The following is a 118,240-nucleotide window of genomic DNA, read 5'->3' as shown; positions in this document are numbered from 1 at the left end:
TGATCAAATCTTTCACAATCTGGGTTAACGAAGGAATGAGCTTTTCATCAATGAAAGAATTGCAAGTTGGGAAATATACTCTGCAATTAATTAGGAAAACCGGAAATGTTGGGGGAAGTCGAAATAAATGGAACTCCAAGAAAAGTTACATTTTTCTTGCGGCAATGATATTGGTCCCAATAGAAATAAAATTTGTCGCTATAGACGGTTCTTACGATGGATTACCATTGCCACTTGTCAGGAATTGAAATGTAATATTTTTTGCGGCAAAATCAAATGGCGAGAAAGGCCAAAAAGCAACGCAGTAAAAGAAGAAACTGTCTCGTACACTGCCTGGCTGCTTTTGCGACATGTATGTTGCGACGACTTCAAGTTCGCCGCAAGAAATCATATTTTGCAGTGATTTCTGGTTCGACTGAAGAAAAATCGACGCAAAAACGTGCATATTTTGTAGTGAATTACAACTCTAAGGGCTTGTTTGTTTTCAGAGATGATATGAGATGAGTTGAGATTAAAGTTAAAAAGTTAAAAAAAATATTATTAGAATATATTTTTTAATATTATTTTTGTTTTGAGATTTGAAAAAGTTGAATTATTTATTTTATTTTGTATGGGGATTTGAGAAAGTTGTAACGATAAAGTGAAATGAGATGTTTCTTGAAAACAAACGAGGCCTTAATGATCAGGATTGCTTAACTTGTGAAGCTTTTGGTACTTCTCATTACTCAAGCAAATTAAAGTTAAATGAATATATATATATATATATATATATATATATACTTCTAATCAAATCACTACTTCTTAATTAAAACTATAGACGTTGTTTAAATTTTCTAAGGAAATTTATTTTTCTCAGCATATACATGCCTTTATAATTAATTAGTAGCCAATTGATTATAATTCTAATTAAGAGTAATACAACACATTTTACAGTATATTTCACAACCCATTTTATAAAATAACTTTTCTAAAAACAAAGGACAAAGGGGATAGAACTTTTTCCTCAAGACATGAACTACAACAAGTTTACTACTATTAAAAAATAAAATTACGTACAAGAAGTTTAGAAATTAAAAAATTAAGCTCGATCGTAATTAATACATGATGATCTGCAATCCATGATCTTGATCACAAAGTACTGGATAATGCTAATTTAGACAATACAAGTACCCACGCATGCATGCATGCAGCTATCAACCTTTACTATCCCAAGTCTCCATGGCAGCTTCTTTCTCAGCAAAAGCCACTGCCCGAGAATTGCTGGGATGGACTTTCTTATACACCCAGAAGAAACATCCGCTGGATTTTTCCTCCTTGATCATGACCTGATCATTTGCATCCTGCATTTTTGCTGATCTTTCTTCCCCAGCTTGGATCGTCTTCATTTTCTCATTGCGCAGATTTCTCAACACGTGGATTTCAGCGAGACTGTATCCCGCTGCCATTGTTGCCAAGCTTGTGGTATTTCGATGGATTTGATGATTACCATCGCTGTCTTGCTCAGGGATTTTCACCCTACCAAACACACCAACTAAAGGACGGTGTCTTTGTTGTCTCTCTTGGTGAGGGATTTCCTATTCAGATTTTATTGGGTCTTCAAATCCTCAAGCCCTACTTGTTCTGAATTATTCCGACTACATGAACTACATTTGTGTTTCACTAATTATTATGCCAATACTTTTTAAGAATTTTTTTCTCAAACTTAGATTTTGTTATACACAATCATATTAATTATACGAGCATTTTAAATAGTATTCAGAATCTCTTTCTACGAGAGTGTATCTCCAAAACTGGCAGCTACATTAATATTTAGTTTGGTCTTGTAATTTTGCAATCAACTAGTACTGGTTGTCGTCCAAGTACAGGGAAGTTGGGTGGAGCTCACATGAGGCATGGCGCGGACATTAATGTCGATGGGCAGCAGGTGGTAATGAATGTCAACCTCAAGGAAAATCTTAACCATCTCTTCAACTAAAAGAGATCATCTCCTTACACACCTTTCTCCCATGTCTTGATGGCTCATTCTGTGTGCAACCATACATTCATCTTCACTCTGTTTAACTCTTCCATGTCCATGAATACAAACATGGGTACACGATACCAATGTTTTTTTTTTCTTGCCCTCAATATAACTGCAATGACATCCACGAAAGGAGAAAATGGTAGACAAATTAGAAACTTATATATGGACAGATATATATATATATATATGGACATTGTGCAGCAAGCTAGACATTATCTTAATTATTGCACATACCTTATCATTCTGTGTTTAATGGTTGCAATTATCTCTGCCGGAGTTGATATATTGACGTAGAATTCGACAGCATCTCCCATGCCAGGACTGCGATAGAAGTTATTTATAGGCTTAGTAGAAAGAACACTGTTCGGAAAAAAAAAAAAAAAAAAAAAAAAAAAAAAAAAAAAAAAAACCCTCATGTTGTCGTCTCTTAGAAAAACAGTAGTCAAGATGTTCATTTCTTCTACAATTATCTGAAATTTTTAAAGAATGGATTAGTTCCCCCCAGTATGAATTCAAAGGCAAAAACATGCAAAAATATAAACATTTCAAATATGGAAAGTTACCTGAATTCCTTTAATCTCACACATGTCTCCCACATCAAACAAGTGCATTATAAATAAGAAGATGATTGCTTCAAACACCGTCTTGCAAGTGTTCCCAAAAATAAATGCAACAAGGAAGAGCTGAGAGCTTAGAAAGACAAGAAATTTGGTGGTGGCGATTCATGTTATACAAAGCAAATAAATGTTGCCAATATATATATATGTTATATATGCCTGCCTCAAACTCCCACATAGTTGATTGAATCAAAATTAAAGATGTTGGCTTCCATTGTTAATTCAGACCTCCTAAGAAAGAGTAGTAGTGTAGTACTAATCCTATGTTGCCAATAATAAATAGAAATCACCAATGACCAATATTACTTTGTCTGCTCTCCTATTTTATATAGTGGTTTAGGAAAATGGCTAATTTTCATAAACATATATGACAGACAGCTCCATACCTATCTGTTGGGGACAACAACAATAATGTAATAAATCATCTCTACAATTAGAACATCAGTTTTCATATATATTCAAGGACTAGTGTAGTAGGAAGCATCTCTATAGTTGGAACATCAGTTTTCATATATATTCAATGTTCTAGTCAATCTGTTAATTAGGACCCCACTCAATAAATATATAGTGAAAGGGTCACTGTCAATTTATTGTCGTTTGTTGTGAGAGCCAAGTCATGTTTTTACACCTAGCAATTACATTGTAACCTAAGTGGTTGCAAATGGACTATCTAGTTCTGCAATGTGAACATATGCATTTTGCAATAGGCTTGAATTAAATGGACTTGAATTAAATGGATCTGAAGCCGACAAATTATAGTCAACATTATTTTTTTCTGTAGTACTTTATACATGTTGGGGAATATCCTGTGTGAAAGTGGTGACAATTTGGTCTATCTCACTAATTTTGGTTATCATCACTTGTCACCACTCTGCCACACTAGCTGAATCTACACAAAATTGCATTGCATTTGATTAAAGAAACTTCGAGGTTTGATTATAGAACAATATCACAATATCTACCAAGTAAAATGAAACTTAGAATTTTTTTAAGCCGTGTTTGATGGTAGAAAGATGAAGGTTTCTGCTCAAATACCAGAATCACTTAATAAACTCAATGTGTCAATATTATGCAAGATGCAATTTTATACTGGCAATGAATTCTGGTCACTAGCTATATAAATTTATAAGTCATAACAAACTAAACTATGACATTCAAATGGCAAAGACTTATATATATATATATATATATATATATATATATATATTTGTTTGTTTAGAAGCAGGAATTGAATGTTTTCCACGGGAAAACATGTATTCCAACTAAACATACTTACCCTGCAAGGCATATAAAATTAGTAGCCATAAAAAATCCATCAGAGACAAATAGAACATTTAAAATTAGCAGCCATAAAAAATCCACCAAAGACAAATTCATGACTGTGAGGGAGGTTCTGAAGCCCTATAAAAATATAGCAAACAAAAAGTTACTGCCATGAACATGCTTTCCCAACCACCACAACATTCAACCAGTTCAAGCAAAAAGAAGCTAGGTGAAAAATTGATATTTGAAGGAAAAATAACATTAAATTTACCCTTGTGAAGTATAATAAGTTATTTGAATTAAAAATAAAATGTTGGAATTAGCTACGTGACAGAAAAAACTTTGAATGGAAAAGTTTTCATACAGTTCATGATATATACGCACATAAATGTTCTCTTAGCTTAATTTCTAATTATTTTAGATATTATCATTAAATACCATACTGTAAAAATAATCAATATGCAATTATTTGAGTTCAAATGAGTCGAATCGAATTTCGTAAGAACTCTATCATTTGATAATCGATTGTGATTTTGTATTGACCAACGACGCATTTAATAAATATGAATCAAGCTAAAAAAACTCCACTTATAATTGAGCTAATCTCGATTAGTTTTATTTATTTACAACCCCAAGTATAACCATCAAACTTGAAAGGGAGATCCAAAACCATCTTAGGGCTAATAAAGTTAGTATTATTTCAACTCACTGCCCAAACCTCACATAATCTCTCCTTTAATATTTAGGAGGAGACTTGTGGAAGTTGCATGCTACAACTAGTAGGCCTGTGCAAAAGGACTCTGGATCCGATCCAACCGAAAGACCCAATTGGGTCCCGTCCAAATAAAATTAGGTTGATCGGGTTAAGCAACAAGTCGGTTTAACAACTGTCAAAGTCGGTCGAAACTGATCACCCGACCATAACGTTTTTCTTTCTCCTCAAACCATAGCCGCCGTTCTTCTTCTCCGCTTGTCATCCCTGTTTTTCATCTTCGTTTTTCTTCACTTGTTGCTTTGTTTGATCCGTTGACGATTTGTATCCTTGTTGTTCTTCATCTCTGTTCATACCTGTTGCTTCATCCTCATCTCCTTTCGATTCTAGTACTCTCTCTTTCTGTCTCTCTCAATTCCAGTCCTTTAATTTGGTTATGGTGGTATATCGGGACCTTACCCGATTTGTGAAGTGGCCCAAGACCGTTCAAATCCAGAGGAAGAAAAGAATCCTTAAGCAGAGGCTCAAGGTCCTGCTAGCTCTCAACTAGTTTACCACACTCTCGACAAGAACCTGGCAACAAACCTGTTCAAGATGCTTCTCAAGTACAAGGCTGCAAAGAATGAGCGTCTCTTGAAAAGAGCTTGGGCAAAGGCCAAAGGAAAACTTGTAGAAGCGAAGAAGCCTATTGTGGTGAAATATGGGCTCAAGCTGACATTTGCAACAAGTTGATTGGCTGAGGGCCTTAATATAGGAAGCCATGAAAGGAGCTAGCCCTTTAAATCTTGATTTTTTTATCTTCTTCTCCTACTTCAAGAGTTCTTGAAAATCCCATTAAAGGTCAAACCAACACCTACTTTTTCCTCCAGATTTTATTATTTCCTCTCCTATAGCACCCATAAAGAGTAGTTTTGAAAAGAGAAATTAAATTGAGAGAGAGAAAAGGAGAGAGTAATCAGTTACGGTTAATTTAGGGAGAAATTATTTCCTCTCTTTTGCTGTAGTCCGTAAGATTTTTATTCATTCAAGATTTTTGTTGTTGTTTGAGTCTTTTTACCCTCCAATGTGTATGGTTAGAACGAACGAGGAGAAGAAGAACAACGGATTTCGACCTGACCCAATTTTTACGAGTCGGGTTGAGTTAGTGTGGCCTTCCTTACGAGTCGGGTAGGGCCGGATCCAAATATGGTTTGGGCGGATCTGTGTGCAGGCCTAAGTGCTGGTATCTCCTCAAAATAGGGGAATTAGTAGCTAGGCTAGCTATGCTTAAGGCACGCATGCATTGCCCTTCAGCATCCCAAAAAAACCTGAAAAATGTTTTTATTTTTTACTTGTTGTCACTCCAAAAAAAGCTTTTTTAATGCACTTCAATCCCCATCATGTCTATTTTCTAGCTTTGCTATGGCCTTCTTTAATATATATTTAAATAACTACAAATTACATGTTTTTTTTTTCCAATTATGAGAAACTATACATTATAGAGATTATTGTATCGACTTTGATGTTTTCTTTGCTTGAATATATATAGTGATCTTGTTGCTATATACCAAAATTACTAATAATTCCCAACCTTGCACCAATTTCTTCAAGGAACCTCATAATTTTGAATAAGTCACTTAATTTATCATTTTAGAATGTATTTAGATGTTTTTCTGTATACTTTCTGTGTATACGGGCTATGCCTACTTTATTCATATCAATAATATTTATTTCTTACTTATCAAAAAAAAAATTGAATAAGTCACCAATAGGAGGCTCTCATCTTAGAGCATCCTCATTGGCTTGGCCAAATGAGAAGATTGGTTAAAATTTGCATAATTGATGTAAAAAATATTTCACATTGAATTGGGCAAATCTAAAATCATTTAGATTTTTGCTGTAGTAGTTGACTAAAGATGGAGAATTACAATTAATTCACCAAACATTAAAATACTAATTTCTCACTCTAAGTAAATATTAAAATATTAGTTTCTCACTCCAAATAAAAATACTATTTCATTTGTAATTAAGAAATTTAGATAGAATTTTAGATAAGTTTAATCAAATATTTTTTGTTATTAGCATTAAATGACTTTTGAAAATATGATTTTTTTAATATTAATTTAATTAGAATATAATTATTATTAACATTTAATTGATAGAGCTACAAAATATGATAAAAATAAATTAAATAAAAAAATTATTAAATTAATAATATTTTATTATTTTATAGAGAGTGAATAGATAATTTAATGTGAGGATTAAATTTAAATAGAATAAGTAAATATAAAAAATTATAATATTAACTAAATTTTAAAGATGAATTTAATAGGCCTGGTATTTTTTGGGGAGGGGCAGGGGAGTCAAAACCTCAGGCGCCTTTAAAGCCTAAGCAATTATGAGAAAAAATAATTACCTTAAGAAGTATTCAATGGGAATAAAAATAATTAAATAGAATTACCTTAAGAAGTATTCTAAATGCATGATTGAAGTCAAAAACTGTACCTGCAAATTATACTTTGACCGTAGAGCCTACGGTATCCATAAGCATAGTAAAAGAAAAAAAATAATAGTTATAATTTTGAGTGTAAAAGTATAATATAATTATTTTAAAAAAATAAATAAATATGAGATTCATATAAAAATAATAATTTTTTAATAAAAATTTTATTTATTTTTAAAATAATTATATAATATTTATGTACTTAGCATTACTCATAAAGAATTCAGGTAAAGCCAACAAAGTGCTGTCGGTCAACGAGCAACAAACAGAATTTAATTAGCTAGCCCACAAAACGATCCTATCAGAGTCCCAGAACCGATAATAAAGAACCAGACTGCTCGCTCCCCTTCTCATTGGTTTACAAAATATTTTAAAAAAATACAAAAAAAAGCATCTTTAGACCAAGCATGCCATGATCAACTGAATTTCGCTCTCAAAACACATACAGAAGTTTTTATCATTATGTCAAGAAGTTGATCTCTTAATAGATACTTAACACACTAGCATAAATATATTTTCAGCCTCATGTTGTTTCGGGGCGGAAAACGTTTACAGTTATTCCACAGAAAGTAAACCCAGTACCAAGAAAAAGCTAAAAATAATTTGTCATTTTTACTAATTGTCTTATTCCTGAGGCATCATATAATTTTACGGGATAAAAAAAATGATAAGATTACTATTCTCTTACTATCTATTTACTATTCTTTTTATATTTGATTTTTTTTATTTTTTATTTTACTTAATAGTTAAGAAAGTGACTATTAGTAAAATTATATATTTTTTTAATTTTTTTCTTAACGATTAAGAATGTTAAAGAAATACTCAAAAGAAAATAATAAAAAAACTAGAAATGAACTATAACAAAACAACATAATATGTCTTTTATGACATAGAAAACTGTCACAAAAAAATGAGAAACCGTTACTAAAGATATTTGGTATACAAACCGTCACCACGACCGTCACCTAAAGTGCGTCACAGAAAACAATTGGTGACAGTTTACTGTTCAATCGTCACAAAAAAAATATTTAATGACAGTTGGAGGTCTTCCGTTTGGTAGAACGTTCGAACGTTCTATTTTTTGTGATGGTTGAGAACTGTCACAAAAAGTCACGTTCGGACGTCAAATTAAATGTTCGAACAGTAACCCGACCGATTGGCATTCAAATGAGAGAAGTTGACGTTCGTTGAATATAGTTCGAACGTATCATATTTACGTTCGAACGTTTATGCGTATGAACGTTAATTAGAATAAACGTTCAAAATTCCGTTCGGATGTAAACGGACTAATGTTCAAACGTAAGCGTTAACGTTCGGACGTTATTTCGAATGTAAACGAAAGAGCGTTCGAATGCAAGTGGTACATTCGGAGGTTTGTTGGAACGTTAATCGTTGACTCATTCGAACGTTTTGTTCGTTTGAGGGTCAGAACGTTCGAACGTAGAGGCCTACGTTCGAATGTTACGATACACAATATGTATTCACGTTCAAACGTTGATTCGAATGTGAACAAACGTTCGAACGTTTTTACTTTACATTCGAACGTACAGATCAGATATACTAATTTCATAAAATTTAAAAACATATTACTTGTTCATCATATTACATACCATCAATTAAAAACTAACAATATCTTATAAAATTTTAAAATTAGATATTAAAACTAGCCACCATTACAAAAGACAAATTTATTTCTTCTTTTTTCCTCGCCCACCGTGATTCTGTTGCAACGACATAACATGCTCCATTTGCACCATCATCTCCCATTGCACTTGCTCTTGTACTTCAATGCGTATTCTTTCCTCTTGGTCTCTCTGTTGGTCCTGCAAACGCGTCTCTAAATGAGACTGTCATTCTAAGAGAGACTATAACTCTTGCTGTCTCGACCTCATATACTCATTCTCACGCCGTGCAGGTTCTAAACCTGCCGTAAGATTATTAATTTGTGAAGTCGATGAGGTTGAGGAGGATGAACATCTATGCTTGATAGATCGTCCCAAACCTCGCCATACTAGACTGCGGCCTGAGCACTTGCTTAAAAATGTCTATGTCATTAGGAGAGGATTCCCCAGAAGTCGAGTGCATCTCCATCATTTTTTCCTATAATTTGAAAGGTAATGATCATAAATAATTAGTAACGTATTAAAATAAATAGAAATAAAAACTAAATTATTCAAATGTTTCATAAATAATTTATTTAAGAAAATTAACACTGTTTACATAATTATCTGCAGCGATAGGATCCATCCACTCACTATGCTCATTAGTGTGAGCAGCAACATAGACATGAATGAGGGAAAAGTTTTCAGAATCATTATGTTTCTAACAAAGAGACATTAACAATTTTAAAAAAATAATGTTAATATTTAAATAAAAGAATACCAGGAAAATAAATAAAATCTAAAATTTTTTAATTACCATTTTTTCAACAAGACGGTGGAATGACCTTGAACCGGCATGATGGTGGATAATCAGAGCGGATCTATTCTATGCATTTGTAGAACTCAAGTGCTACAAAATATATAAAGAATGTTAATTGTAATATGTATACATATAATATATATAGAACGAATATGAATGTAAATAATTAAAAGATATAAATGTAAAATACCTGATAATCTGGAGATGAAAAAAGATCACAACAATTTCTCCAATCATCTAACTTAAGGCATTGTCGTCAACCTCATCCATAAACATCCCCGCTCCAATGTCACCCAACATCTCCTCCATCTCATCCTGCTCATAATCATCATCCATGTGCCGCAAATAATTGTGATGATCGACCAATACATCTGCTGACTGTTCATACGGCTCACCATACAGTACCCATCGGGTATATCCCAAATCCATACCATTCACAAATATATGACTTTCTACTTCATCCAACCCCATCGCACACAAATTTTTACACCCTCGACATGGACACTTAATGTAACCACGACTATCAGCAGAGGCCCGTGCAAAATCAATGAAGGTTCTTACTCCACGCGCATAGGATATGTAATCATTTCCAAGTCTATCGCCCAGATGCATCCAAGTTTTGTCAATTTCTAAAAACATCTATATATTAATAACACGTACAAACAAAATTCACATGCATGTCATGCTCCAATACGAAGTTGCTTTTTTTATAAGGTAGTTAGTTGGTCATATCTCATTTAAGATTATATTATCCATATTGCACAAATCTCGTCACTCTACTACTTTCCACGTTAGTAGAAATTTCGGCAGCATCTCCCCATAATTCTCCAAATATACATGTTCTACTAGAGGGATTGTGACCCTACAAACAATATACTCGAAGAACAGTAGAGGAAGACACCGAAACTTCATATTAAACGTGGAAAGTAGGAGTAACAAAAATGTGCAATACAGATCATATAATTTCAAACTGTCCACACTGGACAATTCAGGAATTAGTGGACACATAAATATACACTAATTTCCAAACGGGTCTAAGGTTATTTATGCAATGTCACACGCATCTATAAAAAGACACTACAAATAATATCTTCATGTTCTGTGTCTAGATTGTCAAACAAATAGTATTGCATGTTATATTGTTAAACTAGAGAGAGATGGAAGAATATATTCACAAGTTCCGTATCATGAGTAGAAACGAGGGAGAATGATCTTGAAGAAATGTCTATATTTTAGTCTAATTGCTTAACTATCATAGACTCTTCAGTCCTGACAACTTTCAATTAATAATTGTCAAGACCGGAAGAGAGTAGTTAAGGCCGGAGAGACAATGACAGTCAAACAAATTGATAGACATTTCTTCAAAATCATTCTGCCTCGTTGTTATTATATAATTGTTATTATAATTGTTATATATAATTTTAAATGTTATTATATAATTTTAATTATTATTATTCCACAATTATAATCTTAATTGTTATACTTAATTGAGTGAGTTATTTATTTATATAGACAATAAGTATATAATATTTATATAAACATTTATTTGATCCTTATTTACTTACTCTTTAGTTTATAATAAATAAATATATTTATTCCAACTCTACTTATTTTGTAGGTACAAGACTTTTCTATTGAAGAGTATTTTAAAGGTTATAATATAATTTTAATTATTATCATTCCTAAAGTATAATTTTAATTGTTATACTTAATTTCAAATGTTATAATATAATATTAATTATTATAATTCTTAAAGAGTTATTTTAATTGTTATACTTAATTTCAAATGTTATTATAATATTTTAATTATTATCATTCTAAAAGTATCATTTTAATTGTTATACTTAATTTCAAATGTTATAATATAATATTAATTATTATAATTCTTAAAGAGTTATTTTAATTGGTATAATTAATTTCAAAGGTTATAATATGATATTAATTATTATAATTCTTAAAGAGTTATTTTAATTGTTATACTTAATTCCAAATGTTATTATAACATTTTAATTATTATCATTCTTAAAGTATCATTTTAATTGTTATACTTAATTTCAAATGTTATTATATAATTTTAATTGAGTGAGTTATTTATATTTAATAAGTAATTATTAATTGTAGTTATTGTATGTATATATATATATTTTATATATAGTTAAGTTATATACTTTTTTTTTCTTTTTTTTAAAAGCAAGTTTTGTACTATAGTTATAATTAGAATAATAATAATATTCTAACTAAATTAGTATGAATATATTATATATACTTATTAAATGTTAGATATTAAATCTCATATTAAATGTATTTTAAATGTTTTTAATCTTTACTTAAATTAAAATCCTAAATTTATAATTTTCTTGTCAAAGAACAAATTTAAAAAACACAAAAAAATTTATTATATAAAAAATTCACATAAATACGGAAAACTAAACACAATATATTTCTAACCATATAAACATATATTCACACAAAATTCACAAATAATAATCATAATTATTTCAAGAGTAAGCATAAAATTATAACAATATTTATTAACATATTCCTAAACTTAAGTAAGCAATAACCATGTATTAACAAAATCTAAAGACAATATATTTCTAAACATATTAACATATTCAAACAAAATTCACAAACAAAAATCATAATATTTCAAATCCATATCACAACATATTCACAATAACTCACAAACTATACAAACAATAATCACAATATTTCAAGAGTAATCATAAAATGTATAAACATAATGCTAAAATTTAGAAACATACCTAGCACTCACAATATCCTCTTATAAATCCAAAGCTTCTCGCTCTTCCTAACTTATGTCCCTCTCTCACTCAACCCTCTTTCTCACTCCTGTAGGAGACTCTCTCTCTCAACTATCTCTCTGTTGCGAACACGGGAGAAGCAGAAATGAGCCGCTTCCTCCCGTGCGTGTATTCATTAAGTCTAAAATTATTAGACCAGACGTTCAAACATTTAAGTTGTACATTCGAACGCTATGTTATCCCGTCCAATTTTAATATGACGTTCAAACGTAAGAAAATAGGATAATTTTTCTATGATTAACGTTCGGACGTTTTATATAAACATTCGAAAGTACCCCTCGTATGATAGAGCATGAAATCTAGCGGGAAATTTTCTGCACTTTTATTTTTATATTCAAACGTTAAGGAATTTGTCGTTCGAACGTTTATAGATTTTCACCGACTAACGTTTGAACGTACAACTTGCACGCCGAACGTTCATATCATCAAAGAGTTACCATAATCGAGCGGGAAATTTCCCGCACTAATTTCCTAACGTTCGGACGTTCAGAAATTTGGCGTTCGCACGTTATAATTTTCTAGTGATTTTCAATCACTAACATTTGAACGTATAGTATAAACATTCGAATGTTTAGTTCATCACCTTAATCGAGCGGGAAATTTCCCTCACTTTTAGTTTAATGTTCGAACGTTATAATTGAAACGTTCGAACGTACCCTTCCTAACAGATATAAAAAAATATAGCGAGAATACATTATTCAAGTTCGAACGTTAAAAAATCATGGTCGGGCGTAAATTTTTATTCAATAGTTAGTATTCCTTAATATAATTGTTATATATACGTATTATTTTCTAGATACTCACAATATTTCTCTTCATTATAATTTTTTTTTTAAAGTTGAAAAAAATACCAACTTTTTCTCACTATTTCCTTATTTCATACAACTTGGATGTTCGAGATATTCTTTGTTACTCCATAAATTCTGCATTATATAATATATTATAGTGTAGTATATATACTATATTATATATATATATAGTATGATAGCATAATACTTTAGATGAAAACATAATAATATAGTATATATATTATACCATATATATAAATCAATAATATATAATTTGTTACTTATTAAATTCTGCATTATATACTATATTATAGTGTTGTATATATACTATATTATATATATATATATATATGTGATAGCATGATACTTTAGATGAAAACATAATTAATATAGTATATATATTATACCATATATATAAATTAATAATATATAATTAATAAAACGAACAACAAAACTTATATATATATAATGTACTATATAAATACTATATAGTAATGATTTTCTTGAATCACATTATCGGAGGGTCATAATTTGTATGACTTTCAACTGCATCCAAATATATGACTTTCAACTTCATCCAACCCAGTTCCATACCGTTTATAAATATTTCCAACTTTCAACGACTATCAGCTATTGTAGTACGGCTGGGGCTACCACTTAATGGACACCTATCTCGATGTCTGAAGATACGTACGACCCACTTCATATCCACAAACGCAATAAATGAAGGTACGCAACTACAATGTAATCACCAAGCTAGCAAGCTAGTCGGTCCTCTATATATTTATTACTTTTAACATGCACAATCATGGAGGATGTTTGAACGTTACTTTGAAAACAAAATGGATCGATCCTCCCCAAAAAAATGCACCTTGCTATTTACTGATCCAATGGCCATCCTCGTCTTTGATCTCCTTCTATATGAAAAAAGTATTATATTTTATATATAGTTAAGTTATATATATATATATATATATATATATTTTAAGACATAATTTACACTATACTTATAATTTGAATAATAATCATATTCTAACTAAATTAGTATGAATATATTATATATACTTACTCCATGTTAAATATTAAACTTCATATTATCTGTATATTAAATGTTTTTAATCTTTACTTAAATTAAGATCATAAACTTATAATTTTCTTGTTAAACATATTCAATAAAAATTCAAAAATAATAATCACAATATTTTAAATCCATATCACAACATATTCACAATATTCTCACAACAATATTTATACACATATTAATTCATCAATGAACACTATAAACTCACAAACTATTCACAAAATTTACAAACAATAATCACAATTATTTCAAGAGTAAGCATAAAATCACAATAACATATATAAATATATTGCTAAAATTTAGAAATATAACTAGTACTCACAAAATCAAAAAAACCAATTAATCTAATTGTCATTCATTAGGGAGAGTAATTTGATTGCAATCAAATTATTTAGGAAATTGTACATTAGAATTTTAGGTACTAGATTGTAATAATAAAGTATATTGTTTTAGACAAGTAATAAAAGCATGTGGTTCTAATGTTGATTTCATTAGCTTATAATAGATCATATATATATATAATATATTATATATTATATTATATAATATTAGATATATATTGTACTATATATATAATACACTATATAATACATTATATATATATATAATACACACTATATATATATACTATGATATACTATATATATTATAGTATAATATTATATATTATAATGCTATATATAACATTATAATATATAACATATATTAATAATATAATATATTATAGTTAATATTTTGGAAAATAAATTGAAAAACGTTCGAGCATACTAAGAATTACGTTCGAACGTTTTGTGTATATAATGTGGAAACAGAACGACATCCACGTCATTTTCACCGTTATCATCGTCATTATGTTGCATGCCTCTTCTCCTTCGTCGCCGCCGCCGTCAAACTCCGCCACAATCGTCACTAAAAGGTAGGTATTCATCTTTTAATTAAATAACATGTATTTTATTTGAGATTTGGATTGAGTTTTGTTTAAAAAGGGATAAGTGGTGGCCGAATTTTTAACTCCATTTTCTAGCCACTACGGCTTATCATTGGCCAAATAGTCACCGTAGAAATATTTCTTGAAGTGTGTACTTCATTTCTACGGTGGCATTCCGGCATTTAGAACGTTGCAGATTAATTTTCGAGATTTCAATAATGGCTGAGTCGACTCAGACATTTTGTCTCGTAACGTTTGAACGTTTCACCAAGACGTTCAAACATATGAAGTTTCAATTACATAATCGTTAAGGCTTATACGTTCGAACGTTAATTTTTTACATTCAGACATTATTTTTCATAAATTTTACGTTCAAACGTTTAACGAATACATCCAAACGTACTACTTTTTTAACTTTATTTAAGCTTCAACGTTCAAACGTAAATCCTTTACGTTCGCACGTAAAACAATACCGGGAACGTATAAGATACACGTTCGAACGTATGTCTTTTAAATTTATTTTCTGTTTACGTTTGAATGTTTCACCAAGACGTTCAAACATATGACGTTACAATTATATAGCCATTAAGGCTTATACGTTCGACCGTGTATTGTTCTACATTCGAACACTATTTTCGTAAAAGTTACGTCCAAACGTTTAATTATAATGTCCGAACGTACTACTTTTCTACTTTATTTATGTTTCAACATTCGGACGTTCATATTTAAGTTCACACGTAAAACACATACGTTCGAAAGTATAACATAAACGTCCAAATGTACGTCAGCCAATATTTATTTACTGCTTATGTTCGAACGTGTATGTTATACGTTCGGACGTATGTGTTTTGCTTGCAAACGTAAAGGTAACACGTCCGAACGTTTTATCTTAACGTTCGAATGTATATTTTACTATATTCGAACGTTAATGCAGAGCAGCTTAAAATTAACACAAAAAATACATCAATGTAAATAAGTTTTTTTTCTTTCTATATTTTCAGGATATGGCTCATCCTCTGCATACTAGGAAACGATGGAGGGAATGAGCCACTCAGGACACTGCTCGTATCGGGGCTCGTACTGTTATGGTAAAGCGAGAGGTCCTAATTAATGAGTTCGATGAACTCATTTGGGAGTAAACGAACCTGAGAGATGTTTTCCTCAATAGAGGCTGAGGAAATATCTGCACATTGAGGGAGAAGGTATACCCCTCAATGATTCAAGAGTTCTATATGGGGATGTGTGTCATGCCTCAGGACACATCCTCTCACACTGTGACTGTACGCGGTGTTTCCATGAGATTTCACCAGATTTCATCGCCAAGCATCTCGGGATTGGTCGAGGAGTTGAGACATCTACACACGCTACATCCCGTGAGGATGTAGTGACTTCTGCATCATCTACTGGCCGCCTATTTAAGCCAGCATCAGCCAGAGATGCAGACCGATCAGAGGCCGAGGATACTGGCCTCGAGGCTCGAGATGATGACCGAGATGAGGATTTCTACATCCTCACCGGGAGGGACCGCATGCAGATCGAGAGGAAGAACGCATTCAACCAGAATCATCTGCTACATTTCTTCTGCATGTTGCACTTTATTGTTGCAACAAATGTGAATCCTGTGGCACATAAAACCACATTTAGTCGGCTTCAAGCACAGTTTTTTATACGAGTGGCACGTGGAGATCTCATAGATTTGCCACTTCACATCTTTGAGAGGATCCGTTATGAGGCGAACATCATCTCTACGGATAATCTCTCATACAGTGTCCTGATCAGCCGTCTATTACTTGCACGAGGAGTGCCAACTCAGCCAGAGGAGCGGGTGAAATATCAGATGAGCCCCTCGACATGATCACACATCGGCATAGCATTGGACAGGTTAGGGGACGTCAGCCACCCTTTGTAGAGGATCTAGTTCCTTTGACGTAGCCTGAGCCAGGTCATGTGGGGAGTAGTAGTCAGCAGCCACCGAGTACATCTGCGGGAGATGCACGGCCTGCTTTGATTGATGCGATGATCTCACAGCTGACTGCGTATATCGATCATAAGATCGATCGATCGCTCGCGGCTATAGAGGCGTCTGTATCTAAGATCCTCCATCGTGTAGGTATCCTCAACGACAAGGTTGATACCTTGACTGAGGATGTACAGAGTTCAAATTTCACGAACAACGCTATCATCTGAGTGTTGTTTAAGAAATTCGATCATATTTTGTATTTTACTTTTATTATTTATAAAGAAAAATGTTATTTAATATTTCTATGATTTTTCACCATTCAATTCTCAATCTTTTTTAATGTTATATTTTTCAACTTTAATACTAAATCGCTGCACTTCAAATATATATAAACATAAATATATTTTTATATATTATAAATTGTGTATATATAAATATATACAAGTCAATTTTTTAGACTTGTTCACAAATTATGCACTATAAAAATCACATAATTTTTAAATTAGAGTAATTTAATTTAAATTTACAATCAACGTTCGAACGTTGTTAATTAACAGTCGAACGTTGGCGCAAAACATTTAACGTTCGAACATTAATTACTAACGTTCGAACATTGGCGCCAAAACATTTCACGTTCGCACGTAAATTGCCAGAATGTTCGAATGTAAATTTGAAGTTCGATCTTCCAATACGTTCGAACGTTAAAAAAACCTCATCTGTCTTTAGTGACAGTTTCCAAAAACCGTCACAGAAAAGGCCTTTTAGTGACGGTTTGGGGACTGTCACAATTTCTCAACTGTCACTAAAGACCAATTGTGTTGTAGTGTAAGTAGTGAATGGGTAGTAATAGAATATTAACCCTATCACTACCCGGGAGATAAATCAAGGTCACAAGGCAGAAATGCTATCCTATCACTACCCGGGGGATAAAAGGTCATGAGGCAGAAAGTAGCGTACATCTCTGTATATCATCGAAACAAGCACAGATTCCAGAAGACCATTGCAACAAATCCTTATTGAATGCCTGAAAATTAAGCCAAATTACATAAGTTCCCATAAGTTTTATTGAAATTAAGAGTGGTTTCAAGATTAAACCCTAGTTTGTAATTGTTGCAACGTACTAGAACCCCATAATTTCAAACAGGTATGTTTGGATCATCAACTCATCTCAACTCATCATTACAACTTTTTCAAATTCTAATACAAAATATAATAAATAATTCAACTTTTTTAAATCTCAAAATAATAATAATATTAAAAATTAATATTATAACAATATTTTATCATCTCAACTCAACTCAGTTCAACATCTAAACGCAGCCTTAATAGTGTACCCCTTCTGGCAAGCCCGTGTATTGGCCGACATAAGATTCCTCTGGCCCTCAAGGAAAAGCCAGGGAGAGGAGGAGGCCTTTCGTCTTTAGGGCATCCTTACTACTTTCGGGAAACAACCTTTTTTTATAATTAAAAATGAAAAAAAAAAAAAAAAAGCCTTTATCCATGCCTTTGGGGAAACAGCCAGCTTGCCTTAGTTGAGTCTTTATCCATGCCTATTGTTCGTACTCTCCCTCTCTTTTCCCCTTCCCTCTCATTTATTGTATAATTTTTACAGATTAATGCATGGATAGACTCCATGCATCCTTTGCTGTTCATGTGCACTCCCAAAGAACATGGATAGTACTTTCCTCCTCTCCTTCTAAACATATTGGACAGTTTGGTGACTTCACTATTTTCGTTCTAAAAGAGTTTTACATTTGTAGGTAAGGGCTCTAAACAAGCCCTCCATAGGAAAACTTTTGCATTATTAGGAATTTTTAACTTTAGATTCTGTACCATACTTCTTCCTTGCAACTTGTAAATATTATGCACCTTTCATGCTAAATTGACCACTTGTTGTACATCTCAATGTTAGCTTTTTTTTTTTCTTTTTTTTTTTTAAAGATGACAGTACCCTAATTTTATTGATAGCCCTAATCACTTGTGGCGGAAGAAAACCGTGGTTACAACCAGTCACCTGGGTGATACAAATAAGCATAAAAACAAAACCCAGGTATCAAAAACCTCTCAATGTTAGCTTATTTGGAGAGTTTGATAATAGGTATCCTCTTTTTTAATAGCAGCTTCATCATAAGATCATAATATTTCTTCAATCAAATCGACATTCCATTGTTCAATGTTTGAATTAATAATAGCAGCCACAGATTCATCTTCATTCAAAATTCAAACAACACTAAAATATCTTGTATGTAGTTGGTTCAGGAATCCACTTATCTTGTATATAAATACATATATATATATATATGTTCACTTTGGACTACTTATATCACATCATTTGAACTACTTCTAATCTCTCCATCTGTTCAATTTTTATCATTAATGTTTTGATCATCATCTGTTCAATTTATTTTTATATCCATCCAGATCAACACATGCATGCATGAGATCCAAGATGAGTTCATTTGACAAATACCCTCTTAATTTGTAAGCCTTTACAGCATAGGTTACAAATGCATTTTACAAATTTTGACACGCAACGTTTACATTAATTTGTAATATAAAGGCAACACCTAACACTCTAATTAATAAAATACATCTAATTAAGAAAAGTAACAAGGACAGACTCTCTCGATTACCACTTTAATTTTTCCCATTCAAATCATGGTTAGCATTTGTCTTTGTCATACCAGATAGATATTCAAACCCTAAAAGAAGTGGCAGTGATCACAAGTACAAAGAAGAAGCCACCACTTAAATTTGGCTAACCTTTTATCTGTTGCGTTTTACAGTACTCAAGTAAGCGAATCAATAGAATAACCCTCTACTTTCATTCAACTTTATAAAAGTATAGTCATGAGCTAGTGCACTCATCCATTGCATTGAGTACTGCTTTCCCTTGAACTATGAATCCCAGCCCTTGCAGAAATACGTCCAGTTTGAACGTTATGAGTAGCAGAATTAAGGTTTCATGGTTTCCTGTTAGCAGCAGTACTACTCTAATATTTAGTCAAGGAATTTACGTATATACGTCTACAAGAACTATCGAAAAGGACTTATGAGTTTTGATTTTTTTTTTCTAAGCAAGGTGATGCCACATGAAAGGATCATGGTGTAACACCCGGACCCAATCAACCTCTATTTTTATTTATTTTTAGTTCATTTTATTTTATTTTATTTTCTTCACACGTTAACTTTCGCATGTTTTAATCTTTCCGTCTATTTTTTTTCCCTAGGTCTTCCTCTCATCCACGACATGCACACACACGCACGACTCTTCTCCATCCGCATGCACGTTACTCTCTCATCTCTAGGGTTTTATTTTTGGTCATCCTTTCATCTATATATTTACACGTTCTTCATCCTCAACAAAAACCTAGAGTTGCCGCTTCTTCTTTTTCATGCCTCAGCCTCCATCACCCACTGTACCCATTTGTTACTGCCACACAATTCATCCACTCTCCACTGTGAACCTCAGCCCAGACCTCACCACCGTGCCCACTGCCCAACCACACGAAGCTGCCGCCTAACGTCCGTTAGCCTCTACTGCAAGCTTCGGTTTCCTCTGTTTTAGTATCCAAAAACAGAGCAGCGTTCAGCGACCATAAACCGCTACCATACCCTCCACCAAGAGTCCCACCACGTTGTGACCCCACCTCACGAAAACCACCATGGTTAACACTATCGCGAGCCACCCCTCTCACGGAAAACCCAGCCGTTTATTCTCCTGTTTTTAGCCACCTGAAACAGAGGTCCACCCACCGACACTGCACCGCATCGCACCAGCCACTCCAAGTCGTCGCCACTTGCAGCGAAAAGGGCGCTGAACACCCTCAAGCCACCTCAGCAAGTAGCATCCCCTCACAGTGAGTACCTCCCTCGGTTACTCCCTCCTTTCTCTCCGTCCTCTCTCGCGCTCACCTCTCCCTCTCTTTTTCTCTCTTTCTTTCTCTCGTGCTCAGCCCAACCCGATGGCATCTCCGCCGCACTCCTGCTCCTCAGTCGCACCACCACTGTCCCTCCAGCCAGCCCCGTTGTGCCTCACTCCTCGACACGTGCCTCGATTTCCCTTGGGTAAGTTCCTGCCGCCGCATGTGTTAATCCCGTGTGTTTATTTGTATGGTTTATGCTTATAAGTTATATATACGTACTTTATATATATATATATATATTATATATGGAAAGTTTTAACCTAGGTTGGGTACTTACTAATTTTGATCTAATATATATATATATGGAATGTAGGTTTAACCTAATGTTTTCGGGTGAGAAGTTTTTTTTGGGGTTTATGTTTAAATGAGTTTTGCGTTAAGTTTCAATAAATATTATATTTGTATTTTAATAATATTGTTAATTAAATGAAGTAAACTTACTTTTTAAGAGATGATTTTTTCATGATTTACTTTATGGAAATTTTAGTAACCAATGTATTCTTTTTATTTATAAAATGTTGCTGGTATTTTAAATATTTTGAATATTAATTTTTATTGAGTTTTATGTTTATTTTAATACTTGCTTGATTAAATTCTTATCCGGTATGAATTCAATTAAGTGGATATTGATGGTTTTGGGAAAATGAGGGTATTTTGGAAATTATGAGAATTTTAGGTTTTGAGGAATAATAGTGGATACGGCCCAACCACGGGTTACAATAGTGGATATGGCCCAACCACGGGTAATAATAGTGGATACGGCCCAACTACGGGTTATAATAGTAGATACAGCCTTGCCACGTGTTATAGTAGTGGTCTCTGTTTTGAGTACACACCTTGGTGACAGAGTGTTTTATGTTCTGCTTAGCTATCCGCAGATTGCACAACCCTACCATGGTGGTTATACATGGCTTCTGTTCTAATATGATGTTCTGATGATAATGATGATCATTTATGCTATGGTAAAAGATATTTTTGAATGAAATTATTTCTAAATCTTTGCTCTGATATTTTGATAACATGTTTTACTTCCGTACTCTGAAAATGAAAATGTTTTGTTCTGCATTCTGATTTCTGTAAATGCTCATGTTTACACACTAATATATGTTCTCTGCTTACTGAGTTGTTGATAACTCACCTCTTATATTCATATATTTTTCAGATAATTTTTATGGTTCAGCTAGAGTACAAGAGTAGGAAGTTTTAGCAAGGTGTGATGATCAAAGTGGAATAATTGCCTGAGGGTACAAGTGCTTATTTAAGAGTCGTAGTTAGTAAACTGATTTTATTTTTCGGGTATTTTGATTAGATGAGTTAAGGATAATTCTGAGTTTTGGAGAGTTTTTAATTTATGTTATTGAGATTTTCTTTATTGTCTCCATGGAAGAACTTAGATATTTGGATTGATTAAATGGATTAATATTTTATGAAATTTTCTAGATTTTATAGTTGTGTTATTTAAGTTGAATTTAGGTATTAAAGTTAACTCTCCGGACCTCTGGGAACGAGGCGTTACATGTGGTGTGCATGATATATATTCCAACGGCCTAAGATTGACGAACTAATTGATGCTATCTTTTGAAGATTGTGGTTTAATTTTACATCTTTCGAATATTGTTTTATATATAGTACTTGTGGATACATACTTTATCTTTATATCCTTTTTTTGCATTTTTGCGGCGATTTTCGAACTCGTTGGGAAAAAGTAAACTAGGCACTGAATGGATATAAAGCAATGAAACTAGGTGGACGCAAAAAAATTCTGTTGATTAGCATTTTCTTTTGCAGCAAACACATAAATCATTAAAAATGTATCTATTGCGGCGATTAATTGTCGACGCAAACATATTTGGACTTTTTGCATCGCAGTTGTATATCGTCGGATGCCAATTATTGCAGCGGAACTTCATCTATTTACAACGATTAATATACGTCCCAAATAAGTAATTGCAACTATAAGGTTTGATCGATGCAAAAGAGCATTTGCAACAATTCAAGAATCATTTACGACGACATTACACGCTACAACAAAGTTTTCCCAACGATAGTTTGTAGAGTCTGGGATGTTCATTTACGGTGAAACATTGGGTAAATGCAGGAGAAAAAATAGCCATAAGTACTTTTTGCAACGTTATTTGAGTTTCGTTGCTCTCGCACATAAGTGAACAAACAATGCCAACCGACGTGCAGCAACTTAAAAAACAACGGAAAAACATATTCCCGGCAATTTTAGATACTTTTTGTGAAGAAATAGTGTGCTGAAAAAGACCATTTTTCTTGTAGTGAATTAAGCATGAGGTTTGGGCTCGTCATGGACCCGCCGTGCCTTGCTTTGCTGCAGCCTTTGATCTTGGGCCCATATCTAATAGAGAGCCCATTCTGAGCAAACTTGAAAGCATCGGCCCAAAACCCACCATGTTTACAACAATTATAATTTAGTATTTATTTGGATTGCTACCGGTAACGGAGCTTTTAATTTTATAACTTTAATAAAAAGTTTTTAAGTAGTAAACTGTTTAATAAGCATCTGCCTAAAGCACTTTATAAAATTATTATCGTGGTTCCCGTGTTCATTTTTCTACAAAAATATTAATTTAGTGCCTTGAAAAAAACAAAGTAGGTTTTCGGCTTAATACACTAAATTAACTCAATTTTAAAGTTGAAAGAATTTTCCTAACATAATATTTTAAAGTTTAAATAATTTTTAGATTGAATCTCGCATGATTTTGACTACCTAATACTTACAGACTTCAAAAGATATCGACTAGTATACCTAAACAACATTGATAATACACTAAATTAACTCTGCATTCTATATATATAGAGTCCCATTTTATGAGAGTGTTACATATCACGAAAACTGGCAGCTCAAGAGATCATGCATTAATAATTAGTTTGGCATGATAGCGTTTATGCACTCAACTAGTAGTACTGGTTGTTGTCCAAGTAGAGGGAAGTCGGGTGGAGTTCACAGGAGGCATGGTGCGGACATAGATATCAACAAGCAACGGGCGGTATTGAATGTCAAGCTCATGGAAAAGCTTAACCATCTCTTCAACCAAAAGTGATCTCCTTGCCCACCTTTCTCTCATGTCTTGGTGGTTCATTCTGTGTGTCAGCCATATAGCTATCTTCACTCTGTTTAACTCTTCCACGTCCTTGAATATAAACATGGGTGAAGGATACCAGTGCTCTTTCTTGCCCTCAATAAAACTGTATGCAATGGCAGCCATAAAAGGAGAAAATGGTATACAAATTAGAAACTTATATATGGACAAATTAGAAGCTTCAAGTTAATTATTTTCATTCCTGCACATACCTTATAACTCTGTGTTTAATGGTTGCAATCTTCTCTGCCAGAGTTGATATATGGATGCAGAACTCGACGGCATCTCCCATGTCAAGAGTGCGATAGAAGTTATTGATAGGCTTAGTAGAAAGAATATTGTTTGGATAAACAATCTTCGTATTGTCGTATGTCAGAAATACAGTAGTTAAGATGTTCATTTCTTCTACCACTATCAAAAAAATTTCAAAGAACCAATATTTAGTCCCCCTTGCGTATGAATTGAATGGTAAAAACTTCCAAAAATATAACATTTCAAAAATGGAAAGTTACATGAACTCCGTGAATCTCACACCTATCTCCCACATCAAATGGGTGCATTGCAAAAAAGAAGATGATTGCTTCAAATACCATCTTGCAGGTGTTCCCAAAAATAAATGCAACAAGGAGGAGTTGAGAGCTTAAAAAGAGAAGAAATTTGGTGGTAGCGAGTCCCAGAAGGCAAATAACTAACATAACAATGCTAACTAACACATTCACAACACGATGAAGTATATTCACGGTTGTTTTGTTATCATTCAATGTCAAAACAAGTGCTCTCCGCTCTCTGAACACATTAACCTGGAATAAATATATGCATTTTCATCCCATTATAACTAACAAGTAAAACATAACCATGTCTATGTCAAATTATGATGACATTTCATAGAAGTGCATCCACATAATCATGTGAAATAGGACAGTATTTGAAGAACTAGGACTCATTTACATGAAATCTCTTTGCAAGTGCCAATGATGGCTTGCTCACACGAGACAAAATCATCGTAAATGTGCAAAATATTGATGAGTTACAGATTATGACTAAGACCGAGCATTTGTGGTTTCACATTTCACCTCGGTCAAACTCTAAGTAACTAGGTTGGTGGAGGAAAAACAGTTGCCTTTAGATCATGGGGCACAGCAGCACCAGCGTTCTGTAACTTATTGACCTCATCAAAAAGCCTAGCCTCGGCCTCCTCCTCCTCAGCATTCCAAATCTCAATCAATGGCGGCCCCGAAAGCGTTTCAATCACATACTGAGTAAACAAAGACTCCTAAATCCTATCAAAATAGGTACTACGACGAAAAGAAGAAGCCAAAACTTTCACCATAAGGGTCTTCACCAACCAGACCAAGGTACCCAGCAACAAACACACAAGCACCTTAGTCACATACTTAAGCTTATCACTCTTGGTCTCTCTCTCATCCTTCTTATCAAAAAGAAAATGCCAAGCTAGCAAAACAAGCCCTAACCACAGACAATTCTGCACGGCTTTTCGTACACCATATACAAAATGAAGAACCCTTTTACGTAAAACGAAATTCCTTTCTATAAAGAACAATAGGATCCGAATCCCCACCCAGACACCAACCTACCACTTATCAAAACCAATATCAGAACTCGCCATTTCCACAGTTTGAGCTTCCACAAGTTCTTCTCTTTCAGATAAGGAATAAAAAGAGAGCAAATAAAAAAGGCAATTATCACAACCAAACTCGCAAATTCCAATAAAGTCAAAGCGCTCAGCTTCGTCTTCCTGTACTCGTCCGGCAAGTCCCCCAGAATGGATCTTCTTCATCTTTGTCCAACGCCTTCGGAAGTAAACCGGACCGGAGCTGACCCGACCTAGGAACCCGTTCCGATCGCCTCTCTGGCTCTTCAGGTGGGTCCATCAGCCGCGACTTTGTTTTCGCTCTCGACAAGCTCGACTTTCTTTGAAACGATGCATTTGATGTACACCTCACCACCTCTCCACCTAAATCCCCAGATCCACCATCGCGACATTGTTGCGACTGTGGTTGTTGCTCTCTGTCGTAGGACGGTTCCTTGTTACGATGTCGCACATAATTATCGTCTGCGGCCTCAACCCCAACATTCGAGATATTGACCTCCTTGGACATCCGGGGCTTCTCCGGAGACTCTGTCACCGAGGGTAAGTTCAGATTCCGATGGTTGGGGCGGAGCTCATCCATTCCCAAATCCATGTCCAGAGATATCTCGCCGGACAGCCTCTGTTTGTGCAGGAACTGACAATCAACTTCGATGGGGGGTCCTCCTTCCCTTGCCCACGTTGCACAAAATAAAAACCCCCACCATTTCCATTATTCAAGTCGTTCTCTCTAATAACATCATTGCGAACGTCGTCGTCGTTGGTTTGGCAATCGTCTTTCCAAAAGTCATAGCTGGACTCCCTCCAAATCTTGTTCTTCTTGTTGTTCTTAACAGTATCCGTTACATAATTACTGTTTGAATCTCCCTCGTCGATTTTAACGACGAATTCTCTGTGGTCGGATGACTCAGCTGCCCTCATGATTGCTGCAAAGCAAAGTCACAGAGCAACCACCAGCAGAGATGTTCCTTGAATGCTTGTAGAACGTCCATGTATCTCGAAGGATTTCTCTCCAGAGAAATCCATATTTGATAGCGATAAAATAAAATATTTGCTGTTACATATAAGAATTATATCTTCACCGCGCATATACTATTTTTTTAGTGGGGATGTTAGGAAAGTTGGCGATTTCCTGAGCTTTTCGAGAAAATCCGGTCGACGCGTGTACTCTTTAATGCAATAAAACAATGTGCAGTTTTCAAAACACAGACGAGAGACAGAGAGAGAGAGAGCAATCTCTGCCGCAGTGTGCTGCGTGCATGGGGTTTGGCTCGGCGTAAAAATAAGAAAATCCCTGTATTTTTCACGTAATGACCGAAGTCCCCCGCTCCCGGGACGCGGGGGCGGGGTGCGGCCTCTTCTACTTAAAAAAAAATACTATATTTTATTTTATTTAAAAATTATTTGTAAGTATAAAAGTAATTAAAAATATATTTTTAGACTCAAATTATAAATTTAAATTTTGTAAATATGTCTGTAATTTAAAAACTATGTAATTTTTAAATTTTCCAATACATATTTTGTGAACAAATTTAACAAATTGTAATATATATTTATATATACACAATTTGTAAAATATAAATATATATTTATGTTTATGTATATATATGTATATAATATATATATATAAATGTAAGCGGGGCAGGGCGGGGCAAATCCGAGGCAGGGTCGGGCCCTCCCCGCCACCAACCCCCGCTAGGGGCCCTAGATGCGGGGCGGGGGCCCCTCCCCCGCATGGACGGAGCGAGGTTGTCTGCCCCGCCATGCGGGGGCAGAGTGGAAGTTGCCTCGCTGCCCACCCTACTGCAAATTATGACTACGCGTCTACAACTGCGTTTGGATAAGGTGGTATTTTAAATAATAAAAAAAATATATAAATAATAATAATAAATAATAAACACTGTTCAAACTAGGCCTACTTCTCCTCCCTCTATTCATGTTATGTTAGCAAGCTGGAAAATACATATCTGTGAAGAAATAAAAAAATGTGACAGTAATTTGTTTTTTTGAATGCGAGTCATTTTTACATAAACCTGGCTTAACCATCTCTTCAACCAAAAGAGATCTCCTTGCCCACCTTTCTCTCATGTCTTGGTGGTTCATTCTGTGTGTCAGTCATATAACTATCTTCACTCTGTTTAACTCTTCCACGTCCTTGAATGTAAACATGGGTGAGAGATACCAGTGCTCTTTCTTGCCCTCAATATAACTGTATGCAATGGCAGCCATAAAAGGCAAAAATGGTATACAAATTAGAAACTTATATATGGACAAATTAGAAGCTTCAAGTTAATTATCTTAATTCCTGCACATACCTTATAACTCTGTGTTTAATGGTTGCAATCTTCTCTGCCAGAGTTGATATATGGAGGCAGAACTCAACGGCATTTCTTATGTTAGGACTGCGATAGAAGTTATTGATGGGCTTCGTAGAAAGGATCTTGTTTGGGTAAACAATCTTCGTGTTGTCGTATCTTAGAAATACAATAGTTAAGATATTCATTTCTTTACAACCATCTGAAATTTTTCAAAGAACCAATTAGTCCCCCTTGCGTATGAATTGAATGGCAAGAACTTCCAAAAATATAACATTTCAAAGATGGAAAGTTACTTGAACTCCGTCAATCTCACACCTATCTCCCACATTAAATGGGTGCATTGCAAATAAGAAGATGATTGCGTCAAATACCGTCTTGCAAGTGTTCCCAAAAATAAATGCAACAAGGAAGTGCTTCAAATAAATCCAAGTGCTTCAAATAAATCACCTATCATAGTGGAATTCACCCCCAAATAATCCGTGAATGTATCATTACGTCAAACCACATAAATCTCTGTGTCTCTCTATTCATTTTTATACGCTTATTTATTATTTCGTTAATAGATGAACGCAAATAGCACTATATCAACACCTGAATCATCATTGTGGGCCAGGGATAGTTCTTTCCTCCGTCCCGGCCTGTTGTGCGATATATGCATTAATAATTCATTTTAACTTAGTTCCTAGTCTTGATGGTTTTTCTTCTTCTCTCTATTTAACCAAACTCGTTTGAGCCCATCAGGAGGCTTTGTTGCAAGGAGGCTCATTTTTTATAGCATTTCTTTGGCACACGAAGTGACTCACAACCTTGCTAGGCAAGTTAGGGATAACAATGTCACGCTCAAGGTTGATCTGCTTAGATCTTTAAATAGAGTTAACTATCATTATCTTTCTTATGTCCTTGCTTCTTTGGATTAAATAGGGATGTGATCTCTATGTTCCAACATTGCTTCTCTTGTCCTACTTTTTTGTATACCTTAATAGTACCCACAATGGTTATTTTACCTCTGGTAGGGTTTAAGACAAGGTGACCCCTTATCGCCTCTACTCTTCATTCTTAATGAAGAACCTTTAAGCAAAGGTCTTAGCCATATCGTCGAGGATGGTCACACAATTTCTTATGTTGCCCCTCATGGTTGCACCTCTATTTCTCATATTCTTTTTGTGGATAACCTTTTAATCTTCAATAATGGTTAAGAAAAAAGCCAATAATCTTATGGGTTTCATTTCTCGTCATAAAGCTATCTCTGGGCAGAATTCAATCATTTTAAAAGCATGTTTCTTCTTCACAATAATGTTTCTATATCTAAAAAACACATTGTTGAGGCTAACACTAACTTTAGAAAAGGTAAATTTTCCACTACTTACCTTAGGGCCCTTATCTCTTATGGTAAAATTCTTATATCTTCCTATGATATCATTTTTTCCAAAATCCGTAGGAAGGTTGCTAATGGAAAAGTCGTCTTTTATCTACTATAAGGAAACTTACTTTTCTTTAAGTTTGTGCTCTCTTTTATTCCGATCCATTTTCTCTTTGTTCTTCAACCCCCCAAAAAAGCGATTAATATCATTCAAAAATATTTTGCCACTTTTTTTTCTGGGGAAGGTATAAGGACATTTTAAGGAACAATGGATCTCTTGGAATCTAATTTCCCGCCCCTTCTCCAAAGGCGGCTTGGATCTTAGGAATTCTCAAAGCTCTTCATTGTAAGCTGGCTTGGAAGTTTTGCATTATGAGTCTCTTTCTGCTAAATTCTTACAACAAAAATACATGCATGATGTGCTCCCACTGAAACAAATTGTGGATAAACCTTTCACTCTAACTCTTGGAAAGTCATCTGTAATATCCTGCCTATCATTCCCAGAATAGCTAATGGAAAATTTGCTCAAGTGACTTAAGTTTTAATGTATGGTAACTGGCCTTGCTATGGTCCCTTTTTCCCGAATAGTTTAAACATTTCTAACCCCACCTTGCAAATCAAGGATGTTTGTTCCCATTATGGCTGACATTGGGATTGGATTTCTAATCTTGGTGATCATTCTCTCCTTCAAGAAATTAGTCAATACTTTATCACTCATAAATCTAGTTTAGACACCAGAATGTGGAAGCACACTTTGAATGGTCTCTTCACTACTAAGTCAACTTGGGACTTGTTAGAGATCACTCTCCTCCTTTTCCCTTTGCTTTCTCTATCATTTGGAACAAAGCCCTGCCTAAGAAAATCTCCATCTTTGCTTGAAACTTTGGTATAATGGTATCCTTCTTGATAAAAAGACCCAAAAGTGTGGGACTCTCATCATTTATCTTCTCTCTTTCGTCTCATTCCCATTGTTTCTACTAGTTGAAAAAAATAGAACAAGCCACTGGTGGTGCTCTTTTAGAGACTCTGACCAATTCCATTTAACTGTTATGTTAATTTCGACTCTCATTTTTGGAAATTTGGCTTGCTCATAATAGATCTTATTAATAAGGTTAGAGTCTGGTTGAGAGATATTAGCCGCCTTTTAAAGTATAAAACTCTCATCTCTAAGTCTAATACCTCCATTTTGAGGTCTCTCCATATTCATGTCATTATTGTTAGGTCTAGAAGGTCTTTCCTGGTCAAGTGGTTTCCTCTCCCTCTTGATTCCCTTAAGTTGAACATTGATGGAGCCTCTAAAACTAACCCTGAGCCTGTAGGTTGTGGGGGAGTCTTACGTTCTTAAGATGGTTCTTTTATTATTGATTTCTGTTGCTTTTTAGGTTTAAGTACTAACCCTTTTGTTGAATTATCTGCTTTCAACATGGGTCTTACCTTATGTTACCATCTTAGTATTACCGAGTTTATTGTGGAGTCTAACTCTTTTATTACTATTAATTAGCTTAATAATAATTCTCAACCTTCTTGGTATTATTCTAACATATGGGATGGCATTCTTACATTCGAAATGTTTTTTTCTTTTGGCATTAAACTTTTTGTCTGGTCTAATTGTACTAATTTTTTCTAGGTATATTTATTTTTATAGTAGACTAGGTTTGACATTTTCTATAACCCCTTTCCTCCTCTTATTATAAGGTGTCCATTTGCCACAAGTGAGGATTATAAATAGAATTGGGGTGTCGACATCTTATAAAGAAAAAAAAATCAATCCACTTGAACAGTAGCTTGATTTAGATTTTGTTCTAATTCGATGTATTTACAGACTTTGAAAGATATTGACTACCTAAACATAATCGATCATACACGAAATCAATTCTGCATTCTGTACAGAATCTCTTTCTATGAGAGTGTATCGCCAAACCTGGCAGCTACATTAATATTTAGTTTGGTCTTGTGCTTTTGCAGTCAACTAGTACTGGTTGTCGTCCAAGTACAGGGAAGTTGGGTGGAGCTCACATGAGGCATGGTGCGGATATTAATGTCGACAGGCAACAGGCGGTAATGAATGTCAAGCTCAATGAGAATCTTAACCATCTCTTCAACTAAAAGAGATCTCCTTACCCACCTTTCTCCCATGTCTTGATGGCTCATTCTGTGTGTCAGCCAAACAGCCAACTTCACTCTGTTTAACTCTTCCATATTCATGAATACAAACATGGGTGCAGGATACCAGTGCTCTTCCTTGCCCTCAACATAACTGCAATGGCATCCACAAAAGGAGAAAATGGTAGACAAATTAGAAACTTATAAATGGATAGACAGATAGATAGATATATATATATATATATAAATGACATTGTGCAGTAAGCTAGACGTTATCTTAATTCTTGCACATACCTTATAATTCTATGTTTAATGGTGGCAATCTTCTCTGCCGGAGTTGATATATGGACGTAGAATTCAATAGCATCTCCCATTTCAGGACTGCGATAGAAGTTATTGATAGGCTTGGTACAAAGAACACTGTTCGGATAAAAAACCTTCGCGTTGTCGTATCTCAGAAATACAGTAGTCAAGATGTTCATTTTTTCTACAACCATCTGAAATTTTAAAAAAATGGATTAGTCCCCCCTAATATGAATTGAAAGGCAAAAACATGCAAAAATATGAACATTTCAAATATGGAAAGTTACCTGAACTCCTTCAATCTCACACCTGTCTCCCACATCAAACGGATGCATTACAAAGATGAAGATGATTGCTTCAAACAACGCCTTGCAGGTGCTCCCAAAAATAAATGCAACAAGGAGGAGTTGAGAGCTTAAAAAGAGAAGAAATTTGGTGGTGGCGATTCCCAGAATCAGAAGGCAAATAACTAACATAGCAATGCTAACTAACACGTTCAAACCACGATGAAGTACATTCACGGCTGTTTTGGTATCATTCAACGTCAAAGCGAGTGCTCTCCTCTCTCTAAATACATTGACCTGGCATAAGTATATGCAATTTCATCCCATTATAAACACCGAGTAAAACATAACCATGTCTGTGTCAAATCATGATGACATTTCATGTGCATCCACATAATGTGAAATAGGATATTATTTGAAGAACTAGGACTCATTTCCACGACTGTCCCTCTCGGGAAAAAGCAAGTATTCGTCATAGTGGATCAAACTCTTAAGATATTTGCACCAACTTGCATGCATGGAATTCAAAGATTGTAAAGCATGCTGCTTCTAATTTATCCATTAGTGTGAAGAAGGGGAAATATTTAATGAGAAGCCATTTGTTGACCAATCCTTACCACCCAGTTATTTAAGGATGATTTGCTAATTCTCCTGGTCTCAAAGGCTCCTTCAAAGAGACCCACGGTTTTCAAAGCCTCATCTTCCCGCAAGAATCGCATCAAATCTTCCAAGTAGATGTACCTGACAAAGCAAATAATAATAGAGATTGATTATTTATTAAGTGAACAAGAAAAACTGAAACCAAATTGTATATACAACGGAAAGGTGATCAGTATAAATCCTTAATTTTCATGGTACTCCACATATAGGATATATAGACAAATATCTATCCCTGACTTTAAAAGAAAGGTTTCAAAAATGGGTGTTCATGATCCAGTCTGAATGGAAACATGAAAAGCTCAAGAAAAGCAAAACGTTAAAAAACAAAAATATCAAGGAGTAAGGACTTACATGGCCCCATGCCTGGCGACATTCTGAAATATCTTCTTGGCTGCAGCTTTCGCCTCCAACTCACTCCTAATTTGTGTATTAGACCCATCCTCGTTCGTGGCATCCAATATCTGTTCATCCGCGGTAGTAGGAGTCCCGTTCCGAACAATCCTCATCAACCTCTTCATATTCCAAGCCGATACATTCTTCGGATTCAACTTATGTAGGTGATCAATGCTTATCCCTTGATCATCTCCCTTCTTGGGCATTGCCTGATACAGTTTGTCATTTTTCACACCTGAGCTCCTCGGCAGAAGTCCACTACTCCCTATAACCCTTCCACTCTTTGGTGGAGGGAAAGCAGTTGCCTTGAGATCATGGGGCACAGTAGCACCAGCGTTCTGTAACTTATTGACCTCATCAGAAAGCCTAGCCTCCTCCTCCTCTGCATTCCGAATCTCACTCAATGGCGGCCCCGAAAGCGTCTCAATCACATACTGAGTAAACAAAGACTCCTGAATCCTATCAAAATAGGTACTAACATGGAAAGAAGAAGCCAAAACTTTCACCATAAGGGTCTTCACCAACCAGACCAAGGTACCCGACAACAAACACAAAAGCACCTTAGTCACATACTTAAGCTTATCACTCTTGGACTCTCTCTCAACCTTCTTATCAAAAAGAAAATGCCAAGCTAGCAAAACAAGCCCTAACCACAGACAATTCTGCACGGCCTTTCGTACACCATATACAAAATAAAGAACCCTTTTACGTAAAACGAAATTCCTTTCTATAAAGAACACTAGGATCCGAATCCCCCACACAGAAAACAACCTCCCACATATCAAAACCAATATCAGAACTTGCCATTTCCACAGTTTGAGCTTCCACAAGTTCTTCTCTTTCAGATAAGGAATAAAAAGAGAGCAAATAAAAAAGGCAATTATCACAACCAAACTCACAAATTCCAATACAGTCAAAGCGCTCAGCTTCGTCTTCCTGTACTCGTCCGGCAAGTCCTCCCAGAATGGATCGTCTTCATCTTCTTCCAACGCCTTCGGAGGTAAGCCGGGGAGCTGACCCGACCTAGGAACCCGTTCCGATCGCCTCTCTAGCTCTTCACGTGGGTCCATCAGCCGCGACTTTGTTTTCGCTCTCGACAAGCTCGACTTTCTTTGAAACGATGCATTTGATGTACATGACCTCACCTCCTCTCCACCTAAATCCCCAGACCCACCATCGCGACATTGTTGCGACTGTGGTTGTTGCTCTCTGTCGTAAGACGGTTCCTTGTTACGATGTCGCACATAATTATCGTCTGCGGCCTCAACCCCAACATTCGAGATATTGAGCTCCTTAGACATCTGGGGCTTCTCCGGAGACTCTGTCACCGAAGGTAAGTTCAGATTCCGATGGTTGGGGCGGAGCTCATCCATGTCCAGAGACATCTCGCCGGATACATAGCTGGACTCCCTACAAATCTTATTCTTCTTGTCGTTCTTAACGGTATCCACTACATCCTTACTGTTTGAATCTCCCTCGTCGATTTTAACGACGACTTCTCCGTGTTCGGATGACTCAACTGCCCTCATGATTGCTGCAAAGTCTGGGAGCTATTCGGAATCGTACTGGTGGAAAAGAATGGGGAGCTATTCGTGGGCAAAGTCACAGAGCAACCTCCAGCAGAGATGTTCCTTGAATGCTTGTAGAACGTCCATATATTTCGAAGGATTTAATTATATCTTCACCGCGCATATATTATATCTTCACCGCGCCTATATCGATCAAAGGATAGCATGAAATCATCCATATGTTGCTGAAACAGAGCAAGACAGTGCTTCTCACATGGAATTTAGTCTAGATCAGAACAAAGCAACTGAGGTAGACTTCATGTCTAGAAAATGTTTTCTTTTTCAAAATACCCGTCCAGTAATTATCAAAACTAAAGCATGTATACCATTCAGAATTAGGAAATCAAAAGAGAAAAATAAGGTCTGCAGCGAAAATGCAGATCAATTAAGAAATTAAAAGAAAACCCATGAAGGAGGCATGCATTTATGTCCTAAAGACCCTGTACAGCTGAAATGAAAACAGAAAAGGACGGATAGAAGGTAATTAGAGTATCAATTGGATGATAGTATCTGACAAGATTTGAAAGAGAACAGAAAAAAGCAAGAAACAAACTACAAAAGAACAGGGAGGGAAGTAGCTAGGGAATAGTAGCACAGTACAAGTTGAGGGAGATGACGAGAGAAAGAGAGATAATGGGTGAGTATGGAGAAGACGAAATGAAATGGCGAAGAAAAAATAAAAAATAGCATGCCACGTCAAGCAAGAAACAAAAACGGAAAGAAGGAACGGTAGATGTAACATTTTCCTAATCGCTTTGTTTTTTTAATGTGACAGTCATTTTACATAAACCTGGCTGCTGCAACTCTTCGCCAACCTCTATCAGCAGTCATTCCCCCTCATCGGTTACCTCCTGATAGGACCCCAACCCCCCACAATGCAGCCCCTCTCTCTCTCTTTCTCTCGAAATTGAACCCCTCTCACACGGATTCTCCACCGCGTCACATGGAGATGGTAGGGGGCGGGAACAGAAACGGTGGGGGAGGGGGAGGGGGGGGTGGAGAAAAGAAAAGAAAACAAATTGTAGGAGACGCAGCACATTAGTGTGTAGAATTCTTTTATGAAATTTTTTTGTGTTTATAGTATTTTTTATATATAAATAATAATAATAATAATAATTTTAGTATATTTCTATTTTGTTCTGATCTTTACGTATTTATTTATTTTTAATTGTTTTTATTTATTGGTTAATGAAGTAATTATTAATATATTGATATGTTAAAAAATATTAAAATATAAATAAATAAATTTTACCGACACCTGATATTATGGTCAGCACCCTATGAGTACTAAAAAATAAAAAAGAATAATGCTACATATCCCATTGGTGCATCCCGTTTGACGTGGCCTTCCACGTTTCACTTCCTTATTATTTTTTTTAAGAAAACGTAAAACACATCCCATCCCACCAACCCCTACCCCCTACGCAGCTTGAGTAAAACTTCTTCCCAGCCCCACCGCGTCTTCAACTTCGCCTCCCAGCCCCGTTTCAAATAATTACACAATATGACAAATCTGGTCTGATGGCTCTATCCCTTCTTATCTGTGACTTTGATAGTTTAGTTTAGACAAAAATAAACATAGCAAAAAAAAAAAAAAAACTTACAGAATCTAAATGAAAGTCTCACACGAATAATATTAAATATCGAAAAACGTCTGCTGTGTTTATTTATTGTTTTTCAAATCGAATTATGTAATATAAATAAAGAATTAAAAATTATCTCAATCCAATTGAATGAACCGCGACTGTTCACAGTTCAGATCAGATGGGTTAAATTATTAGAATGCAGGATTCAAACTTATAGGCTATACTCACGTCCGGTTAGCCCAAATAAGTACAGGCCCAAAGATTTCATTCAGCTTTAAATTCATTGTCAGGGCTTTAGTTAGGTCTTCTTCTGCCTTTTTGCTAGTGGGTCCAAAAGACTGTAACTTTTGGGCTGGGCATTGGGCCCAAGGAGATGAGTTATATACTGAGCAATTATTGTATTTATTGTTTATTTTTGCTTCTGGTGTTTGTGTTTTTGGAAGGAATGGGAAGAAGATGCCCAGCTAGGGTTTCAAACGGAAAGAGAAGATGGGCATTGCTTGTGATGCTTTTTGTTTTTTTGTTTTTAATATATATAACCACGTGGCCACCAGTAGCATGAATGAGCGGAAGAAAACAAGGGTTCGAGTAGCATTTTTCCTTTAAGTTACTTTGAAGAAGTTTGGCATCAATATTTCAAATCTGAATATGAATTCACCTTAAATTATTAGTGTTAGCCCCTTAAGTAGGACAATTGACAAATTTTTCTGGGTCCAGTCCAGAACGTAGGTTCTAAACCCTAAGGACTCGTTGAATTCCATATTAGAATTGGAGTCTAACCTATAGCTCAAACCCAACTTGGAGAGTACCTAGCCAACGATCAAGCCTAACTCATATTCTCTCGCTACATCTATATCTAGTATCAATCTCATATATCCCCAAAAGAGAGATGTTATGCATAAGCTTTTCATTATTATCAATCGCCCTTTTGTTTTTTTTTATTTTTTTGAAATGACACAACAATTAAAAATATATTTATTATTTTAACTTACCAACCAATCATTCAACGTCACCTTAGAAAATAATGAATAATGATGGTTAAAATACTTAAAAATATAAATTTTCCTTGTAAAAATCCATGAAAGATATGTTTGATATATCATATATCTCCCATATATTCATATCGGAAGCTTCTATGCCCACTGCTCTCAGCTCCCGCTGGGACCCACCGTTAGTTATTTTGGTGTGTTTTGCTTTTTTGGCTTTTTTTTCACATGTACTTTTTTAACACTTTTAAATATTTTTTTTTTTTTTAAAATCACAATATCATTAAAAGACACTTTCTTAATCAAGAAATTAAAAAAAAAAAAAAAATGCCAGCGGTAGCTAGGAGCGGTGGGACTAGCATTATTCATTCATATACTCGTGGCTACAAGTGGGGAATTGGGGAGAGAATCTTCACAAGAGTAAAATCTTATCATAAAGCCGCAGACCACAGGAGGTCTAACAAGTTACAACTCTAATAATCCAAACCATCAGCCCGTTCTCACAGGTTAATGAAATATGAGACAAGGGAATGGCTAGTTATTAAAGAATCGATCAAGGTAAAATATCAGCAGGGATGTTATATATAAAACAAATAAATAAATAAATAAATAAAAAGAGGATAATGCGGAAAATATACTGTACATACCGATGCATAATGTGACACAATAAGTGTCTGCACAATAATTTCTATGCACCTCTCTTCACTGGTGATAGCCCCGTCTAAGAATAGATAGGAACGCTCTGGATGACTTATCCTTGCGCCGTTCCTCTCCTTCGTCCCCAACCTGTTCCACATACATGCAATGATTAATCCCCATAGATTATATGTGTTTAATGCAAGACCAAACTGGACTGGAATGCTAGAACCACACATTTTATCATCTGAATATCATTTAAAGTTTATGTAAATTTGGGCACGAGTCAAAAGAAAAGAAAGGGAAGGAGGAGTCGGACAAGATGATGATATGCGTCAGGACATACATGATTAAAAGAAAACATTTCTGCCAAAATTTGGTATACAAGAGTATTGAAGATCAGTTATTGTGATGTTTATTTCCTAGAAACACTTCATATTTCTATTTTACTATATTAAGCTTTCCTATTATTAGTCTGATTTGGAAGTTGTATTTTGTATCAAATGAATTTTGTGAGTCTCTATGTAAGCTTATAAAAGTATGATCAATGGAAGATGAATAGTAGAACAATAGAATCAATCTGTGACTAAGGGAATGGGGTTTGTCAAGAGTTCCTCTATTTTTCCTCTGCTTGTTTATTTGTTTAAAACTAACAATTGGCATCAGAGCAAACCAGGTGCATTTGAGTGTCGAAAATGGCTACCTTTGGAGCATCAACATCTGTTCCTATTTTCAGTGGCAAAAGCTATGATTATTGGAGCATCAAAATGAAGACTTTTTTCATCTCTCAAGATTTGTGGGATGTAGTGGAAAAGAGAGTGACAGTTCCAGCAGTAGGAGTTTCGGATTCAACTCAATCCAAGCAAGAAACTACCAAAGATGCAAAGGCATTGTTCATCCTACAACAGGCCGTGTATGAATCAATCTTTCCAAGATTAATGAGGGCTGAAACTTCAAATGCAGCGTGGGAGATTCTGCAGACAGAATTTCAAGGAAATGCTAAGGTAAAACTTATCAAACTTCAAGGCTTTAAAAGGGAGTTTGAAAACTTAAGAATGAAGGAATCTGAAGCAGTAAAAGAATATGATTCCAGATTAATTGAATTAGTTAATCATATGCGTGCCCATGGTGAAGAAGTGACTAATCAAAGGATTGTTCAAAAGATTTTGATTAGTTTACCTGAAAAGTATGATCATGTAGTAGCAACTATTGAAGAATCTAAAGACTTACAGACCCTATCAGTTACTGAGTTAATGGGTTCCCTTCGAGCCCATGAACAAAGATTGGCTAGAAGGAATGATGGTTCTTTGGAGCATGCTTTTCAATCCAAAGTGAATCTAAAGAATAAGAAAACAAAAGATTATAAGAAAAAGCCTCATAGAGATAAAAAGAATTCTGATTATAAAGAAGGTAAGTTGAAAGGAAAAATGGGAGAATTCCCTCCCTGTGGTATTTGCAAAAAAACAAACCACTTGGAGAAAAATTACTATCATGTCGGGAAGCCTCAATGTTGGAATTGTAAGAAGTTTGGGCACATGGGAAAAGATTGTAGATTTAAAAACAATCACCAAGCTCACTATTCTGAAGAAAAGGAAGAGAATGAGCATTTATTTTTCGCATGTCAAGCCCTCACTCAAGAAGAAAACTTCTAGTTTATTGACAGTGGTTGTAGCAACCATATGGCTTCTAATGAAACAATTTTCACTGATATGGACACCTCTATTAAAGCCAAAGTCAAGATGGGAAATGGAGAACTTGTTGAATCTAAAGGAAAAGGCACAGTGGCCATCTCAACAAAGAAAGGTACTAAGTTTATTAAAGATGTATTACTTGTTCCTTCTCTTGATTAAAATTTGTTAAGTGTCGGCCAAATGATGGAAAATGGTTATTCCTTGTGTTTTGAGAATGATTTGTGCAAAATTATGATGAAAAAAATAAAATGGAATTGGCTAAGGTAAAAATGGGGAGAAGCAGAAATTTTCCCATTCAATGGAGCTTTCCTAAGGCTATGGTGGCAACTGTGGATGCGACAATGTTATGGCACCAAAGATTTGCGCATTACAATCTCAATTCTTTGAGACTATTGCATCAAAAGGGGATGATGAGAGACTTACCTCTCCTGGAAAAAGAAACTGAAGCATGTGAAGGGTGCATGGTTGGAAAGCAACACAAACTGCCATTCTCTTCAGAAAGCAATTGGAGAGCTAAAGAAAAATTACTGTTGGTTCATACTGATGTATGTGGACCAATGAGGACTTTAACTCACAATCAAAGCAGGTATTTCATTCTTTTTATAGATGATTTTACTAGAATGATTTGGGTTTATTTTCTTCATGAAAAATCTGAAGTTTTTGGAGTTTTCAAGAAGTTCAAACTACTAGTTAAGAAGCAGTCAGGCCATAAAATCAGATCTTTAAGGAGTGATAGAGGCAGTGAATATAACTCCAAAGAATTTGAAAAATTTTGTGAAGTTGAGAGGATAGAACATCAGCTATCTGTGGCCTATTCTCTACAACAGAATGGAGTGTCCGAGAGAAAGAACAGGACAATCATGGAAATGGCAAGATGCATGTTGCTTGAGAAACAATTGCCCCAAGAATTCTGGGGTGAAGCAGTGAACACTGTTGTGTTCTTGCTTAATCGTGTGCCTACAAAAGCAGTTGAAAGTCAGACACCTTTTGAAGCTTGGAGTGGAATTAAACCCTCTGCAAGTTTTTTAAGGGTGTTTGGTTGTATTTGTTATATTCATGTTCCATCTCAAAAAAGAACTAAGCTGGAAGAGAAAGCAGAAAGAGGGATTTTTGTGGGATACAACAACATTTCAAAGGGTTTTCAAATTTTCGACTTGAAAACAAGAAAACTGGTTGTGAGCCGAGATGTGAGTTTTAATGAAAATGCATCTTGGGATTGGGAAGCTGAGAAAGTGATTAAACAAAGTGTAGAGGTACCAGTTGAGTCACTAATAGAAGAAGAAGAAGAAGCTGAAGCATAAACAAGTGATATTCAGCAAACTCACACAGAAAGTCCTATAGCTGCTCAAGTATTCTCTGATGACAGTGAAGAAGAGTCAACTCCTGAATCTCCAATAAGAAGAACAATACTTCTTAGTAAAGTATACGAGCAATGTAATTATGCTACACTTGAGCCAAATAGCTTTACAACAGTTTCAAATGAGGAAGTTTGGCAGAAAGCAATGAGAGAAGAAATCAGAATGATAGAGAAAAATGAAACCTGGGAGTTGGTTTCTTTACCAGCAAATAAAGAAATTATTGGAGTAAAATGGATTTATAAGACTAAATTAAATCCGGATGACTCTATCTTAAAGCATAAAGCAAGGTTGGTTGTCAAGGGGTATGTGCGGCAACATGGAATAGATTACAATGAAACATTTGCTCCTGTTGCAAGGATGGAGACCATTAGAGCCTTAGTTTCACTTGCTGCTCAAAAAGGTTGGAAAGTTTTGCAATTAGATGTGAAATCAGCATTCCTAAATGGGGTGTTGGAAGAAGAAGTTTTTGTGGATCAACCCGAGGGGTTTGAGAAAGAAGAAGGCAAAGTCTATAAACTGAAAAAGGCTTTATATGGATTAAAACAGGCATCAAGGACCTGATATGGGAGAATTGATCAATATTTTATTAAGCAAGGCTTCAGGCTTCAGGAGGAGCAAGAGTGAGCCTACCTTGTATGTAAAGTCTCAAAATAGTAATGATTTGATCATTGTATCTCTTTATGTGGATGATCTGGTTTTTATAGGAAGTAATGTTGGAATGATTGAAAATTTTAAAAAATAAATGATGGCAAGTTGTGAGATGAGTGATTTAAGAAATATGCATTATTTCCTAGGTATGGAAGTAAGTCAAAAAGCTGAAGGAATCTTTTGTTCCCAGAGGAAGTACACTGAAGATCTCTTAAGAATATTCAATATGTCAGGCTGTAAACCTGTGGCAACTCCATTAATTCCTAATGAGAAATTGTAAAAGGAAGATGGTGGAAATAAGATGGATGCTTCAATTTATAGAAGTTTGGTAGGAAGTTTGTTGTATTTGTGTAACACTAGACCTGACATCTTGTATGCCACTAGTTTACTTTCAAGATTCATGCAATATCCTAGCCAAATACATCTTGGAACAGCCAAGAGAATTTTGAGATACTTGCAGGGAACTATCAGCTTTGGTATTTGGTATAAGAAAACTTCAAATACAAAGCTAGTGGGATTTACAGACAATGATTAGGCAGGTTCATGTGATGATGTGAGGAGCACTTCAGGTTATAGTTTTAATCTAGGATCTGCTATATTTTCCTGGAGTTCGAAAAAGCAAGGCAATGTGGCACAATCAACTGCTGAAGCAGAGTATGTGGCAGCTACAAGTTGTGCAAACCAAGCCATTTGGTTGAGAAGAGTACTTGAAGACATGGGGGAGAAACAGTTGGAATCTACTGAAATTTTCTGTGATAATAAATCAGCCATTGCAATTGCCAAAAATCCAGTCCAACATTGTAGAACTAGACATATTGCAATTAAATATCATCTCTTGCGTGAAGTTGAATCAAATGGTGAAATTGCTTTGAAGTTTTGTAGATCAGAAGAGCAACTTGCTGATATATTCACAAAAGCACTCCCAAGAGACAAGTTTCAGTTTCTCAAATCACAACTTGGTGTAACTGGAAATCACATCAAGGAGGAGTATTGAAGATCAGTTATTGTGATGTTTATTTCCTAGAAACTCTTCATATTTCTATTTTACTATATTAAGCTTTCTTATTATTAGTTTGAGTTAGAAGTTGTATTTATGTATTAAATGAATTTTGTGAGTCTCTATGTAAGCTTATAAAAGCATGATCAATGGAAGATGAATAGTAGAACAATAGAATCAATCCATGACTAAGGGATTGAGGTTTCTCAAGAGTTCCCCTATTTTTACAGCTAGAAATCTAGTTTGCTACTAGCTACTTTCTCATATGCTACTTCACATCAAGATGTCCCTTTTTTTTTCTGATAATTAATAAGCATCAAGATGTTCTTTCTTTAATCTTTTTCTCTCTTCTGACAAAACAAAAGAGAAATATACCATATTTCTAAAGAAAAGAGGGAAGAGTGATAAATCCTTTCCAGCTCCAAAGAGTTGCAGAAAACTTGGGGATGTCCTGAATTAACATATACATGATAAGCAAGTTTTCCCACTAACTGATCCACATTATTTTTTTTGCTTTTTTTTAACAGTCTAGCATCACAACCACTGCATGGTACCTAATTCATAACAAAATATTATAAACTAATTCTAACAAGTTGACTGCATGCTGACCATTCTTCAAACAAAGTCAACATCCAACTTGCCTGTATGACCTATCAACGGGGCTACGCACCAACCCACCATTTTAAATGGATTCATTTTCAACTGGATGATCGCACAATTATGTCAAGCCAAACCCAAGGAAAAATTTGTAATAACTTCATACACGATGCAAATAGCCATAAGTAGATATTAAGTGACAGATTGGCGGAATAACTCCTTGTTTAGTTGTTTATAAAGAAATTCTTATTTTTTTATAGGTAATGTTTATAAAGAAATTATAACAAGCAACAGAATATTGTCATATCACTAAAGATTCCAAAATAATCTAAAACATATGCAGCTCTTGAAAATGCAAAGTATACATTGGAAGACTTTCAAACAACTTTTTATAATCAAAGGCTCCAAGATTTAAAATAAAAGATTCACACCTCAGGAGCCATCCACTGATATGTCCCAGTTTCTGCAGTCATAACCCTAGACTGAGCTTCTACTCTTGCAACACCAAAATCAGCTACCTTAACAATCTTGTTAAAAGTCTAGGATCGAGACATAATGGAAGAAAGATAATTTCATTCTCTTTTTTGTGTTTTCTGTATCACTTTTCACAACCAGGAAAAACATATATATATATATATATGTGTGTGTGTGTGTGTGTGTGTGTGTGTGCTGAGCCTATCAAACAAAAGAATAAAAAGAATAAAGTTGAGTCTGCCGGCTAATGCTAAGTGCCTATACAAACTAAGACAAAATTATAACAGAATTCATCAGAGTGCATCAGCTATGTAGTGCAACAGTGCAGCAGCCATGTAGTGCAGCAGCATGTAGTGCAACAACCATGTAGTGGGGGAATACACTCTGCTATTAGGAATGGAAAGGGCTCTCATTCTGACGTGTGGTTGTAGGGAAGTATGCACCCTTCTCTCCTTGCTTTTGTATTTCTTGAGACTCTCCCTCAAGATGGGCATATATGTTCAAGATACCCAACTTGGACAATAAGAAATTCAAGACAGGAGCTGATAACGCCTTAGTAAATATATCCGCCAATTGAAATTTTGATCCCACATGGATTGGTGTGATAGTTCCAGCCAATACCTTTTCCTGAACAAAATGACAATCCAGCTCCACATGCTTAGTTCTTTCATGGAAAACAGGATTTTTGTGAGGTGAATGGCTGATTGACTATCACAGAAAAGAAGTGCAGGTTGTTCATGAGTTGTATTAAAATCTTTGAGCAATGTGATTAACCATACTATCTCACAACTAGTATGTGCTAAAGCTCGGTATTCTGCCTCAGCAGAGGACCGAGACACAGTCAAGTGCTTCTTTGACTTCCAACTGATCAAAGAGTCTCCAAGAAATATTCAAAAACCCATGACTGACCTCCTCGTATCAGGACATGCTGCCCAATCCTAGTCACTATAGGCTTTTAAATGTGGATCTGAACTAGAGGCAAAGAAAATACCCTGTCCAATCGACCCTTTTAAATATCTAAGTATCCTATGAGCTGTGTGCAAGTGTTCTTGGCTCGGCTTATCCATAAATTGACTAAGAACACTTGCTGCATAGGTGATGTCGGGCCTTGTGATTGTCAAATAAATCAGCCTACCAATGAGCCTTCTATAGCCAGTTATATCAGATAAAGGATCCTTGGAAGCATGTGACAGCTTGTGATTTTGCTCTATGGGAGTGCTGGCAGATTTGCACCCTAATAATCCGGCATCTTCAAGAATTTCCAAAGTGTATTTCCTCTGACAAATATGAATACCAGTTGATGATCTCGCAACTTCCAAGCCCAAAAAGTATTTGAGAGCTCCTAGATCTCTAATCTTGAATTGAGTGTGCAAATAAACTTTGATTGCTTCTATAGTTGCTAAATTGTTACTCCCCAGTATAATGTCATCGACATATACGAGGAGAGCCATAAAACCATTCTCATCAGTCCTTGTAAATAAAGAATAGTCTGATTTTGATTGTTGAAACCCAATAGCAAGAAGAGAAGAAGTAAATTTGGAGTTCCATTGTCTAGAGGCTTGTTTCAAGCCATAAAGAGATTTGTGTAACTTGCAAACAAGTTTACTACTCTTGGAATGAGACTCCCCCTTAACCTGAAATCCCGAAGGAAGCTACATATAAATCTCTTCAAAGATATCTCCGTGAAGAAAAGCATTATGGACATCCAACTGTTCCAAATGCCAATTGTATATGGATGCCAAAGCTAAGAACAATCTGACAGTAGTGAGCTTTGCTACTGGGCTGAAGGTTTCTTGGTAGTCAAACCCTTCTGGTTAAGTGTAACCTTTAGCTACCAACCGAGCCTTGTGCTTAGCAATGGACCCATATGATTTGAGTTTCTTCTTAAGAATATACTTACACCCAATGGTCTTCTTGCCAGGGGGTAGAGAAGTAATGTACCAGGTGCCATTTGCCTCAAGAGCATTAAGTTCAGATTGCATGGCAGCACGCCAATGAGGAGAAACTACAGACTCTTCATAAGTTTTAGGTTCGTGTGTGAGAGAAAGAGAGAGGGTATATGATTTATGAGAGGGAGATAATTGATCATAAGTAAGGTGATGTGAAAGAGGATGAGTGGTGGAGGTAGAAAACAAACTACTAGCAGATGAGGGTGCAACAAGTGCACAATGATAATCATTCAAGTATGAGGGGGTGTGTCTAATTCTCTCGGATCGCCTCAGGTCAGCTTGTGGTGGTGGTGCAGTAGGAGAAGACAACTCAGTGTGTGTTTCCTCATTTATATCAGCAGCAGATGCCTCTAGGGGAGGAGTACAATCTGATCCGAGAGAAGGAGAAGGAGATGAATGAGATGCATTAGAAGAAGAATCTGAATTGGAAATAGGAACAAGAGGGGAATTGATGTTAGTGGGAGTAGATGAGGTGCTAAAGTCAGAAAAAAAAAAAAAAAAAAAAAAAAAAAAAAAAAAAAAAAGGTGGATCAATTGAGAAGGAATCAGGTTGAGTATTAATGGAAGGGGTTGAGTTTGAATCTTGAAATGGAAAAACTGATTCCATAAAAATGACATCCCTAGAGACAAGAGTAGTTTGGGTGTTTAAATCAAACACTTTATATCCTTTAGTTCCTAAAGGATAACCCAGAAAGATGCATTTTCCTGCCCTAGAGTCGAATTTCAATCTGTTATGCTTAAGAGTAGAGACATAACATAGGCACCCGAAGACTCTCAAATGTGAGTAAGTAGGGAAAGAAGAAAAGAGGATCTCATATGGCCATTTGTTGTGGAGAATTGGAGTTGGTATCCTATTAATCAAATATGTGGCTATTAAAATAGCATCCCCAAAAAATTTTATTGGAAGGGAGGCTTGAAAAAGAAGTGACCGAGCCACATTGAGCAAGTGTTGGTGTTTCCGTTCTACCACTCCATTTTGCTGTAGTGCATAGACACAAGTTTTTTGATGGACGATTCCATGAAAGTGGAAGAAATCCGGCATATGGAATTCTAAACCATTGTCAGTCCTAATTTGCTTGACTTTGGAGTTAAATTGGGTGTTTATCATGTCAATGAATGATTGTAGAAGCTGTTTAGCTTCAGATTTGAACTTCATTAAAGAAACCCATGTAACCCGGCTGTAATCATCGACAATGGTTAAAAAACAGTGATGTCCTTGTAGAGAAGCTTGTGAATATGGTCCCAAACATCACAATGCATTAATTCAAAGATAGATGAAGTTGAAGATTCACTTAATTGAAAGGAAATTCGTTTTTGCTTTGCCATGTGACAAACAGTACAATGAGTTTGTTCTTTACACTTTACATAAGGAGAAGAGGACTGAATTAAATTCAGCCTTTGATTGGATAAGTGCCCTAATCTAAAATGCCAAATGTTGAACTCTTGTTGTGTCACAGCATTGCAAACCCAAGTATTAAAGGAAGGTAAGTGAGTCTTGATTTTCTGGTTGGAAAGAGTGCGCCCGAGTGAGCTGAGATCAAGGAAGTATAGCCCATGATGAACTCTAGCAAGTCCAATTGTTATTCATGAAGATCGGACCTGCAGAAAACAGAAGTGATCCAAGAATACTAAGCAAATAAGAGAGTCAAGAGTGAATTTGCTTACAGAGAGTAGATTAAAGTTGAAGGTAGGAATGCAGAGGACATTTTTAAGTATGATAGATGCTGAAAGTTGCACATCACCAATATGGGTGACAGCAACTTGAGTACCATTAGGAAGTTGAACATGGGCTTTAGTGGTGCAAGTAATTGTGGTGAGTAGAAAGGGAGAACAGACCATATGGTCTGTAGCTCCAGTGTCAACAATCCAAGGTGTGTCATCAATGTTATGAAGTTTCTTATGTGAGAGTGATAAGAAACTATGATGTTGAGAAGGTGAAAAAGGTGATGCTGATGTAGTAGAAAGACAATGAGGTATACCTGCCATGTTGGAATGAGCAGCTATGGATGGAGTACATTCTGCGTTGGTGGAGGTTGTTGCTTGAGGAGTAGAAAGATGATTATGACTAGGCTGTAGAGACAGACCATCCACAAGTGCTAACAACCTCTGAACCTGATCATGAGTGAATGGCAACTGAGGACCTTCCAAAAACACCTTCCCTTGACCCTGAGACACCACCTGATCATTAGCCGAGTGAAAACCAGAAGAACTATTGCTCGAGTACCCTGGCTTAGTCTTTGTGAATTTGAAGTTTGAAGGAAACCCAACAAGCCTGTAGCATTTCTCTCATGTATGCCCTGCCTTTCCACAATGTTGACATGTTAAATCTGATTTTTCCTTTCTTTTGAACTGAGCAGCAAAAGCCGAAGATTCAGTGGCTGGCAAGACTAAGCTCCTGGTTTGCCTTTGCCTTTCTTCTTGCAGAACCATAGAAAACGTCTTATCTAATGAAGGGATTGGGCTCATGAGGATTATTTGTCCTTTGATTGTTTCATAGGAATCGTTCAATCCCATGAGGAATTTGAACACATAATCTGATTGTTGTATATTCCCAACTGAATTAAGTGCTTTACAAGTACAAAGCCCACAAGAACAGCAAGGTAACGGCCTATAGTTGTGCAATTCCTCCCATATACCATTTAATTGAGTGAAGTATTCGCTTACCATTTGTGTCCCTTGCACAACAGTGCTGAGTTGCTGTTGAAGCTGGAAAATCCGCACGTTATCTGGTTGAGCAAAACGAGTCTTGAGTTTTTCCCATACCTCCTTTGCAAAGCTGATGTAGAAGACGTTGGAGGCTATTTCCTTCGAAATAGAGTTGAGTATCCATGAGAGAATCGGGTTGTTGCAGCGTAGCCAAGGAACGTAGAGAGAATCAGCCAAATCTGGGGTTGAGATGCTCCCATCTAGAAACCCCATTTTGTTCTTAATTGAAATGGATAGAGTAAAGGACCTATGCCATGTGAGGTAGTTCGACCCAGTGAGGGGAGAAGTGATGACCACAGTGTGGGAGTTATCATTGTGATGAAGAACATATGGGCTGTTTTGGCTTGGTACATGCACCTATGAATTGTACAACATTCTTATGTCGAACTTTCATGCAATGTTCAAAAGAAGGTTGTTAAAGCGCATTAAGGAACCAACAGGCACTTGAAAGAAAAAAATACTGTAGATCCACCCCACCCCACCCCACCCCCAAAGTGTGGGTGTGGGCACTTCCAATAGAAGCAAAAAGGAATGCTGGCAAAGTCATCAAAATGCAATTGCTGCTTTCAAGAGAGAATTTTTCCATATATAATACAGTTCTATATGAAGAACATTTTTTCCATTTCTTCAGTTGGTCACAAGAAAATTACTTATACACCTCCTTCAAACGTCTATCTAGATAGATCTCCTTCAACTTGGTATGTATATAGTTTGATACTTCTAGTATGAATTGAGAGCATGGAGCTATGTTAGGAAACTGCTGGTATGATGCTCTTTATTGCCTGCAAAAATTATATTTCCATTTGGTTGCAATCATGTACTGATCTCTCTGATTTAGTAATGAAATCATGTCATATTTCATGTATACTATAAGTAGAATTAACATACATTTGAATGTTCTTAGGTGCAGACCTATGTCCACTACATGAACAATAATGCAGTATTTATTAGTTTTGATATATACATGGGGTTAAATGAGCCATTGGAAGTTTAATTAACAAGCTGAGAATTGATAGGCGTTGTTGTTGATAGTATATTAATTTGATTGGTTAAATAACTTATTTAATGTTGGATTATTGGTCTTTCATTCATATATATATATATATATATATATATATATACTTGGTTTATTTAATTCTTACAAAACATGGATGCAAAAAAAAGGTATATTACACTGCCAGCTAATGGGTCATTGCTAAAGAGATCATGGGATCTAGAGGTTCTAGTTCAATTTCATCCCATGCTTCCAAGATAGAGAGGAGTCAAATGTTACTGTCACATTACATATATATAGTATACGTGTATAGCACATATTAATGTTGCCTTGTATTAAATGTGTAAACTAGTTTCATTGAGTTTCAGATCAGTTTGAACTTATTTAACAGTACTTGGTGGACTTGTATTTGGTAGATGTATAGAGTGATCTATACATCACTCACTTGAATGATGAAATTAACTTCTCAAAAAGGGAGGTAATTTCTGTGCATGTATAGATGGTTGGCCTCCAAATGAAATATTGATGTATATTTTTAGTTGAAATTGAATCTGTTTCAATTTTATGATTGTAAGTTTGTGACCTAGCTCTATGTATCCACTGCTGCTTTCTTTTGCTGCTACTCAGGTTTTAATCACTCATAGAATGCTGGTTGGGTTTATATATAGTTAGGGTTATGGTCATGATGAAATGAACAGTTAATGATTTGTGCAACACTATTAATTTGCTTATTATTAAGGTCTTTATAATAATATTTACAAGTTATATAGTGAAGGGAAAATTAATGATCATGATTAGATCATACAATATTAAGATCTGCTGCTACGTACTTAGACAAATTAATCTGTGATGTTGGCAAATTTAAAGCATGAATATTCCAGATTATTTGAGAGGCATGTATTGTAATTGCGTCGGTAGTAATTGGGACTTTTTGCATAGAAAATATTTCTATTGCCACAAGCAAGAAGGCCATTAAAAAGACAATTTGCGTCGAAGGTAGTCGGGTTGTAGAGATGAAATTATCTCGCCGCTAATATTCCAAATTGATCTATTTGCATCCATAGATCCACACCGCAAATACTAATACATATATCTATACCTGTGAACAAAAAGTTTTGCGACGCATAAGAGCGCCAGTGGTACTTTACATTTGCGTCTCCAAACAATACTTTTTGCAGCGATTGATGTTGTCTATTAACAGTGTAGGAATGGCAGCGATAACTAGCCATTTACGTCGCCAAGAAATGGATGCAAATATATATTATTTCCTACGATGTTTCTCGCTGCTAATATTCGCCGCAAGAGATATATATTAGTCCCTAAAATTTTTGCCGCACCTTTGCGTATTTGAATTTGCAGCGTGAAATTATATGTATTTGTGACTCTAGTTGTAGCGTCACAAAAATTACATGCGACGTTACTGAATATTCGTGACGATCATAAATGGCCATTAATGATGCATTCTCCAGCCAATTAAATTTTATTGCGTCGATAAAAATCGCATTTTTTGGCACCTGATTTCGTCAAAAATATTACATCATTCACGTAACTCTCCTGGTGCGCCGTTAGAAACTTTTTGAGATAGACTTTTATCTACCATGTATCGGCGAAATTGCTTAGACAGGAAAAAGAGTTTGCGACCCAGATTTGAGCTATTGCAGCGATTTTATCCAACGCAAAAGGTGAATTGTGTTGTAGTGAGTACTCTAATATTTAGTCAAGGAATTTACGTATATACATCTACAAGAACTATCGAAAAAGACTTATGATTTTTTATTTTTATTTATGAGCAAGGAGATGCCACATGAAAGGCTCGTGGTGTACATGATATATATTCCAATGGCCTAAGATTTACGAACTTGACGCTATCTTTTGAAGATTGTGGTTTAATTTTACATCTTTCGAATATTGTTTTATATATAGTACTTGTGGATACATATTTTATCTTTATATCATTTTTTGTATTTATGCGGCGATTTTCGAACTCGTTGGGAAAAAGTAAACTGGGCGCTAAATGGATATAAAGCGATGAAACTAGGTGGACGCAAAAAAATTCCGCTGGTTAGCATTTTCTTTTACGGCGAACACATAAATCGTTGAAAATGTATCTATTGCGGCGATTAACTGTCGACGCAAGCAGATTTGGACTTTTTGCATCGCAGTTGTATATTGTCGGATGCCAATTATTGCAACGGAACTTCATCTATTTACGACGATTAATATGCGTCCCAAATAAGTAATTGCGACTATAAGGTTTGATCGATGCAAAAGAGCATTTGCAGCAATTCAAGAATCATTTGCGACAATATTACACGCTGCAACTGTTCATTTACGATGAAACATTGGGAATTGCGGGAGAAAAAAAATAGCCATAAGTACTTTTTGCGACGTTATTTGAGCTTTGTTGCTTTCGCACATAAGTGAACAAACAATGCCAACCGACGTGTAGCAACTTAAAAAACGACAAAAAAACATATTCCTGGCAATTTTAGATACTTTTTGCAATGAAATAGTGTGCTGGAAAAGATCATTTTCTTGTAGTGAAGTAAGCATGAGGTTTGGGCTTGTCATGGACCCACCATACCTTGCTTTGCTGAAGCCTTTGATCTTGGGCCCATATCTAATAGAGAGCCCATCTGAGCAAACCGGAAAGCATCGGCCCAAAACCCACCATGTTTACAACAATTATAATTTAGTATTTATTTGGGATTGCTACTGGTAACAGAGCTTTTAGTTTTATAACTTTATTAATAGGCATGTGCCTAAAGCACTTTATAAAGTACTTATTATGGTTGTTTGTGTTCATTTTTCAAAAAATATATATATATTAATTTAGTGCCTTGAGAAAAAAAAAAAAAAAAAAAAAGTAGGTTTTCGGCTATTTTTAGGTGTTTAAAAACATTTTTTTATATAAATTTTCCTAACATAATATTTTAAAGTTGAAAGAATTTTTAGATTTATGTTAAAAAAATTTGGATAGGTCAAAACTCTCTAACCTTAATGTCCCAGGATTATAAAACTGGTAGATATACTAAAAGCTATGGAATGTATTTTCACAGATTGTTTTACTAAAAGATATTCATGACTACCTAAACATTGATAATAAACTAAATTAACTCTGCATTCTATATATATAGAGTCCCTTTTTATGAGAGTGTACATACCACCAAAACTGGCGGCTCAAGAGATAATGCATTAATAATTAGTTTGGCATGATAGCGTTAATGCACTCAACTAGTAGTACTGTCTGTTGTCCAAGTAGAGGGAAGTCGGGTGGAGTTTACAGGAGGCATGGTGCGGACATTAATGTCAACAGGCAACAGACGATATTGAATGTCAAGCTCACGGAAAAGCTTAACCATCTCTTCAACCAAAAGAGATCTCCTTGCCCACCTTTCTCCCATGTCTTGATAGTTCTTTCAATGTGTCAGTCATATAGCTATCTTCAGTCTGTTTAACTCTTCCACGTTCTTGAATATAAACATGGGTGAAGGATGCCAGTGTTCTTTCTTGCCCTCAATATAACTGCATGCAATGGCAGCCATAAAAGAAGAAAAGGGTATACAAAATAGAAAGTATACTAATATATGGACAGATATATTTAGACATTGTGCAGCAAGCTACGAGTTATCTTAATTCCTTCACATACCGTATACCTATAAAAAAAAATTCCTTCACATACCTTATAACTCTGTGTTTAATGGTTGCAATCTTATCTGCCGGAGTTGATATATGGACGCAAAACTCGACGGCATCTCTCATGTCAGGACTGCGATAGAAGTTATTGATGGGCTTAGTAGAAAGAACACTGTTTGGGTAAACAATCCTCGCGTTGTCGTATCTCAGAAACACAGTAGTTAAGATGTTCATTTCTTCTACAACCATATGAGATTTTTCAAAGAACCAATTAGTCCTGGCCCTTGCATATGAATTGAACGGCAAAAACTTCCAAAAATATAACATTTCAAAGATGGAAAGTTACCTGAACTCCGTTAATCTCACATCTATCTCCCACATCAAATGGGTGCATTGCAAATAAGAAGATAATTGCTTCAAATACCGTCTTGCAGGTGTTCCCAAAAATAAATGCAACAAGGACGAGTTGAGAGCTTAAAAAGAGAAGAAATTTGGTGGTAGCAATTCCCAGAATCAGAAGGCAAAGAACTAACATAACAATGCTAACTAATACGTTCACAACACGATGAAGTATATTCACGGCTATTTTGGTATCATTCAACATCGGAGCGAGTGCTCTCCGCTCTCTGAACACATTGACCTGGAATAAGTATATGCATTGTCATCCCATTAATATAACCACCAAGTAAAACATAACCATGTCTATGTCAAATCATGATGACATTTCATAGAAATGCATCCACATAATCATGTGAAATAGGACAGTATTTGAAGAACTAGGACTCATTTACATGAAATCCCTCTTTGCAAGTGCCAATGATAGCTTGCTCACACGGGACAAAATCATCATAAATGTGCAAAATGTTGATGAGTTACAGATTATGACTAAGACCGAGCATTTGTGGTTTCACATTTCACCTTGGTCAAACTCTTAGTAACTAGGTTTAGATATGAGTTCACAGGTACTTGAACCTTGATTGAAATGTAAACAGTAAGATATTTGCACCAACTTGCATGCATAGAATTCAAAGATTGTAAAGCATGCTGCTTCTAATTTATCCATTGGTGCGAAAATGGGGAAATATTTAAAGAGAAGCCATTTGTTGACCAAGCCTTACCACCCAGTTCCTGAAGGACGATTTGCTAATTCTCTCGGTCTCAAAGGCACCTTCAAAGAGACCCATGGTTTTCAAAGCCTCATCTTCCGGCAAGAATCGCATCAAATCTTCCAAGTAGATGTACCTGACAAAGCAAATATTAATAGATCAGATTGATTATTTATTAAGTGAACAAGAAAAACTGAAACCAAATTGCATATACAACGGAAAGGTGATCAGTATAAATCCTTTTCATGGTACTCCACATATAGGATAGACAAATATCTGATCAACAAGCGGGGCATGCTAAAAGCGTTGTTTAAATAAGCTCTAACATTAAAAGAATGGTTTCCAAAATGGAAACATAAAAAGCTTACGAAAAGCAAAACGTTAAAAAACAAAAATAGCAACGAGTAAGGACTTACTTGGCCCCATGCCTGGCGACATTCCGAAATATCTTCTTGGCTGCAGCTTTCGCCTCCAACTCACTCCTAATTTGTGTATTAGACCCATCCTCGTTCGTGGCATCCCGTATCTGTTCATCCAGGGTGGTAAGAGTCCCATATATTCCGAACAATCCTCATCATCAACCTCTTCATATTCCAAGCCGATACATTCTTCGGATTTAACTTATGTAGGTGATCAATGCTTATCCCTTGATCATTTTTCACTCCTGGGCTCCTCTGCAGAAGTCCACTACTCCCTATAACCCACTCTTTGGTGGAGGGAAAGCAGTTGCCTTGAGAAGCAGTTGCCTTGAGATCATGGGGCACAGTAACACCAGCGTTCTGTAACTTATTGACCTCATCAGAAAGCCTAGCCTCGTCCTTCTCCTCTGCATTCCAACTCTCAATCAATGGCGGCCCCGAAGGCGTCTCAATCACATACTGAGTAAACAAAGACTCCTGAATCCTATCAAAATAGGTACTAACATGAAAAGAAGAAGCCAAAACTTTCACCATAAGGGTCTTCACCGACCAGACCAAGGTACCCAGCAACAAACACACAAGCACCTTAGTCACATACTTAAGCTTATCACTCTTGATCTCTCTCTCAACCTTCTTATCAAAAAGAAAATGCCAAGCTAGCAAAACAAGCCCTAACCACAGACAATTCTGCACGGCCTTTCGTACGCCATATACAAAACAAAGAACCCTTTTACGTAAAACGAAATTCCTTTCTATAAAGAACACTAGGATCCGAATCCCCCACCCAGACACCAACCTACCACGTATCAAAACCAATATCAGAACTTGCCATTTCCACAGTTTGAGCTTCCACAAGTTCTTCTCTTTCAGATAAGGAATAAAAAGAGAGCAAATAAAAAAGGCAATTATCCCAACCAAACTCACAAATTCCAATACAGTCAAAGCGCTCAGCTTCGTCTTCCTGTACTCGTCCGGCAAGTCCTCCCAGAATGGATCTTCTTTATCTTCGTCCAACGCCTTCGGAAGTAAACCGGACCGGATCTGACCCGACCTGGGAACCCGTTCCGATCGCCTCTCTGGCTCTTCAGGTGGGTCCATCAGCCGCGACTTTGTTTTCGCTCTCGACAAGCTCGACTTTCTTTGAAACGATGCATTTGATGTACACCTCACCACCTCTCCTCCTAAATCCCCAGACCCACCATCGCGACATTGTTGCGACTGTGGTTGTTGCTCTCTGTCGTAGGACGGTTCCTTGTTACGTTGTCGCACATAATTATCATCTGCGGCCTCAACCCCAACATTCGAGATATTGACCTCCTTGGACATCTGGGGCTTCTCCGGAGACTCTGTCACCGAAGGTAAGTTCAGATTCCGATGGTTGGGGCGGAGCTCATCCATTCCCAAATCCATGTCCAGAGACATCTCGCCGAACAGCATCTGTTTGTGCAGGAACTGACCAATCAACTTCGATGGGGGGTCCTCCTTCACTTGCCCACGTTGCACAAAATATTCAAAACCACCACCATTTCCATTATTCAAGTCGTTCTCTCTAATAAAATCATTGCGAACGTCGTCGTTGTTGGTTTGGCGATCGTCTTTCCAAAGTGTCATAGCTGGACTCCCTCCAAATCTTGTTCTTCTTGTCGTTCTCCCTCCAAATATGGAGAAGTCGTCGTTAAAATCGACGAGTGGGGATGTTAGGAAAGTTGGTGATTTCCTGAGCTTTTCGAGAAAATCTGGTCCGCGCGTGTACTCTTTAATGCAACCTAAAACGAGGAAAACACTATTTTGCCTCCCATTTTCACCGCTCAAAATTATCACTTGACTTTTTTTTTTTATATTTAATAATTAAAGAAGTGATTTTAAATATATTTTTTTTATTTTTTTATTTTTTTTATTTTTTAAAATATTTAAATATATTAAAAAAATTTAAATAGAGCAGCAGAGTAATCCCATCCATCAAACAAAGTGCAGTTTTCAAAACACAGACGAGAGAGAGAGAAATCTCTGCCGCAGTGTGCTGCGTGCATGGGGTTTGGTTCGGCGTAAAAATAAGAAAAAAATCCCTACATTTTTCACGTAATGACGGAAGTGCCACCACATTACCGATGTTTTTTTGGCTCTGAAATTGGTAATTGCGTTGAGAAAGACAGCTGCAAGTGGTTCCTTTTTCCCGATGGGTAATGATACCTTGCAACTGATTCACTGCTGATTTATTATTTATACTATATTTGAAATTTTTTTTTTTTTTATCATTTTCTTCTAATTATTTTTTTAACATCTTTAATCATTAAAAAAAATTAAAAAAATATATAGTTTTACTAATAGTCATTTTCTTAACTATTAAGTAAAATAAAAAATTAAAAAAATTAAATATAAAAGAAGTAGTAAATGAACAATAAAAGAATAATAATTCTATTATTTTCCTTTTCCCGAACAGTTTTAACATTTCTATTTCCATCTTGCAAATCAAGGATGTTTATTCCCATTATGGCTGGCATTGAGATTGCATTTCTAATCTTGGTGATCATTCTCTCCTTCAAGAAATTAGTCAATACTTTATCAATCATAAATCTACTTTAGACACCAGAATTGGGTAGCACTCATGGAATGGTCTCTTCACTCCTAAATCAGCTTGGGACTTGGTTAGAGATCACTCTCCTCCTTTTCCCTTTGCTTTCTCTTTCATTTGGAACAAAGCCCTGCCTAAGAAAATCTCCATCTTTGCTTGAAACTTTGGTATAATGGTATCCTTCTTGATAAAAAGATCCAAAAGTGTGGGACTCTCATCATTTATCTATTATCTTGGGTCTCATTCCCATTGTTTCTACTAGTTGAAAAAATAGAACAAGCCACTGGTGGTGCTCTTTTCGAGACTCTGACCAACTCCATTTAATTGTTACATTAATTTCGACTCTCATTTTTTGAAATTTGGCTTGCTCATAATATATCTTGTTCTGGGGACATTCGGCCTAACTCCATTACCATAATTATAAGGTTAGAGTCTGGTTGAGAGATATTAGCCCCCTTTTAAAGTATAAAACTCTCATCTCCAAGTCTAATACCTCCATTTTGTGGTCTCTCCATATTCTTGTCATTATTGTTAGGTCTAGAAGGTCTTTGTTGGTCAAGTGGTTTCCTCTCCCTCTTGGTTCCCTCTCCCTCTCCCTCTTGGTTCCCTTAAGTTGAACATTGACGGAGCTTCTAAAACTAACCTTGAGCCCGTAGGTTAAGGGAGAGTTTTACGTTCTTAAGATGGTTATTTTATTATTGATTTCTCTTGCTTTTTAGGTTTAAGTACTAACCCTTTTGTTGAATTATCTGCTTTCAACATGGGTCTTACCTTATGTTACCATCTTAGTGTTACGGAGTTTATTGTGGAGTCTAACTCTTTTATTACTGTTAATTAGCTTAATAATAATTCTCAACCTTCTTGGTATTATTCTACCATATGAGATGGCATTCTTACATTCAAAATGTTTATTCCTTTTGGCATTTTTGTCTCGTCTGATTGTACTAATTTTTTCTAGGTATAGTTATTTTATAGCAAATTGGTTTTGACATTTTCTATAACCCCTTTCCTCCTCTTATTATAAGGTGTTCATTTGCCACAAGTGAGGATTATAAATAGAATTGGGGTATCGACATCTTACAAAGAAAAAAAATCAATCCACTTGAACGATACCTTGATTTAGAATTTGTTATAGTTCGATGCAGTTATAGACTTTGAAAGATATTGACTACCTAAACATAATCGATCATACACGAAACCAATTCTGCATTCTGTACAGAATCTCTTTCTATGAGTGTGTATCGCCAAAACTGGCAGCTACATTAATATTTAGATTGGTCTTGTGCTTCTACAGTCAACTAGTACTAGTTGTCGTCCAAGTACAAGGAAGTTGGGTGGAGCTCACATGAGGCATGGTGCGGATATTAATGTCGACGGGCAACAGGCGGTAATGAATGTCAAGCTCAAGGAGAATCTTAACCATCTCTTCAACCAAAAGAGATCTCCTTACCCACCTTTCTCCATGTCTTGATGGCTCATTCTGTGTGTCAGCCAAACAGCCAACTTCACTCTGTTTAACTTTTCCATATTCATGAATACAAACATGGGTGCAAGATACCAGTGCTCTTCCTTGCCCTCAATATAACTACAATGGCATCCACAAAAGGAGAAAATGGTAGACAAATTAGAAACTTATAAATAGATAGATAGATAGATAGATAGATAGATAGATATATATGACATTGTGTAGCAAGCTAGATGTTATCTTAATTCTTGCACATACCTTATAATTCTTTGTTTAATGGTTGCAATCTTCTCTGCCGGAGTTGATATATGGACGTAGAATTCAACAACATCTCCCATGTTAGGACTGTGATAAAAGTTATTGATAGGCTTAGTAGAAAGAACACTGTTCGGATAAAAAACCTTCGTGTTGTCATATCTCAGAAATACAGTAGTCAAGATGTTCATTTCTTCTACAACCATCTGAAATTTTTAAAGAATGGATTAGTTCCCCCCCAGTATGAATTGAAAGGCAAAAACATGCAAGAATATAAACATTTCAAATATGGAAAGTTACCTGAACTCCTTCAATCTCACACCTATCTCCCACATCAAACGGATGCATTACAAATAAGAAGATGATTGCTTCAAACAACGCCTTACAGGTACTCCCAAAAATAAATGCAACAAGGAGGAGCTGAGAGCTTAAAAAGAGAAGAAATTTGGTGGTGGCGATTCCCAGAATCAGAAGGCAAATAACTAACATAACAACGCTAACTAACACATTCAAACCACGATGAAGTATATTCACGACTGTTTTGGTATCATTCAACGTCAGAGCGAGTGCTCTCCTCTCTCTGAACACATTGACCTGGAATAAGTATATGCAATTTCATCCCATTATAACCACCAAGTAAAACATAACCATGTCTATGTCAAATCATGATGACATTTCATAGAAGTGCATCCACATGATGTGAAATAGGATAGTATTTGAAGAACTAGGACTCATTTACATGAAATCTCTCTTTGCAAGTGCCAATGATGGCTTGCTCACACGAGACAAAATCATCATAAATGTGCAAAATATTGATGAGTTACAGATTATGACTAAAACCAAGCATTTGTGGTTTCACTTTTCACTTCAGTCAAACTCTAAGTAACTAGGTTGTTGATGGTATGTTGAGTTAGAAGAGGTTCAATACAATGATGTTTGAGTATTTGATTGTATTTGTTTGTGGGGTAATTAATTATCCCACAAACAAATTGTAGGAAACAAGTTTTTTTTCTACAAGTAGATTTTGGTAGAAATTTCTCTTATTAAGAAGAGTTGATGTGGTCACAAATAGGTTATTTGCACAATAGTATTTCCCACAACAAATCTAGTTCATGGAAAAACTGCCTTTTGTGACTAATATTGGTAATGGATAATGCATATTGACGGGAAATAGTCATTTCCACCAAAATTTGTCATCATAATTACTCTTTTCCCATGAATATGTGCATGAAAAATAAAGTTGATTCAACCTTTTTGCTACGAAAAAACTTCATGAGGAATTAGTATTAGCCTCTGGTGCTCATGGTAAATGCACATTTCCAACCAATGTCAGCAATGGTAAGCAACTTTTCCCACTGCCAAACTATGGTGAAAAATACTAATTTCCACCAGATTTTATCATTGTAAAAAATCTATTTCTATGAATATTGTGCATGAGAAAAATATTATTAGACAACTTTTTCCATAAAAATATATCATGGGTAAACACTTTTTGTCACAACTTTTTTTCATGGAGAATGATATTATTTATCACCACATCATACTAGATGAGACCATATTTGCCACGAAGAAAAAAGGCTTTATCCGCCACGAAGTTGTTGGAAAAAAAATTTTAAAATAAATAAACAAAAAAAAAAAGTTTTTTCCATGAACTTGTGGTTTAGTGAAAAAGACTCTTTCTTCACTAGTTATATGCCACAAGTCTCCCACAGACCAAATTGGTGGCAAAAAAATTTTTTTACTAAAGATACACTTTTTTCCACGACTGCCCCTTTCAGGAAAAAGTAGTAGTCGTCACAGTGGATCAAACTCTAAGATATTTGCACCAACTTGCATGCATGGAATTACTCTAAGATATTTGCACCAACTTGCATGCATGGAATTCAAAGATTGTAAAGCATGCTGCTTCTAATTTATCCATTAGTGTGAAGAAGGGGAAATATTTAATGAGAAGCCATTTGTTGACCAATCCTTACCACCCAGTTATTCAAGGATGATTTGCTAATTCTCCTGGTCTCAGAGGCTCCATCAAAGAGACCCATGGTTTTCAAAGCCTCATCTTCCCGCAAGAATCGCATCAAATCTTCCAAGTAGATGTACCTGACAAAGCAAATAATAATAGAGATTGATTATTTATTAAGTGAACAAGAAAAACTGAAACCAAATTGCATATACAACGGAAAGGTGATCAGTATAAATCCTTAATTTTCATGGTACTCCACATATAGGATATATAGACAAATATCTATCCCTAACATTAAAAGAATGGTTTCAAAAATGGGTGTTCATGATCCAGTCTGAATGGAAACATGAAAAGCTCAAGAAAAGCAAAACGTTAAAAAACAAAAATATCAAGGAGTAAGGACTTACATGGCCCCATGCCTGGCGACATTTTGAAATATCTTCTTGGCTGCAGCTTTCGCCTCCAACTCACTCCTAATTTGTGTATTAGACCCATCCTCGTTCGTGGCATCCAAAATCTGTTCATCCAAGGTAGTAAGAGTCCCATTCCGAACAATCCTCATCAACCTCTTCATATTCCAAGCGGATACATTCTTCAGATTCAACTTATGTACGTGATCAATGCTTATCCCTTGATCATCTCCCTTCTTGGACATTGCCTGATACAGTTTGTCATTTTTCACACCTGAGCTCCTCGGCAGAAGTCCACTACTCCCTATAACCCTTCCACTCTTTGGTGGAGGGAAAGCAGTTGCCTTGAGATCATGGGGCACAGTAGCACCAGCGTTCTGTAACTTATTGACCTCATCAGAAAGCCTAGCCTCCTCCTCCTCTGCATTCCGAATCTCACTCAATGGCGGCCCCGAAAGCGTCTCAATCACATACTGAGTAAACAAAGACTCCTGAATCCTATCAAAATAGGTACTAACATGAAAAGAAGAAGCCAAAACTTTCACCATAAGGGTCTTCACCAACCAGACCAAGGTACCCGACAACAAACACAAAAGCACCTTAGTCACATACTTAAGCTTATCACTCTTGGACTCTCTCTCAACCTTCTTATCAAAAAGAAAATGCCAAGCTAGCAAAACAAGCCCTAACCACAGACAATTCTGCACGGCCTTTCGTACGCCATATACAAAATAAAGAACCCTTTTACGTAAAACGAAATTCCTTTCTATAAAGAACACTAGGATCCGAATCCCCCACCCAGAAAACAACCTCCCACATATCGAAACCAATATCAGAACTTGCCATTTCCACAGTTTGAGCTTCCACAAGTTCTTCTCCTTCAGATAAGGAATAAAAAGTGAGCAAATAAAAAAGGCAATTATCACAACCAAACTCACAAATTCCAATACAGTCAAAGCGCTCAGCTTCGTCTTCCTGTACTCGTCCGGCAAGTCCTCCCAGAATGGATCGTCTTCATCTTCTTCCAACGCCTTCGGAGGTAAACTGGACCGGAGCTGTCCCGACCTAGGAACCGGTTCCGATCGCCTCTCTGGCTCTTCAGGTGGGTCCATCAGCCGCGACTTTGTTTTCGCTCTCGACAAGCTCGACTTTCTTTGAAACGATGCATTTGATGTACACCTCACCACCTCTCCACCTAAATCCCCAGACCCACCATCGCGACATTGTTGCGACTGTGGTTGTTGCTCTCTGTCGTAAGACGGTTCCTTGTTACGATGTCGCCCATAATTATCGGCTGCGGCCTCAACCCCAACATTCGAGATATTGAGCTCGTCGGACATCTGTGGCTTTGCTGGAGACTCTGTCACCGAAGGTAAGTTCAGATTCCGATGGTTGGGGCGGAGCTCATCCATTTCCAAATCCATGTCCAGAGACATCTCTCCGGACAGCCTCTGTTTGTGCAGGAACTGACCAATGAACTTCGATGTGGGGTCGTCCTTCCCTTGCCCACGTTGAACAAAATCAGAACCCCCACCATTTCCATTATTCAAGTCGTTCTCTCTAATAACATCATTGCAAACGTCGTCGTTGTTGGTTTGGCAATCGTCTTTCCAAAAGTCATAGCTGGACTCCCTCCAAATCTTGTTCTTCTTGTCGTTCTTAACAGTATCCACTACATCCTTACTGTTTGAATCTCCCTCGTCGATTTTAACGACGACTTCTGATCCGTGGTCGGATGACTCAACTGCACTCATGATTGCTGCAAAGTCGGGGAGCTATTCGGAATCGTACTGGTGGAAAAGAATGGGGAACTATTTGTGGGCAAAGTCACAGAGCAACGACCGGCAGAGATGTTCCTTGAATGCTCGTAGAACGTCCATGTATTTCGAAGGATTTAATTATATCTTCACCGCGCATATATTATTTTAGTGCTGTGGGGATGTTAGGAAAGTTTGTGATTTCCTGAGCTTTTCGAGAAAATCTGGTTGACGCGTGTACTCTAAATGCAATAAACAATGTGCAGTTACACAAGACGAGAGAGAGATAGAGAGAGCAATCTCCGCCGCGGTGCTGCGTGCATGGTGTTTGGTTCGGGCTTCGGCGTCTCAAAAAAAAATATCCCTAGATTTTTCACGTAATGACGGAAGTGCCACCACATTACCCTTGTTTTTTTGGGTCTGAAATTGGTAATTGCGTTGAGAAAGACCGCTAGGCGCTACAAATTATGACCATCCGTGTGCGATTGCGCGTTTCGGAAGTAAGGTCAAATCTTTTATAAATAGTAATAAAAAATTAATGATAAAACGTTAAATATTAGTGAGATATTTTTAAATATTTTATAAATAATAATATAAAATAATAATAAAATATTAAATATCAGTGAATAAATTGATAAAAAATAATAATAAAATACTCCCAACCTAATTTGGGCCCTACTTCTCCTCCCCCTATTCATGTTGTGTCAGCAAGCTGCCGAATACATCTCTGTGAAGAAATAAAAAAATGTGACAGTAATTTGTTTGTTTTTTTAATGTGACAGTCAATTACATAAACCTGGCTAGACACAAGGTCTACGAGATTGCAAAAAAAATGGTTCCAAAATATGGCAGTTTTATTGGTCTTGTCTGTTTTATTGTGCTGCATTCCAAATTGCTTATCAAACCAAAAAAACTGCCTGAGTACTGCTACATCCCCCAAGGGAAGTAGTCCGAGAACTCACCGAAAAGGTAAAATTAGTTTTTTTTTTATGTATTTTTTTAATCATCATAAACATTTTAAAAAAAATAAAAAATTCACAATATTATTAAAAAATATTTCCTTAATCTCTAAATAAAATTAAAAAAAAAAAATCTCATTCAGAGCACAAATTCGGTCCCAAAGCATTTTTGAAACTGCCATGTGCCTGCCTAACTTGGCTTTCTGACAAATTTTCTTACTTCTGCTGCACTTTCCTTTTTATAGGTAAAATGACAGTTGAAGAGAAAAAGAAAAAAAAAAAAAAAAAAAAAGGCTGGAATGGAATGCAATAGACCGGAGGATATTTTGGGACTATGAGGGATTGGCTCCTGATTGGCTCCCGAGTACGTGTCCCAATCCAACATTGTCTCTTATCTTCATATATAAAGAGGGCTGTTAGAGATATAAGAAGATTTTATAAAGAGATCGCAGACATTGATATGGCATATTATTAGTGTACCACGTATCTATTTTTCCTAGCCCCTCATTTTCCACTTTCCCTCTCTCTTCTCTTTCCCCTTTAGTCGTGCACCTCACCCGACTCTGTCTCCCAGCCACAGCAGCGCCGTCACAGCTCGTCACCAACCACCACCAGCGACCGTTTTCCCTCATCGGTGACCTGCAAACTTGACCCAACCCCCTATAGTGCAACCCCTCTCCCTCTCCTCCTCTCGAAATCGAGCCCTCTCACACGAATTCTCCCTCTCGCAGCTTTGCCAGCACTGCCGTCGCAACCCAACTGCATCACTGCACCCTACCCCTCATCTATGTAAGCTTTTCCCCCCGCCACCGGAGCCCTTCTCTTTCTCCCTTTTCCTCGAGCAGTTCTCCCTCTCCAGATAACCTCTTTATCGATGCTCCATGCCGGTTGTGCGGCTTAGACCGCCAATGTTTTCTATCTGGAAACCATGAGATGGTCCCCGACCACCTCGGCTCGGAGAGATAGCAGGGGCAAGAATGGAAGGAGGGGAAGAAAGAAAAAGAAAATAAAACAAATAGGGGAATACGTGGTACACTGATAATATGTCACATCAGTATGTGAGATTCTTTTATAAAATTTCTTTGTATCTATAATATTTTTCATATATAAATAATAATAATTATAATAATGTTAGTATATTTCTATTTTTCCTGATCTTTTCGTATTTATTTTTTAGAATTATTTTTATTTATTAATTGATGAAGTAATTATTAGTGTATTGATATTTTAAAAAATATTAAAATATAAATAAATAAATTTTACCGACACCTGATAATGTTGGTCAGCACCCTATGAGTACTAAAAATAAAAATAAAAAAAGGGTCTCAATGGTAGTGCGGTATATCGTTCTTTGTTGGCATGGTAGTGTCAACTCGTACTATTTTGCGCCATCGATCTGCCTCCTAGGGACGCCACGAGGCTACCCTGCGTTTGTTTCCTGAGCACGATAGCCTAGAGAATGTGACCTGATGGTCTTGTGTGTTTGGAGGTGATACGAAATTTAAAAATTAAATAAATATTATTTTTTATTTAAAATTTTAAAAAAATTGAATTACTATTATATTTTATTTAAAAATTTTACCGACACCGGATACTGTTGGTCAGCACCCCATGAGTACTAAAAAAGAAAAAAATATGGGTCTCAGTGGTAGTGCGATATATCGTTCTTTGCTGACATCGTAGCGTCAACTCGTACTATTTTGCGCGCCTACTAGGAGTAGGGACGCCACGAGGCTACCCGGCCTGCGTTTGTTTATAGCCTAGAATAGGACCTGATTGTCCTGTGTGTTCAGAGATGATACGAAATTTAAAAATTAAATAAATATTATTTTTTATTTAAAATTTTAAAAAATTGAATTGTTATTATATTTATTTAAAATTTTAAAAAAATTATAATTATTAAATAAGATAAATTTTAATAGGTTAACTGTCTAAATTATATATTAGAGTACTAGTAGTAGGCTCAACAAAATTAAAAATGACTAAAGTTTAATTAAATTATACAAAAATGGGCTGTAAACTCAACAAAGCAATAATAATTTTAACTTTCAATATTTTTGCGGACCAAATTTATGGTTAAATATTATTTTTATCATAAAATATTTAATTTTTTCCAAAAACAATATGTAAATGAAGAAAAATAGGAGAAACAGTAGAAAAAGATTACCGCAACCAGTCAAGTCACAAAAAACGTAAGAAACAAGAGGTTGCTAGTTATGCTTTTGCTTGGAACTTTCCTCTTTAACCTTATTAAAAGCATGATGGTTATAAAAATATTAACTTTGAAAAAATATATCAATTTAAATAATATGATCGTTGTAAACAAAGATGGTTAGAAAATTATATTTTTTAGGAATAATATGAACGTTAAAAAATTATTATGTACTTTTTTAATAATAAATAAATATTCAAATTACAATTAGAATTAAAATAAGTAAAAATATAAAAATCAATATTTTAATAGAATGATGATAGATTTATTGAGTCTGTTATTTGGTGTTGTTAAAAATTGACTAGTTAAATTTATAAAAATAAATTCTTTAACTAAAATTTGGCCAAACTTTATTGAGCCTACCACTAATGCTCTTACCCTATAAACGCCAAAACTAAAGGAAAAGATTGCAACGTGTCGACGTGTCTAGACCGTTTTGCTTGACTTTTTGGGCATAATTTAGTATGAGAAAAAATATTTATAATCGTGAATTGTATAACAGTTGTGTAATCGTTTTGAAAAAATGGATAAAACATGAAATTTACATAAAAAAAAATTAATTTTTTAATAATAGATCTCACTCTTTTTTAAAATAATTACATAATATTTACGTACTTTACAATTGTATGTATAATTATTTGTTTAGTATTACAAACTGCAGAGAACCAGCAATATGAAATTGAGGAGTACAACAAAAGGAAAACAAATTCATGTTTTGTGGGTGTCGATGCGACTTTTTATGCCTATAATGAAAGTGTTTTATTTTATTTTATCTCATCTCATCATTATAATAAATAATTTAATTTTTTAAAATTTTAAAATAATAATAATATTAAAAAATAATATTTTATTCAACTTTCATCTACAAACATTTTATATCATCTCATTATTCAAATTTCACCTTAATCGTTCATTTGACATTGATGGTTATGTGTGTAAATCTTGTTGGGAGTAGATGACGTCCAATTGCTTTAGTCAATCAAGACGGAGCGGAAACAACGTATGTGTATGTTTGTTATGATTACCATCGCTATCTTGCTTATAAGGGATTTTCACTCTACTGAACACACCAACTAAAGGAGGGTGTTTCTTTGTCGTCTCTCTCGGTGAGGGATTTCCCATTCAGATTTTATTGGGTCTTGAAATCCTCAAGCCCTACTTATTTTGAGTTATTTTGGACTACATGAACTACATTTGTGTTTCACTAATTGTTATGCTAATACTTTTTTCTCAAACTTAGATTTTGCTATACACAATCATATTAATTATGCCAGACTTTTAAATAGCTTTCATCCAGTCACTTCTTTTCTTCTTTATTTCTCTTATAAAAAATCAAGTGTTCCAGATCTGATGTTTACCAGAATGGAGTCCTCCATCTCCTTCCCTCATTTCTCCATTCACTCACATTGTCTATCAATACTTTTTTCTGAGTTTTATTTTACTTTCTACAATACCAAAAAAGATAGATCTAAAACTTTCCGGCAACTCCCAAGAGACACGCGCAACACAAGCAAATTCATAAGTCGAAAATCGTTTAGAAGAAAGTGGTGATTTTGTAAAAATCACTGCGCGTGTTTCTCACGCGTCACCATTTTTTGCAACTCTTCTCAACATACGCACCAGATCACCGAATTTGCCAAATCTAACATTTATGGTTCAAAGAGACAAATGTGTGGCCTTCACGGGATGTCATAGATTCTGAAGTATACAGGAATTGGTCCAAACTGTAATCCGTCATTTTTCACATCTATCTTCCTGCTTTCCTTTTTGGTTTCCTTATTTTTAATTTAAAAAAAAAAAATTCGTCTATCAAACGTTTGTCTGTAAAGGTTGAGTCATCTCTTTCTATCAACGGTGAGGTTGAGTCTTTGTTTAGGCAGAGAGTGTTGTCTCTTGGACGTTTGTTTGTAGAGAGTATCAGCAATAGTAAAGACCAAACTAGTCACAAAAGGGAATAGTGTACTGGTAAGGCTCCAAATGCATTACTTTAATTTATGATGTCATACTTGATATGAGAACATTCCAAAATATATTCGGTCATGGGTGTAAGTTTATTTGATAAATGAATAATGATAGTCTCTCTTTAAAAAAAAAGAGCCTTTTATTTAAGTAATTAAAACATGAAATCGCTTAAAAATGTGCCACATTGATATTTTTTATTAAGAATTACAAGATTTATGATAGGTAGTAGCATTGCTCATAATTTCTTATTTCCTCAATAAAAGTCCCAAGCATCCAAAGAAATGTAATGGTAAATAGGTAAGTTCCCGTTTATTTGAATTAATATTAAAAACCAAATTGTCCGACTATACCAAACTATATCAGGCACATACATCACTAAGATAAAGGAAAATTATTAGGTTCTCCCAAAATATGGATTATATAATCCTTCTATCCCATCATAAAAATGTCATGTAATTGAAATCGACATTTATCATTTTTACAGATAGTTTGAAGAAAATTTTCTCAAATCTAGTTTGGAGGAAAACTCTATCCAGTTTAAAATTGTCAAATAATTACCCAATTTGACAAATCTGGTCTGATGGCTCTATCCCTTCCCATTTGTCACTTTGATAGTTTAGTTTGGACAAAAATAAATATAGCTAAAAAAAATAAAAAAAACCTTACAGAATCTACATCGAAAGTCTCACACGAATAATATTAAATATAGAAAAACGTCTGCTATGTTTATTTATTGTTTTTCAAATCGAATTATGTAATATAAATAAAGAATTAAAAATTACCTCAATCCAATTGAATGAACCGCGACTGTTCACAGTTCAGATCAGATGGGTTAAATTATTAGAATGCAGGATTCAAACTTATAGGCTATACTCACGTCCGGTTAGCCCAAATATGTACAGACCCAAAGATTTCATTCAGCTTTAAATTCATGGTCAGGCCTTTAGTTTGGTCTTCTTCGGCCTTTTCGCTAGAGTGGGTCCAAAAGATAGTAACTTTTGGGCTGGGCATTGGGCCCAAGGAGATGAGTTATATATTGAGCGATTATTGTATTTATTGTATATTTTTGCTTCTGCTGGTGTTTGTTTTTTTTTTGGAAGGAATGGTAAGAAGATGCTCAGCTAGGGTTTCAAACGGAAAGAGAAGATGGGGATTGCTTGTTTTGCTTTTTGTTTTTTCTTTTAAACATATATAACCACGTGGCCACCAGTAATATGAATGAGCAGTAGAAACCAAGGGATCGAATAGCATTTTCCCTTTAAGTTACTTTTAAGAAGTTTGGCATCAATGTTTTAAATCTGAATATGAATTCACCTTTATCAGCACCCTAAGAGCATTAGCATTGGTCTATACATATCCATATGCAAAATCACCTCTTTTGCATATCCACTTTGTCATTCAAGCAAAATTCTCACATTGGCTTATGCATATTTGAGACAAAATAATAATAATAATATTTTATTATTATTAATTTTTTGCTAAAATCAATTTTTTTATATATATTTTGCAATTAGCATCCATGCATTTGACATTAATAATACAAATGTAATAATAAAAAATATAATTTTTTTATATATTATATTAAAAATATAATAAAATAAAAATATATATATATAATATATTATAATAATAAAATGAATGTGCAAATGAAGATTTGTTGTGTTGTTGAAAGAGAAAGAAAAGGAAATGATTGTGAGAGGGAGAGGGAGGAGAGAAATAATGATTAAAATATGATTTGTAGGGTGAATAGTGATTATCTAAATTTGGATAAGTACCGTTCATAAATAGCTAAATATTTGGATATGTATAAGCCAATGTGAAAGATTTTAAGACCATATTATACAAATATAACTTTGCATATGCATATACATAGATCAATGCTAATGCTCGTAAGACAATTGGCGGGAATTTTTTTGGGTCCAGTCCAAAATCTGGGTTCTGAACCCTAAGGACTCGTTGAATTCCATATTAGAATTTGAGTCTAAGCTATAACTCAAACTCGACTTGAGAGAGTACCTAGCCAACGATCAAACCTAACTCATATTTCTCTCGCTACATCTATATCCAGTATCAATCTCATATATCCCTAAAAGGGAAATGTTATGCATAAGCTTTTCATTATTATCAATCTCCTTATTATTATTATTTTTTTTTTTGAAATGACACAACAATTAAAAATATATTTATCATTTTAACTTACCTATGAATCATTCAAAGTCACCTTAGAAAATAATGAATAATGATGGTTAAAATACTTAAAAAATATAAATTTTCCTCGCAAAAATCTATGGAAGATATGCTTGATATATCATCTCTCTCCCATATATTCATATACTCGTGGCTACAAGTGGGGAATTGGCGAGTGAATCTTCACAAGAGTAATATCTTATCATAAAGCCGCAGACCACAGGAGGTCTAAACAAGTTACAACTCTTATAATCCAAACCATCAACCCATTCTCACATGTTAATGAAATATGAGACAAGGGAATGGCTAGTTAAAAGAATCGATCAAGGTAAAATATCAGTACGGGTGTTATTAAAAAAAAAAAAAAAGGATAATGCGGAGAATATACTGTACATACCGATGAATAATGTGACAATAAGTGTCTGCACAATAATTTCTATGTACCTCTCTTCACTGGTGATAGCCCCGTCTAAGAACAGATAGGAACCCTCTGGATGACTTATCCTTGCGCCGTTCCTCTCCTTCGTCCCCAACCTGTTCCACATACATGCAATGATTAATCCCCATAGATTATATGTGTTTAATGCAAGACCAAACTGGACTGGAATGCTAGAACCACACATTTTATCATCTGAATATCATTTAAAGTTTATGTGAAATTGGGCACAGAGTCAAAAGAAAAGAAAGGGAAGGAGGAGTCGGACGAGATGATGAAATGCGTCAGGACATACATGATTAAAAAAAAAACATTTCTGCCAAAATTTAGTATACAAGAGAAGCAAAAAAAAAAACTACTTTTTTCTCAATTTTGAAATCATGCTCTAGAAGGGATTGTCCTCCACGCATAACAAGAACTTACCTCCTTGGCTGTTTGCTGCAGGATCTCTATAACTTCAGAGAAGTCCGGTCTTAGTGCCGGATCTTGCTGCCAGCATCTCTCAAGCAGCTCCACAAGCTTTGGGTGGGCGTGCTTTGGGATGGTAGGCCGTAAACCCTGGAAAACATATCAAACAAAAGCAAATTGCAATTCATGTTCACATTAAAAAAAAAAAAAAAAATTAATGTCCAGATACCAACCTGTGATAGATATTCTATATAAATCCAGACCAAACATAGGTAACAGTATATAATCATTAAACTTATTCAACAAGGTTGCGGAAAAGATATTGTACCTTTTGAACCACTCCAACAGCAGCTTGCAATGGGGTTAAGTATTCATATGGGAGCTGGTAAGAAGCATAAGAGATACTTGGATTGAAGGGGCAAATTTAAGAAACAATCGTTATCTCCAATTCTGGGGAAAAAAAAAAAGCATTACCTTTCCAGTAAGCAACTCCCATAACACAACTCCAAAACTAAAAACGTCAGCCTTATGATCATATGGCTTGTGTTCTATAACCTTCAATGCAAAAGGACTGAGGTAAGAAAATGACAAATGCTCAACGTCCAAGAGCAAGATAGGAAATAATTGCTTCCAAGCAAACCAATTAATGGTATACACCCACTGTAATAAGAAAAAGACAGCGCATATACGGCAAGAAATTTAGATTGCTACTAGCTACTTTCTCATATGCTACTTCACATCAAGATGTCCTTTTTTTTTTTTTTTTTGATAATTAATAAGCATCAAGATGTTCTTTCGTTAATCTCTCTCTCTTCTGACAAAAACAAAAGAGAAATATACCATATTTCTAAAGAAAAGAGGGAAGAATGATAAATCCTTTCCAGCACCAAAAAGTTGCAGAAAAGTTGGGGATGTCCTTAATTAACATATACATGATTTGAAGGCAAGTTTTCCCACTAACTGATCCACATTATTTTTTTTCCTCTTTTTTAACAGTCTGGCATCACAACCACTGCATGGTACCTAATTCATAACAAAATATTATAAACTAATTCTAAGAAGTTGACTGCATGCTGACCATTCTTCAAACAAAGTCAACATCCAACTTGCCCATATGACCAATCAACGGGGCTACGCACCAACCCACCATTTTAAATGGATTCATTTTCAACTGGATGGTCGCACAATTATGTCAAGCCAAACCCACTTGGAATTAATAATATAGCCAGGAATCCAAGGAAAGATTTGTAATAAACTTTTTTTTTTTTTGTTATAAGTAATCAAAGATATGTTAATAAAGATAGGCAAAACCCCAATACACAAGATGGTATACAATAGATAAAACCTATCTAGGTCAAAAAACTAGAAAGTCATGAAAATTCAAGCCATTAAAATCTAAAGCAATGGCCCATAGAAATAAAGTACGGAAAAATAGCGAAGTTCCTCCGGAGACCGCTCTTTGTTTTCAAAAGTCCAATCGTTGCACTCTTGCCATATACACCACATAATACAGATCGGGATCATATTCCACACCGCCTTGATTTGTTGCACTCCTCTCGGAAGTGTCCAGCTGGCCAATAGATCTACCACCGTTGCAGGCATAACAAAGGCTAACTCTATCCGGCTAAAGACTTCAACCCACAAGGCTATAGTAGTCTCGCAATGTAGCGAAAGGTGTTCTACTGTCTCGCTAGATCTTTTGCACATGCAACACCAGTCTAATATAACTAATCGGCGCTTCTTCAGATTGTCAATAGTCAGAATCTTCCCCAACGCTGCTGTCCAAGAAAAGAAGATCGCTTTTGGAGGTGCCTTATTTCTCCAGATTCTCTCCTCCATGGGAACGGGATATTGGCGACTTGGGAAAGGGACTTATAAAAGAATCGAACTGAGAAAATGCCCTTACCCGCGGGAGTCCACCATAGCCTATCAACTTGCTAACTATTCGGCTTTACAGAATAAGGAAAGCTGAAAAAAGCCTCAAAGATGTCCACTTCCCAGTCTTGCACCACTCTACTAAATGTGACGTTCCATTCCACCTAGTCCCCTGTTAGAAGCATAAGGTCCTCTATTGAAGTTTCCTGGTTGCATGCCAACTGAAAAATAGCTGGAAATGTATCCTTTAGGGCCTCATTCCCACACCATATGTCCATCCAAAACTTAATGCGAAAACCCCTCCCCAACACCAATTTAGAATGGCTACTAAAATCTCCTCACCCCTTCCTAATGTGTTTCCAAACCCCCCACACCTCTAGCCCCGAACACCTCTTCAGTACACCAGCCCCCCCACATGCTTCCATATTTACAGTCAATCACTAGCTTCCATAAGGCTTCTGTCTTGTTATGATACCTCCATAACCACTTCCCAAGCAGGGTTTGATTGAAAGTTCTCAGATTTTAATACCCAAACCACCCGAGAGTGGTGTACACACCTTATTCTAGCTGACCAGGTGAAATTTGAATTCATCCCCTGTCCCACCCCATAGGAAATCACGGCACAGCTTATCAATCCGAGTCGCTAGCCTGGCAAGCAACTGAAACAAAGATAGAAAGTAGGTAGGTAAGTTAGAAAGAGTACTCTTGATAAGAGTCAAACGGCCACCTTTCAACAAATACAATCTTTTCCACCCTGCCAATTTCCTTCCTATCTTCTCTATGACTGAATCCCATATGGATGAGGCCCTTGTTGCAGCCCCCCAACGGCAATCCCAGACAAGTAATAGGAAGAGAGGCTACCTTGCACCCAAGAATACTAGCTAGCTGTCTAGTATTACTCATATTCCCCACTGGCACTAACTCTGACTTGTCAAAATTCACTTTCAAGCTTGACCCTGCTTCAAAGCATAGTCACAAAGCCTTCAATGCCCTCAACTGGTCTTGATCTATCTCACAGAATATGAGTGTATCATCTGCAAAAAGTAAATGAGACAGTAATAATACCTCTATTAGGGTCACCAATCGGAAATCCAATCACAAACCCATGCGTAACTGCCGCCGATGTCATCCTACTCAAAGCCTCCATAATGATAACAAAGAGAAGTGGGGACAAAAGATCTCATTGCCTTAGACCTTGAGAGATGTTGAAGAAGCCGGTAGGACAACCATTAATCAATACTGAGAATCTAACTGTAGAAATGCACCAACTAATCCAATTATGCCACCTAGGCCCAAAACCACATCTCCCCAACAAATACAAGAGGAAATCCCAATTGACATGGTCATATACCTTCTCCATATCTAACTTGCAAATAATACCTGTGGAGCCAGCCCTTAATCTCCTATCGAGGCCCTCGTTCACTATAAGGACTGAATCCAGAATTTGTCGCCCTTTAACAAATCCATTTTGTGGTTTCGAAATGATCTTGCCCAAAACCGCCCCCAGTCTGTTTAGCAAGAACCTTGGATATAATTTTATACACCCCATTCACAAGGCTAATGGGTCGAAAATCCTCAACCTCCACCGCTCCAGTCTTCTTTGGAATCAACGCAATAAAAGTTGCATTTAGGCTTTTCTCAAACTTTCCAACCAATGATACTTCCTAAAACACATTCAAAATGTCCATTTTCACCACCTCCCAGCAAGATTGGAAGAAACCCATCAAGAAACCATCTGGGCCGGTGCTTCATCTTTACTCATGCGCAATGTTTTGAATACCGTACCGGATGGCGTACCGGTCAAGGCATTGGAACGAAATATTTCGGTACCGGTACCGTTTCGGGATAGTCGATATATGAATAAATTATATATATAAATATATATAACAATTATATTCTAAAATAATAGTTTATATATGAATAAATTATATATAAATACATACATATATATAAATTATAAATAGTCTAGTCTAAATTGGGAGTCAAAAAATGAACTTATAGTTTGAAAAAATGGAAAAAAAAAAATGAAAGCCGAAATATCGGCCGTATTTCGGCCGGTACAGGCTGAAATTTAGGCCGAAAAGGCCGGTACGGCAGGTATTTAAGCCGGTACGAAATACAAGTAGTATCTGTACCGGCCCAGTGGCTGGTACGGCAAATATCGGCCGTACCGGCCGGTACGAAACGATTTTTAAAACTTTGCTCATGCGTCTAACTACATCATACACTTCATCCTCCTCAAAAGGCCTTTCCAACCAAGAGGCTTCCTGAGGCGCAATAGTATCAAAAAACAAGACTATCCAGCTATGGTCGCCATCCCGCACATTCTGTTAACAGTTGTTAATAGAAATCCACCACATGGTCACGAATCAAAAGGACCTCCTTACATTCCATACCATTAATGTTCAACATTTCAATGGTATTAGTTCTTCTATGAGAGTTAGCAACTCTATGGAAGAACTTAGTACTCCGGTCCCCTTCTTTCAGCCACAAAGCTCTCGATTTCTAACACCAAGAAATCTCCTCTAGAGATAGTATTCTTTCTAATTCTGCGACCAACTTTGACTTGCACAATAGCTCATCTGGTAAAAGGGCTCTAGCCTCCAATATATGTTCAAACTGTTGTAACTCCTCCACCATGAATTTTTTTCGCTCCCCAATATCTCCAAAGGATTGTGATTTCCAAAACTTAAGATCATTTTTCAAAACTTTTAACTTACAAGCTAGGATGTATGAGAGGTTACCATGGAACTGATAAGAAGACCACCATTGCCTAACCTTATCCACAAAGCCTTCACTTTTCAAACACATGTTTTCAAACTTAAAGTATCGACGCTCGCTTCGAATGCCACCACAATCCAACAATATAGGAAAATGGTCCGAGCAAAGACATGGCAGCCTCTTCTGGCACACTTCCAGATAGTGCACCTCCCACTCCGATGAAATTAGGAATCTGTCTAGCCATGACCATGTCTGATTATTTGACCAAGTGAAGGAACACCCTAGTAGAGAAATATCCAGCAGGTTTAAATCAAAGATACAATCTGAGAACTCTGTCATTGTTGGGCGCAGCCTACTCTCGGGAGCCTACTCTCTCCCGATCGTTCAATAGGAAATCTTATTACATTAAAATCCCCTCTTATACACCAAGGAAGCTCCCACCAACTATGTAACCCAACGAGCTCCCCCCATAGGAAACATCTATCGTTGTCTACATTTGGACCGTATAAACCTGCAAAAACCCACACAAACTTATCTGCCACACTCTTAAAAGAGCATGCCACTATATACTCCCCCACAAACTCTTTCATTTTCTTAACTACTCTTTTATCTCACATCGCTAGGATTCCACCCAAAGCCCCCTTCGAAGCTAGATAAATCCAATCCACGTAAGTGCAACTCCAAATGCTTCGAATTAATCTTCTAGAAACTCTTTTTCAGTTTAGTTTCTTGTAAACATACTATATCCACCCTCCAATCTCGCAACAATTTTTTTATGTGAAGCCGCTTATTCGCCTCATTTAACCAGCGGACACTCCAAAGCACAATTTTTGGCTTCATAAAGGATAAGCAAGCCCCTTCCCTTTGGATATTTCACGGCTTGAGCTTCCTTCATAATTCAAAGACCAAGTTAGGCGCTTAAGCTCCCGCTATTTTTTTGACCCTGATTTCTTAGACTGTGTATGACCCACTTCAATTACCGTAAATAAAGCCATAAACTGCTCTTCATAGCCCACACAATCCATGCCTATCCAGTGATGCAAATCCTTCACCTTTTGAAACACCCAATCAGAAGCATTCGACTCATCTGGTAGCAAACGGTTTAACGGGATAGGCTCCCCATCGCTGGAAGCCCACTGCAGATTAGGAGTCACCCTTTCTTCCTCCCTAAATAAATTCCTGCCTTCCCATGCAACCACAGCATTACTAATGGGAGATTGAGTCTCAGGGACCATCATTACCTCACTTTGATAAAGCCCATCATCAATCACCTCCGCTCTTGCCCTCCCAGCCCCTAGATGAGCTTCAAAATTGAGACTTCCCGCCACTATACGATCTAGGTGATCCTCGGGATGGCCATGGGCCTCCGTCTAGGGAGGAGACTCTCCCACCGTGTAAATCAGTGCCTTTTGGCTGGCTAAAGCCGCAGCAGCATCGCAGAGTGGTGGAGATGACTCCTCCTCCACCATCGGCAGTTTCTGGCTTACTGTAAGCCCCCCTATCGCAAGCGTCTCTTCACAGGAAGAGACCTTACAGCTCCAATCCTCCGTTAATGGCGAAGGCATCGTCGGCGTTTCTGTGGTTGTCACTGTACCGGCAACCATCGGGAAGCCCTGAAGTGGATTCTGAGACCTTTCGCAAGCTTCCTTACTATGTAAATGCTCAAACAACCCAGAATCCGGCACCGTAGCCTCCCCCAGAGGTGTTGTCGCCTTCGCTGGGGCCACCTGGCTCTTCGCCGGCGATAGTGGCTGAGGCCCACCCGTCAAAGGGCCTGAGGCAGACAATACACTTCATACACGATACAAATAGCCATAAGTAGATATTGAGTGACAGATTGGCGGAATAACTCCTTGTTTATAAAGAAATTCTTTTTTTTTATAGGTAATGTTTATAAAGAAATTATAACAAGCAACTGCATATTGTCATATCACTAAAGATTCCAAACAATCTAAAGCATATGCAGCTCTTGAAAAGGCAGAGTAAGTATACATTGGAAGACTTTCAAACAACTTTTTATGATCAAAGGCTCCAAGATTTAAAATAAAAGATTCACACCTCAGGAGCCATCCACCGATATGTCCCAGTTTCTGCAGTCATAACCCCAGACTGAGCTTTTACTCTTGCAACACCAAAATCACCTACCTTAACAACCTGAAAGAAAAAAACATGATTAAAAAATAATACAAATAAAAATATGCTAGGATGCTGAACTACATATCGTTGAAACTTGAAACTTTCTTCCAAAATTAATTTAGATTCCTCAATAATATAAGGCCACTGAGAAAACAAGAACCAGAAAAATTATTAGGAAAAAGAAAAGCATGAGTAGTCAGGCCTTGTACATGCTGGATTCTATAAAAATCAGAAGGCAGACCATGCACTGAGGAAAATACTACCGATATTACAAAGAAATATGTGGTCTAAACCATTCAAAACATATAATCACCAGAGATTCTTATCGAGACACAAATTATGAGGATATCTGCATTGTAACATTAATATTGTGGATTTTTCAACCAAAAAATACACTATACATATATAAGACACGAAAATACGAATAGAGGCTTGAGAAACTCCTTACGTCATTTTCGTCCATTAAAAGATTAGCAGCCTTCAAATCTCTGTGGATTATATTATTTTCGTGCAAGTAGTTCATTCCCTTGGAAACATCAATTGCTACTTTGACCAAGGACGGAAGTTTGAAAACACCCTTTTGTTTATGCAAATAGTCATAGACACTTCCGCCAGACATAAACTCTGAAATATTAAACAAGAAAACAAATTTTGGAATGGAGACAGCATGAATAAAAAATAACTAATATATCATATAACAAGATCCCAAAATCAAAGTTTATTCTAAGTAAAACCAAAACACATTTTTAAACTTGTTGGAATTCACCTGTTACAATGCACAAGCTTGGAGGCTTGGTACATGCACCTATGAATTGTACAACATTCTTATGTCGAACTTTCCTGCAATGTTCAAAAGAAGGTTGTTAAAGCGCGTGAAGGAACCAACGGGCACTTGCAGGAAAAAATACTGTAGATCCAACCCCCCCCAAAAAAAAAAAAAAGCGTGGGTGTGGGCCCTTCCAATAGAAACAAAAAGGAAAACAGCAGAATGGAATGAGAAAGTTAAAAAGAAGCAAACTGATATTTTAAAATAAGAAACAGGGAAATACAAGTAAAAAGGAATGCAGGCAAAGTCGTCAAAATGCAATTGCTGCTTTCAAGCGCGAATTTTTCCATATATAATACAGTTCTATATGTTACGAACATTTTTTCCATTTCTCCAGTTGGTCACAAGAAAATTACTTATACACCTCCTTCACACGTCTATCTAGATAGAACTCCTTCAACCATGCATCTGAAAATGAAATAACTTCCCCTTTGGTTTTCTTTGGCACATCCCCTACCAGAAAGTGGTGAATGACCACATAAAATGTATAACCTGCATCACTTCCTGTCCATCATCTCTCACCAACAATCAAAATCAAAGCTTTCATCTTTGGGAAGTTGAGGTGTGTCTTCATCAATATTACGCTTATAGGTGATGATTTACTCATAAGTTTGATGACTACAATGCAGATAAAGAATTCCATTATGTGACCAGTCGCTGGGACACTCAAGTATAATTATGTTACAGTATAACCATGAAGCCTAACTACGCAGACTCACACAACATCATCAAACACAATGAAAAACAGATGCTAACTGGCCAACTCGGCAAACAATATGGTTCAACAAACCTCATAATAAAGACTTCCTGTGCAAACTCTCTCTGCATATCTGAATCCACATGCTCTTGCTTGAGAACTTTGATAGCCACTTCCTGACTACAGTACGTACCTTTGTACCTGATTCAATAAAAGAAGTTGGTGAATTGAACACTAAAGAGCAATCAGTAGATGCCTAGCCAAAAATAAGAAGCAGGAGAATGAATGTATCAATATGAACTTACAGATTACCGTATGACCCAGATGCAATTTTGTTTCCAAATTTCAAGTGCTCAGGATCAATCTCCCATACATCAATCCCATCATTAGGTATTTTCAAATAATCAGATTCACATTTGATAACTGTTTGATCAAGCTCACTAACAGGAGGTGATGATCGAGCATTTGGCCAAGCCTGCCACCAAATAGCAACCCCAAATTCCATGAATTATGGTTGCATTATTTATGATATAACTGACGGGGAAGGAAAATAAGGAAGAGAAAATAAAATATGGATTTGTCACTCGAAAGAGTTAAAAAAAAAGGGTACTATTTCCAACTATCCTACTTGAAGGCAGAAATGAATTGCAAGAAATCACCTCAATTTTCAAGATTTCCCTTTCCAGAGTAGTTTTAAGCTGCTTCGTGTCCTGTTTCACTCAAGTCTGTCAAGTAATGCTTGTGAACACAAAAGAATAGCTTACTTGTAAAAAAATTAGGAAAATAAAAAACTATTTAATATTTTCCATTCGAGTCCAATTGAGACGAAAGTACAGTAACCTTCCCAAATGATTACTTTAAAAAATGTAGAAAGGACCAAAAAAACAAGAACACAATTATGGAGATAAAATTTTAGATTCTTTTGGCAGACCCATGGACCTTGTCTACATGCCATATAGCAGATGTTGGGCTTTATTTCCTAAGAAGAACATTCTTTCAAGCTAAATAACTAAATCATATAAAATACCTCATGAGGCCAACCATCAACAACAAAGACATCTAAGGAATAACCATCTACTGTTGAAAAAGCATGTGCCTCTTGGATGTTTAGTCCCATCTCAGCAAGCAAGGAAGTCAGCTGCAATTTATTTTTCCACAAGAACAGTCACCATACAGATGAGAATGATACCATATAATCAGACACAGAATTTTCAAACACAGAATTCTTGTATTTAATGTTTACAAAATTTTAACAGGAAAGTTCATTTTAGGAATTGTGTAAGAGCTCATGCTTACAAGCTCAAAGCATGTCTACTGCCATCAATTTTGGTATGCATGCATACAAATATACGCAATCACACAGGCATGCCTAGACACAAAAAGATAGGAGTGCGAACACACAGCCAGATACGAGTCCATAAATCAATGAACTGCATATGAAGATAATAATCATACTTAGATGTGAAAACCTATCAAATACCTGACTAAGGAGTTTGGGCTTGTCATCTGATGAGAAGGTGATTTCATGCATGGGCCTACGTGTCAACCACAAAGATTTATTTCATCAGAATCTCTCTTTGAAAGTATAGCAAGTTCATGTGCCTAAATATATTGGAAATCAACATTTGATGTACTAAAGAGGGGATTTTAATGTTTAAGTTCAATTAAAGCACCGAGCTTGTCAATAACCTCATTCACTAAATCAAAACTGATCATATATTAAAAGCGCTAGAATGAGATAGAGAGAAAAAAGCTTTAGTAGAACTGGCCATGGATCATGTATAGTTTAAATTAGAAATCCAAATTTTAAAAGAAAGGAGCATTACAACTGATATATATATAAAAAAAAAAAAAAAGTAATCAAATGTATTTACAATATTTCAATCTTCAACATATTGAGAACATACTTTTTTGGTATATACAATCAAATCCAAAAAAAAGATGTTTAACCAGACAGGTTCTGTAAAAAGTTTCTAGCCCTAACCCAGTGAATAGTTTAAGATATAAGAATTTACTGAGACAACCAGGCACTGGCATGTACAGAATGTTCCTCATCTTGAGCATGAGAGGTATTTGCTTCAAGTGCAAGTGCTTCAAGGTTAGGAGATGAACCAAAGGCAGGAGGTGGATGTATGCTGACAATTGAAAAGCCAGCTAGAGATGTCAAAAATGTCACAGCAAATATCAAGCATCAAAGTGAGCAATCAAAATAAGCAAATTAGCTATGCTTGGATTCTAGGAAATAATTAAAAAACAGAAAAAAGTACCCTTTTCTGATAGAGCAGTTTAGAGAACTCTGGGCAGCTTCTTCACCAGGAAAATCTGAATGTACAGAATCCAGCTGATTCCCATCAGAAGCTGAATGAACCTGCAAAAAAAAGTAGGATTTTTAAAAATATATTTACCACTCGAAAATTTTAAAAATAGAAAGTAAAAAGAAACAAGTAAAAGAGAAGTGTCAAATTGTAAAAAGTAGAAAAGAGCAGAAAGGAAGCATGAACAGAATGAGGTCTAACCTTGCTTCCTGATGTCAAATAACATTAACAATTCAAGCAGGCCAAAAAGAGTGCAATACAAAGAGCATTGATGATTACAATCACCATCTCAGCATAGTAGTAGATGTATCAGAGTTGCAGCTTCATTATATGCATGCATGGTTAAAATGAGTCTAAAAATATTTTGTCATGATTCATTCATTGTCTACAAAGTGCTAAATTATTACTCTATATTCTATTTGAACTTTTAACCATTGTCCCAAGAATCAGAACTAAAAGTCTAACTCAACTAAAATGACATGAAGGTGAAAGGACACAAACAAGTATGATAAATATAGATAAACCAGGTATGAACAAGCTAGGTCATATCGTTTCATCCAAATTAAGCCAAGACAAAACAAAGTCAAATGTGTGCATCTTTGACAGCCGACTCCAAAATGATCAGACATTATCAGATGTGGGCTTGCATTTCACCACAAATCTGGTTTAAAATTATATGTTTTTCAATGCATGTGCTCCTGTTACTGAGTTGAGTAATCAGCCAACATAACAGTAAAGGTTCTTGGAATAAGTTGTCCCAAAAAGCGCTCTCATCAAACATCTACACGCTTCTAGGGGATAACATAATAAAATGGTCTTCAGGTCTTGAAGAGATGGATAATGACGTGCAGGACCTGTTTAAATCCAAGTTTCACAAGGTAATCAAATACGCCCCATTGGTCATGACAATGATCATTCAAAAGACAAAGTACAGATAGGTTACATTAGTTACGGGACTAAGCTACAAATACTGAGTACCTGGAATAATAAACGAGTAGAAAATCTTCAGGCGATTGCGCACACACATTGAGAATGCAATGATTCTATAATATACGAGTAAGAAATCAACCAACCTGCACAAGGCGGACTTCAATCGCAGGGCTATTTGTGGGATCGTGAGCCAAATGCAGCAATCTCTTATGCATAAGAACATCTTCTGGCCTCTGTACATTCATATCCAGCGCATACCTGCATCGGATTTTATCAAACGACTCAATGCAAATATTTTTTGATAGAACAACAATCATTACAGCACCTTTCTTCTCCCGTCAATGCCCCAAAAAACCGAGACTTTACCAACAATCTCGGCGGAAAACAAACAAAATTCGTAATCAATAATCAACGAAGTCAAAAAGGTAATTCGTCCAGATAAACCTCTAATAATATAAATAACAAAATTACGGCAATGTGTAAATACTCCGCTTCAATCTTAATGGCTCTGAGTTCTAAACATACCTTATGCAATACGTTCATCCATCAAACAACGTCAACCACACAATAAAAAGAAAAACGAACAACGCAGTGACATAAAATATATAATATATATTGAAGATGAACGAAAACCACGATTAGTGTAGTCATATATTTTTACGTGCATTAAAAAGAAAATACAATCAAACAAGCACATATGTATATATCAAAAGGCTTGGGAGGCTAGGGCATCCAGGGTAAAGGTACCGAGCGGGGAGGCGATTGAAGTGAGCCCAAAGCTGGGCTTCGAAGCCAGGTTGGGTGGTCTCCGTATTTTCCGAATCCTTGAGGCGACGGAGAACCTCACTATAAACCTCAAGCTTCTGCCTCTGCTGCCGAGTCCGCGCCGGCGACGACGCCAACGTGTCGTGCGCCCTACTCCCACAGCTCTCCGTTTCCTCCATCACCATTGAATACTGAAACGAAACGAAACGAAAAAAACGAGCGAGAGAGAGAGAGAGAGGTCTTCAGGTGTTTGGTTTACGTGAATGTGGACGATTCTGGGGAACACGGAAACGAGGAGCTCCGTTTATATGGAAACACGCAGATTTGATGTCAAGAGGCTGTTAATAACTGAGGTTAAACAACAATATTACATGATATTCGCAAATAATAATTTTGTTCTTTTTTTTAAGAAATCTTTTTTTTATAAATAAAATCAAACTATTTTCTGGTTTAAAAGTAAGAATAAATATTTATAATTTAACTATTTGGGCGTTGCCTTGGTAAGAGAATACAGTGTGTTTTTAGACAGAATTAACGATATATAGTATAAGATCATGAATATTAAATAATAGAATCAAAAGATTAAGATAATAATGAATTTAGAGAGGGGTTGATGTTATAAGGGAAAGAAATGAAAATTAATGGATATTTAAAAGTTGAGAAATTCTATTTGAATTCTCATTTGAGATTTGTATATGCAGACTTTTTATTAAATGAGAAAAAAATTATTTTAAGAATTATATTTTTATAATTTTAAAAAATTTTAAAGATAAAATTACTTAGATTTGTATTGTAGTCTTTATTTAAAAATTGTAAGTAACATTATTTTTTAAAGTTTATCCCTTTTTTGTTTTGCGTATGTATTGATTAATTAATGGTATAATCATAATTTATTAATTATGATGCAAAAGCCCACTGAATGAATCACTATTTTAATCCTATAAAAAGAAGGAATCCAAGTGGCTCATGTCCTCTCCTCCTAACTCATTAATTGGATAAGCTCGTACCGCTTTTTTCCCGTTGTGATTACTATTTTTTTTTATTATTATTTGGCAGACATGCATGCATGCATGCATACTCACGCTCAAGCAAAAGAAATTTGATTTGTATACATATTTTATAAAAATAAACTGATACGTATTTATTTAGTACGTCATATTAAAATATATTTGATATTATTCTATATATCTAATGGGAATTAATTTTGTGTGATTCATTATATGTAATCATGTTATTATATAAATTTAATTTTATATAATCTATTTGTTAGTAGTAGAGATTTTTGGGAAGTTCCCGTTCAATCATGTACGTGTAATTTAATTTGATATGGCTTTGGTTTGGTTCGTTGTTGCGACCATGTGCAGAGTGAAAATGTGGGGATGAGAAAACGTGACATTTTGGATAAGATGCATGATGCTTTCCCAGCAATTCTACTTTCCAGCGTGGAAAACCTTTGTTTTCCTAGAGAATAGTAAAGGCTATAGCCTATAGATGCCCGCCCATTCATTCATAAGAGAAAAATGATAAATACACTATTTTTTATAATATATTTCAAAATCGTCTTTTAAAACGAGAGATATTATAAAATATCTTATAAAAATAATATAATTTAATAAAAATATCTTATTTTATATCATGTGTTGTTGTAAAAGTGTTATCTCTATCAGTTATAAAGTACGCAAGTATCATACAATTGATTTAAAAAATAATAAAATTTATTATTATAAAATTAATTTTTTAATATATGTCTTGTATTAACTTATTTTTTTAAAAAAATTATACAACATTTACATACTTAAACTGTAAATATTATTTTTCGGATATATATACATATATAAAGAGCATATATAAGCGATGTCTTAGAGTGTATAATTTTAACGCATTCACTTTCAAGCTAAACATACAAATCGTGGGTATGGTTTGTAATAAACTAAGATTATAATCAACCAATAAAAAATAAACAGATCGCTTGAACTAATGCAATCTGATTAGATAGCGGCCAGATATGATGACATTATGATGTCTTAACGAATGTGAACTGCCATATTTATTTTCTTTTAATATTTCCTTTTTTGGTAAATACGATATAATCAACCCAATACTTTGGAGAACTTGGTTTCAATTTCCAAATAAATATGAAGATAATATTTTGAGAATAATGATTAATTAGAATTTAAATAATGAAATGACCACGTGGGTGATCAGTCCTCGTTAGGACTGGGGCAGTTGACCTGCACGAGCAGACAGGGGATCCGCATCCATGGAGGAATAAACTGCATACAACGTCGTTTGGTGTAAGTCTAAGATCATTGGCAATACCTTACCAAGTCTAAAATTTAACTAGAATCTTAATTTTTGGTTATGATATTAATTTTTTATTAAATAAATTTACATTAGATTAGTTATCTTAAAGTTAAAATAATAATATAATATAATTTTTTTATTTATTTATTTTTTTTATAAATATAATTCATATATTTTTTAAATCTTAATGTTTTGTAGAAATAATATATTTATTCTATCAATATTCGCAATCGGTAGAATAAATAAAAAATTTTACTAATACATGCCATGCATGTTTTACTATTTAAAGAGATGAGAAATTGATAAAATAATAAAATATTACTTTTTATTGTGAATAGTAATTAATTATATTTAGAGAAGATTTAAGATTTATTGTAATTCAAATTTTAAATTTTAGACCATTGACTAATCTAATGTGAAAACTTTTTTTTACATATAATTAAAGTTTGGCTTTACATTGATGTTTGATTAATCTATTGCCAATACTCTAACTGGATGTGATCAGCAGATAAGAGTGCGTACACGTGGAGTGAGGTGAATGGGTGACGTGGTAAAAGTGACCCTTGGAGGTGGCGAAGGGACGGGTTGAGGATAAGGTGGGAAGAGAAGACTGCCAGCTAAGCGGCGAATGGTCGCGGCCGTTGGGTGGAATATTTATTTGGATTGGAACAAAGGGAGTAATATGCAATAATCTGTTCCGAGAGACATTGAAGCCGAAGCTGCAGACGAAGCTCTATTCCCACAACACATTAAAATATGTTATCCAAACAAAAGTATTGGTTTTGTTGGTCAAAATGCAGAAATATACGTACGTTGTCGAAGTACACCTATTTCCTATTCGATTTATAAATTAATATGATTTAATGTAATTTATTAATTTATAATATTAATTTTATTATAAAATAAATCTAACAAATCAAATTAAATTATATCAATTTATAATATTATTTTATATAATTATTTTATGAATACGACAGTACTCTTCCTACTCGGACAGAGGACAGGATGGTGGATAAAGTATATGAATCATGGCCACTATCCGCTTGTATAAAAAATATTTTAGTTATAATTTGTTTATAAAAATAAATTTATAAATTGATATTATTTGACTAAAATTATTTTTATTATAAATTTAATTTAATAGATCATATAAAATTCAATTAATTTATAAATTTACTTTTATGTTATTTTTTTATACTTATAAAACTTCTCATCGTATAAAAAAAAAACGTTGGTTTCCTAAAATATATTTACGATAAAAAGAAAAAACATTACACTATTTTATTGAAGTTAGTACATCATGCATTGTACCCAACGTTGATTTTGAATGCTTAGCCATAAATGCTCGGTGGAATCTCTTTGTGGGTATAATAAAGCATATATTAATGTGATGTATTTAATTATGAGATGTATCTCAAACACAAAAAATTATATAAAAATAAATTTATAAATTGATATAATATTATATAATCTGTTAGATCTATTTTATATTCTGATATATCATGTATCGTATCAAATGACGTTAATTTATTTTTATATAATTATTTTATAGCTAAAGTATTTATCCTTAATTATAAAGAGTTAACTAGTCTGCAAATTAAAAGTTATTCTCACACTCATGGCTGATTATCATTCCAATTAAAGAATCACGTGCCGTCTATCAATACCCATAGCCGAAAGAAAGTTTTATGAAAATCAAAAGAATAGAAGAAAAGCAGGAACTGAAGTTATGAAAAAATATACGTTGCTTTTTGACCCAGAGCATCTTAAATTAAAAGATAAATTATAAAATTATAAATTTGTTGTAATATTTTTTTATTTTAACGTAAAATAAATTTTATATATCGCGTCAAAACAAGTCAATTAATTAATTATATATATATATATATATATAACTCGCGTGTATTGCATGATTTAGTTTTGGAAATAAAAATTTAAAAATACCCTAAAATTAGCCCATTGCTATACATGAAAAAAACCCTAATTATAATATGTTGTTCCGAGGCTTTTGGGTGGCTGAAAAAGGATAAGATCAGGGAGAGAACAGATGATCATGAAGGTCTACAGCTGTTTAATTAATTATCATGCATGCACGAGTCCAATGCTGTATTAACTTAGTCGTATCATTTTAATCATACAATATATAATCTAACCTACGTACTAGTTTTTAATCATAAATACATATAGTCTATATTTTAATCAGAAATGGTATCATGCTTTATAGTTTGCAATATGCTTCTTATAATTGTTAATTTAATGCATGCTATCTAATTGTACATATTCACTTATAAAATTCTATTTTATTAATTGGTGTGTAAAACATACTCTTCCCGTCTTTAATGTAGCAAAATTTGATTTATCAAAAAAGTTTAAAATTTCAATATCTTATAAATTAAATCATGTCATGTCTACAGTATAAAGAGTGTGTATTCTACGTACCGACTTATAAGTAGAAGTACTCAATTACTTATTTTAATAGGGGTTATCACGTACTCTAGCTTAATTACAGAACTCTAGCTTAATCATAAAGTTATATTCTCAACATGTGCGATCGGATCGGGACATTTTTCTAAGGATCTTGCAATTCACCAAGCTAATACTGAATTCCGCGGCCAATGCTTTTTTGGTCAGTGAAGAAAAGTGGAACCATGTTCATGTACATATAATTTATTTAAGTATATTCTTTTATTCCATTACGAAAATGCCCAATTAATTATAATTAAATTTTATTAATCAAGCGTGCGAAATTCATGGTGAGAGAGAGAGAGAGAGGTGAGTGAGCATGGAGTAGTTGGTATTCATGTCCTTGATCCATGGCAGACAGAACTGCAACCATGTTCCTATAGATGATTATAATAAGTTATCTAAGTTTAGCATATTCTTTTGTGCCATGATCATGATCAAAATGCTTAGTCTTCTGTATTAATTAATAATTAGAGATATATGATCAGACCTATGCTTCGTACTAAGGCTACGTTTGGAGAATATCTTAGAAGTGTTGAGAATGTTTGTGAATAGTAGTGAAAAAGTAATAATAGAATAATGAATAGTAGGTAAAAAGTAATGACTAGTAAAAAAATAGGTGAAAAGTAATAATAAAGTAAGGAATAGTAGTGAGAGTACTTGAAGTACTCTTGGTATCCAAACGAAGCCTAAATCGCGAAAGGATGTGATCACTTTAGGACGACGACGTAGTACTCTGACCTTATAAATCACGCTTCTAATTAAATACACATACCCATGGTCCCACCCTATTTTCAAATATTGATTTCTATCCCATGCATCTCATCCAATTCACATGAGTATGGCTTTATTAAAGTCATCTTTAAAATTTGATGAAAAATAGATATTTTGCATAAGAGTCGAGCTATTCTGCTGTTTAGAATAGCCCGCTCAAGTTGACCGCTTGTTACATTTTGAGATTTTTTTTCACATTTTTTAATATATTTAAATATTTTAAAAAATTTTTAAAATATCTTAACATACTTAAAATCACTTCCTTAATCATTAAGTAAAAAAAATTTGTCGACCGGTTAAATTGAGCGGTACAACTTGGGAGGCAAAGTAGTTTTTTCCTTTTTATAAATCCAAAACATCTTTAGTCATAACCCTACGTTGGATTAGTTAAAACAATAATATAATATTATTTTTTTAATAATAATATTTTTAATTTTTTTTCATATTTTACAATTACACTAACTATATGTTAATTAATAATAATATTTCTTCATTCACATATTTCAAAACTAAACACAAAAATAAAAGTAAAAGGATGTTTGGGGGAAGTGGAAATTGTGGTAAATGAAAACTGGAAAGCAAAGCAGTTAGGATAATTTTTACAATAAAATATTACTTTTGAAGATAAACAATACATCTTCAAATTTAAAGATATACTTAAAATTACTATAACTCATAGTTCAAATTTTTACCTTTTGAAGAAGCCAATATAGATCATTTTATCTATATTTTTTTAAATTTTGAAGATGCATTGCTCATTACATCCTACTATGCATTCAAAGTATATGTAGATGTTTTAAAACTCTTTTTATAATTATTTTGAATGTGGCGTGTTTCCACACCCGCTTGCAAGGCAAAAACTCTGCATATAACTCATAATTTACATAAAACATCCATAATGTAGTAGATTTTTGTAACGAGACATTTGATCCCAAATTCCTCGAGGGGAAGAAATTTGTTCGGTACAGAAGTTGACGAGGACCACTCCAGTCGTGGTGACCCAGCTGAGTAGCTGACTACCTCCCTTCTATCTTCTTGGGCTTTACTTCAGAACCATAAGCTATAGCTCGGCCCACTCAACCAAACTTTCACTTTTTTTGTTCTCCTTTTAATCATAAGCTAGCAATTTTTAATCAAGTATTTATAATTTAAATCATTATTTGGACACCCAGCAGCAAAAAGGAGAGCAAACCACATTAACTTGTACATTATGGAGAAAAAGAGAATCACTATTAGGTCTCGTTTATTTTTACAGATGAGATGAGATGAAATGAGTTGAAATTAAAGTTAAAACTGGAATAAAATACTGCTAGATTTTTTTTTTAATATTATTTTTATTTTGAGATTTGAAAAAATTGTATTGTTTATTTTATTTTATGTGAGAATTGGAAACAATTATATAGATGAGATGAGACGAGTTGAAAAGAGTTGTGAAAACAAATGATTCCTTACTCTCACCAGGTGAGGAGAGGTGAGAATCATTAACAAATAGAGAAGCATTAGCAACAGAGTTTGTGGGAGGAGAGGTCAAGATTCAAGATTCAAGAATCATGGATTTTTTTTTAATATTATTTTTATTTTGAGATTTGAAAAAATTGTATTGTTTATTTTATTTTATGTGAGAATTGGAAACAATTATATAGATGAGATGAGACGAGTTGAAAAGAGTTGTGAAAACAAATGATTCCTTACTCTCATCAGGTGAGGAGAGGTGAGAATCATTAACAAATAGAGAAGCATTAGCAACAGAGTCTGTGGGAGGAGAGGTCAAGATTCAAGAATCATGGATCATCAGCACGTACATGGAACTTGGACTAGCCAGAGAAACAAAGTTCATCTCCCAGCATCATTATCATCCTCAATAGCCCTTTTAGCAGGATGGCAAATCAAGCATATAAAATAATTGATTAAATACAATTTCATTGAAACATTTTCCAGTAAAATTATGAGACATTTCCAAAGAACATTGATTGAAGCAGTGGAGTTAGGAAATCAAATTTTCTGCACTCTAACCACAAGTTGATGATAAAAGAGTTACACCTCTACATATTAACATTATTAGCAAAAGATAATGTCACAGGCATGCCTAAATACACACAAAAAACTTATTTTTGTACACTACTAATTAGACATTGTTTTCAGCATCCCCCATTTCTTCTTCGTCATACTCACTCTCATCTCAACATGGTCATGCACCTAATCATAAGTCAAGCAAGCATGTACGAACCACAAACCATCCGACTGATCCCATCAATCAGCCTCCAGCTCCTCACCATGGCATTCCACATGCAAATATGGTCTATTCCTAGCTAAGGCATCTACCAAGTCTCTATTCACGCTTCCCCTAACTCCCAACCATCTCAACCTTGGAAAGTAAGGTTTCTTTAACCAATGGAATGCAAGTTGTGTGATGCCACCACAGTCGCATAGATCCAGCAACCTCAAGCTGCTACCATGCCATATGCCCTCATCAACCTGCATTGAGGCTAATGCCATTACAGCAGTATCGCCTATGAGTGGGCAACACCGCATTCGAAGTTCAGAGAATGGAACCCGACTTTTTGCCAGTAACAAAATTCCATTATCAGAAAGGTTAGGAACATTTGATAGGTCCAATTCTCGCAATTCCATGTTACAGGAACCATCAAATAAAGCAGAAATGCATTTATCTGTAAGTCGCTTGCACCGTCTAATGGACAATCTAACAAGCGAACCAATAACCCCCCATCTCAAGTATGACAATCCAACATCACTTATATCAGAGCCATCCAACAGTAAAGTCTTCAATTGAGAAAGAGTGCTGATGGCTCGAAGCGCTTCATCCCCAAGGTTTTTGCAATTTCTCAAGTCAAGAACTCTAATATCCTTGTTGAATACCAAATTCATGACTGCGTGATTGGTCAAAAGATTACAAAATATCAAGCTAACGTGCGTCAAAGTAAGGGAAGTTGCAGTGATGTCATGAAAAACAAGATCAGTTAACTGGGTCCCCTGAGACACCCGAAGCTTGTATAATCTGGAGCATGAATGCAAGATTGTTTTGAAACCTGTGTCTGTAACACGACAAAAGCCACCAAGACATATGCTTTCCATGTCTGCACACTTATCAGCCATGAAGAGGACTCCAACATCATTTACCCGTCTGAAATATGTAACAATGAACTCCTGGCGCCGGACCAATGAGAGATGCTTCAGTTTCCCATACCGATTAAGTTGTTGAAGGCCAGCATTGGTTAAGTCAAGTGCGACTTCTGGTTCAGTTAATGGTGAATCACGAAGATCCAAATGGGTTAAGGAGACTAAACCTTGAGATATAATACTAACCATGGCATCAGTTATATAATCTACTGATAGGCCCAATTTCTGAATGCTAGACAATATGGATGGTTGAATATGATTTGGCAACTCATGGGGTCCCAACATTGGGTTAAGCATCTCAGTCACCGTTTCTGAAGGAATGTAGCCGATCTCAAGAGTGGTGAGTTTTTCAGATGCCAAAGCCCAAACTTGAGCAGAGTTATGATGAAGAAATAGTGAAACATCAAACATCAGGTTCAGTGCCTACCAAAAATGTTATAAAACAAATCAGAGGGCACATATAAGACAATAATAAAATGGCACAGATACAGCATGCACGTACTGTAAATATGGAAAGAGAGATTAAGTTTCTCCGATTAGGCTGCATGCTAGTATCTACAAAAATACTTCAGTATATGGCATTGTCCAAATGTGCTGAAATGCATAAAGATCGGAACTATAATTTGTCTATTATTCTGCACCCCCTGGCTCCCAAAAAAACAGATAATGGCCAAGAAGGAGAGAATTGTGCATTCCATCCATGCACAATAGCATTGCAGCTGACATAATAAATAAGGTATGTGCAAATTTCTTTCCGAGTAGTGAACACAAGCCAATCATTCAGTACAAAGCTTTCAAGAATGTGGAATGAAATGAAATAGTTACTAAGATATGATAAGTATCCATATTATCCAATGCCGTATGAGATAAGGAAGTGGGGATTTTATCAAAGCGAACAAGCCTTTCTGTATCCGAAATTTTAGCCAGGTCAATAACCAAATGGTGGTAATGTACGCCCTTATTTCTAAGACAATATCTATAAAGATAAATGAGGGCTCTTACAAAGAGTAATGGGATTGTGGCATTGAGTTGGTATACATAAACTGATAAAAAAGTATTTACTAATAATTGCACTGATCACAAGTTACTTTAATCTGTTAAAGAACTACATTTTCCCCTTCTTTATAAACATACTTAAAACTATTTCTTATATATTATGCTTGCATGTTCTGAATGAATATTATACTTGATTAATTCATTTTCTTCCCAATAATTAATCTTTATTGACTACACATATTTCATAGAAACCTTACTCATATAAGACCTGATCTTAGTTTGAATATATAATAATACACGGACTTGTTTTCTTTATACTGATTCAGAAAAGGTAAAAAAAAAAAAACTATTCTCTATTGATTACTCTTGCAGTTAAGCCTTACTTCTAGCTGAGTGCAACCATGGAGCAACTCCTTCAAATCAGAAATATCAATCGCCTGCACTCTATATTCGGACATTGAACCCAAGCAGAGAGACCTGAAGAAATTAAACATCCAAAGCTAACAACCCCACCACTTAAAAGCAGGAAACAGGTTCTGAACCATGCCATTATAAATCAAAAGATCAAGTATACGTCTCTTTAACGAATTAACATCCGCTAAGATTATTATTATTTTCGGTTAACTCCAATCTTAAAGCACTAACAATGATTTTTTTTTTTTTTTTTTGTAAACAAAAAAAAAAAGTAGCTAAGATTTCGTCATCTCAACCATACAACTTAAAGAGATACAATCAATTAAAATCCTATAGCTAGGTTACAAGCACCAAACAAAAATCGGTTGGATAGATCGGAGAGAGCGAAACCTTAGATCCCGGCATCTCCTGCCAATCTCAGAAAGCAGTTTCCCGCTAAAATCAGTGCAGTTGTGCAGACAAAGTTCGTGCAATGGAGGACGAAGCAAGAGCTCGATTGCGGAATCGTTAAGGCGATCGCAGTCAACCTTCAAGCTCCGCAGGTAAGGGTTTGACGGTTGCAACAGAGGCCGCAGCAAATCTATTGAAGGAGCAATGTCCTGCAACAACGATCCGCCAGGGAGAAAATTAACCGAAAATTAAATTGGCTAATAATAAATGAAAAAGGAAATGTAAGAGAATAAAAAGTTGATGCAAAATACAGTAACTTTGAAATTAAACAAACAAATAAATAAATTTTAAAATCTTATTTCTCCGTTTTCTCAGCACCGAGCAAGATTGTCTTGTGATTTTTTGCCTTCAATTTTAGAAGCATAACAATGACAAAAATAGAGGGCTTCTATTTCTCCATTTTCCCTCGTATTCTCGGCATCCAAATAGAGGGCTTCTAAGGAGGTATCAGGAGAGAGGACTTTACTCACGACGAGGTGGAAGGTGGGGAGGAAGGAGAGGATCTGAGAGGCGCAGGTCCTGAAGGCGGTACACGTGGACGCAGCGCAGCAGATCGATCCAACGTCGAGCTTCGTCATAATGGTGGCGAGGATTGCCGGCGGCAGGAGATCCAGACTCTTCGCTCGGGTTTCGCCAGTCGCCATTCTCGGGTTTGGGTTTCGATCACTGGGTCTGGGTTACCTGTCTGGCACTGTATCGAATGCTTAAGGCCCGGTTTGATTTAATAATCGCTCAATAATTTTAATTTTTATATAAAATATAATAAAAAATTTTAAATTTTTAAATATTAAAATAATAATATTATTAAAAAATAATATTTTATTCAACTTTCAACTTTCATATAAAATTATCTCATTTCATCTCACTGTCCAAACCTAACTAAAAATATTTTAGACAACGAGACAGAATTTCTGGAGATTTTTTAATATTTTTAACAATTTTATTCTAAAATATGCTCAAACATAAATTAATTTTTAATTTTTTTATCTAATTAATACTTAAATTTTATAAATTTTAAAGTAAAATTAAAAATTAAAATAATTATTTTAAACAAATTAAATAAAAATAATATTTAATAATATTTTAATTTAATTTTTTTCTTTAATTTTTTAAAATTTAATCAAATATTTTAACTTAAATTATTTTATTATTATTGACAGAATTGTGAAACACTCCAATAGTGCAAACAAGTTGTTCGAGCACTACTTTGAGTGGGCTTGGAGACTTCTTTTCTGCCATTTTGTGTCGTGCCTTCTCCTCACAAAGTTTTGGATTGAAATAATTTCAGTTCCGATTTGAACCAGTAGGGCTGCTGTCGAGGCCTTAACAGACACTAATAAAATTTCAACAAGTCACATATTCCATATTAAGCCAAAAGAGGTGCATCACACTGGAATATCTTATCTTCAAAACCACATATTCGTAAGCCCCATTACGTTCCTCACGTTTGACTTCAACATAATCAACTCTCTTCTCTTGCCGCCGTCCTCCACCATCTCTACCGTCACCCATCTCAGCAATCTATTTCGTCTTTCAATCAATATTTTAATTTTCGTTCCTTTTCGGTTGGAACGGTTGGAATTTGCCACCATACCGGTACAGTGATTGGCACGGTGAAGGTGGATATTTCGTTCTTGATTAAATTTCGATTGTTCTGACTTGTTTTGGTCAGTTCCAGCCGAAATGCTCATTCCCATCCAAAATGCTATAACGAAAAAATTCTAGCCTTTCTTATTCATTTTTCATGCAACAGTCTTAGAATTGATGAAACAACTACAACTTTATCAAGAATATGAAAAACTGAATAACTTTATTTCAATAACTTGTCAATTACAATGATACACTACTGATTAAATAGATACAAGAAGTCAGACTAAATATGGAAATAAACGAATGTAAGAAAATAATTGATATTTATAAATCAATGACTATGGCTAAAAATATGGTATGATTCCTTGGTTGATTTTGTGCAAATTGAAATCCTGATACTCCCCTTCAAGTTGGCGCATGAAGATCCGTAATGCCCAACTTGCATAAAAAATGATAAAAAAGTTCTCTGCCTAAGGCTTTAGTGAAGATGTTTGCAATTTGTTCATGTGATGACGTATGGACCGTAGTGAGGAGTCCAGACCGGATCTTGTCTCAAATAATGTGGCAATCAATTTTAATATATTTGGTGCGTTCATGAAACACAAGATTATGGGCAATGTGCAGAGCAGACTGATTATCACAATGCAAACTGAATGGCTCAGGATGAGGAATACCAAAATCAGTTAGGAGTTGTTTCAACCAGATAAGCTTGCATGTGGTGATGGCCATGACAAGAGATTCAGCTTTGGCGGAAGAACGGGCTACGGTCGTCTGTTTTTTTGTGCACCATGAAATATGACTCGTGCCGAGCTGAATGAAAAAACCGGTGGTGGAGCAGCAAGTAGTGGGACTGCTGGCCCAATCATAATCAGTATAAGCCATAACATGTAAGGGGTTGGAGGACGGAAAGAAAATGCCTTGGCCTGGACTGCCTTTGATGTATCGAAGAACACGAGTGGCGGCTTGCATGTAAAGAAGACAGGGAGCATGCATAAATTGACTGAGGATGTTCACGGCGAAGACAATATCAAGACGAGTGATGGTTAGGTAGATGAGTCGGCCAGCGAATCGTTGATAGCAATGTTTTGAATACCGTACCGGACGCCGTACCGGTCAAGGCACTGGAACGAAATATTTCGGTACCGGTACCGTTTCGGGATAGTGTTTCGGGATAACATTTTGAGATAGTCGATATATAAATAAATTATATATATATAAATTATATTCCAAAATAATAGTCTATATATAAATAAATTATATATAAATACATATATATAAATTTCTAAATAGTCTAGTATGAATTGAGGGTTAAAAAATATGCTTGTAGTTTAAAAAAATGAAAAAAGAATACAGGCCAAAATCTAGGCTCGAACAGGCCGAAATTGATGCCGGTACGAGACGGGTATAGTACCTGTACCGGCCGTCCGGCCGGTACAAAAAATTTTGACCTTACCGGCCAGTACGGTACGAAATTTAAAACACTGGTTGATAGGCGCTTGGATCAGAAAGAAAGGCGCCATCTTGATTGGTGAGCTTCAAATTTTGTTTCATGGGAAAATAAGCGACTCAGGCGCCATGCTAGCCACTGTCATTCAGAATATTAAGAGCATATTTTTCGTTGGTTAAGGAAGATGTCTTTTTGGGAACGAGCAATTTCGAGACCAAAAAAACATTTGAGGGGGCCAAGATCCTTGGTTTTGAAATTGGTGGAGAGAGCACGTTTGAAGACCTCAATTTGGGAGAGATCATTTCTAGCAACCAGAATATTATCAACGTAGACAAGCACAACGGTGATACTCGCGGTGTTGACCAAGACGAACAAAGAGTGATCTGCTTGAGATTAAGTAAAACCTGTGTCAAAAAGCACAACGGTTAGTTTAAAAAATCAGTTGCGGGAGGCTTGTTTGAGGCCGTAGAGGAATTTACGGAGGCAGTAGAGATGGGTCTCTCCCTTAGGACAATATCCGGGAGGTAGTGTCATGTACACTTCTTCATCAAGATCACCGTGGAAGAAGGCATTGTTGACGTCAAGTTGGTGAATGATCCATTATTGAGTGGCAGCGACAGCTAACAAACACCAGACAATAGTTATTTTTGCAACATGTGCAAAAGTCTCATGATAATCGAGACCTTCAACTTAAGCGTAGCCTTTTGCAACTAGGCTAGCTTTATATCTTTCAACTGAACCGTCGGCTTTGAGTTTGGTTTTAAAAACCCATTTGCAACCGATGGGTTCTTTTCCATGAGGGAGGGGTTCAAATGTCTAGGTGAAATTGGCTTCAAGAGCACGTAGCTCATTAGACATTGCTTCGCGCCAATGAGAATGATGAAAGGTAGTAGAATAGCAAGAAGGTTCAACAGAAGTGGTGAGAGAATATAAATATGTAAGGTGAGAAAGTGAAAAACGAGAATAAAAAAGAAAAACATATAAAGGGTGAGCAGTGCCTAAGGTTGATGCAATGAGTGATGATGTCGTGGGCCTTGTGTGTAGTGTCGGACAAACATAATCCTAGAGATAAGCTGGTCGAGTAGTAGTGCGACGAGGACAAAAAGAAGTGGAGGGAGGTTCTATGATAGGAATAGAGAGAGGGTCCGAGTGATAGTAGGAGGTGGGGGGTGAGGTTGGTAGGGGAGGTTCGGGAATGAGTAAATGAAGGATAGGGAAAGATGGGTGAGAAATATCGGGAAGATCTTGAAAGGGTTAGATGTCTTCATAAAAGGTGACATCGCGAGAAAAAAAGATGGTTTGGGTGTCGAAATTATATAGTTTGTATGCTTTGTGGTCACTGGGGTAGCCAAGAAAGATACATTTTGAGGTATGGGGAGAGAATTTATCTCGATGAGCACGGAGGGTTTGGACGTAATATAGACAACTAAACACACGAAGGTGAGTATAGTTTGGAATGGTGTTGAATAGAAGTTCAAAAGGAGATTTATTTTGAAGACTGCAATTGAGTGTACGATTAATGAGAAATGCCGCAGTGAGCACACATTCGCCCCAAAATCTGAGGGGTAAGTGGGCTTGAAAACGAAGACTATGAGCAATATTCAAGAGGTGTTTAACGCCATTTTGTTGGGAGGTTTCAACGCAGGTATATTCATGGATAATGCCGTGATTATGAAGATACATTTGAAATTTGTGCGAAAGAAATTCTTGGCAATTATTAGTTCGAATTTTTTTGACCGTGGTATTGAATTGATTTTGGACAAGGGCAAAGAAATGCATGAGATTGGTATATGCCTCAGATTTATAATGAATAAGATAGAGCCAAGTGGTACGGGAAAAATCATCGACAATAGTGAGAAAATAATGAGAACCACAAATGGAAGAAGTGTGGTAACCACCCCAAATGTCACAAAATATTCTATTGAAAGCAAAAATACTTTTATTATCATTAGAGGAAAAAGACAAACGTGTGTGCTTGGAACGAGCACAAATATCACAATCCGAAACAACATGAGAATTATTAAATAATTGAGGAAAACAAAGACGGGAAGGATGACCTAGGCGTCGGTGCCATAAGTTTTTATTAGTAGAGGATTGCATGGAAAAAACCAAAACTTGGGTTGGTACACATAAAACCCATTGCAAAAATCGCCCACTCCAATCAGCTTCGTCAACTGTGGGTCCTGAAAGGAAAAATTTTTGGAGGAAAAAGAAACAATACAATTTGTGTTAGTGGTAAGCTGAGGGACAGATAAGAGATTAAAATGAAAATCAGGGATAAAATAGACATTTAAAAGTGTAAAGGAAGGGGATAAATGACAATTGTCGATACCCTTAATAGAAAGGGTATGGCCATTCGGCACGCCGGTCATGGCATATGTGGGCGCTAGCGGCGCTGTCCATGACCCAATCACAGTGGCTATCGAAGGAGGGGGAAGAAGAAATAGCATTATCGACAAAGTTGGTGGAGATGGGCGTAGGGTTCAGCAGATCCATCAATTTTTTGTAAAGTTTCGGCGTCAATCCAAGGAGAGGCGACGAATCGGAAGAGGAAGAGACTTGATTGACTACCAGAGCTGGGCTAGGCGGTGGTTTGCCCATAATGGAGGAGCATGACTTAGAGCGTTGATCACTTCCAGGTGGGTATCCAACAACCCTCCAGTAGCAGTCTCGGGTGTGGCCCGTTTTGCCGCATTTGGTGTAGCGAAGGTGGCTCCGTGGGTTGCTGGAGGTGGCGGCTGCGAAAACCATGGAATCCGACGGTAGTGGTTGGAGCTGAAAGAGGCACCCTTTTCCTGAAACAAAATAGAAAAAACCTTGATGATGGGAGGAAGTGGGTCCATAGCTAGGATTTAGGTTCTGAGTTGGGCAAATGAATCATTTAGGCCATGGAGAAATTGGAAGACACACTCATCATTGGTTTGTTTTTGCATATCTTTGAGATTATTGATGTTTTGAAGATGACTTAATTCATCCCAAATTTGTTTAATGTGGTTGTAATATTCATGGATGGAGTTGGTATTTTGTTGTAGAGAGGAGAGGGCACGCTTGAGGTGATAGAGACAGGCATTGTTGCCGTGGCTGAAACTAGATTGGAGGTCAACCTAAACTTCGCTTGGGTTTGTGTGATATTCAAGGGAGTTAGCTAGAGATAGACTGATGGAGTTCAAAATCCAGGTAAGGACCATGTCCTTGGTTTGGTTCCGTTGTTTGTATTCGGGAGAACTAGAATTAGGGGTAGGGAGAGAGTAGTCGACAAAGCCGAGTTTATTCTTGGCATTGAGCACGCAGGTCATGGCTTTTTGATATTTTGGAAAATTATCTCTTGTAAGGAGACCAGAGACAATGATTAGGCTAGGAGAATCAGAATGATAGAAAATATATGGGGAGGGGACAACGGAAGAGGAAGAGGTAGAGGAGGCCATGGAGGGCTCGGGTGGGGTAGGGATCGTGTTTAGGCTGATTTCATGTCAAGAATGTGAAAAACTGAATAACTTTGTTTCAATAACTTGTCAATTACAATGATACACTGCTGATTAAATAGATACAAGAAGTCAGACTAAATATGAAAATAAACAAATATAAGGAAATAATTAATATTTACAAATTAATAACTATGGCTAAAAATAAGGTGATGATTCCTTGACTGATTTTGGGCAAATTAAAATCCTGAGAATCAGATTTGATTGTGTCAATAGCTTTTTCCATGATTTTCTCTTAGCCTGCCGTGGAAATGAAGAAAAAGGGAATGCCCTTAGTAAAAAGGCAATGATCTGCAATGGAACTCAATGTACTTTTTTGTGCCGGGGATTAATTGTTGTTTTTATAAAAAGAGTCTCTTTGGTCTTTATACGGAGGAAGTGAAAAATGAACTCAGGGTTCGTAGAGTCAACATAAAAAGCATAGCTTTTCAGTTTTTAAATACGTATATTTTAAAGATTTATATTTAAAATTGAGTTTTTTATGTATATATATTTTGAAAACTTGTATTGATATTATTTTGTAATATAATGTTTATATATATATATATATATTTATATAACGACTATCTCAAAACAGTATACTGAAACATGACAGTATCGAAATATTCCGTTCCAATACCTCAACTGAAACAATCACCGAAATTGAATTCTTAACTTTGCTTTGAACCTCGGGTTCCCTCAAAGCTTTTCTCTCTGAGAGTATCCATCGCCTAAGTATTCCAAAATCCCAAAATAGGTATGGGGTAATAGTTATCTCTTTCTGTTTGTTTCTCGGTAAAGTATTTATCCCTGTAAATTTTTCATGCATTCTTTTTGTCGGTTGTATGTTCTGAAGATTTGGTGGGATATATGATCGTGATCGATGTGCTTTGTCTTTGTATGAAAAAGTATTCTGAACATATATATTCAAATGGGAAATTAAATATCTTTACTTATTTCGAAGATCTAAATTCAAAACTAAAAAATGTATCGCTAGTTTATTCTAGTAATTGGTGACATATATATAGAACTTTTGATCCTAAAGCAAGTGCCTGTGCCATAATATTAAAAGATATGCCTAAACATGATGAGAATCCAAATAGTTTTGACACGACCGTGTAAATTAAGTGCAGAAGAATCTCATAATTTCTGTTCCTCATTTATGTTGATTTGCTTCTCACAGTAATATTGTTCTTCCGTGTCGAGGCTAATCTGTTTCTGACGGCACTTGTGGCTGCAAAATGCCTGAAATTCTCTGCATTGCATAAACTACCACCTTTAATATCTAGTCCATAAAATGAACTCTGGCTCATGACATGTAAATTCTGTACTACTTTCGTGCGAGAATCAGTAGCATGGGTCAGAAGCAATGGAAGAGGGGGGACAAGAGCAACGACGGAGAGAGGGGGCGAAGAGAGTGGCGAAGATGGGGAGATCTGTAAGCTGGATTTGTCGTCTGGGTTCTGTGGGAGAGAATGGAGAGGGGATGAGAGATGACTCAGCGTATGTGATCTCATGCATTGGGGGCACATGGCATATAAAGTGAGGAGGCAACGTGAAACACACCCATTGGAAGGCTATTATTTGGAGATAAACGAGCTGACCGGTTGGAAGATTAACTCAAATAATTTTTATCCCTTCTTTAGTTAATAACTGTATAATTATGAAACTTGTCTAAAAATATCATTAAATAAATGAAAGTGATATGTCAAATATCCTCGTAAGGTATTCCTTTGGCAAGGTTACTATGGAAGTATCGATGTCTTGTGTCAGTGTGTGAACAAGATTCGTTGCAATACTCTTAAGTTTGAATGGCACAAAGTATAGTTGGGACAAGAAATCAGACTACTCGAACTTCAAGGCAAGCAACAGCCACTTCCCTCCTCTATCTGCCCCCCCCCCCCCCCCCCCCCCCCCCCAAAAAAAAAAAAATCAATAAATATAAATCAGAATTACCAGTCTTGAATTCCTTGTTATTTATCCCTTTATTCTTTATTTGGATCCATCCACATTACACTTTTGCTGTCACCAGACTCCAAACAACTCTAATGCATAGTGAGGAAGGGGAAAAAAAAGAAAAAGGAAAGGAACAAAGGAAACTCAGAGGCTGTGAGGCCAAATACCAACAATGATTCACAACTGAGTACCGGTGGAAATCTTGGCGTCCTCAGCTAAGCCAAATTCAGCGGCCTGAATTCCATCACTAACTTGCATCACCAACACTAAAACCTCTATCAATAGCATAATCCACAAAGCTATAAAGAGGTACCACACTTTCACCATACTTCTCAAACCCATCCAATTCCTTCTTTGCCTTTGTCCTTAGCTCCTCTGCCACCTCCATTGCCTTCTCAACCCCATATAATCCCACATAACTCTTCCCCTTCTTCTCTGCCTCTTCCTTTTCCTCCTTGTTCTTCATTTTCTCTTTCAAAACTTCATCTACTACCTGATACAACACCCCAACAGCCTTCCCATACCGCTTCAATCTCTGTATTTCCTCATCTTCAGCACCAGCTAGTAGCCCTCCACATGCTGCTGAGCACTCACCCATTTCCCCATACTTCTTTTCTTGCACAAACTCAACAGCATTGGCCCCACCCTCGAGGTCAAGGAACTGCCCAGCGGCCATGCCAGTTGACCCTACTGCTCGGGCAATCTCTGCGATCACTCGAAGGAGACGGGCATCAGGCACAAGGTCAGAAGGTGTGTGGGAGACAATGTGACGAAAGCCGAGGGGGAAGAGGGCATCCCCTGCAAGGATAGCCATGTCAGTACCATAGATTGTGTGGTTTGAGGGCTGTCCTCGGCGGGAAGGGTCATCATCCATACAAGGAAGGTCATCGTGTATCAATGAAGCTGCATGAACCTGTTTACCAACCAAGAGAAATGAATTGACATTTTCATTAAATAGGTGTATATTACTGTTGCGCTGAGAAAGAACAACTATGCAAAATATTTTTAGATAATTCACAAATTTAAATGCCTTTCAAATCTTGAATTACTTCCTTTGATATTGGAATTTGGAATTCCCAAATTTAAATGCCTTTCAAGTGGAAATCAAGCACTTAGAATTCTAATCAAATCCGATTTAGTCAACAAACAAGGCCTCAGACAAACCCAGCCCGGACAGGTGTTCAAGTAAGATTCCACAATCACAATTAGTTTTTCTTTTTTATGTACGTTTCAACAAACAAATACGGCCCGAACAGGGGTTCTAGTAAGGTTTCTTGAACAGATTCTCAAACAAGCTGGTTTTGGTTTTGGCCAAACATTGATTTCTGGAAAACCAAATGTCATTAGAAAATAGAAAAAAAACGAATTGCATAAGAAGGCATCCGACTGATGCAACTATATCCAAATCGGGAAAGTACTTTCTTTGATTCCACAAGCAAAAATCCAGACGCCAATTATCTTTAAGACACGTAAATTAAAAGTGGAATGAGAAGAAATATAAAAACGAAACATAAGAGAAAAGCATAACCATTTCGAGGGCGCAGGCCGTGGGAAATGCGGCGAGGCGGTTACCACCGAAGAGCTCGCAGGCGGCGACGCACATGACGGGTGGGGCGCGCTTGGCCCCCTTGGCCAGCACGGAGTACCGCATGGCCTTGTAGATCTTCTCCGGGTACTGCACTTGAATCGCCTCGTCCAGCTTCTGGTTTATTTCCCCAATTAAGGTTGTCCAGTATCCCTTCAGATCGAACTGGGCCGAAACCAAAGAAGAGGAAGAAGAAGAGCAGCGAATTGGGGACGATTTAAGGTTTGTGGGCATTCTTCTAGGCAGGTAGAGATGGGATGCGGATGGTATTAGAGTCGAGAATACCATTGTTTTCTTAGCCTTTTTTTCTCCCTCTTTCACTATCCTTAACAGCTCGTTCTCTGTATCGAAGTATCTTTATCTGTCTATCAATGGGACTCTGCTTCTTCTCCGTGGGATTTGAACGGTGGAAATGTCAGTCAAGTTTGGAGGTTGAGCTGCTGCAGTTAAGGCCTGAGGGTGAGTGCTGGCCTACGGACAATTATATATTGGAACGAGTTGTCATGATCAGTTATAATCAATTAATTTTTATTGTAAAACCAGTTAAATTCAAGTTATATAAATAAAAATTTTATTTATAAGTGGGGTAATAAAGTATTTATTTAATTTGAAATAAAATTTGATTTATAAAATCTAAAATTTAAAATTTATCTTTTAAATTAAATTATATCATATAAGAAATTTAATAAATGTATTCAACAAGACTTGGGAATAACATTTTTCTTTAAATTATATATTGTAATTTTATCTTTAAATTTTAATAAATAAATTGAGATTTTATCAATAGCTTTTAAATAATTAATATATGCATACATGGACTATTATATTCATAAGAATTCATATCAAATAATGCATATTGAATTAGGAACATAACCATCTTCATTTCAAAAAAAAAAAAAAAGGAACATAACCATCCGTTACCTTCGAAAAATCTAAAATATTATATTTATAAAGATAAAATGATATTATAAAGAGTAATATATATATATATATATATAAAGTTATTTAAATTTATATGAGTTGGGTCGAAACGTTATCTGGTTTAATATTTTATTATAATTTTATATTTACAAACCACTTATCTAAACAGCTCAATTGAAAGCAATTGAATTAAACGGAACCAATCTCAAATAATTTTCTTATTTATTAAATTGGTTAATAGAGCATACCTACCTAAATTGCTATTCATAATAACTAACCAAAAGTTAGTTTATTTATTTTAGCTAATGATTTTTTAAACGTAATCTACTATAGCTTATTTATTATTTTTCTATATCATTTAAATGGTTTTTTTACTCATTTTTAATATATATATTTGCATCTTTCAACTACCAAAAAATTTGTACCATCCCCCATATATATATTTTTTTAATATTCACAGTGTCTCTTGTATATTGATGCTGATGTGGTTGTAATGTCTCCCTCCACATTTTAAATGTAAAAACTAACCTAGATAAAAAATAATAATGAAAAATCATTTAACCTCAAATACTCAAAAGTTTTAAGAATATTTTTTTCAAAACTCCATAAAATATTTTAACTCAAATTATTTCATTACTATTGACAAATCATCTCACTATTATTCATAAACCATCTCAATTGTAACGCCCCAATGACAGACTCAAACCACATGACCTATACTCCAAAAGGATTAGTCAATGATACAATTGGAGCCTCATTAGAACCTTATAAAGAGCAAGAACTTCTCATTCTCAAGCAATGTGGGATCTCATACACCACCTACCGTTATTCATATCATATGGGATATCACAATCTATCCCCCTTAAATTCCCAACGTCCTCGTCGGGCCTGTCCATTGTAGGTGGCACGACTCAAGTCCCACATTTCTGGTTGGGATAGGCTTTGATACCATTTATAACACTCCAATAGAAGGCTCAAACCACATAGCCTATTCTCCAAAATGACTAGTCAATAATACAATTGGAGCCCCATTGAAACCTTATAAAGAGTAAAAATTTCTCCTTCCCAAGCAATGTGGGATCTCATACACCACCTACCCTTATTCATATCATATGAAGTATCACATCAACTCACTATCTAAACCAACATTAATAAATTGCCCAATTGGGTAAGTAGTTGGATAATTCAACAAATTGAATTGAACGATTTATAATAATTTTGAATTAATTATTTTAATATTGACAAAAAAATATTAATGGCTATATATAATGCAATTCAAGCATATAATGTCATGTATAAAATATTATAAAGTAAATTCATTGACTAATATAAATAAAAATACGATATGAATCAATTTAGGTCCAGTTTGGATATAGCGGTGAGATGAAACCATCTAAACTCTGATCATACGGATAGTTGCTTTTGTATCTAAACAATCATTTTAAGATTGTTGAGATGATTTTAAATTGTGTTTCACCAAAGTACTGTCAACGCATTTATAATTTGCAGATAGAGCGATTTGGATTCAGAGATGAGTTGAGATGTATTGAGATGGTTTACGAATAGTAAAATAAAAATTGAATTACTTATTATATTTTTTGTGGGAATTTGAAAAAGTTATTTTGAGATATGAAAAAGTTAAATTGTTTATTATATTTTATGTGAAAATTTGATAAAGTTGTAATGATGAGATAGGATGAGTTGATGTAGATTTTAAATGAAAACGAGAGAAAACGAAGTCATCTTTTTCAAGCACCATAGAAAATCATCTCATCGTCAGTTTTTCTTTCCAACGCCTTCCCCACACTCTACCTTTTTCCCAAACCTCACAGGCGTCATCGTATCCCTGCGTCCTTCACAATATTTTTTTTATAATATTTTAATTAATTAAATTTTAAATAAAAATATTTTTATAAGATATTTCTTCAAAATAATTTAAATTTATAAAAATATTATCATCTTATAATATTATTACGAAATATATTATAAAAATGAAATATATTATTACGAAATATATTATAAAATGTAATAGTGAATCAGAAGAAGATGAAGTACATATTTGTAATTGTCTAAATAAGGATAATTATATCTGTAACAAAATCAACAACCCTCAAGAAAGAAAAGATTACTTAGAAAAGCTAAAAGATACTTTTAATAATCAAAATACTTCAGTAACGTCATCCTCAACACCTTATAATTTTTCAGAAATAATAGGAAAATTTAAAACTGACAAATAGAAAATTACGATTCAAGATATACAACTAGAAATCAATGAGATAAAACAAGAAATTAGAAATTTAAAAACATTCAATCTTAAATTAGAAGTTTCAAATGAACAATTATTACAAGAAATTATATTATTAAAAATAGAGAAAAACGGAAAAAATCTTCACGATAAAGAACATAAAATAGAGCAAGGAGAATGTTCAACATTAGTTATAAAAGATGAAACAGACAATTTCATTAATATTCTTGATAAGATAAATTTTCAAAAATGGTATGCTGAAGTAACAGCTTCAATTAATCAATAATTATCTTTTACTACAATTGTCCTATTAGATACAGGAGCATACTTAAATTGTATACAAGAGGAATTAATACATTCTAAATATTTTAAAAAAATAAAAGAAACATTATCCCAAGCCAATGGAACAAAATTGAATATAAATTATAAATTATCCAATGCACATATCTGTAATAATAGAATTTGTTTTAAAACAACATTCATTTTAGTAAAAAATATTAATACTAAAGTAATATTAGAAAATCCATTTCTTGCCCTACTTTACCCTTTCTCTGTAACAGAAGAAGGGATTTTTACTAAAATATTTGGACAAGAAATTCAATTTAAATTCCTATTTCCTCCAGTATCAAAAGAAACTAACTCTTTAAAAGAAGTCTTATTGACCAGAGAAATTAATTTTCTATCAAAAAATAGAATTAGAAGAAAAGAAAACCAGATAAACTTTTTAAAACAAGAATTAAAATATAAAAGAATTCAAGAATAGTTAAAAGACCCGTTATTAACCCAAAAAATTGATAATTTTAAGACTATAATCGAAAATGAAGTATGCTCTAACATGCCTAATGCTTTCTAGAACAGAAAACAACATATAGTTGAATTACCCTATGAAAAAGAGTTTTATGAGAAAAATATTCTAACCAAAGCTAGACCTATCCAAATGAATAATGAATTATTAGAATACTGCAAAAAAGAAATTAATGATTTAAAAACAAAAGGATTAATAATGAAAAGTAAATCACCATGGAGTTGTGCTGCCTTTTATGTAAAAAAACAAACAGAATTAGAAAGAGAAGTTCCTCGTCTGGTAATAAATTATAAACCCTTAAATAAGTTATTACAATGGATTAGATACCCAATTCCTAATAAAAAAGATTTATTATTCCGATTATATGATGCTACAGTATTCTCAAAATTTGACATGAAAAGTGACTTTTGACAAATCCAAATTGCTGAAAATGACCGATATAAGACAGCTTTTACAGTTCCCTTCGGACATTTTGAATGGAATGTTATGCCTTTTGGATTAAAAAATGCCCCTAGCGAATTTCAAAATATTATGAACGAAATATTTACCCATTTCACTCATTTTTCGATAGTTTATATAGATGATGTATTAATATTTTCTTCATCTATTGAACAACATTAGAAACATTTAAATACTTTTGTTCAAGTTATCAAATAAAATGGATTAGTCGTTTCATCATAAAAAATAAAATTATTTCAAGAAAAAATTAGATTTCTCGGACATATAATTTATTAATTACTATTACTTTATTTATAAATAAAACAAAATCATTACAAATACTATGCAATGATTGGTGGGACCCACATTTATCAAATATTTAAAAAATTAAAAACATCTCATCTCACTTCCAAATAGAAACACAAGATTTTTAAAAACCACGTCATCTCATCTCAATTCAACAATCTAATTACTATTTATAAACCATCTAAATTCATCTCATCTCAATTTACTATCCAAACGGGACCTTAATTTCATTAAACATGTAATAATTTATGTATTTAGCCTCAAATTCAATTGTTGACATCCTTTTACCTCGCATACAAAGAAGATAAAAAAGATCATTAAGTTATAAGCACATGACAAATGGAGTTTTTTCTACACCACCGCAAATTTAATACAAAATATTCACTAATCTCCTAATTTTTTTATTCAACTAAAGAAAATAAAAGAACTACATGTTTTATTTTCAATTTTTTGAAATTTTTGTTGAATAGAATAAAAAAGTTAATATATGTTTAATTCAATTATATTTTTGTACAATAAATTAAAAAAAAATATAATTATTCAACAACTTAAAAATAAATTCAATTTTAAATCTATTTGAATGGCAGCTTTTGTTGGTTTTTCCCCGTATGACAATCTGTTGGGGAAATGCTTTTTCCACATAAGGTGGCCGACTTTTTTTTTTTTTTTTTTTTTTTTTACGTAGTGATTAAGTAAGTTTTTTTAAATGAATATTTAATTTTTTGTAAAAATTATCTAAATAGTTTTAAAAAATGGTAAATGTAAAAGTTAAAAAAAAATAAAAATAAAAAGATTTTAAATGATCACAATAGGATTTCATCCTCTGTGTGGACGTATCAACGTCCTTAAATATTTTCAATTCATTATTATTTATAAATTATTAATCATTATTCACAAATAATTTGAGATAATCTTAACATTCAAAAGCAGTCTTAAATTTTAATATACTCTTGTCCTAATTCTTAAAACTACTCTGATCATCATAACTTTGTGACATATATATATATATATATATATATATATATAGGACTGTTCATCAAAATGCGGCCCGGTCCGGAATTCGAAAAACTGGGTTCCGGTTTCGAGTTTTGGCCCGGATGAAACCCGGGCCGGAACCCGGGTTTGAAAACCCGGACCAATCCGGTCCGGGTACAGGTTTGAAACCCGAGTTTCAAACTCGGGTACCAGGATCTTTATTTTTTTTAATAAAAACCGGTTATATTCTCCCCCCTGTCTCTCTCGCTCTCTCATTACTCTGCGAAAATACAGAAACCCTAACCCCTGCCTCCATCACTGTGACCCCGTGAGCCATGACCCCATAACCATCCGCCGCTCGTCCTCGCTGCATCTCCGTCGCTGCATCCCTGTCTCCGTCGGCCTTTCCCTCTAGGGCATTGTTCACTTGTTTGGGTACTCTCTCTCTCTCTCTCTCTCTCTCTCTCTCTCTCTCTCTCTCTCTCTCCCTGTAACTATGATTTTGTGCGTGAGGAATTGATAGGGTAATCACTTGATTGATAATGGTTTGGGTTTTTATGGATTCTATATTTGTTGATAATCGGAGTTAATGGGTATTGATTTCCGTGGCTTGTGGACTCTAAGCCTCTGCTTAATCAGAGTTAATGGATGTTGATAATCGGAGTTAATGGGTGTTGATAATGGTTTTATTTGATGGGTGTTGTTCTAACTGGCTAGAGACATTTTTAAGCCAAAGTTGAAAGATCCAAATTACACACATTATTCGAGAGTTAATTAGTTGTGATAAACTAATTTCTTGTATATACGGTATTTGATCAAAATAATGTAAAATACAATAAGCTGGTCGAAGCAACTTATGACGAGCAATTTATTCTTCATCTTAACTTATTTCATTTTTCATTTGCAGATATTGATGATTGGCTGATAGAATATATATATATATATATATATATATATAGTACTAAGACAATCTATATATATATATAGTACTTTAACTTGAACTGTCAAAGTGATAGGCTGTGTATTCATCTTAAAAATAACATTAGATAGTTGGTTCCCTAATAAAGGCCATTTATAAGTTTACCATGGTGCGCCAGAACTATGGTAAGTGACTTTTCCTTTATTATCATAAGTTCACCAATTTGTTTCTTTCAGATTGGATCTGAGTAAGTACGCTGGATTGCATTTGTTTCTGTAATATGGCCATGTGACTTTTTTTCCCGTATTCACTATTGGTTCTTGGAATGGGGTGGAACAGTAAAAGTAAAACCATCTATTGAGTTTTATGGTGCTGGTATGTATAATTGTGTGATATTCTTTTCTTCTTACGGGTAAGTGAGAAACTGTAGTTGGAGGTCATCATCTTGAATAAGTGGTGCCATTGAATACTGCAGGGATTCTCAAGTTTGTCCGCGTTGTATCAACTTTTGTCTTGTACATGTTGTGGCTGTTTTGGACACAAGATATTTATATGCCCATAAGTGGATATTAACATACCTTCATGTTGCTGAGAAAAAATAATATCTCTACAGCTGAATTCCTCCTACACCCCCGCTCATGACTGCATCATGAATAATGAGTCATCATCTTGTATTATTTATACTACTTCTGTACACTTCGTTTCTAATTCCCCATTTTTCTTTGAGGATTTTTACTATTTGTGAATAATAAAGTCAGCAAAGAGCAGCAGCGGCTTCATTGTTGGTGAAACTTGTTGGGTAGCCTATGCATGGGCCTAGAGTTGCAATAACGCTAGCAAGATTTCTTCCAGATTGTATGGTATCGATTATTAGGGATGGTCCTGGTGAGGCTGTTGTAGCTTCCCTTGAACAGACTACAGAGACACCTGAACTTGTTTGGACACCAGCAATGATAGCTTCTTTGTTTGCTCAAATTGCAACTATGGCATCAGATCTTTATCGTAAATAATTGTTGTTCTATATAAGGCACTTAGAGAAGCCATGTGTTTCATGATGGACCTCACATTGGGAAAGAAGGTTTGATGTATGTGTACTCTTCTTATTTGTTTAACTATGTATTTTTATGCACTTCTTTGTTATTGCAAAGTCTAACTTCTCCACTGAAAGCAGATCAACATGAAAGGCTTAGATGGTTTACAAGGACCCATATATGTTAGGACTGGATGTGTTTTCAGAAGGCAAGCACTTTATGGATTTGATGCACCTGCCAAGAAGAAGCCCCCTAGCAAAACCTACAACTCTTTGCCAAAATGGTGCTGCCTATGTTGTGGCACTGAAAAGTAATGCTGGAAAAATTTCTTATTGTGTATTAGAGTTTAATTAAAGTAATGTACGTGTTTTGTAATATTCTTAGCAAATTAGTTCAAACAATGTAATATTTGAAGTCCAATTAATAATAAAAAAACTTTTGTGTAAAAAAAAAAAAAAAATCCGGGTTCAACCAGGATTTACCCGGGTTCCGGCCCGGGTTTGAAACCCGGGTCCCTGTCCGGGTAGACCCGGGTTGGAACCCGGATGAACACCCCTATATATATATATATATATATATATATATATGCTCCATTGTCATTGTCTTTCTAGGTGCTCATGCTGGTTTACTAGTTTATATTAACCACGTACATCAATCGCTGATGCTTTTGTATTTTTTTCACTGACTAGGTGAACCGAGAAGACGTAGAAAAAAAAGAGCAAAAAACCCATACTTCATGTGGGGTGCTGTTTCTTGGCGGAAACTAATCATGTGATGTTCGGACCACTCCAATGACTCGATCCATTATTTACCTTGTATCCTTTGTTTCTTGATTTTTGTTGGTTTTCTCGATCCCGTACTAAATATTCTATATATCTAGAACATATATATATATATATATATATATATATATATATATCGAGCTAGCTGGCAAGCATGCACTTGATCATGCTTGTATCACCGCTCTTTGGGTTGGTGGCACCTAGACGAATCCCTTAAAAGAGTCCAGGGATGAGTTTGTGTTAGTCCAGGGGCAGCTAGCTGAGACTCAGAGGAAAGGCAGGCTCCTCTTGAGCAAATAGATTCTTTGAGGCAGAAGCAGTGATTCTTCCTCCCTCAAAATCCTTAGCATTGAGCTGTGCAAAAGGATATATAACATGAAAGCTGTGATAAGAATTAAGAACCCAAGCTGTTTGCATTGCATCAGCTATTTGGCTTTGAGTGGAAAACGAGAACCTAGGGCAGCCTTGCAAATATATAAAAGAAAATCATAATCTTCTCTCTTTTCACCATCCTAATTGTATTGCTAAGAATATACAATCTCACCGCACCCCCCCCCCCCCCCCCCCCCCCCCCCCCCCCCCCCCCCCCCCCCCCCCCCCCCCCCCCCAACAAAATATTTGTTATTCTCACTGCCTCATGGCTTCCAGTTCAAGACCAGGTCTACGTACAACTTCTTTGTTAGTTTCAGTTAACCGTTTCAACTAAAACCCCCCTTGAAGGATAAATAAATTGGACTCAATCTCGCTCCGGAGCAGTTCCGGGAACCCTTCTTGCACTGAGGTTCCCAGCATATGACCAAACCCTTTCAAAATCGGCAGCAACCATTTTTTCTGATTTCGGCTCGGTTGGCTCCTTGAGAGTGGTCCTCCTAAGAGAGGAAGAATCTCTCCCAGGGCTTCCCATTACTGGAGTGGAAGAACAGAAGGTTGGAGTTGCAAATGGCGAGCCATATGGGGACTGGTGGATCGAGAAGGGGCTAGGAGACAGTCGTTTCTGAATAGGAAGACCCCCTAGACCTCCCCTGTTGAAGATGGACATCGATTCTTCTACAGCACATTGCTTGGTCGCATCATCTACATAGAGGACGTCATCTATCCTGGCTATTATGTTAAATGCCAAGCTTTCCATCACCCTTGAGTAGCTTTCAAGAATTGACTGCCCAACATCCTGCCAGAAAAAGAAAACGTTTAAATGACTTGCATAACTGGAAATTTCCTACGATCTTTGTAAAGAAAAACATTACACGGCCACAGCATTGTAAAGGCAATTGGGAAGTTTCTTCAACTGACGAAGTATACACAAAGGAACTACAGACAAAATTCCCATCCATCACCTAAAACATGTGTACAGACTTGAATAGTTTACCACTGGTACTATAACGGAAGTAGGAGACTTCCTAGACCAAGAAATCCTGTCCCCATCTCTCCCTTTCTGAACAAGATTATGCATAGATAGCGTTCACTATTGTTGTCTCTCAAACTACTTGCCCGTACAGGGCACAAATGTTGTGAATGTGAAATATGAAAGACTATATAGCTGGAAGTATGTACTGGCAGAAGGATGCACCAAGTCTCCAGATAACAATGACCCTAAATTTCCAAGAAGCCCCACATCCCCATTGCACCATTTGAGTTACAATGTATGGACAACCAAAACAAAAGAGCATAATTGTTGTGAACATGCCAAAAGAGTGGTCACCACTTTTATGGCATCCGTAAGCAAAGTAATGTGGTTTGTGCTTGTGTTTACCAAAATTTCTAGATTATAAAAAGGTTATAAGAGCATAATACCTTATTGTATTGGATCTTGTTCATATCCAGTGCAGTTTGTGGGAGGCCAGGGAAACGAAGCCTCAAGCTCTGTAAGAGGGTCTCTGCTCTTTGGGCCAAAAAAATATTCTTATCAACATCAGCTACAAGGCCCTTGACTTTGCCACCCCAAGATGAGCGCCTAGATTTCATGCGATTTTTGTGTTTCCTCTGGTCCTTTTGCTTCCAGAAATGGATTGCTGCCTCTATCCTGTTAGCTATCTCCAGAGTATGATGCTCAGATGAAAGGTCCAAGCAATCAAGTAGACATTCTGATGAGAACTGATCAGCAGTTATGTAGCGATGAATTATTTCACCAAGACATGTTTTTCCACTCTGCAATGGCACTCAAACCACAAAAGGAATAAAAAGATATATTAAGATATATCAGAGACATTGAATATCTGCTGTTTATGCATGCAACGAGTCAGTAATTTCAAAAGATCGAGAGAGATTACGAATGTACAAATGATATGATATATCAAATCTAATTCAACTGTAAAATAAGATAAAGAAATCATTTAAAATCTTAGAATTCTAGCCATCTATTTTTCATGACGATGAACTTGTAATGCTGTGAAATCACCACTTGTCAGCTTAAGCTGATGGGAAATTGTAGATTTTTATTTTATATCTTAACACTCTCCCTCACGTGTAGGCCAGATTTTCCCTCAATAAGTGGGCTCAATAAGTGAAATATTTAATTAAATTGAGTGTAGAGTTAGGGTTCGAACTCAGGACCTCTGCTTTAATACTATGTGAAATCATCACTTGTCCCCCAAAGCTTAAGCTGATGAGAAGAGATAGATTTTTATTTTATATCTTTACAAATGCTGACTCAGGATACCATGCAAATGCAATATGCCTTTTACTCAGTTAAACTCTAGACCTGTGTAATACCAGTGAAATACGTGCTGGCAAGTCTGGTACTAAGCTGTGTCACGTTAACAGCATAAATTCACACCGTGGAAATCCATACCTTGGGTAAAGTCTCCAAGTAAGCACTGGGGATCTCCATCTCAGCTAGCACACTACTATTAATTGCCAAGGCCGCCTTCAGTATCTGGTTTGCACAGTCCCTACACTGTTGCAATCTCTTCCTTGCATCTTCAGACAGCCCACATGGCTGTATTTTTGGACAGGGCAGCCACCACTTCTCTTCCTGCCGAACTGAAGGCCTACCACCACAGGATCTAATAGCATCACAATCATTTGTTTCACCCACAACTATCCCCCTATCAACGTACCAAAATTCGGTATCACAAAACCCATCAAGCATACTAAGCAGCATTGCATCAAGCTTTTTAAGTGCAGGTAGATTCATGTACAAATCCGAGCGCGGCCTTGTCGCCATGACTTCGTATGTGCCTCCACCAGGGAACTGTTGTATTGAAGGCACGAGTTCAACTATGGAATCGCTTACGCATAAGAGCAGCTCCATCTCTCGGCGCCACATTGCCTTCTTCTGCAGCGCCAGTGGCTCTAACCTCCACAATTCACCAAACACAGTAGCTGCCATGACAATTGAAATCAAAGTTTATCACGAATAAAACCAAAAATATTACTAGGGAACAGCTCCAATAATATAATGGAAGTGGAGGCAGCAGACATACCAGAGAGATTGGTAATGGCATTTGAGATTGCGAGGGCAGTGCACACCCCCTTCCCTCCTCCAGACATATCTTCTCCGAGAAGAAGCTTCGCAAATCTCTCCTTCATCATCTCAACCTCTGTTCAAAAAAATGAAAAAAATGAAAGAAAATCAATATATTCTAAGTCCTAAAAGTATATAGACTTAGATCTCAAATTACCCATACACGGTATAATCCCTACTTGGTCATAGAGAAACTGGAGCAAACTCGGTATAAAAGAAAACAAAACACAGAAACGAATTTGAAACCACATTTTCCATAATGATTTCTCACTTAACAGTGGATCGGCAAAAATATATATATATTGAATTTCTTCTTGATTTAAGAATCAAACAGAAGCTTAAGAGAACGATAACTAAAAACTACTCAAATAATTAAACTAAGTAAAAAATTAAGCACAAATACCTCATTCAATGTCTCAGTCTAGGACCGGATTAAGAGCCAAAATGTGCAAAAATTACCAACAGTACAGCAACATAAATAAAGTACCTGAAAAATCAGTTTCCCGTTTCTCAGGCTTCTGATCCCAAAGCACCACATCCTTGCCTCCAATCACAGGCAGCATCATCGGCGCCGTGAAGCCGAAATTCCCGGCAACGGGACGGGGGGAAGAAGTCATGGAGCTGGAAGCGCCGACCTCAGCGTCGAACCGCCGTGACGAGAAGCTACTGCAGCTCTCGGACTCGCTGACGTCAGCGCTCAAGCTGTAACTCCCGCACCGCTCGCTCTGCTCCTGGTCGGAGCCGTACCTGTCGTCTTCTTCCTCCGACACGCTCCCCATTTGGACTCCGGAGATCGGACGCTCACCACGTACGGATGTGAAGCAGTCAGGCGCACATATACTACGATGGGAAGCAGCGTAGCCGATTAAGCGAAAACCAAACGAAACCTCAAAGAAAAGAGTGGAGTAGCTCGAAGTGGGGAGGCGAAGAAGACGATGACGATGATGATTGAGGAAGAGAGAGAAGGAAAAGGCAGCAGATAATAAAGCTCTCCCAAGAGGTTTACTCCCAACGTACTCTTTCTCTGTCTTTTTCCTCTCTCTCTCTCTCTCTCTCTCTATTAAATTAATTTAATATACTCAATTCTCTCTCTATTTCTCCCTCAAATGCTACTACGGCATGCTACTGCACTGCAAATGCTGTCGCCAGTAGTTTTTCTCTTTTTTGTTTTTTTGTTTTTTTTTTTCACGAGTACTGTTTTTCTTTTGATTATTTTTAGATTTCTTGTAATAAGATTTAAAATAAATAAAATTTTATTAATTTTATGTCAAATTGACCAAAAAAGCAATTAAAATATTCTATATCAAATTGACACTACTTATGCCCGCAAATTATATTAATAATATGTTGAATATATCAATTTCTAAAAGTTTTGTCATTTCTTGTTAATGTAACACTTCACTCAACCTTAGTATTAGAAAATGTAAAATAATTTATATAATTTTTAAGTGTATAAGTTAAGTGCAATATTTTTAAAAATAATGATAAATATTTAAAACACATTTGAAAATTTTATTTATTTATATTATATACCTTATTTTATTTTCTAAAAGAATAATTCTTCTTATCAGTTACTATTCACTATCCTATATCTTATATTTTATGAAAAAAAACTGTTAAGTGTGAAGTGTAAATGTAAATAGTAACTTATCTATAACAAAATTCTTTCGAAAAATTACAGAGACTTGCCTACTCCGACTATGTATCTACGCTCTTAGGAAATTTATGGAAGAAAAGTTAAGACAAAGAAAATAAATAAGTTTTATTAGTTACTGTTAAATGGTATGTGTAGCCGAACTCTAGATTATAGACGGGACATTTTCAAATTGTCTGGCCCAAAAAATAAAATATTTACTACGTGTCAATTTCTCATTTAAGGAATCAACACGAAACATATATCGTTTGGAAAAATGCTTCTCCCACTGAGGATTCAGGATTTTTTTTTAATAGTTAAGAAAGTATTTTTTTATTTGTTATATTTTTATATTTTTATTTTAAATATTTAAAAGGATTTAAAAAATACTTAAAAAAATAAAAGTGTAATTTTAGACTATCGGTTAATGGAAAGGGCAGTGATATGCTTACATTTTGTTTATTATTATTTTACTATTCAGTTATTTTTTTTTTTTTTTTTGCTCTTTACATTTGGATTAAAAATTTTATTTAACAATTTTAGAATATGACATTCTTACAAAATTTAGAAGGAAATTAATTTAATCAACGAACTTAATCATGTAAATTAATTAAATATTATTTTACTATTTAACTATTTTTTTCTTCTTTTTCTTTTCATTTTTTTAATATATTTAAATATTTTTAAAAAATAAAAAATGCCAATACATTAAAATTAACTTTAATCATTAAGTAAAAAAATAAAAAAAATATATATATAAACGGTCATAATGAGTGGAC

General features: G+C 35.5%; 5 protein-coding genes and 3 pseudogenes across 6 annotated transcripts; all 8 read right to left on the bottom strand.

Annotated features, from left to right (window-relative positions):
• Window positions 1-23,944: 23,944 nt before the first annotated feature.
• On the bottom strand, window positions 23,945-26,663 carry LOC121258806 (annotated as a pseudogene).
• A 4,617-nt stretch (window positions 26,664-31,280) lies between these two features.
• Window positions 31,281-34,931, bottom strand: LOC121257514 (mechanosensitive ion channel protein 8-like). The gene is made up of 5 exons (XM_041158537.1): window positions 33,122-34,931; window positions 32,728-32,851; window positions 32,114-32,407; window positions 31,818-32,020; window positions 31,281-31,677 (listed from the first exon to the last, which is right to left on the bottom strand). Exons 1-5 carry the CDS (start codon window positions 34,690-34,692, stop codon window positions 31,386-31,388), a joined length of 2,484 nt encoding a protein of 827 aa, XP_041014471.1. The 5' UTR covers window positions 34,693-34,931; the 3' UTR covers window positions 31,281-31,385.
• A 17,541-nt stretch (window positions 34,932-52,472) lies between these two features.
• LOC121257512 lies at window positions 52,473-55,988 on the bottom strand (annotated as a pseudogene).
• A 2,310-nt stretch (window positions 55,989-58,298) lies between these two features.
• LOC121258805 lies at window positions 58,299-62,933 on the bottom strand (annotated as a pseudogene).
• Window positions 62,934-70,618: 7,685 nt separating this feature from the next.
• On the bottom strand, window positions 70,619-83,695 carry LOC121257513 (serine/threonine-protein kinase STY46-like). Of its 2 annotated transcripts, none has more exons than XM_041158535.1 (16): window positions 83,348-83,695; window positions 82,744-82,858; window positions 81,623-81,723; window positions 81,371-81,490; window positions 80,836-80,890; window positions 80,383-80,493; window positions 80,015-80,065; window positions 79,661-79,836; window positions 79,449-79,556; window positions 78,599-78,672; window positions 78,281-78,456; window positions 77,755-77,850; window positions 71,575-71,655; window positions 71,429-71,482; window positions 71,116-71,250; window positions 70,619-70,790 (listed from the first exon to the last, which is right to left on the bottom strand). In XM_041158535.1, the coding sequence occupies exons 1-16, from the start codon at window positions 83,548-83,550 to the stop codon at window positions 70,707-70,709; spliced, it is 1,740 nt and encodes a 579-aa protein (XP_041014469.1). In that variant the 5' UTR covers window positions 83,551-83,695; the 3' UTR covers window positions 70,619-70,706. The 2 variants fall into 2 exon arrangements, with proteins under 2 accessions (XP_041014469.1, XP_041014470.1); XM_041158536.1 differs by having other exon boundaries at window positions 79,661-79,830.
• A 7,239-nt stretch (window positions 83,696-90,934) lies between these two features.
• On the bottom strand, window positions 90,935-94,612 carry LOC121257509 (F-box/LRR-repeat protein 10-like). Its single transcript, XM_041158532.1, has 4 exons — window positions 94,375-94,612; window positions 93,845-94,053; window positions 93,424-93,517; window positions 90,935-92,467 (listed from the first exon to the last, which is right to left on the bottom strand). The coding sequence occupies exons 1-4, from the start codon at window positions 94,546-94,548 to the stop codon at window positions 91,157-91,159; spliced, it is 1,788 nt and encodes a 595-aa protein (XP_041014466.1). The 5' UTR covers window positions 94,549-94,612; the 3' UTR covers window positions 90,935-91,156.
• Window positions 94,613-102,358: 7,746 nt separating this feature from the next.
• Window positions 102,359-104,413, bottom strand: LOC121257510 (heterodimeric geranylgeranyl pyrophosphate synthase small subunit, chloroplastic-like). The gene is made up of 2 exons (XM_041158533.1): window positions 103,887-104,413; window positions 102,359-103,271 (listed from the first exon to the last, which is right to left on the bottom strand). Exons 1-2 carry the CDS (start codon window positions 104,229-104,231, stop codon window positions 102,606-102,608), a joined length of 1,011 nt encoding a protein of 336 aa, XP_041014467.1. The 5' UTR covers window positions 104,232-104,413; the 3' UTR covers window positions 102,359-102,605.
• Window positions 104,414-113,101: 8,688 nt separating this feature from the next.
• LOC121257508 (rop guanine nucleotide exchange factor 1-like) lies at window positions 113,102-116,883 on the bottom strand. The gene is made up of 5 exons (XM_041158531.1): window positions 116,316-116,883; window positions 115,788-115,904; window positions 115,154-115,686; window positions 114,157-114,510; window positions 113,102-113,533 (listed from the first exon to the last, which is right to left on the bottom strand). Exons 1-5 carry the CDS (start codon window positions 116,605-116,607, stop codon window positions 113,102-113,104), a joined length of 1,728 nt encoding a protein of 575 aa, XP_041014465.1. The 5' UTR covers window positions 116,608-116,883.
• Between the last annotated feature and the right edge of the window lie 1,357 nt (window positions 116,884-118,240).

This window comes from Juglans microcarpa x Juglans regia, chromosome 3S (genome assembly GCF_004785595.1).
Source record: "Juglans microcarpa x Juglans regia isolate MS1-56 chromosome 3S, Jm3101_v1.0, whole genome shotgun sequence".
Lineage (NCBI taxonomy): Eukaryota > Viridiplantae > Streptophyta > Magnoliopsida > Fagales > Juglandaceae > Juglans > Juglans microcarpa x Juglans regia.
This window is presented reverse-complemented; position numbering and strand designations above follow the sequence as displayed.

Bases quoted from the DNA above. Each gene is read 5' to 3' on its own strand.
- LOC121257514 (XM_041158537.1), bottom strand. From the start codon at position 34,692: ATGAGGGCAGTTGAGTCATCCGAACACGGAGAAGTCGTCGTTAAAATC. The intron at 32,852-33,121 runs GTAAGTCCTTAC...TTGCTTTGTCAG, and splicing joins GTCGCCAGGCATGGGGCCAT to GTACATCTACTTGGAAGATT. The intron at 31,678-31,817 runs GTATGTGCAAGA...ATGCCATTGCAG, and splicing joins ATTAAACATAGAATTATAAG to TTATGTTGAGGGCAAGGAAG.
- LOC121257513 (XM_041158535.1), bottom strand. From the start codon at position 83,550: ATGGTGATGGAGGAAACGGAGAGCTGTGGGAGTAGGGCGCACGACACG. The intron at 79,837-80,014 runs GTGATTTCTTGC...GTTGCTATTTGG, and splicing joins GGGAAATCTTGAAAATTGAG to TGGCAGGCTTGGCCAAATGC. The intron at 71,483-71,574 runs GTAATGCTTTTT...GCTTCTTACCAG, and splicing joins GGGAGTTGCTTACTGGAAAG to CTCCCATATGAATACTTAAC.
- LOC121257509 (XM_041158532.1), bottom strand. From the start codon at position 94,548: ATGGCGACTGGCGAAACCCGAGCGAAGAGTCTGGATCTCCTGCCGCCG. The intron at 93,518-93,844 runs GTTTCGCTCTCT...TAATTTCTTCAG, and splicing joins AGGAGATGCCGGGATCTAAG to GTCTCTCTGCTTGGGTTCAA. The intron at 92,468-93,423 runs GTAAGGCTTAAC...CATTTTTGGTAG, and splicing joins ATGGTTGCACTCAGCTAGAA to GCACTGAACCTGATGTTTGA.
- LOC121257510 (XM_041158533.1), bottom strand. From the start codon at position 104,231: ATGGTATTCTCGACTCTAATACCATCCGCATCCCATCTCTACCTGCCT. The intron at 103,272-103,886 runs GTTATGCTTTTC...GTTGGTAAACAG, and splicing joins CGGCCTGCGCCCTCGAAATG to GTTCATGCAGCTTCATTGAT.
- LOC121257508 (XM_041158531.1), bottom strand. From the start codon at position 116,607: ATGGGGAGCGTGTCGGAGGAAGAAGACGACAGGTACGGCTCCGACCAG. The intron at 115,687-115,787 runs GTATGTCTGCTG...TTGTCATGGCAG, and splicing joins TGCCATTACCAATCTCTCTG to CTACTGTGTTTGGTGAATTG. The intron at 114,511-115,153 runs GTATGGATTTCC...GTGCCATTGCAG, and splicing joins ACTTGGAGACTTTACCCAAG to AGTGGAAAAACATGTCTTGG.